The 144,179-nt window shown below is 32.7% G+C and overlaps 4 protein-coding genes and 1 long non-coding RNA gene across 6 annotated transcripts in view; 3 read left to right on the top strand and 2 right to left on the bottom strand.

The window, feature by feature from the left end:
• Positions 1 to 333, top strand: part of LOC127718129 (uncharacterized) — a 1,229-nt gene extending 896 nt beyond the window's left edge. The window contains exon 1 of the mRNA XM_052224086.1: positions 1 to 333. This exon is cut by the window's left edge and continues 896 nt beyond it. Within this exon, the coding sequence (XP_052080046.1) occupies positions 1 to 242 (242 nt within the window). The 3' untranslated portion in view covers positions 243 to 333.
• A 22,348-nt stretch (positions 334 to 22,681) lies between these two features.
• LOC127718126 (uncharacterized) lies at positions 22,682 to 33,403 on the top strand. The gene is made up of 2 exons (XM_052224082.1): positions 22,682 to 22,918; positions 30,347 to 33,403. Exon 2 carries the CDS (start codon positions 31,972 to 31,974, stop codon positions 33,124 to 33,126), a length of 1,155 nt encoding a protein of 384 aa, XP_052080042.1. The 5' UTR covers positions 22,682 to 22,918; positions 30,347 to 31,971; the 3' UTR covers positions 33,127 to 33,403.
• A 29,103-nt stretch (positions 33,404 to 62,506) lies between these two features.
• Positions 62,507 to 95,898, bottom strand: LOC127718135 (CD63 antigen-like). Its single transcript, XM_052224093.1, has 7 exons — positions 95,609 to 95,898; positions 86,716 to 86,904; positions 85,735 to 85,809; positions 84,488 to 84,571; positions 83,298 to 83,417; positions 77,794 to 77,877; positions 62,507 to 65,228 (listed from the first exon to the last, which is right to left on the bottom strand). Exons 1-7 carry the CDS (start codon positions 95,669 to 95,671, stop codon positions 65,163 to 65,165), a joined length of 681 nt encoding a protein of 226 aa, XP_052080053.1. The 5' UTR covers positions 95,672 to 95,898; the 3' UTR covers positions 62,507 to 65,162.
• A 136-nt stretch (positions 95,899 to 96,034) lies between these two features.
• On the top strand, positions 96,035 to 103,593 carry LOC127718144 (uncharacterized). Its single transcript, XR_007989584.1, has 2 exons — positions 96,035 to 96,261; positions 103,274 to 103,593. It is a non-coding gene; the product is annotated as an uncharacterized LOC127718144 (long non-coding RNA).
• A 698-nt stretch (positions 103,594 to 104,291) lies between these two features.
• On the bottom strand, positions 104,292 to 130,036 carry LOC127718119 (outer dynein arm-docking complex subunit 2-like). Of its 2 annotated transcripts, XM_052224066.1 has the most exons (20): positions 129,949 to 130,036; positions 128,737 to 128,990; positions 127,892 to 128,064; positions 127,174 to 127,423; positions 126,598 to 126,704; positions 125,842 to 125,984; positions 123,658 to 123,771; positions 123,077 to 123,360; positions 122,439 to 122,595; positions 121,814 to 121,960; positions 120,873 to 121,082; positions 119,822 to 120,055; positions 119,279 to 119,389; positions 118,301 to 118,516; positions 117,707 to 117,888; positions 116,831 to 116,945; positions 115,780 to 115,968; positions 115,363 to 115,395; positions 106,203 to 106,424; positions 104,292 to 105,570 (listed from the first exon to the last, which is right to left on the bottom strand). In XM_052224066.1, the coding sequence occupies exons 2-20, from the start codon at positions 128,964 to 128,966 to the stop codon at positions 105,457 to 105,459; spliced, it is 3,231 nt and encodes a 1,076-aa protein (XP_052080026.1). In that variant the 5' UTR covers positions 128,967 to 128,990; positions 129,949 to 130,036; the 3' UTR covers positions 104,292 to 105,456. The 2 variants fall into 2 exon arrangements, with proteins under 2 accessions (XP_052080026.1, XP_052080027.1); XM_052224067.1 differs by lacking the exon at positions 115,363 to 115,395.
• Between the last annotated feature and the right edge of the window lie 14,143 nt (positions 130,037 to 144,179).

The raw sequence follows: 144,179 nt of genomic DNA, 5'->3' as shown, positions 1-144,179 counted from the left end.
CCATTACCCCAAGCGATAACATTATACTTACAGACCACTCAAACAACGCATTGTATGTTATGAATACCAGAGGAGAACTTCTTGCACTGCAGTTTGTTGATAATGATCATAACATTGAGCGACCGTGTTCGTTGTGTATAGACAATGAAGGCTATTTGTTAATAGGAAATGCTCCGTTCTTAGACAATAAAGATAGTAATGCAATCATTTATGTGACCAAGATAATTAAGCAACTAGTGTGAAGATGATCAATTAGATAAGACTGATTGTCCCATATGTATCAATTAATTATCAAATCAGAAGACTCGCACTATTAAATGATATATAAATGCATTTGCTTGAACTTGTTTATCAATTATAAAAAAGAAGATGTGGTATGATTGTCAATGAGACAGCTCTTCACAAGAGACCAAATGACACAGAAATTAACAACTTTAGGTCACCGTACGGCCTTCAACAATGAACAAAGCCCATACCTCATAGTAAAGTAACGGCCTAATGAATGTACAAAAAATGAACGAAAAACAAATATGTAACACAGCAACAAACGACAACGACTGAATTACATGCTCCTGACATGGGACAGGCACATACATACAGAATGTGGCGGGGTTAAACATGTAAGCCGGGATCCCACTCCTCCCCTAACCTGGGACAGTGGTGTAACAGTACAACATAAGAACGAACTATAAAAATCAGTTTAAAAAGGCTTAACTCATCAGATGAATACAAATAGAAATACATCTAACAAAAACACACAGTGGACGTGTCCGGGTACTTGTACATCCCAACAACAAAAGACACTAAGTACAGATCTGAGAGTACTCGCAGTTACTGACAGCTAGTTCAAAGCCAGTAACAAGTAATAAAAAAAATCAAAACAAACTTGATGGAAAATATATTGTATTGAAAATAGAATGACAAGACATACTAAGTTTTAAATAAATAAAAAAATTGAATTTCAGTCTATATAGTGCATATTTTTTTCTAACTTCAGAGCGTAGTCACGTGCATCCAGTGGCAACCCGTGGTTTCACTTCTGGTTAATGAATGTTAAAATTAGGGCTTTCCAGTATAATGTAATTATTATTTGGGCGTCAAAGGGGATATGCGCTCATATCATGTCTGTGTAATATTTCTCTGATACGTCAATCCTGAATGACACATTAATATCACTTTTAGATAAAGCATTAATTTGTTGCAACTCAAAAAGAGAATATACTTATTAAAGTCGAACTTATATGGATACATTGGTAAGTCCTTTACTTTGGCGTAGGTAAATATGACATATTATTTTTAATCATTTCATGACACCATTGTCATGATTGTGGTATCATAGTACAATTCATGATTATTCTATTTGATCAATGACTAAATTGGACCAAACCAAGGTTTATAAATTTTATTAAGTTATCTCCTGTTTAAACAATTATAAAAATATTATTTTTAATTTAGAATGCAGATATGAAAATACTTAATTCGAACTTGAACATATATAAATCATTGACAAATTATAAGAGTAACTTCAGTTGTAAGTGTGGTTTTGAAAAGTAAATCAGGTAAAGCGGATTAAAAGTGAAACTGGATTTGGAGTAGGCAGTATTTTGCGAGTATTAATATTAGTTATAAATTCAGATATAAATCCTTTCGACCGTAATACTGGCATAAAAATGATACAAAACTCGTGCGATCATTCCTATGGTTATGAGTTATATACTAATTTTCTAAAAAGAAAGAAATAAACACAACACTTTATAAATGTCATGTGTTCGGAGCTCTGTTGTGGAGTTACCTTAATCAGGAACGCCAAAGCCGGATATTTGAAGGCCAAGGATGTATAAGAACCAAAACAGTTGAAGAGCTATACGACCAAGAAACACCTAAAAATTATGAAAGTATAAAATTGACCCGATTGTCTAACATACAATGTTAAAACGTTTAAACTAGCTGCATTTGTATGCACATGTCCCAAGTCAGGAGCCTGTTGTTTAGTGATTGTCGTTTGTTGGTGTGGTTCATATGTGTTTCTCGTTTCTCAGTTTTTATATTGATTGATATAGCTTGCTGTTCAGTATAATCCAAGGCTCCGTGTTGGCAGCCGTGCTTTGACCTAAAATTGTTAACTTTTTATACATTTTGACTTGGATAGAGAGTTGTCTAATTGACACTCATACCACATTTTCTTATTTATAATGTGATCGCATTGGATTTCTATTTACATAATGTTCTATGAGTTGTATTTAGTCCTAAACGAACAAGATTCCTCCAAAATGTTTGATGTCAATGAATTTTATAACCACTTTTTCATTTATAATTGCAGCTTGATTAAAACCAATACCAGGATTGTCACTCTTGTTTTTGACACTCATCTCATAAATTCTTTAAAGCAAATCTCGCTAGTGTAAACATAATTTGGAATACGACTTGATCATAGATCTATTAGATATTGTATGTTTTAATGTATTAACTAAGTGATTCAAAACAATACTTATCATTAAAAGTCTTATATCATTTTTTTCCTTTCTTGTGCACTGAATTCAATACCTAATCATTGATAAATGAATCAGTTTGGTCAGGTCAATGGCATATTATATGGTTAAAACTATCATGAATATTTGCGGACACATATTTTCAGATAACTTGACAAAAAAGCTTTGTTTTTCAAAAGTGCAATGCATAATATGGTGTCTGAGACTAACGACAGTATCTCTAGCAAAACAAAAAATATGGTTGACGAGTGTTTTTTACATCTTTTTTTAAACAAGATATGGATATCATGTTTTTAAAATTTCGTTTGTTTTCTGAAGTTTGTCAAATCTGAATAATTGCGAAATGGTGCAGAAGCAAAGAGCGTCCATGGTGCAAAATGATGAAAAGTGTTTACTGTCTGGCGAGAAAGTGCATCGCCAATACATTTGTTTGGATTTGGTCTTAAGGTAGCTAGGGTGTCTTCCTCCATCTTGGATTTTGAAATAGCATATAGCAATTGGTCTAGATCTTTAATGAAATGTGCAAATTTCGGGAGTAGTATGTAATTTATGTGTAAGACTTGTCATATTAATATAGAAAATTATGTGTTTTATCATATTTACGGCTGTAGTTTACAAAAAACAGAATATTTTTGTTTGATTCACTTTTTTCCAACTTTGCCACATAAGGGTAGATAACTCAGAAATAAGTGGACATAACTCAGATAAAGTAACTTTTATAATAGAATGTGTTGTGAATTTACCTATTTTATTATGTAGCAAGAAAATGAGTCCGGTGACCCCATTTTTTCTTTTTCTTATCTGAAAGCATATCAATAGAGCTATCTTCTCATATTTTCTATGGTGTAGTTTTCTTTTTATCACACACAATTGGATTTTCCATGCATAATCTATACAAAATCTGACAGTTTTGCACAACCTGTAGCGTAAAAAAAAGCACGGTGACCCATACTTTTTATTATATTTTTGAAAAAAGTATGACATAAACTACATTTTGACAAATTATTAAAAAATTCTATGGATTTTAATTTAGACCCCCCATCTACCTTAAAGTTCACATTGTTTATCAGGTCGTGTAGGACTATAAACCTTATCAAAAACATATTTATTGATGTGTGTTTGTTAATAAGCTTATAAAGCTTTGTTGCCTTGTTGAAAATTTATGCAATGTCTTTGAAATATGTCACTCTATATTTCAACAGTCAACACTAAGGGATAAAACTAAAACTAGTTGCTACTTTTGAATATGTTTTTGTTTTTTTTGGTTTCATTGGCCAAAACACCAATATGCATCTGTGAACAATCGTAACTAGATGTTGACCAACGGTCTGATATAGCAATCCATGACTTTACATTAGATTTACCCAAACAACTACAGCAATGTACAAATTTGCCTTACTGTCTCAATAATTCTGATTTTATGAACGATTTTTTTACCACCCACTATTGTTTATAGATATAGAAAGATGTGGCATGAGTGCCAATGAGACAACTCTCCATCCAAGTAACAATTTATAAAAGTAAACCATTATAGGTCAAGGTACGGCCTTCAACACGGAATCTTGGCTCACACCGAACAGCAAGCTATAAAGGGCCCCCAAAATTACTAGTGTAAAACCATTCAAACGGGAAAACCAACGGTCTAATCTATATAAAAACGAGAAACACTTATGAACCACATAAACAGACGACAACCACTGAACATCAGATTCCTGACTTAGGACAGGTGCAAACTATTGCAGCGGTATTAAACGTTTTAATGATACCAAACCTTCTCCCTTTTCTGAAACTGTAGTATAACATCACAACATAGAAAAAAACACTATAAAATTTCAAATGGAAGGCTTAACTCAATCAAAAAACGTAGTTCTGTAACACAAATTAACACACAATGAACGAATAAATTTGATCTGTGATACAATGCAAATACATAGTAAAAATAAGGGATGAATAATTAAGGTAAAAAGTAAATAAATAGGTTTAAACTATGGTAAAAGTAAAAAACCGCTGTGAAATGTTAAACAATTTTTAGAAAAACATCAACTATGAAAAAAATTACGTCATATTATACACAGGTAAATGATAATCTATTAGTATTCTCAGACATACCCTTCCTGGTTTAGCAACTGCACAAGCAAAGTTGAGAGTACCAATGAAATAGCCAGAAGATCAATCAGTGTAATGTTTTCCTTCTATAATACTACAACTATTAGATTGTGATTTAGCAAGCTTATCAAAGGAAAGTCTTTCGTCGACCTAGTGTTAATTTCATCAAAACGAAACTCATCACCTGTCATGACTGAAATGACTTTTCGTTTTTACATTGATATACTCATATCATTGGAAAACTTACTATTTTTCTTGCAGCCTTTTTATTAAAGATATTGAAGTCGTCCAAAATATACACAATTATTTTTACTTTTTTTTTTAATATTTTTGATATCGTATTAATTATTTCAAATCCGACATGAAAAAGAAATGTCATACTGGAATACTTTCATTTTTATAATTGTACTGGATATGACTGGTTTTAGCAGTAGTTTTGTCTTCCAATAAAGGCAACAGTAGTATACCGCTGTTCAAAATTTATAAATCGATTGAGAAAAAAAAAATCTGGGTTACAAACTAAATCTGAGGGAAACACATTAACTATAAGAGGAAAACAACGAAATAACAGAACACTGAATTGCAACAAAAAAAGCCAATGCAACATACATAGAAACGAACCATTAGATAACAACTGTCATATACCTGATTTGGTACAGGAAATTTTAAGAAAAAATGGTGGGTTGAACCTGGTAACAATTTGTATCTTGTCTATATCATCTTGAATGGATCCAAACTGTACACTGCGGTATCTGTCATTAATTGATGACCCTTACACGCAAATAAATAATAGATTGTTATCTATTGTCCTAGCGGTTTTTTGCTGGACCAAGGGGGAGAATTGCATAACTGTGAAAGGTTTCGAATAAAAAGGAGCTACACATTTCACTTTAATATTTTGGTTAATTATTTATTGTTTAATCTCTGCTTATAACATGTTTATTAACTGAATTTTAATGAACAAACACCTAAGGCATACATGAACCATAAATCCAACTTAATAACTAAGTAGTTTTACTTTTTATCTGGTCCAACCATTTGAAAACAAATTCATTCAGAGGTTTTTCTGTGTAACCTACTCTTTAACCCTTAGTTATTCCATTTACATAATCTAGTGAGAGAGAAACCGATGAAAAACCTAGTGGTGCTGCAAAATTTGGTTTATTTCTAATTTACTGAATTTGGTTGGCACCTACAACTCTTTATAAAACTTATCTTTTAGGACAAATTGTCTGCAATAAATAACGCAAAATTGAGCACCATTCGCGTTTCGTTAATTACAATAGTAAAACGTTAAAATGTTTCTGCATACCATAAAGTTATACTGTTCGTAATTATTATTCATTGTTAACGGTCCGTAGTGTAGGAATATAATTGAAAAACACACAATTAATCAACGGTTGCTTATGTAAGGTTCTGTGATATTCAACCAATCATCAGATCAGTGTTAGGTGCTGTCATAATTCACTTCGATACTAAATCTTCTGTTTTGCCATATAATTGGCTATACATATGAATAAGTGTTAGTTTAATTTTTTGCATCATTACTACTACTTATATTGATAATGAATTTGCATCGAAATATTGATTGTCATCCTCTTGCGATTTTCTACAGGAATTTTTACATTGAATACTAAAACTACGATCAGGTTTTTTGGGGGGTTTTTTTTCTGGGGGGGGGGGTGTCTACATTTAACTGTACTCGTGTCAAACTTTATCATTTTGTGAACACTTCTTCCTCCGATGTCATGCTACCCCATCGTTTAAAATTTTCTGTCAATTTTCTGTTTAATTTGTGCCTTTGGTCATTGCTGTAGATTTTCTATTATTTGTTTACAATTTTGAGTATCTCACAACTTCTGTAGATTCTTCGCTTACCACCTTTTCGAAAAAGATGCTAATTTAAAATAATATAGCATGGTATAGAAGCAGTACCACTAAAACAATTACAAGTATTTCAAAAGTGTACAATAAATGTTAATATCCATCTACAAAACTATTTCCTGCATGTTGCTAAAAATTAGTCAACACTACCATATACAATTTAAAAAAAAATAAACATTAATTATGGTATTGTACCATACAGTCACTTATAGTTCACATAAGTGGATACAAACAATCGTCGCTTAAACGAACAAGGAAATAAAACACGTAGCCATATATCTGACAAAACTTAAATGGCGTTCAACTCCGTCAGTCTGAGAAGAGCTCAGGTCTCACTTTCCTGCCATTTTTGCAATAAACAAGGAGTACACTGGAAATGTGAGGAATGTGATGTATTCTTGTGTACGTCCTGCAAAGGGAATATTCATCAGCGACTAAAATCTGCGCAGGATCATGATGTTGTCTCTATTTCCGATATTTGCAGAGACAATTCTACTCGAAAGGAGGTTTCAACTTTAGTTATTTCTTCAGTTTTCAAATCCTACTTAACCACAGTACCTGCTATTAATTCTTTGTTGTGTTCTGGTAATGATCTTATATATTTCATCGATCAAAATGCTCGATTAGTGAAGGGGCAATTGCTAGAATCATCAATACGAATATTGCAGACCTTGGAAAAAAAATATTTGACATTGCTGTAAATAAAGACGGTGAAATTCTTTTCAAGGAGATGATTGGTAATAAAGATGTTTGTAGTTTAACTCATAAAGGTAAGATGAGGACCGTTGTAGATACCTCTCCAATGCGGCCCCTGTTTCTGCATATTAATAAATATAATGAATTAATAGTTGGATTGAGAGAACATGGACCAGCATTTCCAGTTACCGAGTTTTCTGTCAGACAAGTTATCATTTTTGATAGCGATTATAAACAAAAAGTATTATTAGAAACCGACAAAAAAGGACGAAAACTGTTTTTTTATCCAGCCCGTATCAAAACAGATTAAAAAAATGTATTGTATATAGCTGACTGGATGAATGCAAATCACCGCGGTAGGATAGTGGCAGTAATCGTAAACGGTCGTCTGAAGTTTACATACAACGGTGATATATGTTTAGAAACATTCTTACCACATGGAATTGCCATTACACCGAGCGATAACATTATACTTTCAGACGAAAAGAGCAACGCTTTACATATTTTGAATTCCAGAGGTGAACTTCTTGGACTTCATTTTATTGAGAAGGAATATAATCTGGAAAAGCCGCATTCGCTGTGCATAGACAGTGAAGGGTATTTATTAATTGGACGAGGTTTGTTAAACGGCAGTGACGCAAAAATTTATAGGACCAAAATAGCGGAACATTTTATGTTAGCATGACCAATGTACAAAGAGTACTCGAATGATGTGTAAATAAATCAAATTGTTAAATATATATAAAATATTTCTCTTTAATCTCTATCTTCATACTAGATAGAATCGGAAGCTTATATATTATATATCTTGATTTAGTATCTAAAAAGTAAAATCACAAAAATACTGAACTCCGACGAAAATTCAAAAAGGAAAGTCCCCAATCAAATGGCAAAATAAAAAAAAAACAAAACAAACACATCAAACGAATGGATAACAACTGTTATATTCCTGACTTGGTACAGGCATTTTCTTATGTAGAAAATGGTGGATTAGAAATTAGAACTTTTGTTATTTAGGAATTAATGCAAAAATGTCAGATAAAAAATTAACAGGGTATCGCAGGAGTTTTACAGGCTATCAGGGAAACTTTTTGTATTCTGATAAAAATCTCAGAACAAATTTGAGACAGGAAGGTTAAGAAATGACTTCTGTAAGGAATCTGTTGACATTTTCGACCATGATGACTGATTTGAAGATGTATTGTGCTGAACAAGTTAGCTTTTTTACTATTTCTCACTATCGATTATAATGTGTGCAAAAACAGCACAAATAGAAAATTTCATCTTTTAAGGGCATAAACTCATAAAAGGTTTTAATTGATAATATCAGCCATGTTGACTTATTTGTAGATCTTAATGTGCTTAACAGCTTTGTTTTTTACAAGTTCTCTCCATCTTTAATTTCTTCGAAAAATGAAAAAAAAATGGTAAAACCATCTTTCAAGAGCAATAACTCATGTGAGCGGTCAATTGCATTTTTTTATTGTCGTTATCAATAAGTTGACTTTTTTGTAGATCTTATTTTGCTGAAAACTTTTCCTTTTTTCATAATTTCTCTCTATCTATAGTAGTTTCTAAAAAAACAACCGCAATAATGTACAAAAAATTATCTTCCAAGGGCAATAACTTCATTAAGAGGTCAATTGACAATTTTCTCGTTCATGGATCTTTATGTTCTGGTCATTTTTACTGTTTATAATTTTCTCTATCTGTTATAGTTTTCAAATCCCAGGATACAAATTTTAAACTTGCTACTATAAGAAACATTTAGGACAGTTTGGTAACATTTGGCCCAGTAGTTTCAGTGGAGAAGATTTTATTCTTTTCAAGCTTACGAGACGGACGACATACGCCGGACGAAGACGATGGACGACATACGACAGATGACGACAATGGACGCAAAGTGATGGCAAAAGCTCGCATGTCCTTTTGGGGCAGGTGAGCTAAAAATGGTAAAATCGTCATCTGAGGGCAATTAATCTATTTTAAAGAGTTAACTAACAATTTCAAATTTCAGTCATGTTGACTTATTTGTAGATCTTTTTTTTTTTTTTTTGCTGTTCATATTTCCTGATAAAGAATCTATCTATCTATCATAGTCACGATAATATGCAAAAAACCAAATATTGGCAAAAATAGTCTTTTAAGGGCAGTAAACCCTTTTTTAAGGAGTTTTCTTACAATTTCAGCCATGGTGATTATTTCATCGTTCTTGGAATAAAAGATACAGAAACAGTCAAGTATGCCTCATATGTTGACTTACATCTAGAAATAGACAATGAGGGTATGTTGACAACAAAACTTTACCACAGAAGGAATGAATTGTGAACTTTCTATATTCAATGTAAATCCTTTTTTAAGGAGTTTACTGACAATTTCAGCCATGGTGATTATTGCATCGTACTTGGAATAAAGGATACAGATACAGTCAAGTGTGCCTCATATCTTGACTTACATCTAGAAATAGACAATGAGGGTCTGTTGACAACAAAACTTTACCACAAAAGGAATGGATTGTGAACTTTCTATTTTCAATGTAGCAACATCCCAGCAGCGAATGCATATAGAGTATATATATTCCAGTTGAATAGGTATTCATGAGCTTGTTTTCTGACTTTTGACTTGACTCGGTATCAATGTTTCCCACAATCTGGTTTTTGATTTTGGCCGTTCTTGGTGCAGGTGGGTACTGAGGTGCGATTCGGATTAATATTTTACTTAATGTATACTGTATCGAGAAGTGTATACTATATACTGTATGTACTATCAACTACAAACATTTTGTTTTTATCGGCGTCATGTCAATTTAATATCATCTACAAAAACTCTTTGTTGGCGTGTCTATCAAATTTACTATCAACTTCAACTTTGTTGATGTGTTAGTTAGATTTATTAAAATTGAGAATGGAAATGGGGAATATGTCAAAGAGACAACAACCCGACCAAAGAACAGATAACAGCCTAAGGCCACCAATGGGTCTTCAACGCAGCGAGAAAATCCCGCACCCGGATGTGGTCCTCAGCTGGCCCCTAAATAAAATTGTGTACTGGTTAAGTGAAAATGGATGTCACACTAAACTTAGTATGTTTGTTTGAATTTTTAAGTCAGTTATGTTGTATGTCTGTGATATATGTTTTCACAGTTTTGGCTGGTGGATCCATATTATTGCCACATTAACATGTTATGTCTGTTTGGGTTGTCGCAGTCACCCAATCTTGTCAATATAATGGAACTATACACAACTGTCATACAAATGGGAAATTAAGCTAGCAATAAAACCAGGTTTAAATCCCCCATTTTCTTCGGAAAACGTCTGTACCAAGTCAGGAATATGACAGTTGTTTGCCACTTGTTCTGTTAGTTGATAACGTTTGATTTTGTCAGTTTTTATCAGCTTCTCCTTTTTTAAATTACCTTGGTGTTTGGTATTTTTGTCATACTTTTTTTCATATCATGATTTCCTTAATAGAAGTTTCTGCCTACATAGAAGCAAAGGAATCAAAAGTTCCAAGTGGTTAATTTGAAGACATCTTTCAAATTACGGATGCCATCAAGAGTTGGTTGACCGTTATTTATAATATCTGTGTCACAGATGACCATTGATATGTTCCAATAATATCCATAATCCCATCATCTTTTCCTCGTTCATCACCAAATGAATGTGTACTAACCATCAGCAGAATGACGGATGTCACTAGTGGAGCAGGATCTGTTTACCCGTCGAGAAAGTTTTTGGTTGGGTTCGTGTAGTTCAGTCTTAAGTTTTCTAAGTAATGTTTGGTGAACTTGTTTACCTTTTCGTGGCTTTTCGTTTTTTTGCTGTGGCGTTGTCAGTTTCTCTTCGACTTATGATCTTTGTGTGTTCCTTTAGTTTCTTCTGCCTTCTTTAACTTTTCTTTTATACATGAATAAAACATGTATCGGATCTATCAGTTAAAAAAAGAAGACATACAGACGAGTTCCCTTAATTGGACAGGCGAGATTCCTGACTTAGGACTGACACAGACAATATGTCTGACTTGAAACATACACAGACGAGACATGAGGCAATCGTATCTGCCGCAATCGACGAATTAAACATTAATTACATAATATTTATAACAATAATTACATAATATTTATAACGATTGGGATATTATATCCTTTTTCTGTCCAGTATATGAGTTTATTCAAACTATTACAGCCTTTTGTTACCATAGTTCAAGGCCGAGACGTAAAAAAACTTTCTGAAAAAAAGAACCAAAATAAAAAGCCTGTTAAACATTTGTGGGGTCTCTTAACACTCTTGATCAGTAGAATAATATACATCGTCTAGATATTCTTGTGAAGTGGAGTTTATCAGGTGGGGAGTATCTTAAGCCTGCCTTAATCTTCAAAAATCATGCTCGTATTTTGATTACAAACAAATATGTTAAGTTGGTGTCCTTCTTGTAGTAGAAAGATCCACATTAGTTCAATAACAAATACATCGGAGTACTGATTATCTAAATGAGATTTCTTGATGGACACAATATTCGTACAGTTTTAAAGACTTGTTTTCCAATAGCAAGTCAGAATATATAGTCTTGACTGTGCGTAATAAGCGTTTTGAATGTTCCCTTTTCTAGCTTCACTAGTGAAATATACATGCCTAAGACCTAACTTATGCTTGTCAAATATGACAATTTGACAATAATTTCTGTTTGTGCCTTTAATTTCACGAGGAAAAAAATATTATCCACTAAAAAATTTGGAAAACACAGAAAATTCATTTACCGAAGGGCAAACTATTTTTTTTTTCCTTGCATTATGCTAATTTGTTTTTATGTAACGGCTGGAATATATAGTGACTGTGTGTACAATTCTTCGGCGGGTGAATCCTGTATAGCAGGAGACGCTTAACTTGTCGAAACATCCAGTCTCGCTCAGCTCAATTTGGATTTCATGCGATTCCCTTAAATTGTTTTTGTTATGTTGATTTGTTTCTTCTAATTCGATTTCCGAGATTACAACTTCGGTAAAAACCTGTCGCCTTAATTAGTTTGTTGTCAATATTTGTGTTCTATAATTATATATAAGCAATAATGAAAAAAGGCAACTCGCTGGTGAGTCTATTGAAGATCAAATTTGCGTCTAGCTTACTAAATTATACGCCTGATATTTTTAATGACAGTTACAGAAAAAAAACTATCGCAAAACAACTTTTCTGAATAACAGATATTCCATGGTCATACCTTGACCTGGAAACATTCAAATACAACTTGAAAAAAAGTTTTGCAATCAATCATAGTACTATTGTTTACCGGATAAAACCACTTTTGTTAAATTTCATGTCTATCAATGAAAGAGATATACCCTATTGTTTCTATCGAAATAATTGTGTTGCCAACTTGAAATAAAGGAAATAAAACACATGACAATTATGTGTGATCAAAAAATGCATTTTCTGTATGTTTATTCAAATATATTTGAACGAAATCACGGAGAAGTAACAATGATAGTTAAAAATAGGTTTACGACAATAGAGTTGGCTAAATCTTTCACCTGACCTTTCAAAAAAGCAAACGTATTCGAAAAAAAATGTTTCCATGATTTTATGTATAGCTGATATGTGTTGTAAACAGCAACACATCCTCGTATAAACTGAAAGCACTATTCAAATGTTTCCCGGAAACAACTTTGCAAATTGTCATAGCATGCCTTTATAGTATAATAATTACATTATATGTATGTTTGATAGGAATCCGTTCTTTTTATTGGCTGACAACAATCGAGAGGAATTCCAAAATTTGATTTTATTTCCCAATAAAATGCAACCTTCGTGACAGCACGTGCTTCCCGCGACAACGTCACAACAATGAATAGGAAAACAAACAAAAAACTGAATATAACTCATAATTTTATGGTTGTAGCATATAAATGTAATTATAAGGTTTGATTCTCAAATGATGATAACTATAGTAGTTATATAGTCATTTCATTTTTTAACCGATCTGATAAGACTGAATAACAATTTTTATACAGAGGCATGTGTCTTGCATTCGATTCGTACTAATAAGTACCTAATTTTGCGGTCAATTTAGGGCCGTACAATTTATTTTTTAAATTAAGTAATTGTTGTTTAAAAAGAACTGAACGATATATGATGAATTTAAAAAATGACCAAAATATTGAGGTAGCTGCAACCGAAATTTTGAAAAGTACTAAATTAATGCGCAAGGAAATATAAATATGAAAAAAAACTACTTGAAATTTTAGCAGTACATAGCGTTTCTATGTGATCACGTTACAGATCAGCGTTCAGATCGAATTCAGCATTAAATTCCTGGACAATTAAGTATAATTAATTTTCTCAAATTATTTTGCAATTGGCTAATAGCCCCGTATGACATTGACAGGCGCATAAATTCCATTATATTGACAACAATGTGTGAACAAAACAAACAGAAATAATACGTAAAAATGTCAAAATAGGGGTACAGCAGACAACATTTGTTTTCAATTTATAATATAATAAGTTTTTTTTTTACCTCGTACCGATCGAGGAGTTAAGCCAATTGCTACTGATATTTACAGTTTGATGTGCTGTAACACCACAGTCTCTGGTTAGGGGAGGGTTGAGCGCTCACAAACATGTTTAACCCTGCCACATTCTGTATGTGCCTATTCCAAGTCAGGAGCCTATAGTCCAATGATTGTCGCTGGTTCTTGTCTGTCATATTTGTTTTCCGTAAATTGTTTTGTTATAAATTAGACCTTTGGATTTCTTGTTTGAATGATTATACATTGTTCATATCCTTTTATACCTAACTTTACGGTATTTGTTTTCCGCATTGTTGGATGCCATACGCTTGCCTATAATTGCTAACATCTACTTAATTTGAACTCTGGTGGATAGTTGTCTCATTGGCAATCATACCTCATCTCCTTATTTTTATAATGAAAATTATAAATCGGAGTGAGACAGACATTACCTTTTTCATGTCGAACAAATGGCACCAAAAATATTCTGTGCTAAATGGGTTTTTAATTCATAGCCAGAGTCAATAACTATTGTATGCGTAACAGGGAATTGTATATGGTAGAATCGCTAATTAATTTCATACAGACTCAGATCTAACACTATGTTCTTTTCCAAAATAGCTTCTTTTATGAATTTCATTTCAGTACTCATAAATATCTCATGTATATCATGTGGATTTTTATTTCTTCGTGTAATTAAATTAAACTCTGTTGATTCCTATGCTTGATAGTCAGCAGTACGGGGTAATAAATTTGATATTTGATGTTGTCAAAACACATGTATGTGTATCTCGTTGATTTAAAATTACACCGAGACCTAACAGTCATCGTTGTCGAACGTACTTCAAAATACATTTATAGGTATTAGCAATGATTTTCAACCACCTGAAATATATATAAAGTTTTCATTTTCCCAATCCTGTTTGGAAGAACACAGTGTTCAAAATTTACACCAATGTATTTTTATAGAAATTGATTTGGATTCAATTTTAACTTCTTGTGATTTATTTTGTCACTTTAGAATTTTTCGGAGCACTTACACTTAGGACTTTCTTACCAGGAATATATTACCTTAGCTGTATTTTGGCAAAACATTTCGGAATTTTGGGTCTTCAATGCTATTTGGCCTTTTTAACTTTTTTATTCGAACGTCACTAATGTGTTTTTTGTAGAAGAAACGCCCGTCTAGCGTTCAAAATTTTAAGCCCGGTATCTATTATAAGTTTACATACTGTTAATAAGGATGAAAGGTGAAAGTGGTGTTTTTTTTCCAATTCCTAGGCTTGACCTTTATTTTTGTCAACATATACTATACTATACATATAAAAAAAAGTTCAATTTCTTTCAGATCTTCAAAATTTGAATCCGTTGTTGTTGCCTACATCTGGCTCTAAATGTACAAATTTGACCTTTATTGGTGTTATTACTACGAGGTACAGCATCGGTAAATAGAAACATATAGAACGTGACTTAAATTGTCAATCACTAGATTATTGCCAATAATGTACAGTTAAATTGAGAAACATGACGGGTGCCACTCGATGAGCAGAAACTTCTTATCCTTTCGTAGCACATTGGTTCATCCTGTTTTTGGCAGGAATCGTGTTGCAAAAATCTATGTATAGTTTTTTTATGGACATGTAGTCTGATCATTGTTTTTCTTATGGCCAGATTATTGTTTGTTTTTTTAAAGATTGTTTTTATTTGTACTCTTTGTGCCTTCTTTCTCTTATTTATATAAAAAATAGACTGACGAAAACAAAAGCATGCAGGAAAAAAATACACACAAAACTTGTTTTTAATTGTTAAAAAAATTCAGAATTCACTTTTAATGTGAATAAAACAGTTTTAGTAATATTGTTTACCGGATAAACACACTTTTGATGATTTCCCTCTCTATAGCTTTATCATATTGTTTCGGTCTGACTATTTTTAAGCGTGTATCATCTAATAAATAGGAAATAAAACATATGATCATCCATTTTGATAAATGTCAGATCTAAAATGGTGGCAACTTTTTGTTAACATGGAAAAAGCTCTGAAAATTCAAATTCTTTGTCAATTTTGTGATGGACAAGCAATTCAATGGAAATGTGATGAGTGTGAAAAGTTTATGTGTTTACCTTGTAAAGAAACGGTCCATGAAAAACTGAAAGCTTCACAGCATCATGGAATTGCCAATGGTCTCGTTATTGTGAAAGACAATCCTGATATTGTGAAGGACAATCCTGCCCCAAGCGAGGTTGCATCGGAGGTCATTTCTTCAGTTTTCAATTCATACACAACTACAATACCAGCCATCAATTCCTTAGTTTGCTCTGATGACGGCTGTGTTTACTTCATCCATCAAAAGATAGAGGAGAAAAGCATTCTAGTGAAAGGGGAGCTACAGGAATCGTCCATTAAATTATCACTATCATTAAAGAAACGAATATTCGACATTGCAATCCATAAAGAAGGCCAATTACTGTTTAATGAGATGGTTGACAATAACAATATATGTATGTTGTCTCATACAGGGGAGATAACTACCGTTATCGATACCTCACCAATGAGACCCTTGTCTTTGCACGTTAACAAGGACAATGAATTGATAGTTGGAATAAAAGAACAAGGACCCATCTTTCCAGTTAAAAACGATTCAATCAGACAAGTCATCATTTTCGGTAGAGACAATAAGAAAAAAGTGACATTGGAAACCGACACGAAAGGAAGAAAACTTTTCAGTTATCCTGCTCGTATCGAAACAGATTCTACAAATGTATTGTACGTAGCGGATTGGATGGATACCGATTTAAGCGGGAGAATAGTGGCCGTTGACACGAATGGTAATCTGAAGTTTGCGTACGAAGGTCATCTAGATTTACAACCATTCTTTCCACATGGTATCGCCATTACACCAAGTGATAATATTATACTTTCGGACCAAAGTAACAATGCATTACACGTTTTGAATTCCACAGGAGAACTCATCGGACTACATTTAATAGATAGCATATTACACATTAAAGCACCTTTATCGCTGTGTTTAGACCATGAAGGACATTTGCTAATTGGAAGCGGGAAGTTGGACGACGGTGACGCAAAAATATATGTGACAAAACTGTCAAAAAAATTCATTTAAACTTGACAAGTGTAAATTGAATGGTCGATTTATCGTAATGCGCCTATACTGACATCTCTACAAATGCTATTAATACCAAAGCATTGTAGTTTACAAATATCCCTTAGAAAACAAAGCTTGTGAAAAATATCCACTATATGAAGCGCAATTGATCATCCGTAAAGATTCTTTATATTTTCTTGGATGTCCTTTAATTACAAGTTTGATATAGTTTCTTATTATTTTGATGGACTATTTGTGTTCCCAAAAATTGTATGCTAACAAAATATAATTGTAAAGATAGACAGATAGAACGAATTTACATACAAAATATGGTATGATAAATTCTAACCTTTTTTATTTTTGATAAAAGGATTGTCTGGAATAGTTTTATGTTATTCAATATTCTTTTGATTGTTCCATTCCCTTGATAATCCCAGGTTTTTTTCTGTTCTGGAATATATTTTTCTGCAGCTTTTATAGTTGAATATGCGGTATGGATTTTGCTGATTGTTGAAGACCGTACGGTGACATATCGCTGTTAACTTCCATGCCTCTTGGTCACTGGTGGAGAGTTGTCTCATTGACAATCATATCACATTTTCTAATTTTTACATAGTTTAGAATTCTTAACAAAAAGTTCTTTTTTGTTGATCTTGTATTGCTGATCATTTTTTCTGTTTACAGTTTCTCTCTGCCCAAAACAACAAAAAGGGTAAACAAAATCGACATATAAGGGCAATCACTCTTAAAAACAGTCAACTAATGATTTTGGCAAATTTGAGTTACTTGTAGATCTTATCTTGCTGATCATTTTTGTTATTTAAAGTGTCTATCTATCTTTCGTAGTTTTTAAGATATTTGGCAAAACCTCAGATAAGGAATCGACTGACGATTTCGGCCTTATTTACTTATTTGAAGATCTTATCTTGTTGATCATTTTTGCATTTTAAAGTGTCTATCTATTATAGTTTTAAAGATAGTAGACAAAAACACTAAAAATGGGTAAAAATCGTCATTAAAGAGCAATAATCTAATAAGGAGTCGACTGACGACTTCGACCATTTGACTTGTATATAGATCTTGTCTTGCTGATCAGTTTTGCTTATTTGAGTTTCTATTTATCTATTGATATTTTTAAGATATAAGGCGAAAACGCAAAAAGTTGGTAAAATTCTTCATTAAAGGGCGAACCCTCCAATAAGGAGTCGTAGGATGATTACAGCCATGTACCTCAATTGTAGATCTTGTCTTGCTGATCATCTTAGCTATATGAAGTTACTCTTTATCTATTATAGTTATTTTAAAAGATCTTAGGCAAAAATGCAAAAAAATGGTAAAAATCGTCTGACAGTTTTGATGTTGATAGACAATAGTTAGATCTTAACATTTTGAACATTTCTGCCACTGTCAGATGTTTTCTATCTATAACGGTTTTCAAGATAACATATCTTGCATTTAAACACCTATGTTGTATTTTTAGCCACGGCAGACATGTTGGTTGGCAGGCGGGGTCATCGGACACTGTTTGAACACTAAATATCCCAATGATGATTTTGGCCAAGTTTAGTAAAATTTAGCCCAATAATTTCAGAGAAGATTTTTGTAAACGTCAACTGACAACGAAGACACAGGCACTTGTCTCTGAAATATTTTTTATCTATATAACTTGATATAGCACAAGGTCCCTAACTCACATATTTGAGAAATGTCACCCAGTCGCAACATTTCGTTATATTCCGATTCTGCGGATGTCTATCCTACTGAAACTTGTTATGTCGTAAATCTACATTAAATTATCTACAAAAACACGCTTATTGCTATTGTCGGAATCACTAGTAACGGGTTTCAAATTATGTCAACCGTAATTATTCCGTCATCTCACAGCCAATTGGACATGTTAAATGGCAATTCAACCAATGACGTGATGTTATTTTAATTTTAGGGTACGAACAATGAAATTACAAATAGTCCTATAGATTCTGAAACGACCAATTCTATATTAATACAATTAGTTCTATATATCAGGTTGGTGGGGTTCGTGTTGTTCAGTTTACATTTTTTAAAGTACTGTGGATTAGTTTATTTTCGTGGGTACCAACTTTCGTGGATAGAGGAATATTTGCATTTTCGTGGATATTTAATTTCGTTGTTTTGGCAAAGTCTGCATAAGTTCCTTTAGACAATTTGTAATTCGTTGAACATTTTAATTCGTGGTTCCTCTGTACCCACGTAATCCACGAAAATTAGTATCTAACGAATATTAATGAATCAACAGTAGTGTTTTGTAAATGCTGTTAGTCTTTTAATCGTTTTTTGTTTTTGTCATGATTTTGTCGGCCTCTTTTCGACTTATAAGTTTTTATTTTCCCTTTGGTATCTTCTCCCTGTTTTTCTCCTTAACTTCGCATTTTATAAATTTTGATAGATTGAGGACCTATGGTCACAACTTTCCCAGGCAAAGATGACCTTGGATGGAATGGTTTTTCTTTTTAGATCCCTTTTGGTCATAAGCGACTCTCGAATACAAGTAGTAACACATCCTTGACTTCAAAATTTTGAGTTTGAGCGATATTTCACATGTCTGAATTTTAACTGCTCTGATCATGTAATAGATGTTGACATGGCCTGCCAATAACGTGAGAACGGATGGAAAAAAATAATTCATTGTATTTTCTTCCTTATTTACATTTAATGTAATAAAAACAATAACTATTGAAAAAATCAGATATCATGACATAAAGTGTTGTTCGGTCACTCGTTGAATATTTTCCGCTGCTTGAATTCTTTAATTAGTTGGTCTTTATAAAGCAGACGAAATTTTAAAAAACAGTATAGCAGACGTCAAATGTAGCTCTACATCCGTTATTTACAAATATCTTATTCCTTTTCCATCCATAGTAAACCTTGTGCAATCCGAAAGTAATACCTTTGACTGCGTATTGTCATGGAAACCACTCGACCAGCTCCCAAGTTATCAACCGGACACTCCTGGTACTTCCAACACCAACTTTCACAACTTATTGCGGCACAACCTGTAAAATTGCAAAATTTTTAAATATATAAAAATTAGCCATACGAATTTTGTTGCTACATAATATGTTAAGATATATGAGGGTAAAATCTGACAAATGCCAATGTGTGCTGTCCAGTGAAGGGTTAAGAATGACAAACAATACAGGTCACAGCAGTAGAATACACGCGCATGTATAAATCTGTTGTCAAAACTTGAACTGGCGCCAATATCAATAATTCATTTTCTCAAATGAATAGCCTATAAAAAGACCATATGTAAAACGCTACGTAGGGGCCTATGTATATTTCTAGTTTAATATCGGTTATTAAAATTGAAAAAAAATAGATATATATAGAAATATTTCTTTCCCTCTTGTTTGTTCGTGAAACAAGTTCCTGGTCTCTAACTAAAAAAATGTACTCGTACGCCATTGAATAAATTAAAAACTTAACATTGGGTTTTGAACTGAAATCAAAGGGATCTACAACAAAAAAAGTTCTTATTTTCAGTTACTTATTTCCACCTTAGAAAACGAGACCAATGATCAAAACGAGGCCATAAAGCAATATGATTGAACTAAAGAACCTGTGTGTACACTTAGCTTACACATAGTATCTGTATTTCAACCATGTTAAGTCTTAAAGCCAAATATTTTGTTCTCTTACTGACTTACCCTTTTAATTTCTCAATAAAATTATTATCCAACTTATCGTTTTTATCAAACAAAACTTTTTTTTAAATTGCTTGCTCCAGAAAAGATTCTTATTTCAAATAAAAAGATCAAAAAAAATTTCCTGGGCCTATGATGACGGCTAATCAAGTATTTATGAATATAGAAAAGGAAATGGAAAAAAACACTAGCCTCAATTTGCAACAGAAAAAAAAATTCAAATTCGTTCTGCACTTATAACTAATAAATTACTTCGAAGTATGATCGAAAAATATTAAAAATATGTAAAGCAAGAATAAGAAAGAGAACTTACTAAGGGGACAACAAAACGCATTATTTCGAAGAAGGGCAGAAAAAACATAACCTTTGAGAAATCATTCTTGCTGGTTTTATTTAAGTTTATATCGACACGATATAGCCTTTTGTGCTCAGAAGACGTAAAGCAACCACCAATCAATCATTGTTAAGGGTATAAAACTTTTGTGGATGTGTCATAATCTATACACTTTACATTTGAATACCGCACTGCATATGAACAACTTTTTATCAGTCTCATTAATAAAATCTTAAATTGTCATGCTTATAAATTCTGAATAAACATTATTTTACCTGGTCATCAGCGGTTAACTTATTACAAGTATGACATTAAAGCATAGTAGTTTGTGAAAATGCGAAGCGTTACACCAGACTTAAATCGCTGCGACAGGAATGCTGCTTGGATGTTCACTTATTGATTAAATGTTACCTCCGTGGTAATAGATTTATTTAATGAATATAAGTGGGAGATCACTAGTGTGGACTTAACTGTACATCGAAGCCAATTAGAAAGAGACGACAGATGCTACAGGGAGAATCAAATCTAATAACTCCAAGAACGATCGATAAAATCATGGAGAAAAGCGATAAAAGACAAACAAAAGTCAGCAGAACATTACATTAACAACTTAAGATTGTGCAACACAAACGCCACATAAAACCGGGGGAAATATCAGGTGCTCTGCAGGAGTAAACATATTCTGCTCCACATGTTGAACCCGTCGTGGTGTTCATGGTGTTCACAAATTCGTTATCAAGTCTTATTCGGTAGCTAGAGGACACAAAGACGGGAGAATACTACGATAATTGGAACTTATCCGTGGTCATCTGTGATGCATATATTTCAAAAAGGTCAACCAATTCATGATGGCCCTGTAAACTTCCGAAGAGATAGCTCCAAATTAAAAACTAGGGTTAAGTGCTTGTAAGCATCAACCCTTTATCAAGGAAAACACATGCTCTTACATTTTGTATCAAAAACTCACCAAACAAACCAGGCCTGTTAATTTGAAAGGCTAAATAAAACACGAAGTTGAAGATCATTTAAAACCAAACATTTTGAAAAGTTGTGCAAAACACGTCTAAAGAAATCTATGGTTGGGAGAGACAATATTCTAATAAACAGTAAATTTACAAAAAAGAACATGTTAATGAGAAGTATTAGCAAGTTCGAAGTATCTCTCAATTACAATTTTTTATGCGATATATTATATATTATATTATGTATAACAATAAAAACACCGCCATATAACTCTCAAAAGCATTTGCATATATAAAGCCCTTATTGTCAATTGTCCATTTGAAATTAAAGCCCAATGAATTCTATTCAAAAAATCAACAAAAACATAAATTATCAAAAAATGTACACTAATCTAATCGTCTATGCGCTGATGTGGGTGATTCTCCCTTCTCATCCTGAAATGTCGCTTCAATCTAAAATCTCGTAGAAGAATATTAACATTTGTTTAGCCGTTATACAATATAATATGAAATGAAAAATTAATTTATATAAATTTTTTCAATCAGATCATTTTAATTAGTTTATTATATAAATACTGGAACATATATGTGACCAGCCATGAGATTTTCAGGCTAATGGAGGTACCAGAGTCAAAATGAGTTTTTTGCATTTTTATAAAGTATACATAGATCATTTTTGTAGATTGAAAAACATCTTGACAAGTTATTTGCTAGATTCTTCAAATTGACAGAATTAGAGTTAACTTTGTTTTCTAATGTATCAAAAATTCTTCACGTTTTAATTTAAATAAAGAATCCTCAATGTATTTTCAATGGAATAAAAAGAATGCTTTTAACGTTTAGAATTTCGACCGATTACAGTTCAACTATAAATAATTTTAAATGAACGAGGAAGTAAAACACGTAACCATAAATCTTCTTAAACTTAAAAATGGCGTCGAAGTCTGCCAGTTTGAGAAAATCTCAAGTGCCACTTTCCTGTCATTTTTGTAATGAAGAAACAATCCAATGGAAATGTGAAGAATGTGATGTATTCATGTGTACGTCGTGTAAGGAGAAAATTCATCAGCGACTAAAATCTGCTCAGGATCATGAAATCGTCTCTGTTTCCGATATTTGTAAGGACGCTCCTTTTCGGAGGGAGGTTGCGTCGGAGGTATTTTTTTCAGTTTTAAATACATACACAACCACAGTTCCTGTAATTAATTCTTTATTGTGCTCTGATGATGACTTTATATACTTTACCTGTAATAGCGAAAAGGAAAAAGCTCGATTGGTGAAGGGCAAGATGCTAAAATCATCAATCAGAGTAATACAAATCTTAGAAACACGAATATTTGACATTGCGGTAAATAAAGAAGGTGAATTCTTTTCAATGAGTTTGTTAATAACGATATTTGCATGTTAACTCACTCAGGTGACATAAAGACCGTTTTAGATACGTCTCCAATGATGCCCCTGTCAATGCACGTTAATAAAGACAACGAATTAGTTGTTGGATTTAGGGAACAAGGACCACCTTTTCCAGTTAAAGATTTTTCCGTCAGACAAGTCATAATTTTTTACACTGACTATAAAAGAAAAAAAAGTATTAGAAACCGACACAAAAGGAAGAAAACTGTTTAACTATCCCACTCGTATCAAAACAGACTCTAAAAATGTATTGTACGTAGCCGACAGGATGGCGGAAAATAGTATCGGCGGAATAGTCGCAGTAGACACACACGGCCGTCTGAAGTTTACATACATCGGTAATCCAGATTTAAAAGCATTCACTCCGCACGAAATCGCCATTACACCAAGTGATAACATCATACTTTCAGACAGAAAAAACAACACATTACATGTTTTGAATACAATAGGAGAAATTCTAGGTCTGCAATTTGTGGATAAAGAATATAACATTGAACAACCGAATTCGTTGTGTATAGACAGTGAAGGGTATTTATTAATTGGAAGTGGCTTTTTAAAAGACAGTGACGCAAAAATGTATAAGGCCAAAATAGTAGATCATTTCATGTAAACATGAGCCATATACCAATAGCACTCGCATACATGTAATAAATCAAATTATTAAATACAAAAAAAAAATTCCATTTAATTTGTATCTTCATACTAACTCCGATCGAAAGTATGAAAACATGTGTATGTGTTTTGGTTTATACGTTTGGTAGGTATGTGGGATCTTTTTTTTAACCCTAATTCAGCATATCAGAGAACTATTTGAGAGTTTAAAACAGAAATGTGCGGTAAGGCATATGGAAGGTACTGTTATAAAGGCTGTTAGGGAAACCCTTTACTTTGGTAAAACACCAGAACAAGTTTAAAAACAGAAAGCTTTAAAATTTCAAAAAGTTAATTAACAGTTGTTCAATAGTATTATACTTCATTGAATGACATTGCACGTGGCTTTCGGGGTTCAAACACAAATTTATAAAGTAATAGACATTTTTAAATAGCATTCAACTGCGGATCTATATGACTGCCATAGTTTTCATAAAGATTATTTATTAGACTGTATCGTATGCTATAAAACTATGCAAACTTAAAAAAGAATAAACAGCTGCTCCAAGAGCGCATGATACGCCCTCATTGTGGATTTTGAAATTGTTGCAAGAATAAAATGGGATATTTAGAAGGCATTTAATCAGAAGCATAAATGGCTCGGTGGAAAAACATGCATGAGGATACCCTTAGGCGTCTATATTTTTGGTCAAATACGACTTTTGAAAGTCCTATAACTCTGGAATAACAAACCAGAAAATTTCCGAAATCAAATGAGAGTCTTCATTCACCAATCCTAACAACAGTGTATAGTTTGTAGTAGATTGATTCAAGCATACTAGAGCTGGTGCATGGCTTTTTTTTCTGACGGTCAAAGTAAAGTCCCATAACTGTGAAATGACTTATCAGATAGTGTTTTTTTTTAAATCAAACGGTGTTATGATCGCCACAAATTATGTTAGGTTTATAGTAAATCCATTCAAGCAAACTCAAATTATGGCACAACATATGAATTTTTTCTTAAATCTGACAATTACAGTCCCGAAACTCTGGAATGACAAGCTAGAAATTCCAAAAATTAAAAGGGAGCTTGATTTTTTCAATCCCAACAATTACGTAAATTTTTAAGGAAATCAATTTAGGCATACTGAAGTTAATGTGCCTTCAATCTATCGGTTAAAGTCCATAAACTTTGGAACGACAAAGTCAAAAAATTTCACACTGCAAAGGGAGCTCTCTTTCGTGAATCCTAATGTTATTTTGAAATTGAATGAGAATTGATTAAGCAAATGTCAGTAATCGTACAAAGTGTTGACGGACAGACGGACGGACGGACATTGTTTTATGATGATGAAGAACCTGATCTCCTGTGTTTTGAAACACTTAGGTATATGCGTTAATGAAAAAGCAAAAACCCGATGATACAGATGATATGTCTTATTTGCGAATGTTTTTCTTTATTATTTCGTAAATTTGCATGCTCTATATTGGTATAGCTCGCCAAAGAAAGTAGAGGGCATTATGTTTTCCAGTCTGTACACCTGTCCGTTCCGATGTCAGGTGAAAGTTTGGTTTAAGGTAGATTGTGGTCACATCAACTTGAAACTTGTTACATATGTTCATTTTGAAGTGAACGCATTTTTATGCCAAATTACGGGTTTTACCCAGATTTCACGGTTCACTGAATATGGAAATGGTATAGTATAAAGTTTTGATTTAAAGTAGGTTAAAGTATTGGTTTGAGGTTATTTTGGGTCACATCACCATGAACATGAAATTTTGTAGACGTGTTCATTATGATGTAAATTGTCTAATATATATATATAATTATTATCTTTGATAGTGTGTTTTGAGGGATTAGAAGGTCTTTCAAAAAAAGGTGAGGTAATTTGCCACCCCTCGGATACACCAATGAACAAACTATCAGGCAATATTCAGAACAAAATGCCGATCTACAGGTCATCAAAGTCTCAATCGTGTCAACGGTGGACTATTGTCTGTGAAATATTTGAAGCAGTAAATAGGCTCCAGCAAAACAAGTTATAAAATTCTGAACAAAAACTATCAAAGATTTGTTAGCAATACCAAAAACCAAATAAATAAATTCCGTAAAGACCTAACTAGAGACAGACACAAACGATGTGTTTTACTTGGGACAGACACAGACGATATACTTGACTTTGAACAGACACTCTTTTGGATCCTGACTTTGAACATCCACGTGTCGGTGTTAAACAGTTTTGTGGTCATTCGACCATTCCCATGCTATCTTGATCAGTGGAATAACGAAAATTATACAATTACATAGCGGGATCTTCTATATGCTCTTCTGAACACAGGGACTCGGTTGGCAGATTGAAAATTGGCTAATCAATGTTTTTAATTTTTTTGTTTTCGTATTTCCTGTCTATTTGTATTACATTATTTACTTATTTAACGTTGGCATCAATATTTCTTTGTTTTCTAGTAATGTGCAATTTACTATCTATATCCGTATACTGAAAAATCCTAAAGAAGGGATCTATGTCGCCATTTTGAATAGCCTACCATTCTTTAAATAAAAAATAATAACAAATATTTCCATGTGACTATATATATTTCAAAGGCACTCTTCCTAAATGATTATTCTATCAGAAGCATGTATTGAATTTCCGATCAACGACACCCTTACTCGGCTATCGTTTCATTCAGGTAAACAAATTCAAATTTCCCGGCACATTGCTAGAAAACAAAGAAATATTTATGCTAACGTTAAATAGATCAATAATGTAATACAAATAGACAAAAAATACGGGGAAAACAAGAAAAACATTGATTAACAAAATTTCATTCTGCTAACCGAGTGCTACTGAACTCCAAGGCGAAGAGATGTACTCATCCAGGGGACTTTATCAGAAGTGGATTCTTCAAAATTAAACACAATTACCAAAGGACGATGATGTAAGCAAATGCATGTCACTATGAGGCCTTAGTATTGAGCCAAACCCATACACATAAATCGAAAACCCCTCTAGTTAAGTTTGCAGGTTTGACCTTTATTACTGTGAGGTTTATCATCACTTAACATATAGAACGTAACCTTACTGAACACCGCTAGATCAATAGATTAATTAATGTTAAGACTGTACAGCTAAAATGAGGAACTCCTTATCCTTTCGTAGCATCCTAAAAAATCATTTTATTTGGGGGCTTAAGGTGGTACCAAGCACCTTGACTAAAATTAATTTGGCTCGTTTAATTTTCATAAAATTTTGACAAAATATTTACTTTGACCGTTTGACAAAAATATAAAAATTTCAAAAAACTTGAACCAAACACTTTATCGGAAAAATGTCATTGGTTATATTATAGCAGTTTGACAATCACTAATTTTGATCATTAAGAAGCTTTATATTTCCTTAACAATAGAACTTGATTAAAACGTTCAGCTGATTTTTACAGAGTTATCACCCTGTAGTGTTATGTACCACCTTAAAATTCGATATACACTCACTTACTTGTGTAACTTTGATGAACGCATGAAATTAAGATAAAATAAACAGGACCTGACACTTCTGTGAGTAGACATTAAAAAATCAACTACCGCATTTATGTGTGTCGAAAATTATTTCAGAATTAATTTATATTTAGTTATTTTTGGTAAAGAAATAGATTTTGCTACAAACTAAAGAAGACTCATCGAAACATGTTATTTGGTACTTATTTTATAAATGAAATGTAAAATGATAATTAAAAAAGTCTTTCGCACGCCGTAAATTTATACAGTGATATCTTAATTTTATACTGAAGCCAATAAGTATGAACGAATGTATCTTAGGTAAAGACCTTATCATCAATGGTAGGTAACATGGATTGGACTTGAACACAGAGAACGTAGATATTGACCTTATTGTTAAACTTAAGCCCGTGTCAAAACAGACTCTAAAAATATATTGTACGTAGCGTACTGGATGGAAAACAATAATAGCGGCAGAATAGTGGCAGTAGACACAAACGGCCGTATGAAGTTTACATACAGCAGTAATACAGATTTACTAACATTCTATCTGGGTGGAATCGCTATTACACCGAGTGATAACATTATACTTTCCGACGAAAAAAATAAAACTTTACATGTTTCGAATACCAGAGGAGACCTTCTGGGTCTGCATTTTCTGGATAAATAATATAACATTGAACGACCGGTTTCGTTGTGTGTAGACAGTGAAGGGTACTTGTTATTTGGAAGTGGGTTTTTAAAAAGCAGTCACGCAAAAATGTATATTGCCAACATAGTATAACATTTGATGAAAACATGACTAAGATATCAATTGCACTCGCATAAATGTAATTAAAAAAATATTAAATACAAACAATATTTCCCTATAATTTGTATCTTCATACTAACCCCGATCAAAAGTATGAGAATATGTTCATGCTTTTTACGTTTAAATTTTCTTTTTTCGCGATGTTTTTTTAACCTTAATTCATCTAATAACAGAGCTGTTAGTATTTGGGAATTTAATGCAAAAATAACCAATAAAACATATGAAAAAAGTAAATTTTACAAAAATACCTAACGACAATGAAAATTCAAAAGGGAAAGTTCCTTAACAAATGGCAAAATCAGAAGCTCAAACACATGAAACAAATGGAAAACAACTGTCATATTCCTGACTTGGTACAGGCATTTCCTTATGTAGAAAATGGTGGATTAAACCTTGTTTAATAGCTAGTTAAACCTCTCACTTGTGTGACATTCGCATAAAATTCCATTATAAAAACTATACAAACATTAAGTAAAAAATGAAGAATCAAAATATTAATTTCCTTCTATTCATGAAACTAATAGAAAACCAGACGGAATATTATTGCAAAGCAGGCAAACGATCGATAGTAGCAATAGTGTAATTAACTTGATGATGATGATGATGAAAAAGAGTCGAATATAGAGGAGTAAATAGAGATACGGGGTATACGTTAATAAAAAAGCAATTAACCCAATGATAAAGATAATATTAATTTGTTGCGAAAGATTTATTTCCCATAGCATAGTCATGAAATTTTGACATGTTTATTCTTTTTTGCCCCGGTAAAACATTCGGTCTTCCCGTCTATGCGTCCATCCGTCCCGTATCGGATTAAGGTTTTAGTTTAAGGTAGTTTGTGGTCACATCAAATTGAAACGTCGTACAGATGTTCATTTTGAAGTGAACAATTGTGTACCGCAAATAAGAATTTTCACGGTTCACTGAACAAGGAAATGGGATAGGTTAAAGTTTGGAACAAAGGTGGTTTGGGGTACTTTATGTACACATTCATTATTAAGTGTTTAATGTATTTGCCAAGCTAGTGTTTGACCCAGATTTCAAGGTTTACTGAACATGAAAATATGAAAGGCTAACGTTTTGGTTTAACGTAGATTAAAGCTATGGTTTTGTGTAGTTTGTGGTCACTTAAACTTGAAATTTGGAACACATATTCATTATGAAGTAAACTGTTTAATGTATATATCAAAAGGGTTATGATCCGGATTTCACGGTTCACTTAACAAGGAAACTTGAATGTGTGAGCGAAGAAATGTGTCCTTTTTATTTTTTGCCTTGATTTTTTATGCCCCGTCTATGATAGAAAAGGGGCATCATGTTTTTCCAGTCTTTGGGTCCTTCCATCGATCCGTTCATCCACTTTCGGTTAAAATGTTGTATTAGAGGGTTTAGAGAATCCAAAAAAGCGAATAATCTGCAACCCCAAAACACACAGCTATCTTTTTAGAAAATATCTATATTGGGACGAGTGCTGGGACCAAATTATTGAAACTAAGATTTTGATAAATTCTCCTGAAGACTGTCAAATCGGTACATATTACAGAAACAATGTCAACATCAGGAATTCTATCTTATGACAATATTGGCATTGTCGGAACACGTCTTATTTGGCGAAATGCCATAAATTGCATTTTAACTGTTTCCATGGACATGTTGGATATTTTTTTGTTATAAAATTGTTATAAATTGACTAATGATTTAACCCTTCTTATCGGGAAACATTGTAATATAAATTGTCGAAAATGTATATTGTTAGTATTATAATTATTATAAACTCGAATCTATTGTTCCTTGAACGGTTGAGGCGAATTACTCGGTTATTTATCATGCATTTGCTGTTTCAAGTGGTGTTACCCTAGGTGGGTCGATCGAAATGTATATTATAAGAACCGTAACCAAAACGGTTTTCTGATAAGTGAGAGCCACAACACGCAAGATCTATAACAAACCACAATGAAGCTACATTAACTCATGAAAATAGTCATAAAAATATTAATTGTAGATATTATAAGTATATTCCCAGCGTTGTTACTTTGGTGCCGATCAGACAATAGTAAAGGAGCAGAGACTTAGATAATACATTCAATGAAAGAATATGTTAAATCCATATGTGAAATGATATAAAGAGAGGTGTAATCAGTGATATATAATTCTGTCGTAGGTTCTTACCGATTTCATATTTTGATTCTGACTAATAAGGTGACTAGAGTATTTGAATTATATTTGTATAAAAACATATAACATACAAATTTATACATCATATATACTTACAGGTATCGGATACACCAATGAACAGCAATCGAGCAACAAACGAATCTACTGGTCATCCTAGTCTTGAACCGTTGACAATTGTCTCTGCAATATTTGTAGCTGTGAAATCATCTGAACAAGTTCTATCAATGATTTGCTAGCAATAACAAAATTCACTAAGGACAAAAACCTAATAACGATAGACATAGACAAGATTTCGTAATTTGGACAGAAATAGAAGAGATACCTGACTTTGGACATTCACCTGGACAGGTGGCAGTGTTAAACAGTTTCAGTGGGGTCATTCAACTATTCCCATTCTATCTTGATTAGCGGAATAAAGAAAAATACATAACTACATACCGAAATCCTATATATGTTCTACTAAATTCCTTTGTAAAGAGATTTACACACCCAGGGGAGTTTATCAGTAGTGGATTCTTCAAAATTTAAAAAAAAATACGAAAAGACGATGACGTAAACAAATTCAGGTTACCATGAGGCCTTAGTATTGAGATAAACCCATACCGCATAGGAAGATATTGAAGGCGAATGGATAGCAAAAATTGAAACAGTTCAACAGAAAAACTAACTGCCTGATATGAGTTGATATCTAAAGAAAAACACTTAAAGCAGACATCAACTAACGACTTCTAGTAGACAAAAGCCAGACTTGAGACAAATGCGTGTTTTCTGTATTAACTACATTTGTATTTGTTTTGAAGTCAATAACAAAAACAAATGGACCACAACAAAAAATGAGAATGGAAATGGGGAATATGTCAAAGAGACAACAACCCGACCAAAGAGCAGATAACACAACTGTTCACATATAACTGATGAAGCTTCAAACACCTCAACTGATTTATCGAAAAAAAAACTTTTTTTAATACATTAAACACAAATATCAGTTTTATTTCAGTTTCCTAAATGCATTTTACCAGGGCTTTTTCCCTGAAATTTATTGTGAACAACAGCTTGTTTACTATATGATGGTATACCCGTTTGTTGCAAGGGGAAATCGAAAACCATCCTAGATAAATCTGCAGATTTGACCTTTATTACTATGAGGTACATCATCAGTAAACATATAGAACGTGACTTAACTGAACAACACTAGTTTCTGGTCAATAAGTGACAGTAAAAATGAGTCACTGGTGGAACAGGAACTCCTTACCCTTTCGTAACACCTGAATTCATCCTCGTTTTAGAGGGATCGTGTTATCCAATCTTTAGGTTTCTGTGTAGTGTTTTGTGGACCTATTAATCTGTTTATCGTTGTTCTTGTGGCCAGGATATCGTCTTTGGTGTCGGCTTATGGTTTTGAATTGCCCTCTTAGTGTCCTTTATTTATAAAATAGACTGACGAAAACAAATGGATGCAGGAAAATAATACAATAACTTTTCTGCTGTCACACAAAACTTTTTTTTAATTGTTAAACATTCAACATTCACTTTGAATGTGACTAAAACAATTTTAGTAATATTGTTTACCGGATAAACACACTTTTGACGATTTTCCTCTCTACAGCTTTATCATATTGTTTCGGTCTGACTAATTTTAAAGCGTGAATCATCTAAACAAATAGGAAATAAAAGATATGATCATCCATTTTGATAAATCTCAAATATAAAACTTTTTGTTAACATGGAAAAAGCTCTGAAAATTCAAATTCTTTGTCAATTTTGTGATGGACAAGCAATTCAATGGAAATGTGATGTGTGTGAAAAGTTTATGTGTTTACCTTGTAAAGAAACGGTCCATGAAAAACTGAAAGCTTCACAGCATCATGGAATTGCCACTGTTGTCGATATTGTGAAAGACAATCTTGATATTGTGAAGGACAATCCAAGCGAGGTTGCATCGGAGGTCATTTCTTCAGTTTTCAATTCATACACAACTGCAATACCGGTCATCAATTCCTTAGTTTGTTCTGATGACGGCTGTGTTTATTTTATCCATCAAAAGATAGAGGAGAAAAGCATTCTAGTGAAGGGGGAGCTAAAGGAATCATCCATTAAAATATTACTGTCATTAAAGAAACGAATATTCGACACTACAATAAATAAAGAAGGCGAAATACTGTTCAATGAGATGGTTGACAATAACAGTATATGTATGTTGTCTCATACAGGGGAGATACCTACCGTAATCGATACCTCACCAATGAGACCCTTGTCTTTGCACGTTAACAAGGACAATGAATTGATAGTTGGAATAAAAGAACAAGGACCAATCTTTCCAGTACAAAACGATTCAGTCAGACAAGTCGTCATTTTCAGTAGAGACAATAAGAAAAAAGTGACATTGGAAACCGACACAAAAGGAAAAAAACTGTTCAGTTATCCTGCTCGTATCGAAACAGATTCTAAAAATGTATTGTACGTAGCGGATTGGATGGACACCGATTTAAGTGGAAGAATAGTGGCCGTTGACACGAATGGTTGTATGAAGTTTGCGTACGAAGGTAATCCAGATTTACAACCATTCTTTCCACATGGTATGGCCATTACACCAAGTGATAATATTATACTTTCGGACCAAAGTAACAATGCATTACACGTTTTGAATCCCACAGGAGAACTCCTCGGACTACATTTTATAGATAGCATAATAAACATTAAAGCACCTTTATCGCTGTGTATAGACCATGAAGGACATTTGCTAATTGGAAGCGGTAAGTTGGACGACAGTGTCGAAAAAATTCATTTAAACCGGACAAGTGTAAATTCAGTGGTCGATTTATCGCAATCCGCCTATACTGACATCTCTACAAATGATATTAATGCCAATGCATTGTAGTTTACAGATATCCCTTACAAAAACAAAGCTTGTAAAAAATATCCACTATATGAAGCGCAATTGATCATGCGTCAAGATCCTTTTCATCTTGGATGTCCTTTAAATACAAATTCGATATAGGTTCTTATTATTTTGATGGACTATTTGTGTTCCCGAAAATTGTATAATAACAAACTATAATTATAAAGATAGACAGACAGAATGAATTTGTATACAAAATATGGTATGATAAATTCTAACCTTTTTTTTATTTTTGATAAAAGGATTATCTGGAATAGTTTTGTGTTATTCAATATTCTTATGATCGTTCCATTCCCTTGGCAATCCAACGTTCTTTTTTTCAATTTTAGTATAATTATACTGCTGAGGATCCAGTATTTACCTTTAAGTTATTTCTTATCAAACGCACGTTCAATGAGGTATAAATCTTATATGATTTGCATATCTACAAATACTTGAATGTGATTGGTTCTTTCTAAATTTTCTCCTTGGTTTTTCACTCCGTTAGACCATGTTGCCGATTCTTCTTTCTTTACCTAAGTAATATTGGAGGGTCTGGATGGGGTTTACAGAAAAGAGAATGAAAGGAAAAGTGTGCAGAATAAAGGGTAAATAAATTAAAAAATAGAAAAAAAATATGCCAAAAAAATAAAGAAAAGTGAATAATGGGGTGCTAAAATATAAAGAATAGAGAATAATTCAAGTGGAGGCTAAACTAGGTCAATGTGCAATAGTGACAATGGACACTCTTCAACATAAGTTTTGGACTAGAATAGAATTCTTGACAAAAATCTCTTTTTTTGTTGATCTTGTATTGCTGACCATTTTTTCTGTTTACAGTTTCTCTCTGTCCAAAACACAAAAAGGTAAAAAAAATCGTCATTTAAGGGCAATCACTATTAAAAAGTGTCTACTAATTATTTCGGCAAATTTGAGTTACTTGTAGATCTTATCTTGCTGATCATTTTTGTGATTTAGTTTTCAAGATAATTGGCAAAAATTCCAATAAGGAGTCAACTGACGATTTCGGCCTTGTTGAATTATTTGAAGATCTTGTCGTGTTGATTACTTTTGCTTTTTAAAGTGTCTATATATTATAGTTTTTATGATAATAAACAAAAACAATAAACATGTGTAAAAATCGTCATTAAAGAACAATAACTCCAATAAGGAGTCGACTGACGATTTTGACTATTTGACTTGTATGTAGATCTTGTCTTGCTGATTATTTTTGCTTACTATCCATCTATTAATATTAAAGGATATAAGGTGAAAATGCAAAAAGTTGGTTATAAGACAAAATTCAAAAAACGGTAAAAATCGTCTGACAGTTTTGATGTTGATAGACAATATGTAGACCTAATAATTTTGAACATTTCTGCCACTATCAGATTTTTTTCGAACTATAGCGGTTTTCAAGATAACATGTCTTGCATTTTAACCCCTATGTTTTGTTTTTAGCCATGGCAGCCATGTTAGTTGGCAGGCGGAGTCGGCGGACACTTTTTTTAAACTAGATACCTCAATGATGATTGTGGCCAAGTTTGGTTAAATTTAGCCCAGTAGTTTCAAATGAGAAGATTTTTGTTTGTAAAAGTTAACGGACGGCGATGACGGACGCCAAGTGATGAGAAAAGCTCACTTGGTGCTTAAGGTCAGGTGAGCTAAAAAATAGTAAAATTGTCATTTAAGAACAATTACTCCTATAAGGAGTCGAATGATGATTAATGCCAAGTTGACCTACTTGTGGATATTGTCTTGCTGATCATTTTTGCCATTCAAACTTCGTTGTATCTATCATAGTTTTCAAGATAATAGGCAAAAATACAAAAAAATGGTAAAAATTATCATAAAGGGCAATAACTCCAATAAGGAGTCAACTGGATATTTCAACCATTTTACTCTGGTAGATCTTGTCTCGATGATCATTTGTGTTTTTACCGTTTTTATCTATCTATTATAGTTTTCAATATAATAGGTATAACGTAAAAATTGGTAAAAATTGTAATTAAAGGGGAATTTCTGAAATAAGGAATCGACTGACGATTTCGGTCATGTTGGCCTACTTGTAGATATTGTCTTTTTGATAATTTTTGTTTTTTAAAGTTTTAATCTATCTAAGATCTTCATGGGTCGATACAACAGGTGAACTGCTAGTCCCCAAGGGTATCACCAGCTCAGTAGTAAGTGATTTTGTACTTACATGATATACAACATACCTCTGCTTACCCTTCCGGGGCATCCGGATCATCTCTAGTTTTGTTTAAAAGGGTTTCGTATTGCTCTTCCTTAAGTTTCCAGTGTTGTAATTTGTGATTTTTAATTTTGCAATGTCAGTGTTGCTTTTACCGTTAACAGTCTTGTATATCCTTTATCTTGCAAAAAGAGTTCAATTTCAAAGATATTCAGTCGGTCAAGTTTTAAGGTTAGTGAATGTACATGACCGATGGTTAACAAATTTGGTGATGTGATATGAGACAATTATCAATCTGTTATTACGTGATGCTTAATGACTTTATATAACTTATCAACATATTATATAGGATTAACACGATGGGTGTCACATATGGAGCAGGATGTGCTAACCCTTTGGAAGCTATTGAGATCATCCCCTTTTTTTTGGGTGTGTCCGTGTTGCTGAGTTTATAGTTTTGTAATAAGTGTTTCGTAGACGGTTGTTTGTCTTTTCTTAGTTTTTCTTTTTTTTTTTGTCAAAATTTTGTCAATCTATTAACGACCTGTGAGTTTTTATTCTGCCTTTGGGGTCTTTCGCCTCTTTTTTCTCCCTTAAATTCGCATCTTATAAATTTTGATATTATTGAAGACCTATGGTACCGTAATTTTCCAAGGAAATGATGACCTTGGATGAAATGGTTATTCTTTTTAGATCCTTTTTGGTTATAAGCGAGGATCTAGATTGGGGGTGGAAAGGGGGGGGGGGTTCATTTCTGTATTCTTTATTTTTTTAGGCCATTATTTCTCTATTCTTCATATATTTTGTCCATTATTCTCTATTCTTTATTTTTTGGGGTCTATTTTTCTTTACTCTTTATTTTTTTTCGCCCATTCTGTAAACCCCCAATCCAGCCCCTCATAAGCTACTCTCGTATTCAAGAAGTAACACATCCTTGGCTTTCAAAATTTTTGAGTTTGAGCAACATTTCACATGTGAAATAAAGCCTAAATCTGAATTTTTACTCCTCTGATGATGTAATATATGTTGACATGGCGTTGCCAATAAAATGAGAACGGATGGAAAAAAATAATTCATTGCATTTTCTTCCTTATTTACATTTATTGTAATAAAAACAATAATTGTTGAAAAAATCAAATATCATGACATGAAGTGTTGTTCGGTCACTCGTTGAATATTTTACGCTGCTCCGATTCTTTAATTAGTTACTCATTATAAGGCAGACGACATTTTAAAAAACAGTGTAGCAGACGTCAAATGTAGCTCTACATCCGTTATTTACAAATATCTTATTCCTTTTCCATCCATAGTAAACCTTGTCCAATCCGAAGTTGCAATAATACCTTTGACTGCGTATTGTCATGGAAACCACACGACCAGCTCCCAAGTTATCAACCGGACACTCCTGGTACTTCCAACCCCAACTTTCACAACTTATTGCTGTACAATCTGTAAAATTGAAAAATTCATTAAAGTAGAAAGGTCCGAAAAAACTGGGTCACCTCTTTATAAGAAAATTGAAATTATTCATAACAAATTTGTTTTTATTGAACGCACTTTTGCAAAAATTTGAGAAACCCATAAATATCTACTTCAAACTAGAAGTATATCATTTCCATCTTGTAGCACGTTACAACAGGAAAAAATTTACACCGTTTATAATTTTCTTGTATTTTTTTCACACCCCTTTGTTTGCGAAGATGGTTGATTGCAATACTTCTAGGTCTGTGACTTCTGTCTCACAAGACTAGTTGCTACTGATGCTGATCAGCACAACAAAAAAGGTCACAGCAATAGAAAACACGTGAATGTAGATATATTTTGTCAAAATTAGAATTACTGGCGCCAATATTAATAATTCATTTTATCAATTGAAAGGCCGATAAAATTACGAGATGTAAAACGGTACATAGGGAGGGCCTGGATCGGGGGCCATTCATATCTTTATTCTTTATTTTTTATTCTATTTTTTCTCTCATCTTTATCTATTATGCTCATGTTCTATATTTTTAAAAAAAATTAGCACCCCATTATTCTCTTCTCTTTTTTTCTTCCATTTTTCTCTATTCTTTTTTTTTGCAGGCTCTTATTCTGCACTTTTTGCCCATTCGTCACTATTCTGTAAACCCCATCCAGACCCTCATTGGGGGCTAGGTATATTTTTTAAATTTTACATAGGGTAAAAAAGATGAAAAATATAGATATTGCGATACTAGTAACTACTTTCTCTCTTTTTTGCTTGTGTAAAAAATTCCTGACCTCGAACTTAAAAGTATTCTCCATCGCCGTTGAATACTAGAATATTCAATACTTACCATTGGGTTTTGAACTGAAACCAAAGGGATCTGAAATTAAAAAAAAACGATCTCATTTTCAATAACTTATTTCCACAGAGGTAAAGCAATGCAGAATCCGGGTGTACACTTAGGCTGGTTCCCTCCCTTGCAACATACGGGTATCTGAGACACCCTTGTTATATCTGTCAGAGCCAAACAGATAAAGGACGGGGAACCAGTCTAAGTGAACACGTCATCTGTATTTCAATCAGATTTAGTCATAAAGCCAAATCTTATTTATTTAATGTTTTTCGCTTACTATATAGAGCTATCAAGTTATAATCCAATGAATCGTTTTGTTAGACTTTTTTTTTTAAATTGCTCTCTCCAAAAAATATTCTTATTCAAATAAAAAGATCAAACATTTTTCCTTGGCCTATATAAGACGGCTGATCAAGTATTCATGAATATATTCGTTCCGGACATATAAATAATAAATTACTTCCAAGTATGATCGAAAATGATAAAAAATATGTAAAGCAAGAATAAGAAAGAGAATTTACTAGGGGGACAACAAAGCGCATTACTTCGAAGAAGAGCAGAAAAACCATGGCATTCGTCGTCGTATATACAAACGCAAACATCAGGTTGGGGCAATCCATCGCTGATTAGGGTTGTAAATATTTCGACGAAAAAGTAATATCTTATTTATACTCATGACTTAATAAAGAAAACAATACAAACATAATTCAAATTGTTTGGATGATGCGTTAATCAACACTTTGATCAAATACAGCAATGACATGCAACGCGTTTGAAAATACCATTGAATATTTATAATCTGATTACAAAACAGCAGTTGCGGCTGTATTGCATTTTCGTAACTTATTTTTAAGTAAGCTTAAATGTGTTTCCATTGTCTTAAATTCTTTGACTAATATTCTGCTTAGTTCAAATTTCACTTGGAACATCTGTATACAACTTACGAACAATTAAAATCGTTCAATTCTAATACTCACAGAGACTCAAACTCGTGCAAACTTAGTACTAAGAGACAATCAACGTCGTGCAATTTTAGTACTCACAGACAATCAAGCTCGTGCAATCTTAGTACTCACAGACAATCAAACTCGTGAAATGAAACTTGTTCAATCTTCGAACTTAAAGAAAATATAACAAAGACTATTATAGAATATAATGAAGGAGAAAGAAAAGGTTTTCAATTCATGAAAACAATCACTACATGCACATGAAAAAAGAGGAAAAACAAAGCAAAGGAAAAGCGTTTTTATTGCTGTTCTTCATTTCAAAGTCACAGTGGTGCCTTCAACATGAAGCAACACACTTTCTCGTCTCACTTTATGTTTATTTTTACAGCTTCCACACAGCACCAGAGACAAACCCTGTTAATATTATAGGGGATGAACAACGTGCACATTGGAATAAACCCATCAATAAACGACGCTTTATTGCTGATCTTCGTCCTAAAGTCTACATGAAATATATTTCATTTCGATTTTCAGTCATGCTATGAAATTTCATAATAATGTATTTAAACTATCTATCGAGAGTGTGATATAAGTGCTAATATCCAAAAGGGAAGTTGGGAATTCCGTACAATATAAGGAAGTAATGACGCGTTTATCAAAATCTATAAAGTGCAATTTTTTATTTATTTATTCTTAACCTTTCTTATATATATGTGTGCTACTTTATTTTCTCACTTTCAGTTTGTTCATTGAAATTGTTGTGTAGTTAACCCAAATTATTTGCCCTAATCATATATTATTTCCTGCCAAGTTCAAATGGAGTTATCGAACATGCTGATGTGCCCCCTGGTTGTATAAATGTTGTTGTTTTTTTCCTGTATATACAGTGCGATTGTTGGGGAACATGTGACAGATTTTTTTTTTAGGTTTCTTTGCCAGATATCAATTGTTGATATTATACTTCACGTAAAAATGCAATATTTTGATTGGCTTATACGAGGGTGTTAGTTTACTCTATTCTATGGCAAATACTCTATTACCCTTCACGGAGACGCTTGATCAAGTGTGCGCTTTATTAAATACGGATGGTTGTTATGTACAAGACGTCATAGTTTATTACTTTGAATTTGAAATTTAATCGACAGTAAAAACAGAACATTCAGTATAATAAATTAAATAACACATATCTGAGAGGGTGATAGAGCAGATTGTTACCCCTCGAAAAGACATTGTCAACCTTGGCTTCGCCTCAGTTGACAATGTTTTCTCGGGGTAACAATCTGCTCTATCACCCTCTTAGCTATGTGTTATTTATATAATATTACCCCCACAGCTATGTTCCTGAATGCACATATTTAGCGTGGTCGACATCTTTCAAAGAACTTCGTTCAAAATTGCACTTGAACTAGCTGTCAGTAACTGCGAGTACTCTCAGATCTGTACTTAGTGTCTTTTTGTTGTGGAGATAAATAAGTACCTTGCCACGTCCACTCTGTGATTTTGTTAGATGTTTTTTTTGCTTTGTATCAATCTGATGAGTTAAGCCCTTTTCAACTGATTTTTATAGTTTGTTCTTATGTTGTACTGCTACACCACTGCTTAGGGGAGGGTAGGCGCGCCTTCAAACTAGTTTAACCCCGCCACATTCTGTATGTGCCTGTCCCAAGTCAGGAGCCTGTAATTCAGTGGTTGTCGTTTGTTGCTGTATATCATATTTGTTTTTCGTTCATTATTTTGTACATAAATTAGGCCGTTGGTTTTCTCGTTTGAATTGTTTTACATTTGTCATCTCGGGGCCTTTTATAGCTGACTATGCGGTATGGGTTTTACTCATTGTTGAAGGCCGTACGGTGACCTATAGTTGTTAATTACTGTGTCATTTGGTCTCTTGGGGATAGTTGTTTCATTGGCAATCATACCACATCTTCTTATTTTTATACTTGAGATCGTTTAGAACTTGCAGTAAGGTGAGAGTTTTTGTTCTTTGTTGAAGGTTTCATTATAATTTTAAAATAAAAAAACAGCAATGAAATCAATGTGTCATAAATTGATTCACCATATTTTTTCCTCGTGCACGTTTTTTTGGTATTTTTCCAAAGTATAAGGCAAAAAAATTCAAAGAGTAAAAAGAACATTATAAGTTAATTGTGTTTTGTTAGTTAGTATAGAAGCATTTTTTTTAATTTCAGTTAGTTACCTAGAGGATAGCAGGTATAACTAGCATTTTGCCTGACAATGCAAAGCTCATTGCTATGGCAACTGTAATTTTGACAACCACCTCCATATTCCTGTAACAAAAAGAAATTGAATTTCATTTTCATCTTGATTAGTAGTACAAACTGAACTGTGAAGCATTTATGAAAATAAAAGAAAAATCAGCTTTATTCTTGCAGACAATAAAGTAAAAATATGACCAGGTGAGTTCACGGAAGCTACTTGGATGATTATTCATTTTTTTTTTCATAAATCAACTATATATAGGTATCAACTGAGTATACCGTATAAATAAATTCATTTCTACTTTCACAACACAGGACAAAAGTAAAAATTTCAAGATCTCAAATCTTTTAAGTTCGAATTTCGAGCAAAAGTTGAAATCTTCAGATTTAAAATGTCGAAATATCAACTTTGATCAAACGTTCCATGCTAATTTCATTTTCACGCATAAACACGACTAGACTGATTCATTTGTTTTCTTTTTATGTATGGGAATAATCAGTGGTACAAAGCTTTTTACCTTAAGCAAAGTTTTTTTTTTGGTATTATTCATGCACATTTTTTGGCTGTATGAAATCTACTTGGATGTACAACAACCGATATAAGAGATTTATATATCAGCAGATCAAGTACATTGGGGTCAGTCAGGAGGTGCATGCATTTTGGTACTTTATTCAAGATATTTTCAATACTTTTCTTACTTTTCTGTATGAAATTTTCGTGTACATTATGGTATTTCAATCGATTTTTAACGGTCAGTGGCAAATATTTCATGAACTTCGGGTTGATTGATTGCTGATTGTTAACGTCCAGTTGCAAATATATCAAGCATTTCAGCTAGATGGAGAATAACTTATCAATAATACAAATAGGTTTGTTTTGCAAAGTGGGTCGACCGGGGTGAAGGGTCAGAAATATGCCATGATTGGAAAGAGTGTATGTTGGAGTGGGGCAGAAATTTTGTCTTACAAAAGGACATCTATATGCCTCTCAATGAGTTACTATAAGGGATCTCAAATGTGCAGAGTGTGGCATTCTCCCTTCTTGAAGATTTAACTTTCCCATCCCGAGTGGACGTGGCTACAAATGTACTAAACAGCGTGTACAGTCAAACGGACGCTCTCATAGCACGGGTTTTGCTGTCGGACGGGAGAAGTCAAGTTCAAGTGACACAATTTTTATAACCAAGTAAACCCTTGGGCTTTCCAATGTTTCAGAGAAAAGAGGATGGTTTTAGTACACACCAAACTGGTTTAAGAATAGCTCTCTGTTAATCGACAGCTCTCTGTTTATAAATGTTAAAGTAGTATATCGTTGTCACGTGATCGATGTCCAGTACAAGTCTTATAAAAGTCCAGGTTCTAATAATATAAAGTTGGAAATGAAAATAAACAGAATCGCATAAACTTTAATTGGCGGGAAAAGATGTGCGTCGACAGGGTCAGAATCTCCTAATATGCATGAATCAACTTTTGCACATTTCAAAAGTTACATCCAGCCGAGAATGCAACGTGTGGTATATAAGAGACTCTGGATGGGGGTTACAGAAAAGTGAATAATGGTCAAACGTGCAGAAAAAAGGACAAAAAAATATAAAGATCAGAGAAAAAATAGGCAAAATTAGTTAAAAATAGAGAGTTCTTGGGTGCTAAAATATAAAGAACGGAAAATAATGGGCAAAATATGTAAAGAACAGGAAAAAAGGGAATAAAAAATTTAAAAAATAAAGAAATAAAGGACCCCCATCCCGACCCTCGTATAACCCTTTATTTTACACCGATATTGTTATAATATCTTATTACCTTTAAACTTAAACTTATTAACTCCGTAGCTGGCTTGTTCGATGCTAAATTTCTGCTCCTTTCTAACATATCATTGTTTTCTAGTGGCATTCCAAACCCCTCCCCCTTTTGTATCCTTGTCGTCCCACCTTGTATAACCTTCCTATTGTATTAGCTGTTAATAGTTTCTCGTCCTGAATATGTACGAAATAATTGCCACTGGACGAAAAGCAAGTAATAGTCAATATGTTTTTCTTCGAAAATTGTGATAAGAATGTTACTTTAAAATTTAAGGTGAATTTCTCCTTTTAATTTGATGTCACAAAAAAAAACTGAAATTCATGCGTCACCTAATTCTAAATAGTTAGAATAAAATATTTCAATTTCTAAGATCTTGAGAGATTCAACTTAAATATCGTCTGATTTATTCAATAATTTCAATGAAACAATGCAATTACATTGGTTTTGAAATGAATACTCCGTCGTTTCCCTTTTAATCCTCACAGACTTCTAAATTCCGCGTGGATTACTTTTTCCCTACGTAAAAATTCAAAATAAATCTCACCATTGAAAACCATGCAATTGATTAATGATACTAGACATATAATTGAAAGAACTAATTACATAATTTACTTAGACATTGACTCAGCATTTATCATTTCCTATTTCCGTACGCGTGTTATAGAAATAGTTTGAAAAGTTAACTTCTTAATGTCCATGCTATAAACAGTATACAAATGAAATTTCAACACCATGATTTATCATGCAAATAAATGGTCACAATTCACAGACTGCAGTTTTCGAATCTTGTTTCCATCACAGAAAAGAACGAAATAATTATACTGCTTCTTAATGGCTGAAGGCGCTGTAAAACAGACGGGAGAAAAGTGCAACAAGTTTTTTTTTCAAATTGATACAGCCCGTATAAGAACAAATACTATCATGACTAACGCACGGAAAAGTCAATCTCAATTCGAGACTATATAACAGGGGCGGATCCAGGATTTTGAAAAGAGGGGGGGGGGGGGCGTAGTATTAAAATTGGCCGAGCTGAGCGAGACGAAAATTTTTTTTGACCTTATTTTGGCTAAAAAACATAAAATAAGTGTAAAATGCATTTCATAGTTTAAGTGTAGGGGTTGGACATTTTTGGTGCCGTATTCTCTCCATCAATTGTCTATTATGAAATGATTGGATGGATCCAAAGCTATGTACTAATTAATATATTTGATGTGGGATTTGTCAGTAAAAAATTGACATGGAAAATTCTCGTTTGTTGTATGGTTAGTTAGCATAACCTCACAGATTTCTTGTTGTAAACAAGATATACGGCTATTCAATGAAATTTATAATACGACTGACACGAAGAAAGACAAACAAGCAATTTTCATCCAAATGTTTGGTTGAAATGTTTCACCCAACAAGGGAAGTGAGGGGTTCCAAATCAATCAAAGGCTACGAATGAGTCGGAAATGACAATGAAGTTGTGAATGACCGTCGACACATGGAGACATGTAGGCCACACCCAGCAGGCAGGTTGCAGTCGGGCCTTGAAAAAAGTATTCAGTATATCAGTTCGGCAAGCAAAGGGGGGGGGGGGGCGTACGCCCTCTACGCCCCCCTCTGGATCCGCCACTGTAAATATATGCATGATTCTAATGTCCGTAATTATTTAAAAGAGTTTCCACGTGAAAAGGAGTAAGGAATAACATTGGGAGAAAAAATACAAACAACCATTAAAAACCAATTGTTCAGAGAACAATTGAAAGTCTTTCCAACCAAAATGATATATTTTCATATTAAAATCCGGTTTAAAATGTCATGTCCAGTGTCATATGATAACTTTGTGTACGCTGATTCCAAAAATATATAGTGTCTATACACTTTTGTTTGAAATGAGTGAGATAATTTTTTACTTCCGGTTTGAAAAATGTCACTTCCGGTATAATATGATATTTACTTGACACTGATTCCAAAAATATATGGTTCTATATACTTTTACATTAAATAAGTACAAACTATAACTACTTCCGGTTTACACAAGTTCACTTCCGGTTAGCTTGTCCAAGGTCATATGACTTGCAACCTATAAATGCAAAACGTCCCATGTCTTTATTATGTATAAACATGAATTCAGAGCAAAGGTCAAAATCTAGAACATCAAATTTTCCTATGACCTCAATTTCAAGGTCATCAAGTAAGGACCAATATCAAAAGACCTTAGGTCTCTACTATGTATTGTTAATAAGTTATATTACCATACATCTTATTTTTAACATTCAAGGGGAGAAAACTCCAAGTAAATGTTAATGCACCGCTTCAAAGAAAAATTTCCTATAACGACAGATCTAACAACTAAGTGAAAATCTTTTGTCGATATATATAACAGCTTATAGGAGTAGCATGCACAAGCAAAAGCAAAAAGTTAAAAATGACCTTGACCTTTAACCATGAACTCATTTTCATTTTGGTGGACCAAGGACCTCAAATCAAAAGATCCTAGGTCTCTATGACTTATGGTTTAGGAGTTACTATGACAATGCACTTATGTTAAATAAAGAAGGTGAAATAACTCTCATATGGAGTCCCCAGAACTTGTACGTAACATTCTGAGGATATAACAAGCAATTTGGAAAAAATTAATTTGTCGCTTTCTTTTACGGTTGCGAAGGAGAAGTCATAACAAGAAAAACAGTGTTGGGGAGATAACTCTTACAAAGAAAAGTGTTCGGTTAAACAGGGTCAGTTTCAAAAGCGTATAAACCATACAATATCATATACAAAATATTTAAGCGACATCTTTTGAAACATCAATACAGCGCAAGAAAAAAAATTAGGCGGAAGAAAAAAAAAAATAATCAGAACAAAAGCAAAAGTTCTTTCCACGAAAAGTGGAAAGCCCTAATTAGTTAACTAAATTTAATCTTGTGTGAGAACAAGTGCTGATATTTGCACTCATGTATCGAATGTTCAATTTTATTTTCAAATGCGATAAACAATAAGTTGTATTCCATAGTAGATCTTTCATCATATGAGAAGATCGGTGGTGCATCTAGCCTTTTATTGGTCCAGAAATCTTTTCCTGTACACAAATTCGGAATTTACTGCAAAAATCATCCAACATCGTCAAATTCACTCTTGCGATTTTCGGTTGTTTCTCCGAATGAAAAGAACAGAAGAGAGACCGCATATAAAAAGAACGATTTGAAGGCGATATATGCGTAATTCAATTTGAACATTTCTTTCTTTTCAGTTCTACTGATTTACGAAGTACTTTTTTAGATAATAATTGCAATAACGGAACATTGTATTTACTACTCAGAGCTGTATTCTTCTTTACCCCCCCCCCCCCCTTTCCCCCCACTTTTCTCTTCCTTTTTCACTAAAAAGGCTCCAACCATGTATCATAATAGCAATCAATATATAGTTGAAGATTTGATAACTGATTGCCATCGAAAATAGAAAACAAAATGGATTAATAACTGATTACACAAAATATAAAGAAGACAAATAATGTTAAAAGTCTGGATACTAATTCTAATCTCCAACATTCTCTTGAATGTTTGACGGTTTAAAACAAACTAGGGTCTTTATTTTCATTATCATATCAAAAGTAAATGTGGGCGGGGATATCGGCAATGAGACAACAACTCAAACGACTCAAAAATAACCACCAGACATCTATCTAAAAGAGGGCCTGGATGGTGGTTCTTCATTTCTGTATTCTTTAATTTTTTAGACCATTTTTCTCTATGCTTTTAAATTTTGCCTGTTATTCTTCTCTATTCTTCATTTTTTTTTACCTATTTTCCTCTTTTCTTTATTTTTTTGCCCTTTATTCTGCACATTTTGCTCATTGTTCAACTTCTCTATTCTGTAAACCCCATCTACATCCTCATATATATATAAAAGGCAAGAACAACATGTGTACCATTTCAAGCTCTAAATCTTCCATCGTCTAAAAGTGGTGAAAAAAATTCAACAGACAATTCCAAAGTCCTAACATTAATAACACATTCTCCAAATAACAAAAAATGGAGGCTCTCAACAGCCTGTGTCACTCACCTGTATCTACTGTGGTTTTGGAAATCATGTAAAGGTTAAAATCATATAGATACCCTAATAATGATTGAGGCCTAGTTTGGTTTAATTTGGCCTAGTAGTAAAATTAAAAGCAGAAGAAATTTGAAAAAACTTCCAAAAATTACCAATAAATTGCAGAAAATAACTTTAAAGGACAATAACTCCGATAAGATGTCAATTGCCAATTTTGGTCATGTTTGACTTATTTGTAGATCTTTCTTTGCTTGATATTTTTGCTGTTCACAGTTTATCCCAATCTATAATGATATTCAAGATACTTAACAAAAAATAACAAATTTCCTTTCCTCCGCTTCAAAATTTATTTCACCCAGGGCCTGTATAATACTGAAAATGCCTTTAAATGTTTTTATGGAACACCCTTCAAAAAAAAATTGTGCAAGGGTTCCCCGCCGGGTCTGAGGGGCATTCACCTAATATAAGTATGCTGAAAGAAAAGATATAATAATGGTTTATAGAAAAAGTAACACAGAATAATTCTGAAAATGGAACATATCAAGGGGAAATTATTAGCATCCTCCCCCCTGAAAAAATTGCACCCCCTGGAAAAAAATCAAGTCATCCCATTGTAGTCTTACAATAGTTACTGGAGACCCCTTATCATTATTTAAATAAGTTTTCATGTTGTGACCATTTGAAATTTTTTTTTTTTTTTTACATTTTTCCCATAGACTTCTATAGTATTATAAAAACCCTATGTTCTATGTTTATCCATGGGACCATGTTGGTTATAGAGCAGGGTCATCGGATACATTTTTCAATCAAAATACTCTAATAATAATAATTGTGGCTAAGCTTAATTCCATTTGGTCAAGTTGATTAAGAGGAGAAGATGTATGTAAAAGATTAAAAAAAAATTACGAAAAATAGTGAAAAATTGATTTTAAAGGCCAATAACTCCTTAAGGGGTCAATTGACAATTTTGGTCATATTGACTTATTTGTAGATCTTACTTTGCTGAACATTATTGCTGTTTACAGTTTATCTATATCTATTATAATATTCAAGATAAGAACCAAAACCTGCAAAATTTCCTTAAAATTACGAATTCAGGGCCAGCATCCCAACAACGGGTAGTCTGATTCGTCTGAGAATTTCAGGGCAGATAGATCTTGCCCTGTTGAACATTTTTACCACATGTCAGATTGCTCTAAATGCTTCAGTTTCAGAGATATAAGCCAAAAACTGCATTTTACCTCTATGTTCAATTTTTAGTCATGGTGGCCATCTTGGTAAGTGGGCGCGGTCTTCGGATACATTTTTAAAACTAAATACCATAAGGATGTTTTAGGCCAAGTTTGGTTTAACTTGGCCCAGTCATTTCAGGAGAAGATTTTTGTAAAAGATTACAAAAATTTACAAAAAATTGTGAAAAATTGACTTTAAAGGGCAATAACTACTTTTAAAGGGGTCATTTGACAATTTTGGTCATTTGACTTATTTGTAGATCTTACTTTGCTGAACATTTTTGCAGTGTACAGTTTATCTCTATCTATTATTATATTCAAGATAATAACCAAAACTGCAAAATTTCCTTAAAAATACCAATTCAGGGGCAGCAACCCAACAACGGGTTGTCGGATTCGTCTGAAAATTTCAGGGCAGATAAATCTTGACCTGATGAACATTTTTATCCCGTGTCAGAATTGCTCTAAATGCTTTAGTTTCAGAGATATAAGCCAAAAACTGCATTTTACCCTTATGTTCTATTTTTAGCCATAGCGGCCATCTTGATTGGTGGGCGGGGGTCATCGAATATATTTATAGATTAAATACCCTGAGGATGATTTAGGCCAAGTTTGGTTTAATTTGGCCTAGCGGTTTCAGAGGAGACGAATTTTGTTAAAGCTAACGGACGACGACGGATGGCGACGGACGACGGACGCCAAGTGATGGGAAAAGCTCACATGACCCTTTGGGTCAGGTGAGCTAATAAAAACCAATGACGAGGTTCCTGCCTTGGGATTAGCACCGGCATGTGTGTATTTCTCAGATGTATTTGTGGCGCGGGTAATTTGGTTAAAATAGCAATCTGCAGAGTCACAAGGGCACCTCTTGTATTCCATTAATATTAAATCATGAAATGAAGGGATATTGTGTCTAAATTCGTGACACAAAATCACAACACGCACAATAAAAATAACCCAAAGCGCTTCTATTGCTGTCCGTCATAATCAGATGACGAACCTCCGATGGTGTTTAATACTTGCGTGATTCCTGATATTACATACCTTGTGTATGTTTCCTGCGTCGATGTAAATAAATCCATTCAAAGGAGTCAAAATTGTTTGAATCCCGTCTGCCATTTTATTATTTATATGACAAATTTTCTCATTGGGAAAATAATTTATTGATTTGCATGCCACCATTTGCTTACAAAATTGTAGACACTGCGTTTTGTCAAGCTTCTGCTGGAAGACCACGTGACCAGTCAGAGCGTAATTGTTCGTCTGCTTGACAGGTGTATTCATCGAAAATACGTCAATCGCCAATGCAAAGAACACAGCAAAATGTTTCATTCTGAAAAAAAAGATATATCAATAATCACTACCATGCAAGTAAATCAACCCACGGTGACCTATATATAGTTGCTTATAGCATGCATGTCAGTTTGGACTCTTGTTGGCAGCTGTCTCATTGGCAATCATACCACATCTCTTTTTTATACTAGTGGCATTGCCTTTTTTTGCATGGTACTTTATAATTTTCATTATTCGTGCTTTTCACCTATTTTCAATAAACTAACTGTTATATACTAGTAAAACAAACTAGCTTTTTTACCAAAAATAAATACTGTTTTTCATCAATTTATATCAAAAACTCACTTTTTTATTCGTTTAAGCCAACTCCTGACAGAACTATGAAAACACAGCACCACTCATAATCAGTGCCTAATGAGAAAGTCCAAAGACTTAATTCAGGTCGTCATTATAAACATTTTACAAGTGTAATTGCTCCTTTGGAAATAATTGTTCATTGAATAATTATAACATATAAAAGCTACGTTTGAAATACATTACTGGACAAATAAAAATCATTCTTGTTCAAACTTTTAAGCTTTTTTTTGTTTGGTTTACTTGATCGATTATGACAAATTATCGTTTTCTTAGTTGTATCAAGGATTTGTATAGTACTATACAAATCCTTGGTTGTATGTAAATAAATGTTAAGCGTGCTGTTTTCCCACAATACGACTATTCTTTTATTGCACATCCTATAATGTTTTGTCTCTTCAGCATTGCAATAACAAAAATTTACAATTTCTACTCTATGACGCATGTTTTTTTTCTATTCTTATTTCCAGTGAAGTATGTTGAGCCACTCGTTAACGTCTTTTTTCGGAAGTAAAAGCAATGCTATGTAAACGTATTGGTCTTTCGAATAAACTCACTCTTAAAAGGTTTCAATTTAACCAAGGATGTGTATAGTAAGACTATACAAATTCTTGATTTAACGTTGTATGAAGCTCTTTGCATATTGTCTATATCGGTACTAACATTGAATTTTTTTTCAATAATTTAATATCTAAGTAAGCATGTAATCGCTATCTAGTTATTTACAATCAAGGATTTGTACTATACTATACAAATCCTTGTTACAATCATGGTCTTACATCCTGTCGAGACTCATATTTTTTTGGAATTAAACAAGGTCATGCTTTTCCCACACTGTTATGACGTCGTTCTGATTGATAATTAAAATACTGGGAAAATGTGGGTTACTTATAGTTGGAATTAGTCTTTAAACTAGCTTCACTGGGTAATTACGAGTTCACCTACATCAGCATATCGGTTATTTTGTTGGGGGAGGGGGTAATCTTTACTGTTAGTATTGATGCTGTAGGTATATAATTACGATTCCCAGATAAGCTGTGAATTTCTTGTTCTTTTGTCCACGTGACAGTTGTGTTTGACTCCAATCTAGATTGACTATGATTGCTAGTTTTCCTACCGAAGGTCTGCGATTTTATACAGGCGCTGCGGCTTCCTCCACAATTACAAACTGTCCGTCAGTAAATAGCCAATAGTGATGATAGTGGCTTATACCAAAAACATTAATCAATCAACTAATATTTTGTTATGCAAATAAAATTATGATTTTTTTAATATATATGTAAATAATATTGTTTGATGCTTTGTCTACTGGATTAACAACATATTATTGTAAAGAGAGGATAAAGAATTAACAACTTAATATATACCTTCTTTCTTTCAGGGCGCAGCTTGATACGACCGCAGAGGTCGAACCCTGAACAGTTTCGGCAAGAATTGACACAACATTCAAGCTTGATACAGCTCTGAATTTGGATTGTGATTAAATTTTTGACACAACATAGGTTTCTGACATAGAATGAATGTGGTCTAAGAACTTAAAAATTTGAAAATGGACATTTACCTATTATGATCCAATATCAAAAATCTAAATACATGGTTAGATTCAGCTTATCAAAGAACCCCAAGAATTCATTTTTGATGAAATCAAACAAAGTCTAATTTTGGACACTATGAACGTCAATGTGGACCAATTTGATATGGGGGCCCAAAATTCAAAATCTAAAAACACGGTTTGATTTGGCATATCAAAGAACCCCATATATTCAATTTTTGTTGAAATTAAACAAGTTTTATTGTGGACCCCGATTTGTACTAACTTCAAAACTGGGCCCAAAATCATAAATTAAAATTCATGTTTAGATTCAGCATATCGAAGAACCCCAAGAATTAAGTTATTGTTAAAATCAAACAAAGTTTAATTTTGGACCCTTTGGACCTTAATGTGGACCATTTGAAAACCATGCCCAGAAATCAAAAACCTAAATACACAGTTAGATTCGGCACATCAACGAACCCCATATATTCAATTTTTATTGAATTTAAACAAAGTTTAATTTTGGACCCCGATTTGTACCAACTTGAAAACTGGGCCCAAAATCAAAAATCTAAATACATGTTTAGATTTGGCATATCAAAGATCCCTAATAATTTTTTTGTGAAATCAAACAAAACAAAAAGTTTAATTTTGGACCCTTTGGACCCAAATGTGGACCAATTTAAAAACGGGGCCCAAAATCCAAAATTTAAATGCACAGTTAGATTCAGCATGTTAAAGAACCCAAAGAATTCAAGACTTTGACATAAACCCCATTGAAATTGGTCAATAAATAAGCAATTTATACAAAGTATTAGAACAGTATTTTTTGTTGGCCCCTTTTCCTAAACGGTTAGGGCCATAACCCCCAAAATCAATCACAAGCTTCCTTTTTTTTTTTTGGTATGTACCTTGTGGTACAATTTCTTAGAGATCTATAGACTTATACACAAGTTATTATCCAGAAACCAGTAAATCATTGTATTTAGGCCCCTAATTCCTAAAAGGTTTGGGCCTTACCCCCTAAATCAATCCCAACCTTCCTTTTGAGGTATATAACCTTGTGGTACGATTTAATAGAGATCCATACACTCATACCCAAGTCATTGTCTGGAAACCAAATGTCTTTGGATGATGATGACGTTGAGGTCATACCGTTATACGACCGCAAAATTTTTTACGGTTGTATAAAAAGTGTGCATGTTTTGGTTCATTTAATTTGCTGGCGCCTAACTTGTTTTGCATAGTCTGCAATCGCATCAATAAGGAACCCAACATTCCTTTTCCAGTTGATATGATTGGGAATTCTATATTTCGGGACTTTAGATAACAATCAAGTATTCATTGTTTATGCAACCAAGGTCCCGTAAAAACGAAGGATTAAAATGAAGACTACACTCTACCTCTTTCAACCACAAACATTAAAGAAACCCAGAATTAATATACAAAGGATGACTGGTGCAACTTAATGACCATTTATTTCCTTAAGAAACAGCTACACTTGTTTTCTTTTTCTGAATACTTACTTGAAAAAAAGACCCTTTAAAACATATAGTTCATGATTGTTTTTACAAGCTTAAATGAAATTCAAGAATTCTACATCCATCTTAGGTTCCTTCCAGTGGTTATCTGATATTATTAGTACAATATATTGACCATATTGTAGTATTAACACCAAAATTGACACAATGTGTTAAGGTCAATTTCCCCATAAACTTGACTCATCGGGACCATTTACAAAAGATCATTTAATTATAATTCATATTATGCAGATTTTTGTGTACTTTCAGGTTCTAACAATTTTTTGTTTATCTAAACAAACCAAACCACAAAGAGCTTAAGATAGCCTGAAACTGCAACTTCATAGATTTTTGCATCTTCTGTGGTTTATTAGAAAATGAACAAATATATTATGTATGTGCCTGTCCCAAGTCAGGAGCCTGTAATTCAGTGGTTGTCGTTTGTTACTGTTTATCATTTTTGTTTTTCGTTCATTATTTTTTTAAGTTTTCTCGTTTGAATTGTTAATTTTACATTTGTCATTTCGGGCTGTTTATAGCCGACTATCCGGTATGGGTTTTGCTCATTGTTGAAAGCCGTACGGTGACCTATAGTTGTTAATTTCTATGTCATTTGGTCTCTTGTGGAGAGTTGTCTCATTAGCAGTCATACCACATCTTCTTATTTTTGTATAAACCTATCCAAATTTTTGTTGGAAATAATGCAATATATTGTTCTACAGGTACATTATGATTTTAAATTTTAGATAAAAAAAAGTCCTGAAATGCAAATCTAAAAACATGTAAAACATGCAAAAATGCATCAAAATTGTCTCAAACAGCAATATGTATCACTGAATAGAATTATGATTTACTAGACATAATTAATTGTTGAAAAGTTTCAAGTTTATTATAAAACTCTTTCGATATTCAAGTTTTTATCATCTTTCTGATTTTGACGGGATCAGTTAATTAGACCTCATCCCTTCTCTTTCATTATATAAGACCAAATATCTCGTTGGTTTCAATCCCACAAAAAGTTCTTAAATAATCAATTTTTTTCTGCACAATTTCAGTCTATCTCAGTATCATTATCCTGTACCTTTATTTGATTTACTGTTGATTATTGGTGTTTAGTGCCACTTTCAACACACTTGAATATATCATGTTGGCCAGTTTTTAAAGGTGGAGGAAGTCTAAGTACTAGGAGAGAACCATCTACCTTCAGCAATCCTAATTCAACTAAATTTGGAATCGACAACACCTGCAACAAGTGCGGTTTGAACTGACAACCCAAGTGTCGACAGGCTAGTGATCACTATATATGAGCTAATTGGACCATTTGGCCACCAGTCTTAATTCAATATGGATATTGCTCTCATAACATATGACCATACATTTATTGTTGTAATTCCAATATTGGTGCTTGAGTTATGAGGCAATATCATTTCTACAGAAATTTGGTCTTTTTAAGTATCTATAAACTTGACCTTTAACCGGTTGACCTTAAGATTGATTTGCATCTGCCTTCATCTTAATTTGATCATATCTCAAAGTGTGATTCCAATCTGGAGCCGTTGTCCAGTTTTAATTAACACACTACTGTATTTACTGTGATCGATCACAAATAGTTTTAATCAACAAACTATTTTACTATGATCGATCACAAATAGTTCTTTCTAATCAACAACTATTTTAATATGATCGATCACAAATAGTTTTTTCTAATCAACAAACTATTTTACTATGATTCATCACAAAAGTATTCTCATTACTGTAAATTTAGATTTTTTTAGCATTTATGGGTGCACATTTTCCTAGATATTGGATTTCATGGTTTTGCATGTCTGCATACAAGCCTTTCGAAATTCATACTTCTTTGAACATATAGATTTGAGGTATATCTATACCTACAAATATTTAAGGATGTACTTAGGTGAAATTAAAAAAATCTAGAATTTAAAATTTATACTACAAGTCAGAAGAGCATAAGTAAAGGAACAAAATAAGCTAACAAAATAAGCTAAAAATATTGATAGTTTATGGAACTCCTTTTTGCGATATTTGATGTTTAAATAAATTGCGAGCTCAGCTGGATACGACCGCAGAGGTCCTACCCTGAACAGTTGGGGCAAAAAATGGACACAATATTCGTGCTTGATACAGGTCTGAATTTGGATTGTAATTAAATATTTGACACATAATAGGTTTCAGACACAGAATAACTGTAGTCAAGGAACTTAGAATTGGTTATATGATTTGAATTTATATTCATTTTTTTGCTTTTGTGCAATACACTATGCTGTTGCGAATTGACCCCCCCCCCCCCCCTCCAAAAAAAAAATAAAAATTACCCACCCCTTTTTGCTTTTGTGCAATACACTGTGCTGTTATGAATTGACCTCCCCCCCCCAAAAAAAAATAATCACCCCCCCTTTTTTTGGCCAAAAAAAAATATTTGAAGAAATTTTCTTATTGATTTCTGAAATCTGAAACGAGAAAAAATTGTTCCCCCCCTCACAATTTTTTTTTACCCCCCCCCCCCCCAATTTTTGGTCACTCCCCCCTTTTTCCATTAACAAATTCTTTCCCTCAAGATATGGTTATGATCTCAATTCAAATTTCCAATGGAGTTTGCAACCATAATTACCCATTTAAATGCATCATAAAAGTCTTAAAATAGAAAATGACATACATAATCATGGATAAAATTAATATTCCTTAATCAGCATTTTTAAATAGTAACTTCTAAAAATAGATTGACAGCTAATCACCTCAAGACAATACAACATTTCTTTATACATAATTTAAAAGCAGTGTAAGGAAGGTAATCCAAACATTTTTGCCCCTAATTCCTAAACGGTTTGTGCATAAACCCCCAAAGCCAATCCTGACCATCCCTTTGTGGTATGGAAACTTGTGGTATAATTTCAGAGGGATCCATACACCGTTCTACAAGTTATTGTCTGGAAACTAGAAAAATGCTTATTTGGGCCCCTTTTTGGCCATTAACTCCTAAACTGTTAGGACTATAACCCCCAAAATCAATCCCAACCTTCCTTTTGTGGTTATAAACCTTGTGTTTAAATTTCATAGATTTCTATTTACATTTACTAAAGTTATTGTCCGGAAACCAAATGTCTTTGGATGACGCTGACGACGACGACGTGATACCAATATACGACCGAAAATTTTTTGCGGTCGTATAAAAATGATAGGAAAAGACTGACTCGGACTTTTTCCTTATGTTTAGCATTGGCATTATTTGGGTCTCAAATCGTAAGAAAAAAATCTAGAATCTGCTTAAATTCTGGTAAATGATCTTTTATGAGCTATTGAAGTCTTATATGAAAAGAAAAATGGGTGTTATGGGGCAAAATATTTTATCCTGTATCGTATGAAAAATAAAATGCTCCACTGGGCACAGCTTGATACGACCGCAGAGGTCGAACCCTGAACAGTTGGGGCGAGTATGGACACAACATTCAAGCTTGATACAGCACTGAATTTGGATTGTGATTAAATATTTGACACAGCATAGGTTTCTGACACAGAATGAATGTGGTCTAAGAACTTAAAAAATTTTAATTTACCTATTCAAACCATTTCATTATTATTTGCTTTTATATATAAATCAGAAATAACCAATTTAAAACGGAAAATTTGCTCTAAATGCTTTGGTTTCAGAGATATGAGCCAAAAACTGCATTTTACCCTATGTACTATTTCTTAGCCATGTCGGCCATCTTGGTTCGCGGGCGGGTCATCGGACACATTTTTTAAACTTGATACCCTGATAATGATTGTGGACAAGTTTGGTTAAATTTGTCTTAGTAGTTTCAGAGGAGATTTTTGTAAAAGATTACAACAATTTAAGAAAATGGTTAAAAATTGACTATCAAGGACAATAACTCCTTAAGGGGTCAACTGACTATTTTGGTGAAGTTGACTTATTTGTAGATCTTACCTTACTGAACATTATTGCTGTTTACAGTTTATCTTTATCTATATAATATTCAAGATAATAACCAATAAAATGCTCCGCAGGGCACAGCTTGATACGACCGCAGAGGTCGAACCCTGAACAGTTGGGGCAAGTATGGACACAACATTCAAGCTTGATACAGCTCTGAATTTGGATTGTGATTAAATATTTGACACAGCATAGGTTTCTGAAACAGAATGAATGTGGTCTAAGAACTTAAAAATTTTAAATTGGACATTCACCTATTATGGTCCAATATCCAAAATCTAAATACATGGTTAGATTCAGCATATCAAAGAACCATAAGAATTACATTTTTTATGAAATCAAACAAAGTTTAATTTTGGACCCTTTTGACCTCAATGTGGACAAAGTTGATAACAAGGCCCAAAAATCAAAAATCTAAATACATGGTTAGATTCAGCATATCAAAGAACCCCATATATTCAATTTTTGTTGAAATCAAACAAAGTTTAATTTTGGACCCGATTTGGACCAACTTGAAAACTGGGCCCATAATCAAAAATCTAAATACATGTTTAGATTCAGAATATCAAAGAACCCTAAAAATTCAATTTTTGTTAAAATCAAACTAAGTTTAATTTTGGACCCTTTGGACCTTAATGTAGACCAATTTGAAAACGGAACCAAAAATTAAGAATCTAAATACACGGTTAGATTCGGCATATCAAAGAACCCCAATAATTCAATTTTTGACGAAATCAAACAAAGTTAAATTTTGGACCCTTTGGACCTCAATGTGGACCAATTTAAAAACGGGGCCCAAAATCCAAAAACTTAATACACGGTTCGATTCAGCATATTAAAGAACCCCAAGAATTCAAGAATAAAACCCCATTGAAATTGATCAAGTTATAAGCAATTTATACGAAGTATCTTCTTTTGCACAATACTGTGCAATTGAATATTTCTTGCTATTGCCCAATACTGTACAATTGACAATTTCTTGCTATTGTGCAATATTGTGCTATTGGATATTTCTTGCTATTGCGCAATACTGTGCAATTGAAGATTTCTTGCTATTGCGCAATACTGTGCAATTGAAGATTTCTTGCTATTGTGCAATACTGTGCAATTGAAAATTTCTTGCTATTGCACAATACTTATTATATAATAACTTACACATCCTGTTTGGTGTGTATCTCCTTCCATATCATTATTATTTGCTTTTAAATATAAATCAGTAATAACCAACTTAAAATGGAAAATTTTAAAAGAAAATAAAAGGAATAAAATGCTTCGCTGGGGTGCAGCTTGATACGACCGCAGAGGTCGAACCCTGAACAGTTGGGGCAAGTATGCACACAACATTCAAGCTTGATACAGCTCTGAATTTGGATTGTTATTAAATATTTGACACAGCATAGGTTTCTGACACAGAAAGAATGTGGTCTAAGAACTTGAATTTTTTTAATTTAACTATTATGGTCCAATGTCCAAAATCAAAATACATGGTTAGATTCAGCATATCAAAGAACCCCATATATTCAATTTTTGTTAAAATCAAACAAAGTTTAATTTTGGACCCCAACTTGGACAAACTTGAAAACTGGGCCCATAATCAAAAATCTAAACACATGTTTAGATTCAGCATATCAAAGAACCCCAAGAATTCAATTTTTGCTAAAATCAAACTAAGTTTAATTTTTGACCCTTTGGACCTTAATGTAGACCAATTTAAAAAACGGGACTTAAAATTAAAAATCTAAATACACGGTTAGATTTGGAATATCAAAGAACCCCAATAATTCAATTTTTGATGAAATCAAACAAAGTTTAATTTTGGACCCTTTTGACCTTCAATATGAACCAATTTGATAGCGGGGCCCACAAATAAAAATTCTAAATTCATGGTTAGATTCAGCATATCAAAGAACCTCATATATTCAATTTTTGTTGAAATCAAAAAAAGTTTAATTTTGGACCCCAACTTGGACCAACTTGAAAACTGGGCCCATAATCAAAAATCTAAACACATGTTTAGATTCAGCATATCAAAGAACCCCAAGAATTCAATTTTTGTTAAAATCAAACTAAGTTTAATTTTGGACCCTTTGGACCTCAATGAAGACCAATTTAAAAAACGGGACCCAAATTAAAAATCTAAAAACACGTTTAGATTTGGCATATCAAAGAACCCCAATATTCAATTTTCGATGAAATCAAACAAAGTTTAATTTTGGACCCTTTTGACCTCAATATGAACCAATTTGATAGCAGGGCCCACAAATAAAAAATCTAAATACATGGTTAGATTCAGCATATCAAAGAACCTCATATATTCAATTTTTGTTGAAATCAAACAAAATTTAATTTTGGACCCCAATTTGGACCAACTTGAAAACTGGGCCCATAATCAAAAATCTAAATACATGTTTAGATTCAGCATATCAAAGAACCCCATTTATTCAATTTTTGTTGAAATCAAACAAAGTTTAAATACTGGACCTTATCTTGGACCAACTTGAAAACTGGGCCCATAATCAAAAATCTAAACACATGTTTAGATTCAGCAAATCAAAGAACCCCAAGAATTCAATTTTTGTTAAAATCAAACTAAGTTTAATTTTGGACCCTTTGGACCTCAATGTAGACCAATTTAAAAAACAGGACCCAAAATTAAAAACCTAAATACACGGTTAGATTTGGAATATCAAAGAACCCCAATAATTCAATTTTAGATGAAATCAAACAAAAGTTTAATTTTGGACCCTTTTGACCTCAATATGAACCAATTAGATAACGGGGTCCACAAATAAAAAATCTAAATACATGGTTAGATTCAGCATATCAAAGAACCCCATATATTCAATTTTTGTTGAAATCAAACAAAGTTTAATTTTGGACCCCAATTTGGACCAACTTGAAAACTTGGCCAAAAATCAAAAATCTAAATACATGTTTAGATTCAGCATATCAAAGAACCTCATATATTCAATTTTTGCTAAAATCAAACAAAGTTTAATTTTGGACCCTTTGGACATTAATGTAGACCAATTTGAAAACTGGACCCAAAATTAAAAATCTAAATACACTGTTAGATTGGGCATAACAAATAAATAAATGTGATCAAAGATTTTACAAATCTAATGCGCCATACTGTGCAATTAAAGATTACTTCTTGAAATTTTTCAATATTTGAAATTTGAAAAAAAAATAATATTTGAAGAATAATTCTTTTTAATTTCTGAAATCTGAAATGAGAAAAAATTGGCCCCCCACAATTTCTTTTTATCCCCCCCCCCCTCTTTTTCCCCCAAAAAAATTCTTTCCCTCAAGATATGGTCATAATCTCAATTCAAATTTCCAATGGAGTTGGCAACCATAATTACCCATTTAAATTTACCATAGTGCTAACTTAATCTAATTTATAATAGAATTAATAAAAATATAGTGTCAAATCTTTCATATGGATTTTTTTGTAAAAAAAAAAGATGAAAACATTTGCAGATATTTTTACTGGTCTTCCTTTATAAATATGCATTTCTTTAAACATAATTTAAAAGCAGTGTAAGGGAAGTAACCAAAACGTTGTATTTGGATTACCTCCCTTACACTGTTTTAGATTATCTTTATTGTTCATTAACCATTACTTTATACATAATTTAAAAGCAGTGTAAGGGAGATAATTTCAATGATGTATTTGATTTATCTCCCTTACACTGCTTTAAATTATGTTTTGTACTAAAGTATTTGTCCATTAACCAGGACAACCTTGTTTTTCCCCCTTTTTTGCCCCTAATTCCTAAACGGTTTGAGCCATAACCCCCCAAAGCAAATCCTAACCATCCCTTTGTGGTATGGAAACTTGTAGTATAATTTCAGAGAGATCCATACACCGTTCCACAGTTATTGTCTGGAAACTAGAAAATGCTCATTTTTGGCCCCTTTTTGGCCCCTAATTCCTTAACTGTTGGTACCATAACCCCCAAAATCAATCCCAACCTTCCTTTTGTGGTATTTAACCTTATGGTCAAATTTCAAAAAGATCCATTCACTTAAACTAAAGTTAGAGTGCGAAAACCAATATGTATTCGGACGACGACGCCGGACGACGAAGACGACGACGCCAACGTCATACCAATATACGACCACAAAATTTGTTTGCGGTCGTATAAAAACAGAAAAAAAAAGAAAAAAAAAAAAATCCCCCCCCAAATTTTTTGAACCCCCTTATGATTCATCACCCCCAAACTCAATCCCAGCCTTCCCTTTGTGGTATGGTACCTTGCAGTACAATTTCAGAGAGATCCATACACTTGAACACAAGTTATTGTCTGGAAACTAGAAAAATGTGTTTTTTGGCCCCCAATTCCTAAACGTTTCGGGCAATTACCCCCAAACTCAATTCCAGCTTTCCCTTTGTGATATGGAACCTTGTAGTACAATTTCAGAAATATCCAAACACTTACACACAAGTTATTGTCATGAAACTAGGAAAATGCTTGTTTTTTGCCCCTTTTTTGGCCCCTAATTCCTAAAATTTTGAGACAATTACCCCAAAAATCAATCCCAGCATTCCTTTTGTGATATGGAACCTTGTGGTACAATGTCAGAGATATCCATACACTAACACACAAGTTATGTCTGGAAGTTACAAAAATGCTTATTTTTGGCCCCTTTTTGGCCCCTAATTCCTTTAATGTTGGTACCATAACCCCCAAAATCAATCCCAACCTTCCTTTTGTGGTATTGAACCTTGTGGTAAAATTTCATAGAGATCCATTCACTTAAACTAAAGTTAGAGTGTGAAAACCAATGTGTCTTCGGATGACGCCAGACAACAACGACGACGACAACGTCGCCATACCAATATACGACCAAAAATTTTTAATTTTTGCGGTCGTATAAAAACGGCAAAATTTCCTTAAAATTACCAATTCAAGGGCAGCAACCCAACAATGGGTTGTCTGATTCATCTGAAAATTTCAGCGCAGATAGATTCTGACCTGATAAACAATTTTACCCAAGTCAGATTTGCTCTAAATGCTTTGGTTTCAGAGATATAAGCCAAAATCTACATTTTAACCCTATGTTCTATTTTTAGCCATGGCGGCCATCTTGGTTGGTTGGCCAGGTCATCGGACACATTTTTTAAACAAGATACCCCAATGATGATTGTGGCCAAGTTTGGTTAAATTTGGCCAAGTAGTTTCAGAGGAGAAGATTTTTGTAAAAGTTAACGGACGACGAACGACGGACGCCAAGTGATGAGAAAAGCTCACTTGGCCATTTGGGCCAGGCGAGCTAAAAATGCTTATTTTTGGCCCCTTATTCCTAAACGTTTGGACAATTACCCCCAAACTCAATTCCAGCTTTCCTTTGTGATATGGAACCTTGTAGTACAATTTTAGAAAGATCCATACACTAACACACAAGTTATTGTCATGAAACTAGAAAAATGCTTGTTTTTTGCCCTTTTTTTGCCCCTAATTTCTAAAATTTTGAGGCAATTACCCCCAAAATCAATCCCAGCATTCCCTTTTTGATATGGAACCTTGTGGTACAATGTCAGAGAGATCCATACACTAACATACAAGTTATGTCTGGAAGTTACAAAAATGCTTATTTTTTACCCCTTTTTGGCCTCTTAATTCCTTAACTGTTAGTACCATAACCCCCAAAATCAATCCCAACCTTCCTTTTGTAGTATTGAACCTTATGGTAAAATTTCATAGAGATCCATTCACTTAAACTAAAGTTAAGAGTGTGAAAACCAATGTGTCTTTGGACGACGACACCAACGTCATACCAATATACGACCGCAAAATTTGTTTGCGGTCGTATAAAAACAAGGAGTCTGAACATCTGACCAAAATTCCTAAACCTCACCTAAGTACACCCTTAAATCAGAAGGTGTGGCACAAAATCTGCCAAAATTGGCAATCCATGAATAATAATAAATTTGCAGAATTTTTTTAGAATTGGCACAAACATAAATACGAATAATTTAAGGATATTTTTTTTTATTCTACAGAAGATTAACAGTATTAAGATGATAAACAACTTGCACCATAATAGCAGTTTCTAATATTTTTTTTGCTACCAACAATAATTGAGCCAAGCAAATACAAATGTTATCCAGTAAATGAAAAATTCCCCACTTTTTCATTTTATAACTATATAGATAAAAATACCTGAAGCAGTCAAATTTGAGAAATAATGAGAAAATATTTAAAATGAATTACAAAAAATGGTGTTTCTGGTTTATGAACCCTGAAATGGATAGGGTCAGTTGGGTGCAGTTTGTGCAAGTTTTTTTTGGGTTTAGATTGAAGCAGTATTCTTGTATAAATATAGAATTTCATTAAAAGTTGATTTTCTGAAAATATTTCTATTGTGTCGGATTCTGTTAAAGACATAATAGAAATTTCCATTCTTAAAATAAGAAATAAAAAAGGTTGTCGCTGATTTCTAATAAGTTTCCAGTTGGGTGAGGAGAGATTTTTTACCTATGGAATAAATGTTGACTTTAAAAATCAATTGTAATTATCTTTTTTAATCAATTAATTGCAGTTGTCAATAAAAATAAGCACTGCAACCAATGTTTGGCGAAGTGATTTACTGGAAACAAGTCCTACCTGGCCATTTATATATGTATCTAACATACTTGTACTTTGGACATAATTTATTACCGTGTAATTGTGGAAGAAACACACCTGCATGCAAATGTAAATATCTAAACAACTTAATGAGGTCATGACCTTTTCAGAATTTTGACAAAATGCGATCCTTCACCTGTGGTTGATTTCAATCTTCCAATACAGAAATGATAGCTGATTCATGAGTGATAAAAATAATAAACAAACAAAAATATTTCCATGACAACAGACAACATGTCAATAATATTGGATAGCAAAGTTAGAATTAATGAGATGTACCTGCATAACAGTGAGCAGCAACCAGGCACTGCCTTGTCTAGTTATGTCAAAGATTGAGTAATTTTTTACTTTATTATACTGATATATGCTCATTGATAAATCAGTTTTCTTATAATATCTGTCAAGAAATTACTTGTTTACCCTTTCTTAGAAAACGAAAGGCATAAAATGCAGCTGCATATGTTGGTTTCATCAAAAAATGAATTTTCAATTGTATTTTTTAACACTTAATTAGACTGTACATCTCAATATTCTAACACTTTTTATCAAGGCAAATTATTCAAAATTTACACATTCAACAATTACACAAAAATACTTAAGAAAATAAAATTGACAGAGCTGCATTCAAAAAGCAGCTTACTAAGAAATACACAATATAGATTTGGTCCTGCAAGTACAAAAATATTTATATATCTAAAAAAAATTCTTGAACTTTCAAAAGCTTTTCCTTTTTGCATCCAGCGACAGCTAAGAAAGAGATAAATAACAATACACTTGTTGAAAAAATATTTATTGGCGATGTACATGTTGTTTCAAATAAGTAATGTTTTCATATACTCAGAGTCCACATACTTTAAAACCGGACAAGTTTTTTATTACGATTCGCAAGGCCAGATTTAAAGTCTATGGACATGAGGTACAATTTTAATATTGCCCTTAGAACTTATAAAAAATTAAGTAATCGTCTAGATCATGCCATTTTCCCTCACATTTTATTAAGCAGAAAAGGCTTCTTACAACATCATCACTGAGGACTCAGTTTCTTTGATTGAGAAAGTTCAAGATTTTGATTAATAGAAAAATACTGAACAACATGCAACAATATTAATATTTTACAGGTTATTTTGTATACAGTAAAAAACAAATATTTCCATTTTTCTTTTTAGAAATAACAAATATTGTTTACAAATATAATTGATCAGAAAAAAAAATATAAAAGATTTCCCTATCTTGAAAAAATCAAGAAAAATAAAATTATCATAAACTTGACCCTGTCCTCGGTTCAAATAAATATTAGTTGGTGCAAGATCTACATCGAAATTGTTTCACCAGGATTTTGAAAATAAATAACTACCGGTATTTTCTACAATACTTTCTTAATTAACCAAAATAACGATTAAGAATTTCCCTATAAATTTTACATTTTTGTTATTGTCTCATGCGCTCAGCTAGTACGCTCACCGTATATTAACAGGTAAATGGAAAAACTAACGGTATTAATATAAAATTGGCCATTTCAGAACCTAAAGGACTATGGGTAATTTTATTTTTCTTAACCCAAAATGAATGTAACGCCATGTCATTGGTTGAATTTCCATTGTTTAGGACAATTCTAACCAATCACAATGTTTTGGTGTATGCTTTTGAAAAAAATTACCCAGAATGCATTAGAATCTTAAACGGCAAATTGATCAAACCGTCAGATTGCAGAATTAACTTTTTTCAATATTTCAATTTACAGGAGTCCTTTTTATCAAAAACTTAATATTAGTCCCAAATTTGAATCTACTTTTTTTGTAAATATTTCAATTTACAGAAATCCAGAAGATGAACTTACTGGTAAAGCTACCATCATACCAAAAAAATATAATATTTTCTTTTCTATTTTTATTAATAAAACAAAAGTTCTGACTTCACACTCAGAAAACAATCGTCCCTCCCCCTTTTTTCCATGTTCTCTGTCTATCAAACACATAAGGGAAAATTCTTCCTTTGCAATCAATTTACACCACTTCATATTCTTTCTTTACTGCACGTCCAAGACAGCAGGCAAACAGGATTCCAATGATCTGGAAAAAACAAAATAATTTGGATTATCTCCCTTTGTCCATGTTAATTCAGATAAATTCAGATGACAGATAATCTTTAATGATCACATAAGGGCTATTCCAGAAAAAAATGTATAGGGGGGTTGGTTGGTTGTAAGGCATTTTGTTTCAGCACCCGCAACCCAGACAATTGTAATTGAGAATCATAGTGCATTATCACTGGGAAAGCCATTTGGTTAATGCGCCTGCTTATTATCTAGAAGCCTGGAATACATCTAAAAATATGGACTATGGTTAAAAGATAACCAGTAATCTCTAAATATAGATGTTTGACAAAGAATTAGATGTTTGACAGGGAATTAGATGTCCGTCTTTAACTTTAGCTGTTTGCTTTATTTTTAGACGTTTACCGTAATCCCTCTCATACTCTTAGATAATGATGTCCCTTTAAACTCGCGTGAACGATAACGTGTGTATTATTAACGTTAGCTATATATAGTATTGAAATGTTCCAGTTAAATTAATTTACATGATGTATCTAGTTTGACGGGAATTACCTGTTCGTCCGACAAAACTGATGTGAATTGAGTTGTCAATAATAGAACCAGTGATGCGTGATCGACGGTTATAAAAACATTGTTGTAAGGAGATGAAAACATAAACAATGTTTACAGAATCTGTTAAAACTAACCATCTTATTTCCCTTCGTTTAAACGATGTTTTTGAAAATATTGTTACCTGTAAATTAAGACAGAAACAGATAATATGGATCTATGAGTTAGATGGTTATAAATATTTTTTCATGGAAGCTTTTATCAGTGTTGCAGGTTTTTTATTTTTGGCCATGGCGTTGTCAGTTTGTTTTCGATCTATGAGTTTGACTGTCCCTCTGGTATCTATCGTCCCTCTTTCGAACTAAGGGGAAAGATCGACTTACAAATACGAAACGCTTTTAAGCATGGCTTTCCTGATGAATTAAATATCGTATTTTTTCATTGGTCAATAATAAAAATCTATTTAAATACAACCAATGGACAAGATGAATACACGTGGTAACTTTGTAATACACAACTACAAATTTATGAATGGAAGTGGTTTAATCAAACTAAAGGTTCAAATTGACAAATGTGTTTAACTGAGTTTTATTTCTATTTTTTTGTCAATTGTCAATAGCCTGTAGTATATTCATTCTACAACAAAGGATGCCGTTATAATCGATAAGTATGTTTCAGCTGGGAACAGTATCATGAATATTTATTGACAAATCTTGTGTATTGGAGGTAAGGGGTACCCTAAGGGTAAATACAATCCATACCATCTGAAAGAAAAACTTTTCACGAATCGAATGGTGTATGGAACAATAAATTTGAGAATGAATTGACAGCAAAATAAGGGTTTGAAGCGGAGAGGTGAAAAAAGTAGTTGGGTACCTTCTCGTAAATATACGTTGATAGTGGGGCTTCCCATGGATAGAAACAAGTGCCTGTGACCTTGTCATATATCAATAAACAAAAACAGACCATGAAACCAAAATTAAAGATTTGTTTAGATATGTATATATGCGAGTGTGGGTGGTGGTGGTGTCATGTATTGGGGATGATGGTGGTCGTGGAGGGGGGGTCAGGTCTTCATTTCTATATCTTTTCATTATTTTTGAATCCATTTCTTTCTACTCTTTTATTTGCTGCCAATTGTCCTCTATTCTTTATAGTTCATCACACCTTTAATCTGTTTTCTATATTTTTTGGGCACATTTTTTTCTAGTCTTTACTTTTTGACCATTATTCTCTAATCTGTAAACCCCATGCATACCCTCATTCACGGTAAACCATTCATACCCTCATTCATGGTAACCTATTCATACCCTCATACATGGTAATTAAAACAAGAAAAAAATGTGTATACACATATTACTGTACTATAATAGAAAAAGAATGGATATTGGGTATCCATCCACGACACAAAATCAGTACATGCACAGCCAAAAAAAAACACACAACAAGCAAAGGAACAGCGCTTTTATTGCTGTTCTTTATCTCAAATGTGAGTATAGGTTTTCTAAAAGTACAATATCATTTTATTAATGATATATATATAAGGCACAGACCATTCATGTTTTGTGGAGGGGGACTTAAGGTTTTTTTTTAAAGACAAATCATTGGTTTCCATAAAAAAAATAAAGGGAAAAAACACGACATTCAGTTTAAAAAAATGCTGTATGCATTGAAAAAAAAACGTTTGTTGTTTAATAAAGTCCGAAAAAGACTGTTCTGGGAAAGACACATTCCCCAGAAATCGTATACAATGTGAATGTTTGGAAATAAAGACGTATCTCATATCGATACTAACATTCCTGACACTAAACATCTATTTTTACATATTCTTTTCAGAACTATTTTAGTTGGTAATTTCTTTCCTGATCAGAAGATTTCTCTTGTTAATCGATCTTGATCCTGTTATATTGTATTAGAAATCAATAAATATATTCGTATTAATTCCAATAAGCATGTAGTTTACATAAATGCTTTTGGATATAGACATTACACAAAGGTGTCAATATTTACACACCCATCGATAAGTTGTCATAAATCACGCATGTTGAAGCTGGGGTTAATTAACGACCAGTTTAGGAAGTCAGATCAAGCTGTGTGTGATTTTAGATCTAGATGAGCAGATACAGTAGCAATAAAACTATGTTAGAAAATTTTTTGGTGACCCCGACTGGGGGAGGGGGCACGTGCCCCCTAAGCCCCCCGGTAAATCCGCCACTGCAATGAGACAACTCTCTATCCAAGTAACAATTTATAAAAGTAAACCATTATAGGTCAAGGTAAGGCCTTCAACACGGAGCCTTGGCTCACACCGAACAGCATGCTATAAAGGCCCCCAAAAATTACTAGTGTAAAACCATTCAAACGGGAAAACCAACGGTCTATAAATCTATATAAAAATACTATGTTCCAGAGTCAGCTCAGTAATGTGTACGTTGACCAATACTCGGCCCCGTCCCCATCAGAGTCTGTAGCCCCATATTTCTTAGTAACTTAAGATAATCTTTTTTATGAAATGGTGTGTTTAACATAGGCGGGTCCAGGAGGCCCCCCCCCCCTCATTTGTGGGGAAAATTTATTACATAGGGAATCACTGAGACACGACTGGAGTCCCCTTTTAGGACAGTCCATGTCCCCCCTTAATGAGCATTTCTGGATCTGCCACTGTATAATTACATAATTCGTTCTTGTTATTACGTCCAATTAATATTCTCTTTATAAATGTCATGTGACCGAAACACAAAATGGACAAAGTTGTATACAGACAAACTTGGGTAAACCGGACCCTGAAAACACCGGATTCCTGTCTATTCCGGTCCCAATATTTTCCTTTCATAACCTTTGCAAAAATACCCTCTATAAACCGGACCCTGTGTATTCCGAATTCCGATCTCATTAGGAAGTCCCATTACACATAATTGCATTATTAAATGCCTGTCAAAATCGGTTAAATTTATTTAACTGTACATCATGATCGAGTATTGATCGCCGTCAATCAACACACATTTGTTTACACAAGAGGGTCCTTACGAGTATTAAACCGTGACCTTATTGTAGTGAACTGTTTTTATAAACAATATTAAGTGGTCATTAAAATAAGTTAGTTCAAACAAGAATGCAGAAACTTTATGTACGCCTAAAAGAGAAAATAAGATTTTGATAACATTCTTAATAGCCTTCGCCGAAAAGGTCTCGCAAAGAACTTACATTAAAACAAAAGTACAATCTTATTACGGAATATGATAAAAAAAACCTAAGCCAACGCAAAAAGATCTGCATTACAGTTTGGGATTGGCAAAACAATTGTTTCATACATTTAAAAGAGAAGTGGTGAATATAAAACAATTTACGAGGACAACACAACATCTGCAAGAGAACTGTACAGTGCATGATAACCTATAAAATGAACTAACAATGGCCATGGTTTATATATTTAATAAATTTTACCGGCATATAGCATTATTCCAATGAAAAAAATAATTATCTATTTTTTTTTAATCTTATATATCAAACTATTATATTCTTTTAAACTTTAATGTCGAAACACTATTCCACCATTTATTATATTGCACTTTCATATATAATAGCTTAATGTCTTAAATGTTAACATTCCTGGTTGAGAATAGACCAGTATTCGCCAAAAAAAAAATATGTTACTTATCTTCAATAACGAATTCTAAAATGTATTAAATAATTCTTTTATAGTAGATTTGACTTTTAAAGTAAATTTTAATAGCGAAATTATGCACGTAATTTAAATATTTGCATGCCAGTAATCAATTTGATCTTGAACTTGACTTAGCTCACAATAGAGAGCTGAAATCAATTTTGTCAACTGCACGAGATTTTCATACGGCGGCAAATAGCATGTAACTAACACAAGTGATAAAACTGACCGACTGTGGAAAGTCAATTCAGGGTTAAATTTGATGTGTAATGATTGACATTGTTGTGCGTTAGCGTTGAGGCTCTTAAGGAAAGTTCATTACGATTGATTAACGAGAATCTAAATTAGTGCTGTATTTTTTAAATCGCATTTAAGTTTGGGTGGGAACGGGTTTTTTTTTTTCTTTTAGTTGTTTTTTTTTATGGAGAGGATCAAAGGGGTTGGTGTTAACTATTTAAAGTGTATAGGACATTTGGATAAAAAATTTCAAATGGTCACAAATTGTTTTTAAAACAATTAAAAGCGTCATCAGTTACTATTTTTAGACTACAATGGGATGAGATGGGTTTTTTTTCGGGAAGGGACGTTAGATTACTTTCTGCTTGATATGTTCCATTTTCAGTTTGATGTTCTTTGTTCTTTCCAGCATATATACTAGTACTTATAACGGGCACATCCGGGTAAGCCGGGACCGGAGGAACTCCTGTGGACATATTTTTTGAAGGGTGTTTTAAGAGCACATTATAAGACATTTCAAGCATTATACAGGTTCTTAGGGTACACTTTTTAAAGGAAGGGAATTCAATTGCTGTTCGTTTGGCTAAAATTTATTTCAAACATTTGTTTTTTTGTTTGTTTTATTTAATTCTGTTTCGCCCAGTAGTCTATTCTATAAAATAAACAAAATCCAGACCCTCACACTTGCATTGTTTGTCTTTTTTTTATAATTGTTGGAATAAAACAACACATATTGATAGTTGTCAACAACAATTAAACAACTTATTTAGTTGTATACCGATGGTATTTGATTTCTGAATGATTAAAGGGTCTTACCGTTTTTATTTGTTTTGTTAAGTGGCAAATATTTCATGCATATTTATGGCGATAATGATATCAGGAGAAACACTTAGGTTAAAACAGTTTAATTGCTGAAAACTGGAAAAGACCATGCATTGAAGTTAAGTATACATTTTGTTTCTATATTTCCTATAGACCATGCATTGAAGTTAAGTATACATTTTGTTTCTATATTTCCTATAGACCATGCATTGAAGTTAAGTGTACATATGTTTATTGCCTACTATAGCTAGGATATTATTCTTTCATTGAAACGAGCATGACCTGTATGTACATCACCATTAGCTATCAATCTGTTGGCAGATTAGTTAGAATAGACCTTTGTCAAGGTATCTTATAATTGTGTTTGTTTGGTAAATACAAAATGCATGCGCCTAGAGGATAGTTTTTAAAGATAATTTTAAAACTTTAGCATTACATCCACCAAAAACGTGTCTTAACACTGGTAAAGGCTATTTAACTAAAGAATAAAAATCAATAAATGACCAGCTTAATCTATTAACATGATTCAATCTATGTTCTTTACATGGACTTTTTATGTCTTAAGCTGAAGTTCATGCAGTGGCATTCCATGCATATTCGATTAATCTGTCAATTTTTGGACTTTAACTGCTTAGGGCATGTTGCTGATATACCTGCATACATGTAGCTTAGGTATTAATATAATTTACAAGAGTAAACGTCGGTATACTATCTTCATCAAGCTATGTGTACTTGAAGGCTTACGATCACTCCCTTCCAAAAATGAAAAATAAACAAATGTGTATTATCAAAAGACAATGCTATGGCATTTCTTTACCAAATATCTTCAAAATCAGGTGAAAATAGGCCACTGTCTGGTTTACATTGTACAATCTTTCTGATCGAATATTTTTTAGGTTGAAAAAAAGTTTAAAATTTAGAAGAAAAGGCCGTTTCTCACCAGTTACCGGTAACATTTTCTTCTGGTTTTGTTGACATCTGTTGTTTCTCAATAATTTCACGGTAGAGATAATAATTTTGCTTGGTAGAATTGCTTGAAATACGCATTGATAGTTTTGTTTATTATCGTTACAGGAGAATAATTCACTTTAAGTGAGTAAACTCGCATTTTCGAGTATCGACATTACGTTGCACACTCGCTTTTGCGAGTGCGACACGATAAATATCGGAAACTTGCGTAACTCTTGTAGACCTGCTAAAAAAGCAGTTTCAGTGTCAATACAATTATGTTAGAAACATTTTTGGTGATCCCGACTGGGGTCACGTTGCTCCCAGTAAATCCGCTACTTTGTTTTCCCAGCTGTTTTCGTTATATAACAGTATGCTCTCTCGTTATATGTAGACTAGCCTCAGGGACATTATATGTGAACCTTTCTAGAAAAAAGCCTGCACAGGTAATACCTCGGATGTACTCTAATAAACATGTCATCGCTGTCCCACAGGTGTCCTTGTGTAAAGAAATTTCAAGGTATTGGTGTATGCTCAAATGGTTAACTTAGATAATCAGTGAGAGATAATTAAAGATCCGATTATTTTCAACCACCTTCTTATTGAGCGTTTTTAAAATAATTTAATACTGAATTCAAACAAATAAAAAATGTAACCTTTCTATATTTTCTATAATTTAAAAAAATGAAGTTGTGAACGTAACGTAATTGCAATGAATTATTCGTTTATGCAAATTTTCTTTGACCATTATACGAGTTTATACGTTTATGTAGTTTATTGAATATCGACTCTGAATAAAACTTTGAATCTTTGAATCTTGAAACGAGGGTCTGGATTGGAAAAGGGGGGGGGGGGGGGGGGGGGGGGGGACGATCTTAATCCGGTATATTTAGGTTTTGTTTTAAAGTCATTCATCTCTATTCTAATAAATTTTGCCCATTATTCTCTATTCTTTGTGGTCTATTTTTGTAAAGTCTACTTTTTTTCGCCCTTCTATTCTGCCCTTTTTCCATTCTTTATTCTGTAAACCCCATTCAGACCCTCATACACGTAGTGAAAAATCTAGTACGTAAGTTCTGTTACTAACACTAGTTGACTTGGGTAAAGAAAATTTCCATCCGTTGTCCATCCTTTATTTTGTTATAGCAGAGACATATTATATGTGTCTGGTTAAGTGGTGTATTATTCAACCAGGTATATCGAAAATGCAGGTGAACGGACTAATCCTGCGCTAAAATGGGCTCTAATGTATGCGCTCAAATGTCCCAATGTATTTTAAAAAATTTCACTAAAATGTCCTCCGCCCGTGTTTTCCCCGTCCGTAATATCTTTAACCCTTCCTTGCTGTGTTAGGCAGTTCGGCATCTAGGATTTTTACAAAATTCTAGATTTCCATTACCTTTGGATGATATTACATGTAGATATTAGTATTTACAGAAAAGGAAACTAGCCAAACTTAATAAATGCTGAATAGCAAGATGTCAAAATCCAGTAAAACGCATTTAAGTAAAAGTGATAAATATATAAATTGCAAATGTTAGTAATTATTAATTGATGTAATTCGTGAAAATAATTCTAAACAGTGTCACAAATGTGAAGGCATTAATACTACTACAAAGACGATGTCATTTTATTGCTTCAACAAACCACCGATAAAAAAAAATATACGAAAGAAATAAAGATTAACTTGAAACAAAATATCAGACATTAATGTATACCTTTATTTTTGTTTTCTGTTAACGGTTCTCGTACCAATTCACGTTGAATTTTAAAATAATTAAGTTGAAAACATTATATGTATTTACAAATAAAAAAAAAGATGGAATACTCTCCTGTTCTTTTGGGCCTTCTGAATAGCATAAGTTATTTCCACGTCTGGAACATCTGCTCCTTCTAAAGTCAAATACATTCTTATTTCAAGAATGAAAAAAAAAATCAAAAATGAATCGCTGACTCATTTCCACATTTTGACATTTCGGGAGAGTTTTCGTAAGTATTTTTATTTTTTTCTTTGTTCCCCAACAGTCCCAGGACTTTGAAGGCGGAAAATTAACCCTTTGCAATAAATAAATAAAAACCTTTAACCTACAACATTAGTTATAAGAAAGAAATATATATACAAAGTATTTGCCACTGGACTTGTAACACCAAACTTCCAATCAGTCCAAAATGAGTAGAAATGTCAGTTAGTAAAATTGAGAATGGAAATGGGAAATGTGTCAAAGAGACATCAACCCGACCAAAGAGCAGACAACAGCCGAAGTCCACCAATGGGTCTTCGATGCAGCGAGAAACTCCCGCACCTGGCGGCGTGCTTCAGCTGGCCCCTTTCACAAAAATGTATACTAGTGTATTGATAGTGGACGTCATTCTTAACTCCGAAATATACACAAGAAATTGAAATTAAAAATCATACAACAGAGGCTCCTGAATTGGGAAAGGCGGAAAAATGCAGCGGGGTTAAACATGTTTTTTGAGATCTCAACCCTCCCCCTATACCTCTAGCCAACGAAATTTGCTTCAGAACGAAATCCTACTTTTTAATTTTAACTTTTAATAAAATCGCACGAAGACAATAATCAGACAGTCCTATCTGAAATTAATGCATTAAAGCTCATTTTTAAAAATGCTTGCAATTTGAATTGCTTGGTCTTTCTTCTTCTTCTGTTAGTATTATCCTTCCATTTAGGAACACCAAGAATTTCTTGTATCAATAAACGTTTATACACTATTTACAGGTTCTCCATATGTCCTCTCAGGGAAATATGTACATGTATACACGACCCAAGAATCACACATACATTTCCAAATTTGCTCAATAATATTCTTTTAAAATCTAAAACCTTTTTGCAACAATCAATGAAATAATAATAATTAAAGATTTAACCGCCGAAACTTTGAAAGTGTACAACTTACAAACACACACTTCTGTTAACCCTGTTTACCTGTCGACTTTTGTTTAGAATAGCAGGTGTGTGTTGATCGATATTTACGACATGCAGTCATTCGTTTATAACCCTTTTATCTCCAACTTCTCCGGGTAATGATTGACAGGTATTGTAATCTATGTAACACATAAATCGGGGTACAATAAAGGTATCATGTTTTAAGTAATTAAAAACAATTCACTCTTTATTAGAAGACAAAATTAAAATTAAAACATGTTGAAACTACACAAGTAATTTAATTGACACAATATAAATTTGGTATAAATAAAGACGTGTTTATTTTTTTTTTTTGTATAATTATCTTATTTGCACTCACAAACAGATAGCAAACTTCAGTATCGTAATTGATTTTTAAATCGTAATTTACAAATATAAGATTGTCAGCGCGGACTTCGCGGATCAATAGGGACATAATGTAAGTGACAAGTTGTGATCATTTCATTTTTTCCATCAAGGATTTCCCTGAATTTTAATGAATGTCCATCACGGAATCGAGGAATACACGTTTTTTGCAGTATTGCAGTGTAGAAACCTGCCAAATTCTTTAAGTCAAGCCCTTCAAAATTATTCAATAGTGATATTATCCATATGCTTCTTTGTTTCCGTGACCAATTATTGGCATCGATATGTAATCACTTCCATTCATAAATATTTGTAGTTGTGTATTACAATGTTACCACGTGTATTTATCTTATCCATTGGTCGTATTTAAATAGATTTTTGTCGAGCCTTCGACTTAAGTCGAAAAAGCGAGACATAGCGATATTACATTCCGTCGGCGTCGTCGTCGTCTTCGTCGTCGGCGGCGGCGTCCACAAATATTCACTCTGTGGTTCAAGTTATTGAAATTTTAATAACTTTCTTAAACTATCCTGGATTTCTACCAAACTTGGACAGAAGCTTGTTTATGATCATAAGATAGTATCCAGAAGTAAATTTTTTAAAAATAAAATTCCATTTTTTCTGTATTTTACTTATAAATGGACTTAGTTTTTCTGCCGGGAAATATTACATTCACTCTGTGGTTAAAGTTTTTAAAATTTTAATAACTTTCTTAAACTATCCTGGGTTTGTATTAAACTTGGACAGAAGCTTGTTTATGATCATAAGATAGTATCCAGAAGTTAATTTTGTAAAAAAATAAATTCTATTTTTTCCTTATTTTACTTTTAAATGGACTTAGATTTTCTGCCAGGAAACAACACATTCACTCTGTGGTTAAAGTTTTTAAAATTTTAATAACTTTCTTATACTATTTTGATTTGTACCAAACTTGGACAGAAGTTTGTTTATGATCAAATGCTAGTATCTAGAAGGAATTTTTGTTTTCTTCCAGTTAACATTACATTCAGTCTTCAGTTAAAGTTTTTAAACATTTATTAGATTCATAAACTATCCTGGATTTTTACAAAACTTGGACAGAAGCTTCTTACAATCAAAAGATAGTATCAAGAGGAATGTTTTATTGATTTACTTCCTCATTTTTGTTGAGCCTGCGATTAACAGAAAAAGTAGTCGAGACACTGGGTTCCGCGGAACCCTTACGAATTTTTATAATTGACCAATGAAATTCAATATTTAATTCATCAGGAAAGCCATGCTCAAAAACGTTTCGTATATGAATGTCGATCTTTCTTTCCCCTTATATACTTAGTTTGAAACCTGCAACACTGATAAAAGCTTCCATGAAAAAATATTTATAACCATCTAACTCATAGATCTATATTATCTGTTTCTGTCTTAATTTACAGGTAACTATATTTTCAAAAAACATCGTTTAAACGAAGGGAAATAAGATGGTTAGTTTTAACAGATTCTGTAAACATTGTTTATGTATTCATCTCCTTACAACAATGTTTTTATAACCGTCGCTCACGCATCACTGGTTCTATTATTGACAACTCAATACACATCAGTTTTGTCGGACGAACAGGTAATTCCCGTCAAACTAGATAAATCATGTGCATTAATTTAACTGGAACATTTCAATACTATATATAGCTAACGTTAATAATACACACGTTATCGTTCACGCGAGTTTAAAGGGACATCATTATCTAAGAGTATGAGAGGGATTACGGTAAACGTCTAAAAATACAGCAAACAGCTAAAGTTAAAGACGGACATCTAATTCCCTGTCAAACATCTAATTCTTTGTCAAACATCTATATTTAGAGATTACTGGTTATCTTTTAACCATAGTCCATATTTTTAGATGTATTCCAGGCTTCTAGATAATAAGCAGGCGCATTAACCAAATGGCTTTCCCAGTGTATACATGTGAAAAGTTGCTCTGATACCCATCACCCACGTATAAATAATGTAAAGTGCCTTCCAACCCCCCCCCCCCCCCCCTACATTTTTTTCTGGAATAGCCCTAAGAATATATTAATTTTTTTAATATTTTTTTGAAAAAGTTTCTGTGGTCTTGAGGAAGTTTGCTAGGCCTAAATCTTATGATTGGAGGCTCAATCCCATGCTTGGCCCATGGTTCCTTTTAAAAATTCCTCTCTCTTAATAATGCAGCAGTTACGAGTCAGAGAATGATCAACTAGAGAGTCAAATTAATGTGTCCAAGTAGGGGGAAATAACTGTTAAATTACATATCCCTATGATCAAATTTTGACTCAAGCTGTCTACTTTTGTATAAAAGAAATGAAAATTCATCTGAAAGTAACATGTTATCACACCTACCGCATGCTACACAAGCCTGTAATTTAGTGGTTGTTGTTTTATCATACATCACACTAATGGTATTTTCTTTTGAATTGTTTCACATTTTGTCATGTTGGGGCCCTTTTGTATGGTATTTATTTCTCTCATTGTTGAAAGCCTATAGTTATTAAAATCCATGTCATTTGGACTATGGTTGATAGATTATTAAACATGTAAAATGAACTGCTGAGTTTTTTCTTGTCCTGATCCTGATCTCCTTTTACACATTTTAAGATCTTATTTATGCGAGATGATAATTTCATTATTTTCTCTTAATAGCAAAATTGATTAAAAAATGAATCTTTAATGGACATTTTCCATTTTCAGCACAAATGAATTATTTCAAATAAGATTTTTCAAAGGTTGACTTGTTCTACTATCATCGCAAGTCTTTCAAAGTAATGTAGTGGATGTACGAGTCCCCCCCCCCCCTCCCCATGTATTTAATTTCAAATGAACTCATGAGCATCAAGCCATGTTCTGTTGATCTCCCCACAAATTTCATATAGCATCCTGGTATACAGGGAATTTTAAAATACCATCTTATTTCTAGAAATTATAGCATCACATCCATAACACAACCTATAAGATAATAATCTCAGATAACATCACATTACCATGATGGTAAAAGGCCCTGGGGGAGAACACTGGATCATCTTATAAATAACTGCATTTAATTGGTTTGTAGTGATATTTACCTGGATGACAGCAAATCCAATACCAATACCTCCAATAACAACGATCTTGTCTTTAACAAATTCCTTCAACTCCGTGTAACATCCCTAGAAAAGATAATTTGACTTAAACATAGGTGAATATTCTCTCAATTGATTGGTGTTTGCTTAAAGTCCTGTGGCAAATGTTTCATGCATGTTTAGGACAAGAACAAATTAACAATAAATACAATTGGTAAGGTAATGTAATAGGGGGTCGACAGGGGCTTACTTACAAGTGGCAAATGTTTCATGCGCGTTTAGGACAAGAAGGAATTAACAATAAATACAATTGGTAAGGTCATGCAGGGGTGTGGAAATATTTGTTGTGACCACTTGTCCCCGGGCAAGTGAAATTGTAGATTTTTCTAGTCAAGAAGAAAAGTTACTTGTCCTGGATTTCTTAATGAATTTTGCATTAAAGAATGCATTGTATTTTACTGTAGACGTGTATGTTTCTAAAACAGTTTTTAAACACAATGAAAATGGTATTCATGGTCTTTGTTTCACCCGCAAATTTTTTGTTGTTGTGTGATAATCGATCTATTTCTTGATCATTGATCATGTTGATATTGTTTTACTTAAACTTAAAACATGTTGCTTCGTCTTGTTTTTTTGGTATTTTTCTACTTTGATGGACTTTTCTATATGATTATGAAAATTATCATTGTCAAGCAACATTTTTTTTTTAATTTGTCCACGGGCAACTAAGGCACGAAAAATTGCTTGTCCAGTCTTCAAATGTACGAGTCAGTCGAGTCAGGCATAGCATTTGGGTACCCCTGTCATGTAATAGAGGGTCAATGGGAACCAAGGGATGACCATATTTCTATACCCCAGTCAACCCTTACATGACAAGAACTTGCATACAAAAAATTAAAACAAAAGCAGATTTTCACACTTTTCATGTTCGGGACTTTTATAGCCGACTTTACAATATGGGTTTTTCTCATTCTTGACGGCCGTACAGTGGCCTATAATTGCTTACATCCACTTCATTTGAACTCAGGTGGATAGCTGTCTCATTGGAAATCATACAACATCTTCTTATTTTAATACTGTAAACCAACTTATTTTCGCAAATACTTTATTTCAGGTTTAGCCCTTCCCAGCCGACTTAGCAGCAATTTATTATCGGAGATTTTCTTATTTTCTTTATGTATCCTTATATAGGTAGACCAAAATTTTACATTTGCGACGATTAAAATTCACGCTATTTTACTACTCCGGAAATTCACTTAGTTCACAGTATTGATTTGTACAACAATGTCTTTTCATGGTTTGATTGATTGATTGTTGCTTGCCTAATGCCCTTTTCATGGTTTGATTGATGTTTGCCCAATGCCCCTTTTCATGGTTTGATTGATTGATTGATGTTTGCCTAACACCCCTTTTTATGGTTTGATTGAATGATTGTTGCTTGCCTAACGCCCCTTTTCATGGTTTGATTGATTGATTGATTTTTGCTCAACACCCCTTTTCATTGTTTAATACTGAAAAGAATCAATTATTTCAAACATTAAATCACATTTCAGAAAATGTTTCAGTTTTTCTATGAATCATCATGCATAATATGCATAAAACAGACTAAAAAACAAAACTTCCTTTCTGATCAAAGTTGCAATTTCTCCGTCCTAAACACTTTAAGACTTATACCTGCCTAATTATTCTATTTACTGATAAATGTTATAGTTATTAATAAATTAAAAAATAAATGGGGAATGTGTCCATGGGGACACAGATGATGCCCCCGCTTGCATGTAACGTTATAAAGAGATATAACTCAAGAACTGTAAAAGTGACGCTACCCAAATTTGTACTTGATCTGAGTTTTGTGGTAATAAGCATTGGACATAAGTTTCATAACATTTGGTTGAGGCAAATTAAAGTCAGAGAACGGAAACAAAAAATTCAGCAATTTTTCCATTTGTAAAGGGGCATAACTCTATAACAGTAAAAGGGACGCCACCAACATTCAAACTTGATCTGTGTTTTATAGTCATAAGCATTGTGTATATGTTTCATAACATTTGGTTGAGGCAAACTAAAGTGAAAGAACAGAAACAAAAATTTCAGCAATTTTTCCATTTGTAAAGGGGCATAACTCTAGAACGGTAAAGGTGACGCCACCAAAAGATTCAAACTTGATCTGTGTTTTGTGGTAATAAGCATTGTGTATAAGTTTCATAACATTTGGTTGAGGCAAACTAAAGTTAGAGAATGGAATACCAAATTTTGGGACGTACGTACGTACAGACGGACAAGGGTAAAACTTAATGCCCCCTCCGCTACGGCGGGGGCATAAAAAGTAGGTACGGCAAGAGTGAAAATATTTTAATGGTGTTGAGATGTGGGCGACACCCTTAATTTGCTAGAATATCATATATAGATATTTCAGATAAAATGCTTCGCTGGGGCGCAGCTTGATACGACCGCAGAGGTCGAATCCTGAACAGTTGGGGCAAATATGGACACAACATTCAAGCTTGATACAGCTCTGAATTTGGATTGTTATTAAATATTTGACACAGCATAGGTTTCTGACACAGAAAGAATGTGGTCTAAGAACTTGAATTTTTTTAATTTACCTATTATGGTCCAATGTCCCAAATCAAAATACATGGTTAGATTCAGCATATCAAAGAACCCCATATATTCATTTTTGTTAAAATCAAACAAAGTTTAATTTTGGACCCCAACTTGGACAAACTTGAAAACTGGGCCCATAATCAAAAATCTAAACACATGTTTAGATTCAGCATATCAAAGAACCCCAAGAATTCAATTTTTGCTAAAATCAAACTAAGTTTAATTTTGGACCCTTTGGACCTTAATGTAGACCAATTTAAAAAACGGGACTTAAAATTAAAAATCTAAATACACGGTTAGATTTGGAATATCAAAGAACCCCAATAATTCAATTTTTGATGAAATCAAACAAAGTTTAATTTTGGACCCTTTTGACCTCAATATGAACCAATTTGATAGCGGGGCCCACAAATAAAAAATCTAAATTCATGGTTAGATTCAGCATATCAAAGAACCCCATATATTCAATTTTTGTTGAAATCAAAAAAAGTTTAATTTTGGACCCCAACTTGGACCAACTTGAAAACTGGGCCCATAATCAAAAATCTAAACACATGTTTAGATTCAGCATATCAAAGAACCTCAAGAATTCAATTTTTGTTAAAATCAAACAAAGTTTAATTTTGGACCCTTTGGACCTCAATGAAGACCAATTTAAAAAACGGGACCCAAATTAAAAATCTAAAGAAACGGTTAGATTTGGCATATCAAAGAACCCCAATAATTCAATTTTTGATGAAATCAAACAAAGTTTAATTTTGGACCCTTTTGACCTCAATATGAACCAATTTGAAAGCAGGGCCTACAAATAGAAAATCTAAATACATGGTTAGATTCAGCATATCAAAGAACCTCCTTTATTCATTTTTTGTTGAAATCAAACAAAGTTTAATTTTGGACCCCAATTTGGACCAACTTGAAAACTGGGCCCATAATCAAAAATCTAAATACATGTTTAGATTCAGCATATCAAAGAACCCCATATATTCAATTTTTGTTGAAATCAAACAAAGTTTAAATACTGGACCCTATCTTGGACCAACTTGAAAACTGGGCCCATAATCAAAAATCTAAACACATGTTTAGATTCAGCATATCAAAGAACCCCAAGAATTCAATTTTTGTTAAAATCAAACTAAGTTTCATTTTGGACCCTTTGGACCTTAATGTAGACCAATTTAAAAAACAGGACCCAAAATTAAAAATCTAAATACACGGTTAGATTTGGAATATCAAAGAACCCCAATAATTCAATTTTTGATGAAATCAAACAAAGTTTAATTTTGGACTCTTTTGACCTCAATATGAACCAATTTGATAACGGGGTCCACAAATAAAAAATCTAAATACATGGTTGGATTCAGCATATCAAAGAACCCCATATATTCAATTTTTGTTGAAATCAAACAAAGTTTAATTTTGGACCCCAATTTGGACCAACTTGAAAACTGGGCCAAAAATCAAAAATCTAAATACATGTTTAGATTCAGCATATCAAAGAACCTCATATATTCAATTTTTGCTAAAATCAAACAAAGTTTAATTTTGGACCCTTTGGACCTTAATGTAGACCAATTTGAAAACTGGACACAAAATTAAAAATCTAAATACACTGTTAGATTTGGCATAACAAATAAATAAATGTGATCAAAGATTTTACAAATCTAATGCGCCATACTGTGCAATTAAAGACTTCTTGATATTTTTCAATATTTGAAATTTGAAAAAAAAAAAATTTTTGAAGAATAATTCTTTTTAATTTCTGAAATCTGAAATGAGAAAAAATTGACCCCCCACAATTTCTTTTTACCCCCCCCCCCCCCCCTTTTTTCCCCAAAAAAATTCTTTCCCTCAAGATATGGTCATAATCTCAATTAAAATTTCCAATGGAGTTGGCAACCATAATTACCCATTTAAACTTACCATAGTGCTAACTTATTCTATTTTATAATAGAATTAAAAATATAGTGTCAAATCTTTCATATGGATTTTTTTGTAAAAAAAAAAGATGCAACATTTGCAGATATTTTTAAAATATGCATTTCTTTAAACATAATTTAAATGCAGTGTAAGGGAAGTAACCAAAACGTTGTATTTGGATTACCTCCCTTACACTGTTTTAAATTATCTTTATTGTTCATTAACCATTACTTTATACATAATTTAAAAGCAGTGTAAGGGAGATAATTTCAATGATGTATTTGATTTATCTCCCTTACACTGCTTTAAAGTATGTTTTGTACTATAGTATTTGTCCATCAACCAGGACAACCCTGTTTTTCCTCCTTTTTTGCCCCTAATTCCTAAACGATTTGAGCCATAACCCCCCATAGCAAATCCTAACCATCCCTTTGTGGTATGGAAACTTGTAGTATAATTTCAGAGAGATCCATACACCGTTCCACAGTTATTGTCTGGAAACTAGAAAATGCTTATTTTTGGCCCCTTTTTGGCCCCTAATTCCTTAACTATTGGTACCATAACCCCCAAAATCAATCCCAACCTTCCTTTTGTGGTATTTAACCTTATGGTCAAATTTCAAAAAGATCCATTCACTTAAACTAAAGTTAGAGTGCGAAAACCAATGTGTCTTCGGAGGACGACGCCGGACGACGACGCCAACGTCATACCAATATACGACCACAAAATTTTTTTGCGGTCGTATAAAAAACACATAGTCAACAGATTCAGAGGTAGCTGACTTATACATTTTATAGTATACAAAAGTCATTCAGCTAATAGTGGCAGATGGAGTTGAGTGGTTACTAGACCTGCTTTCCCCGTTGGTGACACAGGTAAAAATAATAGTGTAAAGAGAGAAACCTTGAACAACAAGTATTTGAGTCATTATGGTTTAATCTTTGTACTATACTAATTGGCCTAAAGTGGACCTTACTTACCACAGCATAAGGGTTGCAGGCAGGAGCTGTTTTACTACTATCAATACAACATGACTGTGGCCATGCCGGTGTAGTTCCATTATTCCAGTCACTGGAACCGTTCACTCCACAACATTTAAACTGAAAACATTAAGTGAAAAGTTACACATTATAATGAGACATGTGAAGAAACTATCTTAAATTTAATGTTGATGCATAATGTATCTTAAATTCAATGTAGATAATAGTGCATCTTAAATTTAATGTAGATGCATACTGTATCTTAAATTTAATGTTGATGCATAATGTACAGATGTATCTGAAATTTAATGTTGATGCATATTGTATTTTAAATGTAGATGCAAATTAGATGATTTGAAACAGTCTCATTCATAGAAAACCTATTTTAAACATGGTGGTGTATTATTTTGGCAGAGTTCCAATTTTGTGATATCTAGGGCTAATAAATTTAAGCAAAATAATTGACCAATGTTCAAATCTCATTCATCTATTAAGATGGTACAAATCACGGTAAAAAACAAGAGACCGTTCACACAGAGAGATGTCTCGCTTTTTATAATTTCGATATTAAAATGAAAATGTTGAAATTGAAATAACAAATATTTAAACATATAAATATGCAAAACATTCAAAGTCAAACAATCCTGACTGAAGGTGCAGGGTCAAATAATCTCCATGGAAATGAGAAATGCCTATGCTTATAAAAAACTGCATAACAAATACCATCGACTTATTATAAGTCGTTCTCTTTGAACTAGCCTTAAGACAAACTTTTTACTTGTAAACTATGCAAAAGTTTTAAAGTCAATGAACCATAATGGTAATGAAAGCTATATCCTGTTGCATGTTTTGCAAAAATATTTTGAATTTACAGTAAGTGCCATTTAGTGAAGACAAGGCCAAAAATAAAATTCAAATTTGTTTGATGTTGCCTACCGTCCCACCTAAAAAAAATTATGACACAAATCATTTCAATTTTTTTTATTTAGATTTTTTCCTGCTTTAACATTTTTTTCTTGTCTAAAACATGTAACTAATGTTGTTGGCCAACAAAAAATAAAATCCCTACCTACCTACCTAACCCTACAAGGCATGGGTAGGCAACATCAAACAAAGATTTTTTTAAGGGTGGCCCAATACACACTGCTGTGTAATTATGGATGGTAAATTCAAACTAAATGTAGTTATACCTCTTTTTGAACTTTGTCCCAATCTTCTAATGCTTTACCGTCTTTGATTGTCTCTTTCATCAATTTGGAAATCTCTCCGTCAACCTGGAAATATAATAAGATAATTTTTATTATGTACATGTTCATTTGTATATACTTGATCAATTGATTATTTTGGGTGTTTAAAGCCACTTTCAGCAATAATGGCTATTTCGTGGAAACTGGAGTGCCCCCAGAAAGAACCAGGACACTTGGCAGGAAAACTGACAATCCTAATCATACGGGATTGGAGTCAAACACATCTGCCGTGTGAAGGATTCGAAAAAACAAAACCTCAGTGTTGAAGGGCTAGTGAAACAGTAGATGAATTCCTTAGACCACTTGGCCACCAAGGACTTATTAGTACGTGTACATGTAAATATACAACTATTAGGCAGTTTAAAAATAATTTTCAAAAGTATTATCATCTAATTAGTTGATATACAATGTACTCTTGTTTCTGATATTCATATACAACAATGATAAATGGTTGTGGATTCATTTGTTTTTTTTTGTGGATACCAATTTTCCTGGACTGATGAAAACTTGTATTTTGTAGATATTTGATGTCTTGGTGTCTGCATACATGTACCTCTTAAAAATTTTGTACTTCTTAGAACATTTAATTCATGGTTATGCTTATACCAACGAAATCCTTGAAATTGGTTTCCCACCATTAATAATGGATCCACATTAAACACACATGGAAAAGGTTTGGTGTTGTAAAATAATGTTCCTCAAGCTGATAAATTTATTTTCATTTCTTTTGGTCCATTATTTTCTATTCTTTATATTTTAGCACCCCATTATTCTCTATTTTTTATTTTTTGTGTCTATTTTTTCTCCATTCTTTATTACTTTAGTTTTTTATTTTCTACTGTTTGTCCATTATTCTCTATTCTTTATTTTTTGGGTCTTTTTTTTCCTCCATTCTTTATTACTTTTTTGCCTTTTATTATCTAGTTTGCTCATTATTTCCTATTCTGTAAACCCCATTTACACTCTCATACACGTACATGAACATTCTGAAACCCCTCTGCCTTATATCTGTAGAGAGCAAACAGATAAAGGAAATGGAAACCAGTTTACAGTTTTTTTTTGTGCCATTATGATCAAGTAACATTCTCTAACCCCTCTGCCTTATATCTGTAGAGAGCAAACAGATAAAGGAAAGGGAAACCAGTTTACAGTTTTTTTCATTATTTTCATATTATTTATCTTGTACTTACTTTGTCTTTATAAATGAATCCAGCAATACCAGCAGCCATTTCACAGATAAAGATGATAATGAGAATGCCAGCAAACTGTAATAGAAAGTGAAATTCATCTTCCACATCAAAATTGAATTTAAATTCAATTAATTTATCCAGTATATAATATGTGATAAAAGAACATGTACAGGTAATAACCATTAAGAATTAACTAGAAAAACAACAGAGTTCTCTAATTCCCACCCAGATTCCCTTCTCCTATTTGTATAAGTATGGCATGTCCATATTTGGCTAAGGTTAACCTCAAAATAATTTGCATAAAAGAATAAGATACATGTAGAATGTGTACAATGGCATTATTTATGAAAGATCCTCTAATCTTAGTCATTTATTTAGGAGGAGTTACATATAAACAAGTGTGGCAGGACAGATGAATAAAAGATCATAATACCCACTCTATGTACCTCAGCTATTTAGCAGGGGTATAACATGTATAACAATAAGATTATCATCTCTCTCTTCTTTAAATATAATTTACTTTTAACACATACATTAAGACTTCCTACAGAAAGATTTAAGATGGATGCATTACCATTTTATAAGTCTGATTGATTGTTGATATTTACATGATTTAATGCCACTTTCAGCACTATAGGATTTATCGAGATGGTCAGTTTTTATTTGTGGAGGAAGCCAGAGTGCCCGGAGAGAACCTAACCTTCAGCAGAATACTGACAATACTAGTCAATAAAGATTGGAGTCCAAAGCACCTGCAACTGACAATACTAGTCAATTAAGATTGGAGTCTTAACGCACCTGCTATGTGCAGAATTCCAACTCCCAACCTGTGTGTTGACAGGCTAGTGATCCAGTAGATGAACATATTTTCACAAAGAATACCTTGTCTATAATTTTGTTGTACATGTAAGAATTACATAGATTTTGTTAACAAGGATGTAATCGATGGTTATCAATGTGGTGCAAATTTTTTTCACTTACTGTCATAATACAACAATAGTTCTCTTTGTATGCTCCACAGCATCCGAAAGCTGCAATCATAAATATAAATACTCCAAGTACTATTAAAAACACCGCTGCCGCACTAAATTGGCCGCCTATTATTTCCGAATATCCTTTTAGGTTGATCTGTACATATGCTCCACCTGCTATCAAACCAATACCAATTAACTGAAAAAGAAATAAGGATAAAACTGTATTACATTGATGATGATGATGGATGGCTGTTTAACGACGTCCAGTGGCCAATTAAATGCATATTCAGGACGAGAACATGTTAATGTAATATGAATATTAACTTTGTTTTGTACTAGACCGACACGCTGAGCTGGATTTCAAACGGACTAGTTCATAAGGTAACAGTCCACAGGAAGACATGTCACCCTATCCAGATACATTCTGATTCTGAGCCGACTAGTCTTTGCTCTGACTCCAATATGCCGCATGCTTAGTGGAGAAGCAGCAAATACTAATTTTAAAGTCTATGGCTTGAACTGGTCAGTGTTTGAACCCACTATTCCCCCGAACTTAAGGGGAACATGCTATCACGAGACCACTGAGTCAGTTTATTACATTGAAGCTTTTAACAATTACTCAACAGGAAAATGAAACCCGAATATTTTGCAGACTTACAAGTTTTGTTTTTATTTCAAATTCAAATGTGTCTTCTTTCTTGTTTATTAGAAAAGATTTTACCATTTACAAGACTTAACCAGAATTCATTTTCTTTGATGCAGAAAATCTACCTACAGTCACGAGTCCAAATATTTGATGGAAATTTTTTTAGAAAATCATTTAGATGGCATAAAACATGAAAAAAACATACAGGTATTACATTTATATGCATCATGAATATTCAAAAAAAAAAGGAATATGCAGATTAAAAAGGAAGATCAACAAAAATGGGAGACAACTCTTCTGACATAGAAAGACCCAATCAAATTCATGCCAGTAACTGAAAGCAAGTAAAGCCTTCTTCGTCCCCTCCTATATATATCATAGCTTTTCATGTTATACATGTACAGGTACCATGTCAAGACCCTGGTTCCGCAACAGTTCACATTAATAAATTTATGGTCAGAAATACCATGTACCTAGCTGTTCATATTAATAACCTTGGGTTACATGTTATGATGTACCAATACAAACAAATCTGTCAATAATTATGTGATAAAACAGATTGAGATAATTGTAACATGTTTATATATACTCCCACAGTTTCAAATCATAGTTGTTTTTAAGGATCTTTAAGCCCTTTAAATATATTTTGAATTACATGTTTGCCTGCAAGCAGCATTATACATGCATGTGTTTGTGTAATGGGGCCTACATGTGTATACAATATATGATTATTATTAAGAATTGAATGCTCCTTGTGTAGTTTTATTGGACATTCTGATGGTCAATGTTTTTACAACCATATAAAACTAGAAAGAGATCCATTCATATTCGAATATGATGAAATGCCAGTGGAAATTCATGAATTTATGAACCATCATGAACTGTTCATGAATGTTCATAAGAAGTTCATTAAGTTAGTTCATGAATTAAGTTCATGAACAGTTCATAACATTCATGAACATTTTATGAACTTTTATGAATCGCAGGTTTTTTTTTAATCAATCCTACACAATGTTGTACTACATGTACTATGGTCATGCAAAGAGAGCAGGTTGTGAGGTTTTATTGGGAAATAAAACACTCCTTTAAAACACACTGTGGTTTATGGCTGCCAATCCAATGATGAATCTTTATAAAACATCTGTCATCAGTATAATATATTATGCAACAATAAGTAATATAGATCTTGAAGCACAGGTTTTCATGGATTGAGGTAAAAATTGTATTTTCATGGACATTTGATTTCATGATTTTGCCTGTCTGCATACAAGCCAATTAAAAATTTGTATTTCGTTGAACATTTAAATTTGAAGTTTAACGAAATCCACAAAAATTGGTATCCAATAATAATAATAAATCCTCAGTAATAAAATGTACTTTATTTGATATTTAATAAATGTTTATGATTCTATAAATTCATTGTGTCAGACTGATATTGGAAGAGTCTACAATTTTAACAATCTTCGAGTGTCAATGAGTGTGTTATTCCTTTAGTTATTAATGTATTTTCAATAAACCATAATAAATTTAAAGATATTCTTGTCTTAATATTGATTTTCAATAGAGCTCTATTTAGAATGAATGGATGACTTCCAGTTGCATAATATTTTCAAAGTGGGCCATTTGGGACAGTTAATATTGCTTAGCAGGGAAATAGCCCTCTGATTATTCATGAAAATCTAATTACCATAGGTACTAATTAATATATACTCCCAAATGTTTTTTTCTTGCATATGCATATACAAAAGTTACAATGAAAGAAATATTTAACTATCTTAAACAATGTTCTGACTTAAACAAGTCAGAAAATTAGTTACTTCCTTTAAATATATCAGTTTTATATATAAATTAAATTCAGAAATTTTTGGGCCATTTTTATCATTGCAAGAAATGCACAGCAAGATTGGTGTCGTAAAAATAAAAAGTTCCTTTTTAAATTTTATAACACTATTTGCATTTCCTCAATTTGCAATAATTAAACTCGCCTTTGTGACAATTGTCCAACAATTACAATAATTTCAGAACTTATAAAGTAACTGTAAAATGAAGAAGCAGTCTATATATAAACTAGAGGCTCTCAAGAGCCTGTGTCGCTCACCTGACTCTACTTTGGTTTTAGAAATCATGTAAAGATAGATAAAAATCATAACAGTTACCCAAATAATAATGATTGAGGCCAAATTTGGATTAATATTGGTCCCGTTATTTAATAAAATATCCTGGTGGCCATCTTGAACAGTAAATCAGCAACAAAGTAGCAACACATGGTCAGCACCTCATAAGAAACATTCATGCCATGTTTGGTTTCATTCCATTCAGTGGTACTCTAAAAGAAGACATTTGTATGTATTTCCCATAGGGTCCTATGTTCAACTAAGCCCCCCCCCCCTAGTGGCCATCTTGGATGATGGATCAGCTGCAAAGTAACAACACTTGGTCAGAACCTCATAAGGAACATTCATGCCATGTTTGGTTCCATTCCATTCAGTGGTTTTCTAAAAGAAGACATTTTTATGTATTTCCCATAGGGTCCTATGTTAAACTAAGTCCCCTGCTGTCAGCCATCTTGGATGATGGATCGGCTGCAAAGAAACAACACTTGATCAACACCTCATAAGGAACATTCATGCCATGTTTGGTTCCATTCCATTCAGTGGTTCTCTAAAAGAAGACATTTTGTATGTATTTCCCATAGGGTCCTATGTTAAACTAAGTCCCCCGCTGGTGGCCATCTTGGATGATGGATCGGGTGCGAAGAAACAACACTTGATCAACACCTCATAAGGAACATTCATGCCATGTTTGGTTCCATTCCATTCAGTGGTTCTCTAAAAGAAGACATTTTGTATGTATTTCCCGTAGGGTCCTATGTTAAACTAAGTCACCCACTGGCAGCCATCTTGGATGATGGATCGGCTGCAAAGTAACAACACTTGGTCAGCACCTTATAAGGAACATTCATGCCATGTTTGGTTTCATTCCATTTACTGGTTCTCTAAGAGAAGACATTTGTATGTATTTCCAATAGGGTCCTATGTTAAACTAAGTCCCCCGCTGGCGGCCATCTTGGATGATGGACCGACTGCAAAGTTACTACACTTGGTCAGCACCTTATAAGGAACATTCATGCCATGTTTTGTTTCATTCCATTCAGTGGTTCTCTAAAAGAAGACATTTGTATGTATTTCCCATAGGGTCCTATGTTAAACTAAGTTCCCCGCTGGCGGCCATCTTGGATGATGGATCGGCTACAAAGTTACAACACTTGGTCAGCATCTCATAAGGAACATTCATGCCATGTTTGGTTTCATTCCATTCAGTGGTTCTCTAAAAGAAGACATTTGTATGTATTTCCCATAGGGCCCTATGTTAAACTAAGTCCCCCGCTGGCAGCCATCTTGGATGATGGATCGGCTACAAAGTAACAACACTTGGTCAGCATCTCATAAGGAACATTCATGCCATGTTTGGTTCCATTCCATTTATTGGTTCTCTAAAAGAAGACATTTGTATGTATTTCCCATAGGGTCCTATGTTAAACTAAGTCCCCCGCTAGCGGCCATCTTGGATGATGGATCAGCTACAAAGTAACACCATTTGGTCAGCACCTCATAAGGAACATTCATGCCATGTTTGGTTTCAATCCATTCAGTGGTTCTCTAAGAGAAGACATTTGTATGTATTTCCCATAGGGTCCTATGTTAAACTAAGTTCCCCGCTGGCGGCCATCTTGGATGATGGATCGGCTACAAAGTAACAACACTTGGTCAGCACCTCATAAGTAACATTCATGCCATGTTTGGTTTCATTCCATTCAGTGGTTCTCTAAAAGAAGTCATTTGTATGCATTTCCCATAGGGTCCTATGTTAAACTAAGTGCCCCGCTGGCGGCCATCTTGGATGATGGATCGGCTACAAAGTAACAACACTTGGTCAGCACCTCATAAGAAACATTCATGCCATGTTTGGTTTCATTCCATTTAGTGGTTCTCTAGAAGAAGTTCAAAATGTAAAAAGTTTACGCCGACGACGGACACCGACGCCGGACGACGGACACCAAGTGATGAGAAAAGCTCACTTGGCCCTTTGGGCCAGGTGAGCTAATAAGATGTGGTATACATGTACATGTATACGATTGCCAACATGACAACTATCCTCAAGAGTCCTATTGATGTGAATGTAATCAACTAGTGGTCGCAATACACCTTTTGGAGTTTTGTGTTGCCCAGTCCTTGGTTTTCTATGTTGTGTTTTGTATACTGTTGTTTGTCTTTTGGTCTTTATCGTTTTTTTGCCATGGCATTGTCAGTTTGCTTCCGACTTATGAGTTTGAATATATATCCCTTTCAAGTTTGGCATCTTTCAACAAATCAATGAGCATAACTTTTGTATAATTAAACATCGAGATTGTTCTTTACAGATAAAAACAGCAGAAATATGACCGATAATGAAAAATATTGTTCAAATAACATGAATAACTTAAATCTGACTGGAAGCACAGATATTTGATTACCTTATCGATTATTGCCATCATCAAGCATTTGCACTGAACGTTAAACAAATATGTACAACCAATCAATCAAGCATTCAAAACATATAATCTATGAGGGTAGGAATGCCTTTATCGTCAAACCTCTGTTTTTCGCTACCTTTAGTGTCAAATGAGCCTTAATTTTTTATCATCATTCGTCAAATCTCATTTTATAGCTACTGTTAGCGTCAAATGGAGTAAAATGTTTATCGTTAACGTTATTTTAACAAATATTTCTCCGTCAATCCTCATGTGGGGTACCCCATTACTACCCTCATCTATCAGCTCTTCTCATTGGAATCAAATGTAGTACACAAATATTAAGCATTAATACATCAATCAATCAGTTTATCTTTATTAACATACATCATGTAATAGAAAAACAAAGAATATGGAGTATCAATCAATGACATGAAATCAGTGCATGCACATTGAAAAACACACAAAAAGTACAGGAACAGCGCTTTTATTGCTGTTCTTCATCTCAAAGTCACAGTGACATGTGTACATGTATCTAATCTTATATATTCAAGATTAGATTTAGTTGTTCTAGTCAACAAAAAATATTCCAAGTGTCAATAACTTAGGACAATATTACGCCGTGCTATATTTTCACGTTTCAAAATTCTAAAAATTCACATGATCTAAATTGTCAGTTGACAAAAGGTATTATAATAATATTTAAAATAAATAATAACTTGACAAGGTATTTTATTTGCTAAACAACAAAATAGATTTAAATCTAGACAACTTTTACTGGCACCCTTAATGCACCCCTTTCTACAGGTTGGCAAATATATTTTTAAGTGCAGTAAAAAGAATTTTGTTGATTTCTTAGAAAAACGTGCTTAGTAAATCAAGCAACAGGTACATATCATGCTATTGCATATAGTCATGATAGTTGACAGTTTCTATTTTTGTTGTTGTGGCATATTGTATTAGTTTAAGACTTGTTAGAATTTTATCACCTTTCAAAAGTTTTATTTATATATTGTTTATAAACTGGAAACAATAAAAGTTCTTGTCTGTTAAATATTTTTAACTTTGTATCCTGAACATAATTTATCCCCAATATTATTGACCTTATATTAACTTAATCAGACATTTCCCTGTATACCAAAAAAAATTTTAGATCAGAAAAAACTTAGTCTTGCACGACATGTTTTTAATGGAAAAAAAAATATTTATATATATTCATGTTTCCAAGAAGATTTCTGTTTTATTTTCCATCAGAAACAAGGACGCCTCCGGGTGCGGGAGTTTCTCGCTGCATTGAAGACCCATTGGTGGCATTCGGCTGTTGTCTGCTCTATGGTCGGGTTGTTGTCTCTTTGACACATTCCCCATTTCCATTCTCAATTTTATTTGCACATTAATCTCAAAATATTTTGTGGCCAAACATAATTTCAATTTGTTACCAATTCTACTTATGCATGCTATTGTTTATGTGGTAAACGTGATCTAATTGCTTGGATTATTACAAAATTTACATTTCAAGCTATGTTTAAACAACCATGAATCATAAACATTCTAAACACAAAACCACTTTATCTCAGGGTTCACCCCACAAACTTCATTTAACATCCTGGTAAACTGGGAATTTTAAAATGGCATCTTTTTTTAAGGAAGTGTAAACGTAGCATCACATTTATAACATAACAGAATTTTTAAGAAAATAATTTCAAATACCAATTTGTAAAGAAATGTAATCATGATGCTAAAAGGCCCTGGTCTGGCATCACAAGAAAGAAGATTTATAAATATGTGAAGATCAAAGAACAGGATCTTTTAATGTTCTCACTGAATGAATGAAGACTGTTTAACATTAGGCTGCAAAATATTAATTGCTCTTTCAGAACAATAACCTGTTAATATCATAAGGCCATGCAAAATTATTGTTGGTTTCCTCCAACCCTACCGAATCTGTTTTACCCTTCTCAGGCCATTTTTTTATTTAAATTCAAACAGATAGAAAAAGTGAGATGCCTTGTTTCTATTTAAAGGCAATTATCAATGATGCTAGAAATTATCTGATTATCTCTTTAATTCTAAAACTGTTTCAACATTGCTCTTTTATCATTCTGAAGTTTCAAATTGCTTGTTATCTTTTTAAGTTTCAAATTGCCTGTTATCTTTCTGAAGTTTCAAATTGCTTGTTATCTTTCTCAAGTTTCAAATTGCTTATTATCTTTCTTGAGTTTCAAATTGCTTGTTATCTTTCTTAAGCTTTGAATTGCTAGTTATCATTCTTAAGTTTCAAGTTGCTTGGTATCATTCTTTAGTTTTAAATTGCTTGCAGCAGTCATGTCAGTGACAGAATCACAACATTGAATGTCAAACAAGTTTTTTTTGTCTAAAGGTTGGCGACTATATATAGTTCAAAATTCTGTGTAGCAAAACAGAATGTGCCTCGTGATTTAATTTTCTGCTGGACTTTAACCTTGCTTATCCAAAAATGAAAAATATTGAAAGCTTCCTTTTTTTTAGTAATCACATTATATTATCCAGCAAAAAGCATTAACTATACATTTTTAGGGAGGGTTTTCCTGTCTACCCTTATTCACATACATGAGGCCCCTCATGGGGGTGTCCAAGTAATCACATAATCACAATTTTTTTGCCAATATAATCACATAAAACCATTAATTATTTTTTTTAAATTTACAGATAATCAAATAATCAAAAATAGTCCTAAATTATCAAATAATCGAATAATCATGAAATATTTGGTCTGGTAATCAAATAATCACTATAAAAATGGCCAAGTAATCAAATAATCAAGAACCCCATGAGGAGGCTCATACATGTACATCACATATTTTTCCCTGTCAGACCAAGGACAGAAAGCAAACTTTTGCTGATTCATACAAAAATTTGGTGGTCCTTCATTTTTTGGAAATTGTTACCTAATTCGTAATATAAGATATTATGGTGGAAAACATGATAAAACTAAATTGCAAAAAGAATCATTTTTGAGACTTACAAATATGTAACTCAAGGGTTACTGGATTTTGATGGGAATTTTTACCCGTTCCTAGAGATGTGAAAATAACCTAAGTTGTGTTAAATCTTTGAGATGTCCACTCTCAGGTAACACCTGTTTTGTATTGATTGACATATAATGACATGGACAATAGATATCTACATGTACACAACAATAGGCGAGTTAAAGGGTGTTACTGAGTTGACAGCATCAAATGAAATTCAGGTGTTTTATTTTTACACCCACAGCAGGAATGAAACAAAATACCCACCAAAATCCAAAACAGATAATTATCCTTCTCAGTTCCAAAATCCACTGCAATTTTACATTATCTAATGGATGCTAGGCCTTAAACTTTTTAAACTGCATGTTAGTATGTACTAAGAGAAGTTTTTGAGGTGTAAGCACAGCCATTTTTGTCCATTTAATATGATGAACCTATTAAACTAGTGCATTTATAGTGTGATTTAAGTAAAAATCAAGACAAAGTTATTTTGTATCAAGTACACCTTTTTGAGTTATCTCCCTTCAATACGTGGGGAAATAATTAAATGTTAAAAACGAACTGCAGACGTATCAGTTTTCTCACTTCTCAGTTTAAACATTTATTTGAATAAAAGCGTATCAAATAGCTCTAATTTCGTTCTCTCAAATGTGTAACTGTACCACAATATAAATTATCATGAGAACTACTTTCGTTTTAAAATATGTGTTTCAAGTCCATTAATTTTTATACTTACTGTAAATAAAACATTAAATGCAAACAACAATACACGAATACATTTCATTCCACCTTCAACCATCTTGACGAATTTTGTCTTTCCTTCTCAAAATATGAGTTTATTCACCACACCCGAACGATTACAGATTTCTCCGGGAACCTGTTAACGTAGGAATTCCAATTAAAATACTTCCGTTTGAATAAATCGCCCGAAAAAGTGTCACCAAGCTTCTAATTGTTATTCAATATGCAAATGACAAAATGAATGAGATTCTATATGGTTTGTCTTGTTCACAAATGCGATCTACTGGTTCTTGTGAAATGAAACGAACTATTTTATTTATGTGTAATCACATTTGGATATTGTTCAACGTCATGTGATTGTTTTCGATGTCACGTCATCAAATATAGGTGAGGGTCACCAAAGGCAAAAGCCAAGGCTATTGCGCTTTGTTTTCGAGAAATGCATTTCATTGGTATGCTTTGTTTTGTTTTATTCTTATTTGACAGTGTTTGTAATTTTGCGCAAATTTGTGGATCATGCTTAACTACTGATTTTAAAAGGCAAAAATACTGAAAATTAAAAGTATTTAAAGGAGTAATTTTTTGGCACTATAATCTACACATGTGATTTGATCGGTCATTCATTCAGATCGCGAGGTGTGACGTCAGGTATTTATTTTAAGGAAGAAAACTAAAGTTTATCAATCACATTCGGGTGACTAATTGACTTATGTTTGCCTTTCGATACGATCATAACAATGTGTATTTCACAATAATAGAAGCAAAATTAAAACGCATAAATAATAAAATCAAATCATTTATTGGTGTAAAATCCAAATATTGGATTGTTACCAATATTTACAAACATTCAAAATTCGAAGTTGATAAACTTTATTTAATAAGTATATCATATATATAGATATTTTGGAGAAGGTGATACTTTTGCAATTTTGAGAATAAAAGTGCAATATTCTCAATGAGTAATTGTTATACTACAAATTTTAAGATTTGAAAATACTGTACCGACTACGAATCATTATAAAATTTTGTTGAAAGATGGGACAATACTTTCGACTTCCTAAAAAAGTTGTTGCCTACGTTTTTCTAGAATTTGACGTTTAAAAGCAAAATGAAATTCATCTTCAATACCCCTTTTACCGGCAGAGGTCACATAATCTTTTCTGAAGAGGTTATTTACGGTGTCTATCCTATTAAGAATTTAAGATCGACTACTTCTTAATCTTATTTAGAAAAAAATAGATATATCATGTATCAGTCTACATCTATCAATAGAAAAATTCTCATGAATTTCTAATCATTTTCAAATTTTCTGTAACGGTTCTTAGTTTGTTTCCATTTTGGTCATTATAAAGACTATTTCCAGAAATCTATATATCTTTCAGCTAATTTATTCCCTACAGCCCATGATTTATCAGGGTTTTTTTTTAAAGGGTTTTGATGTTCACATACATGATTGAGCCCTATTTTTAAAAGAGCATCATTCTTTCAAATTTGCAGCAAACCATTTTGTAAATTTATAAGCAATTGCAGCATAACTTTCTTCTTTTTGCATTAATTTATCAGATGGCACCAACACCTATAGTAACATTTGAAGCATCAATAGCAACAGGAAACATGTCTATTTCTGCTAAGAAATGAAAACAACACGTTATTAATTTCGTGCGTCCGAAGAGCTTCTCTGGATTTACCACCATCAAGAACGCTCAAAGCCGAATTTGAAAGCCGAGGATGTATAAAAACCGAAACAGTTGAAGGGCTATATAAACAAAAAGTACTTAAAAAAAACCCAGCAAAATCCATCCAAGGCCAACTTTGCCTGAAGGAGTTAACACCTTAGTTTCTTTATAATTTTAAAATTTATAAACGGCCGGACAATTTTAGAAAGGTTTGTTATTAATCATGTCAGTACCGAAGTACCGACAACTGAGCTGGTGATAACCTCGCTAACACTGCTGTGTTAACTGCAGCTTTATTTGCACCAACAAGATATTTAGCAAATTTTATTTGGAATTTTGATAGCAAATTAAAAAAGAAAAATATCTACATTCAATTAAGACTTGCTTTTAACATCCACTTCATTTGAACTTCGGTAGATAGTTGTCTCATATATAGGCAATTTCATACCATATCTCCTTATTTTTAGATTGAATTGTTTACAACTTTCATATCACGTGCACATATTTCACTGCAATAAAGGAGGGTCTGAATTGGGTTTACAGAATAGAGAATAATAGGGGTGGGGGGAGTGCAGAATAAAGGCCAAAAAATATCATAAAGAATAGAGAAAAATAGACATCCCCATTCAGACACTCATAAAGTAGTATCGGTTACAACCTCTTTCCAACAAATTGTGGGTAAATATATAAGCGCAGAGAATAAAAGCTTTCCAAAATATGCTTTCATGATTTGTCATGATATTGCCTGAATTGACGCGGGCATATGCTTTACTTAGTATATTGTTACACATGTTAACTGATTATTATAGGGTTTTTAATGTTTGTGTTTGTGTTATCTTTTTGGGATAGGGGTGCAAAATCCACAGCTAGGATATCGCTGAAGCCCCTATTGACAATCAACTTCATAGCACATACTTAAGAGTCTTTTTCATCTATTCTAAATTAAAAAGTTTTAATAAAACACTGCCCAATACGACTTTCTATGATTTCAACTCTCCGTAACTTGAAGTAAATTTGCAACATCAAAATTCAAAACTTATATGCAAATCCTCATGTGTACTCCAATACAATACCATTTTGATTTTGATTTTCCACATTCAATTGATTTAGCTCTGAGATGTCATCAATCTTTGAAACTTTTGTGGACTGTGTTAACCATGCTCAAGACTTCTAAAAAGAGACGAGCAAGTCCTTAAATTTTACATGCGATGTACTGTATAACTTCTTTCTTCTACAAGACTATCTCAGTACAGGTACGGCAAAATAGATTAATTTATATTTAGCTACAAGCTGGTCACAAATGCACTTGTTCATCGAAATATTAATATCATAGTAGAGAATCTTGGTGGGGTTTAAACAATCATAGGATAATTGGGGAGGGGCAAAACATGAAGAATAGAACAAAATGGCTTTAACATTAAGAAGACACCCATGAAGATACTCTTGGACCACTTCGTCAGTTTCAGAATTATGAGATATATCAATTTCATAGCCGAATATATATGTCAACGTTTATGAAGAAAATATATGTTTCGATCGTGCTTTTTTGACTCTGTGGTACATCTGTCGATAATAGTGATCATAATACAACTATTCACCGAAGACGAAAAATGATAACTATAAAATTAAGGATATGACAAAACTTTAACAAATGACCTAATTCAGCTGAGACATATCTCACGTGAAATTAACATCACGATGACAGTTCAATAAACAAGACCGTGCATGCGTACTGAAACTACTATGTGTGCTATATTATAGTATCAGATGAGAATATAACAAATATATATGGCATATATCCGGATATATTATCAATCTTGTTTTTCTTATACACTGTAATATCGGCCACTGTATACATTTAAGTAGATTTCAAATGCAGAGAAACATATATGACCTTGTTCAATGGCTATATACATATATGGTAAATAAGAATGTGTTGGTCACTACTATAATATATACACAGTATGAATTTTATCAAAGTTCATTGAACCATTTGGCCGTTCGAAATTTGACCTCTTCTAATGTACTTCACATAATTATCTTTACTCATGGGCTTGACGACATACTCAATCATAATTAATTATATATAAACGAATAAAAAAGGTTAAGTTATAAGATAAAAGGCAGCAGTGTATTGTATTCTCAAATTTTTTAAGAACTTATAAGGCTTATTTTTAAGGGAAAGTGGAAAAGGGGCGGGATGGGGGTACAGTTTTGCTCTAGGGCTATTATCCCTTAATTGTGCTGTTCCTTTGGTAACATCAACCGTGAGATACAGAGCTGGTTTTCCTTACTGCGTATTCGTAAGACTTTTTTGTTTGGGGTGGTGGGGGGATTGTGTTGATTTTTGGATGATGGAATTATAATACTTCAACAAATCCAACTGCATAGTAACAAATTCAACTATATACATAGTAACAAATTCAACTACATAGTAACAAATGCAAATACATAATAACAAATTCAACTACATAGTAACAAATTCAACTACATAGTAACAAATTCAACTACATAGAAACAAATTCAACTACATAGTAACAAATCCAACTACATGTATTAACAAATCTTACAAAGAGATATTTAATCCTTATAATTTTACGTTGAAAATGGGCAGCCAACAAAGTTGATTTCATTTACCTCTCCAGTGCAAAGATATTTTTTTACACATATAAATTCATCAACAGGTATATCATGTACAGATTTAATTTTTTTTTTAAATATATACTCTTTCTTTTTTCATCTATATCGTTTGATTGGAATAGGGCCGTTGTAGCGTAAAACCTGGTGCTTTCTTCAAGCTTAAATCTTTTTCGATAACCATTCAAGGAGTTCGTACAGGTCGCCGGTATATAATTTCTGTCCAGTACCCAGAACCCTATTTTCCTATTGAATATGAATGAAATACTTGCCACTGAACGTTTAGCTAACACCAATTAAACAATCTATCACTTGCAAAGAATCGTTAACGATCGATATATCTGGATGACACAAAGAAAATGTGTACCTCATGAAATATTCATTCAGTCAGTCATTTCGTTTTTTTTTTAGATATATTCAAATATACTAAAGTCTAGAATTTATCGCTTACAATTGTTGCAATATGATCAATATTGCCAACAGAAATATATTTCACGTTTTTAACAACTCACACTATTGATTAAAATTACATTTATACGGAAAATTGAAAGTTTGATTGTCTCTTATTACAATTGTGCATATACACTTTTACAATGTCTCATTTTTATGGAGATGCAAATACGTGGTTTATAACAATAGACAATGGTTTCTGACTAGATAGTTAACCAAATTGATGAAATGATAATGAGATTTTTAAAAAGCTCTATGACAATATGTTAATATATTTTTTCTCATAAAAAAGACTGTAACTTTCATCCAACTATCTATTGGAATGTCGTAAATAGACCTAAAACTGTAAAATTATATATATATATATATATATATATATATGAACTCGGGGTAGTTCGCACATCCTTCGACCAACAACAAAGACTATCGGCATGATATGCTATTTCAAGTGGTCCTTTCTGTCGATGGTTTAACGATGTTATGAATTCTGTAATACTTCCGATTTAAATTAAATTAAACAACTTTAATTCATAAAACCGTGAGCTAGGAGATTTTTTTAGCGGCAGTATTCAACCATCAGCTCTTGCTTCCTGCATGTAACAACCATCAGCTCTTGCTTCCTGCATGTAACAACCATCAGCTGTTGCTTCCTGCATGTAACAACGAACACATTTTTGTGTCGGCTGTTTTTTGTGCGGTAAGCGCAACCATTTTGCGTGTACCAAGTCAGACTATCTGGAACATGTGTCATGTAATTTATTGGTAGCTTGAAACACCCCCCCCCCCCAAAAAAAAAAAAAAAAACAAAGACTGAACAGTCAAAAACTCTGTTTCTAACTGTGACTTCGGTAAAATTAATTATCTTATTTCTTTCAAAATATATGTTAAATGTGCGGTGGGTCTTAGAGGTTATACTACACCAGAGCCCTCAATTACCCAATTGATTCATAACTATGATTACTTCGAACTCCCAGTGGCAACTATTACAAGTATATTTTGACCGATATATATTATCAGTGACACACGAAAGTTATCAACCTCAATTTATACTAAATCAAACATTAATTCATCGTGAGCAATGCCCCTTTACAGACTTTGATAATTTGATATTTCTCATGGCAGTCTTCCTACAGAGATTTCTGTTAAATGAGAAAACAAACTTTCCTTTTGTTGCTTTTCCTTTCCTTGGTGTTGTTTTGTTTGCTACTTCACATGGAGTGTACATGGTCAATTTTAAGACATATTTGAAAGCTGAACAAACAGAATATAGGATATTTATATAAGGTCTGTTTCAAACTGACGATTGGTGATTTAGAGTTTGAAAAATAAGGTTGCAACTCCCTCATGCAAAGTTGTCCATTGAAGGTTTAGGACGTTCTGTTAAGATCAACCCTTATGGTTGAATGCTATCAAGTGAATTATATTTTGTGATTTCCAAACTATATGTCTGGTGATTACCTGATGAAGATTTTTTGTCTCGCCAGCGACAAAAGTCGCAGAATGCGAGACTTAGGGATTTAAATCTAGTGGTGGCGTAAAATATTCGTACAAAGCTTTATATTTCAGAGGGTAGAAGACCTGGACGCTTCATTCCTTGTTTACCGATGCTTTCCTTATGTTACGAGGTTTCCGTCTGTCATATGTTCTTTGTACGTTACATTCCTTACTTTGTTCATCGATTGCTTAAAAAATGTATAGTTTATTGTCATGTTAATTTCTCACTAATTGATGAGAAAAAGAAGAGATATTTTTGGTATATAGGTTCCTTGCAAGGTCAACATGTCAGTCAGATGATAGTTCACCTGACCTTGACCTTATTTCATGGGACAGTTATCAAGGTTCGGTCAATAACTTTGATAATTTAAAAGTCAACCACATTATGTGTATGGAATGATTGTAAGGTGTGCATGTAAGTCTGGAAGATTTCATCTGACCTTGACCTCATTTTCGTGGTTCATTGGTTAATGTTAAGATTTTGTGTTTAAGACTGTAAGAAATAGGTCATGTATATGGCATTTTTTATCTGACCTTTTCCTCATTTTCATGGTTCAGAGGTCAATGTAAAGTTTTCACGGTAAGATCTGTTTCTTAGGTATTTCAAGTAAAGAACAATTATATTTGGTGTATGGAATGAATGGTGTACATGTCTGTTTGTCAAGTATATCTGACCTTGACCTCATTTTCATGGTTCAAAGGTCAGCCTTACAAAGACAAAAGTTCAAGTGTATTTTCAATCCTTTTGTTTATTTTTGTTAGACCATTACATTATTGTCTTCTGTGAGTTTAGTCTTCGCTCATCTGTATCAAACTTTGCAGGTATAATATCTAAATGTTCCTTTACACAAAATTCCCATTTTCTTATTATCAAAAGAGGGAGAAGACATCAAGTGGCAATAAAAAAAACAAGTCGAACAGAAATGAGCAACATCATGGGAAAAAAAACGAGAGAAAGGCAATATTTGTTCACAAAACACAAGAGTGCACACACTGAAATGTCTCACCTGCTTTACTGATCATGATCGAATTTACGTTGAAAGTCTTAAAAAAAAAGTTAATACTACAAACATTACATAAAACTACCAGCCATAGTTTACCTTTTGCTTATAGATTCTGAGAAACATACCCAATCTAGAAAACTTAGCTTCAACCAATAAACCATGAAAATGAGGTCAAGGTCATATGAACTCTGCCAGAAAGATATGTACAACATTCAATCAGAAAAGCTAACAGAATATTTTATGGACAATAGTTAAAAACAACAGTAAAATCAATCTGGAGAAGATTTTCTTTCAATTGCACCCTGCCTCATGCAGAAAAAAAATTAACCAAAGGATGACATGCATAAAAAGATGAACTGATAGGGTATCTTGATGCAAATCATTTCAATTCTATTTTAGTCATACATCATACACCAAGGGCGTTCCAAAATGACATCTCTAAGAATTCCTGATGGAAATTTACCTGTACTGATTGAATGTTTTTTGTTTAACATCCAGTGGCAAAAATTTCCTGCATATACAGACAAGCAGTTTATGAAGGAAGGCATAACCATTCAGCAGCGAAAATAAAGTCAGTGCTGCATTTAAAACATTTTAGGTTTGTTTAAGGATAAATGATATAAGTGATTTAATTGTTACTCATATGATACTGTGGATTTATTTAATTTTTGTGGTCTAAAATTTTTCATGAATTGATGAAAAATAGAATTTATTATGAATACTTGATTTGTGTTTTTACTAATTCTGCATACAAGCTTTTTGGAAATTTGAATTTTGTTGAACATTTATATTCCTGGATCACTGAATCCACAAAAGTTAGTATCCCATGAATAATACTTGATTGATTGATTGTTTATTGGTGTTTAATGCTTCTTTCAGCACTATTGTGTTTTGTATTGGAGTAGGAAGCAGGAGTGCCAAAAGATAAACACAATCTTCAGGAGGAAAATTGACAATCCTTGTAGATTAAGATTGGGCCGGGTCGAACACATCTGCAGGATTCTATCTCCCATCCTCAGTGTTGACAAGTTAGTTGGTTCATGTCGGTCATATTTGTTTTTCGTAAATTGTTTTGTTATAAATTAGGCTGTTAGTTTTCTCAATTGAATTTTTTCATATCTTTCATGTCGGGGCATTTTATAGCTGACCATACGGTATGGGTTTTTCTCTTTTTTGAAGGTTGTACAGTTGCCTATAATTGCTTACAACCACTTCATTTGAACTTTGGTGGATAGTTGTCTCATTGGCAATCATACCACATCTCCTTATTTTTATATAGTGTTACAGGAGAGGAAAAATTAAACCACTCAACCACTGAGGCCTCCGAATAATAATGAATCCTCAGTATCACATCATGGAGAATATCCACAGTATTCCTGGCACAATTATTTTCGACACCAAAACATTTCTAAAAACATAATTTATATCTTTCTTTTATTGGCTAACAGATGTAAATAGTCCAAATTGTAATATTTTTCTTACAGTCAAAACAAAAATGGAATATAAATTATAATTAAAAAACATTAATAAAAAGTTATTTTCTCAAGCTGCATCATTAGAAAGGGATTCTTGGACGGAATGTAAAAGTACACTCAGTTTAAATTTAGAACGCATTCAAATAAAAATTTCAACTAAATGAAATTTAAATAATTATATAGACCATTACAGAAAAAAATCAAATATAATAAAAAAAAAAAACATTTCTATTTGTTCTACTTTAAAAATACTGAAAAAAAATCATTAAATGCATTTCTTTTAATTATTGTTGCCATTTTTTCTCACTGTTGTCTTCAATGCTATACATTTCAATGAAGAAAAGGTTTTAAAAAAATTGTACTGTTCTTCTAATACCTGTAACTGAACTTCAGAAAATTAATTTTTGTTCTTTGGATATCTGAATTTTCATATCATTATCTGATGTTTATAGATGCTTTAATTTTAATTTTAGTAATTTATGTTCTATTGATAACTGAATTTTAACTTAATCAACTGTTATACTATTATTAGCCAAAGTTTTATGTAATCAATTAATGTTCAACTGATAACTGAATTCTATTGTTATTGATTGTTGTTCAACTAATAACTTAAGTTTAAGGTAATAAATTGTTGTTTAAATGGTAACTGAATTTTATTATAACCATCTGTTGTACAACTAACCAAATTCTAATACAAATAATTGTTGTTGTTTTATTTACTTAATTAATATTATTAAATTGTTGTTTCTTAATTAACTAAATTTAAATAATTTTGGTTGTTATACAAACATTTGTTTATGTTTATGTTCAAGTAATAACAAGACAAAAGTAACAATACTAGACAAATATTGCAAAATGCAAATACACGTACACTGATGTAACCCCTCCCCCTTTTTCACCCCTTCCCCTGTTACAAATTATCACCAACATCAGCACTTCTTTAAAATTTACATATTAGTTTGTCTGATAATAACATGAAATTAAACTATTGCCAAAAACATATCAAAATATATCTTTATAATTTTAGGCAGTACAATATTCTTTTTTCCCCCAAATATCACAGATTTGTCATGTAAAATTGTTGTCCATTGGTTAAACAGTCCTGCACTATGAGTATCGAGCTTTTTCATTGGCCAAAGCAAGTCTTCTGATGTTTCCTATACAACCAGCTGAGGCTTCCTGTAATTCTTCATCCTGTGCTCCGACCATTTTTATTAAAGGCTGAAAGAAAAGAAAGGCAATATTTATTAAAAACTCATAAAAAACACATGTCATTTAACATTTAATGACATTTTCTTCATGAAAGTTTACATAAGTTTTTATTGGCATAGAAAAATTTTAGGATTTGACTGGCCTGCCTTTCCTTTATTTGTATTGCTTTATAGACAAAAGAACTTGGTAAATATCAGGGCTTACACTACTTCAGAATCATATGGAAAAGTGACTTTTCTTTTTTAAACTGATAGGAAGAAGACTTGAAAGAGAAGTGCATGCAACGCTGTTGTTTACAGCCCACTATGTTTAGTAACTTGACAATGATATCTTTCCGTTTGTATCCTACTTCTTTCTTTTTTTTTGTGTAATGTATAAATCCTATAATGTATCATTCTAAGCCTGAGATGACTACTATTACAGAAAAGCGTGAAATTTTTCAAGGGGATTATTTTGGCTTAAATTCACAATTAAGATTAAAATCACCATAATGTCTATGGGCATAAACTCATCTTTTAAAAAAAAGATCAGAATCTAGGACTTAGAAAAACACCAAAATTAAACATTACAAATATATAGAAACCATGACATTTAAACTCCGCTTAAAACACTTTACACAGAAAAAACATAAAATATATTACCTTAACGACGCCAGCTTCATGCATTGTTATACAATTTTCAGGATTTTTCGATAACTGGAACAAAGCTTTGGCTGTTGATCGGTGAACATCTTCATCTGTAGATTTCAAATATTTAACAAGAGGGGCTACAGCACCTTCTCGTCCGAAAGCTGTTCTGTTGTTGCCCCAGTTACAGCACCGAGCTATGGCTTCTGCTAAATGCCTCCTCAATCTGTCATCAGTCTGTGAAAAAGATACAGATTAAATGTTTAAGCATCAATATGCAAGCAGAAAATTACAAGATGGACAGAACATCCCCCCCCCCCCCCACCCTTTTTTTAAAGAAGAATTCAGAATCTGTATTGGACTTCTTTTTTGATAAAAAGTTTGAGAAAACATTCGTTATCAACAACAATACTTTAATCTACTTAAAAGATTTAACTGAGCTTATTAATAAATAAATTAATTAAATTAAATCGTCTGAAATTAGATGCGAGATAATTTATATTGTAAACCAAGTAAAATTTAACCATTGAAAGACAATAGTGTTGCAGAAAAACGTTTTCTATTTTCACATGTCACTTGGGTCCAAAGTAAAAACTTTAATTCATTAGTTGTTTGTGATATGGATGTTTATACTCAAGCATTCTAAAGAAGTAAAAAGATCACTCAAATATAGGTCAGAAATTTTCTTAAGAGAAAAAAAGGTTAACTATAAAACTTCATAAATGTAAGTCATAAAAATATTTTTTAATATTGATAATATTTTACAAATTTTTGTTCATTATCACAATTAATAAAACAATAAAATAGAACATTTCATGATCCAATTTGATATGCCAGTATAAGGGATGACAAATATATATACAATATAAATAAAACATTCATAGCGATCCATTTTATGGAAAAGATAGACTTAAATGATGCACAATCTCGGTTGTTTTAATCAGAGATCACAATTTAAAGTATTTGGACATTTATACTCTCATAACTTTACTTCTTTATGCATAATCCAATGCAAGCATTAAATTACAAGATGGACAGAACGACTCCCCGCCCCCCCCTTTTTAAGAAGAATTCAAAATCTGTATCGGACTTCTTTTTTAATAAATGTTTGAGGAAACATTTGTTATCAACAACAATACTTTAATATACTTAAAAGATTTAACTGTCAGTGTAATACATTGGTACATCCTGAATTAAGAAAAATACGATTCTATAATCTGTTTTTATCAAATCTATTTCAATGTTTACAAATAATTATTAAGACCATTTAGATGAGTATCCTCCTTAGAGACAGGATTAAATGCCTGTCATCCAATATTGCTACAGTAAATATCTGTCCTGGAGACAAATTACATAACAAAAATCTATTTTTTTAATGGAAATTTAACCTGGAAAATGTACATTATTGATAAGGTATAAAAAATACAGTTGTTGCAATTATGTGAGGTTCTGTTCTGGGAAATTATTTTCTAGTGATGGAATTGGCTGGAAAATTATTATGTGTGAGGGTCTGGATGGGGTTTACAGAATAGAGAATGATGGACAAAAAGTGCATAATAAGGGGCCAAAAAATTAAGATTAGAGAAAAATAGGCAAAAAAATTAAAGAATAGAGAATATTGGGCTAAATTATAAAGAAAAGAGAAAAACGGGTGAAATATATTCAGAATAGAGAAAAATTGTATACAAAATTGAAAAATAAAGAAATGAAGGACCCCCATCCAGACCCTCATGTATTAAATGAAATAATCAGACAACATGCTTACCGATTCCACTTTTCAATTATAATCAGTTTTTTATTTATATGCAAATAATGTAACAAATTTGGTTTTCCTTAACTGAGATATATTTGTGCTCAGTCAAATAAAGTATTGTTTACAGTAGTAGAATTATCAAACATAGAGATCCATGGATACAGAGTAATATACACCAGAAAAGTGTGTATATTTACAAAATGGATATTTTAGGAATTTTTTACCATGTTTTCAAAGAGATGTAAAAAAAAAAAAAAAAAAAACTTAAATAATTTTGTGCGTCATAAGCACTTTTCTGGATTGACCTTCATCAGGAATGAATCAAACCCTAACATTTTAAATCAAGGATGTTACGTATAAGAAATCATGTATAAGAAAAGTTTATGTTAGAAAATACTACAATTTTTCATAACTTTTATCAATTATTGAAAAATTATTATCAATCAATCAAATTTTCAATATATATATCAAAAGATTTTTTTATTATGATCAATGACCGATTTCTATCTAATTCAGGATATACTTAAGGTTGTTAAAACAAGTTCAACAACAGGAAATCTAAAAACTCATGTCAAATATACAAAATCTTCATACTTGTTTTTAACAACTCACTTCCTTACTTTTATATGACACAGTTAATATCATATGATGCAATGTCCCATATTCATGGTTTGGTCTTTTTTCTTCAAATAAATTGTTTTGTTTCTAATTTTCTTGGAAAAAAGATTGATTTTCAGAAGGGAAGTAAAAAAATTGTAAAGGATTCTATTGAAAATTAGTGATAAAAAAATCTAAATATATAAACAGGAAAAAATAGTCAATTTATCTCATTGATTTTTTTGTTTAAAGTTGAATACATTGTTTCCTATAAAGGATGAATGGGTAATCTAATCTGACAATAAATGTAATTTTTTTTCTTTAATTGTTTTGAATATTCACTGTTCAGTTCTATTACTTAAAGGAATACAGATCTACAAATTGAAGCAAAAGCAACAGAATTTGTAACAATCAATTCTATATAATAACATATTTCTTGTTTTGTAAATTCACTCAGTCCCCCTTTTTTTTAAAAAGGAAGCTAGGAAAACTAAATATGTCTTTCATGGGAACATATTCCTTTAATTTACAACATCAAACGAAAAATGATTTAAGATATGGTGGACAGAAAACACTATGTGGTCCTTCCTGGCTTTTGACAATCACAGTATCTGATAAATTTGTGAGAACTCAACCCTCCCTATTAACTTGGATAGTGATGTAACTACACAACAATAAAAAAATGTGTTAAGGGTTCCCCGGAAGCCTGTGTCTCGCCTGCTATTGTTGTTATCATTGTGTAAAATTGACTGTTAATTGAGACCATTTATCAGTAAAATACAGGACAAAAAATAATAACTTCCTCAACATAAATGTCGCAGACTCAACAAAAATTAGTTGTAAAGCGATTGACTTATCAGACTGAGTTAATTCACACATTAATCTTCTATATCCTCTACACTAAATACCTCGACATGGTATTGCTCACCTAAGAGATTAAACAATGTTAGCACTTAAAAATGTCAATAAAAATCTAAATAATATTGATAATCATTTAAATACGGACTCAAATATTTCAATCCACCAATTAGTTTATGTTATATTGGAAATACTAAAAATGGCAACATAATAATCACAAAGCTTGGGGTTTACATGTGCGGGGGAAGTATTAAATTCTTGAATTGAATTGAACTCTTTAACCTTTTGTTTCTCCCTTTCGCATTCTCCCATTTCAAATTTTCTAACTATCCCATCACATATATGCTTTGTCTAATTAAATATCTCTAAACCTCTGTTGGCTTATTTAAAACTACATTATCTCTATATATGGACATTAAACAATGGCCTTAAAAGAAACATCTTATCAATGGACTTTAGTGTCTTCTAGCATAGAAAACCTTTGTCCTTTGGTATCCTGTTCATTATTTCAAAGTCCACTAATTTTTTCTCTCTTTTGTCCTTCCTCATATTCAGCATTTCCCCCCCCCCCCCCCCCCCACCTGATTCTCATTTTTTTCAAATCTCAAACCTTCACAGTAATCTTAATCCTCCCAATGCTTATTAAATGAGGGTCTGGCTGGGGTTTACAGAGTAGAGAATAATGGATAAAAAAAAAAAAGAATTTAGAAAAATTTGCCAAAAAAATAGAGAACAATGGGGTGCAACAATAAAAAGAATAGAGAATAATGGGCCAATAGAAAAAAAGATTAGAGAAACATAGCCTAAAATTTTTAAGGATACAGAATTGAGAACCCCCCCCCCCCCTCCTTTTTCTCCTTTCCAATCCAGACACTCTTAAATCAACCCACTAAAAGAAGATAATATAAGTTATTGTAAGACAATTGTAAATCAATGCAAATTTATATTAAGTCTACTATATATAATGTCAAAATCAATTGACGGAATGCAGAACCAGAATAATAAATCTTGATACTTAAAAGACTGGCGATGCTTGGATATTTTGACAATGTGCCATATTCAGTTAGATATAATTAAACCAGATATTTACGATAAATCAAGGTCGCCACATATGTTACCAATATAATGAATATTTGTCAATGAAATAGATATTTATGAACAGATAAAAGAATATCTATTAGGATTGGAGGAACATTCATAGTTATCATATGACTAATCACGATAACTTATTTTATACAGTAAATATGTGATCTGTATAGATATGAATAGCATTCTATTGGATTTTTTTATTATATAAAAATGAAGGCAAAGCATTTTTAAGATGAGTTTTTCAACAAGTCCACACACCAAAAAACTTTCTTGAGGAAATAAATATCATCTCCGTTCTATTTCTCAAAACAAAAATAATTGTAGAATTTGCTTTTTAAATTTTTTTATAGTGATTAGACTCTTCAATAGTTTGTTTTTATGTATGACCCCTTTTTTACCAAATTAGAACGGTTTGCAGCAGTCAGATTCAGGGGGAAAAAGGGGTGTTTACAGGGAGTGCCTGATCGAGTTAAATATGACCAGATTAGAGTAAGTTGCAGCCCATTCAGATTCAGGGGGAAGGGGATGGGTAGTCCCATGGAGGGCTTTAGACTAATTTTTCCTATGCATTTTTTTTCTAAATCACTTAAAAATCTGCAAAATTTAAAATTGAACACATTTTCTCCAAGGTATTAACCCTCACACCCCTTCTTTTTCCAGAGGTTGCTAGATAAACTCCTGCACTAAATGGAAGCTATTTGGTAATTGATTGCTTAACATCATGTCAGTGCAAAGGTGCTATATTACAGACGAGAGCCCTTACTAACAGATAATCAAAATAGATTTGGCCTGCAAGCATCAAACCAATGCTTGTTTTATTCTACGGATAAGTATTTTGGTATTGCATGCCATGTATTATCCTTATAACAATAAACTTGTATAAATAATTAAAGGACAGGCAATGATTCAGACGGAGTCGCACACTGAACCCCCCCCCCCCCATAAAATTTAAAAAAAATGTAATTTATAGGTAAAATTACAAAAAAAATTGTCAAAATATGGTTCTCTAACTCATATTTTTAGGAGCTCCTCCCCCTTTCTCCTTTCCACATCAAATCCTGAATTTGCGCCTGAAAAAAATATATGGTTTATGATCATATGAACTGTAGATTAAGGAATTAATGTCCCAATTTTTCACATTTAATTGATTTCTTAAGGGAGAAATTCTATCCATAGACACGTCAGGATAATAACTACCTGGGTCAAAAGATGTTTCAAAAGGTACTATTATTTAAATGTTAATCAAACAAATAATGGTGGTTATTAAAAAAGATTTAATCATATGATATAGGTACAGAGTGAAATTTAATAAGCTGTCTATAAAGATTTAAAAAAGTCTATTATAACTGTTTTTCAAAATAGAACCAAATAATTTTAATGAAGAAAAAAAAAGATACAATCAAGTCACAAAAAAAAACCTTCTCCACACATAAATTTCCACCTTTTACTCTCTTTATTTGATATTGCAGAAACAACTTCACACATAAGTCCATTAAGCATTGTCTTTATTATTCTTTAATGTTATATCTTAATGTTTTTGACCTTTAATTTGGTGTTGGTGGCAGAAAGTCTCTGTTCGCTTCATGCACAACTTTTCTAGACACTGTGCAATGTATTGGATTTGTTTAAGGATGTTCGCTTCTCTTGTTTTTGACTAATTTTGTCAGATATTGGGAATCCTCTGGTTTTATTCATGTAGTGCCAAATTTTGTCAGATATTGGGAATCCTCTAGTTTTATTCATGCAGTGCCAAATTTTGTCAGATATTGGGAATCCTCTAGTTTTATTCATGTAGTGCCATTCAAAATTTGCCTGCTAATCCCTACTTTTCTTTTCATAATTTTATTACAAATAGTTTAAAAAGACATTTTTGAAAATCTTATAAAACACTTGGTATTTTTTCATAGTGTTTGAAAGAAAATAGGTACCAATGTTAAATGAATAAAAAATCTAGAGAGAATCATTCCCGCCAAATTTTCAATTGCTTATATCTCAAAAACAAGATCATTTTTTTTCTGCTTTTTAAGTTCCATTATTTATATCCTACCAATTTATAAGTCTTTTAAAAAGCTTGTTATTTTGAAACAGAGGAGCAAACATCCTTAATTATATAGATACTTGTCTATTGTTGAAGCAGTCTGCACCATTTAAGCCAGTAGTCCAATGCCCCAGACTAGTTAAAATTTATTCAGACTAGTAAGTATTTGCAAAACTTTGTTTAGATACATAAGAAATCTGAATATTAGTCTTCACACTAGTAGTTGGAAAAGATTTTGGTGCAGACTGTTGAAGACCTTTCATATTGAGCTCAAGATGTTGTGCCCTTGAGTTCTTGTCTCAATGACCTATAATACCTCCCTTCTCCATTTAATCAATGTTATTTACCCATCATGCATTTCAAAAAAGTACCTATTACTATGGTTACATAACTTCTCAGTTCTTTTCAACATTAAAAAAACAGTAAGTTTAATGACAATTTATTAAATTCTATATTAGGAAAAACTAAAAAATATCGTCTTTTAAAAAAAGACCTAATTATTCTGAGGTCAACATTGCACATATCATAATTGTGTTGAATTACCAATTGGGTCTCAATTCCTTTACCATAATAATAATTAAAAAAATTGTGTTTTTAGGTACAGCTAACTCTAATATGATTTTATCATGATAAAGGTACAAATGAATAAACAAATGCCTAATTCAAATCACCAGATATAGATAGTATTTCCTATATTAGTCATTTTGGTTATGATTTTTAATCTTAAATGTGAACTCTGCCCACTTAATACTTCCTGTTCACACCTAAAACATCACTAAAAAGCTATTTTTACGAATTTTTTTTTTAGTAAAGATGATACATTTTGTGTATCAATTAAACAGAGGCTCCATTAAGGAATTGAGGACAAATAAATAACTACATGAACTATCCATTTAAGGATTGATAGCTGTTCTACGTATATAACCAACATCACCGATAAATTTTTATATGTCTCCTGAACCTCTTTAATCTATATCCTTTTGTTCTTTTATAATTAAAGTATAAAAGCTGAAATAAAACCATTGACCAATAAAAAATGTACATCTATTTGTCTTACTCTAGCTTTTTTCCAATGTTTTGGCTGATAGACCACAAATTCTTCAACCTGGAACAATTATCCAAATTGATATATGTACAAGGGGAGATAACTCATAGCAAATCAATATTGATGTATTTCCATAATAAATAATAATATGATTTTAGGATAAGAATGAATTTTGAATGATAAACAAACAACTATAAAAAATTGTAAATTTTCAAATCAGTCAAAATAATTTTGCAGGTATAGCCAATTATGGACCAATTAGTTAGCAGTGATCACATGAATTCACATGAATATTCATGATAGAATGCTTTGATCAGCCAATCTTATGCTTAATCATTGAAATTATTACATGTTGACGTTAACTCAAAAAGGACTGCAGCTAAACTCTGATTAATGAAGTGCAGCATTCCAACACTGTGGAAAGATTACCACTCATTGGTGACATTTTGTGAAATTAAGTTTCACGGTCAAAGAAGAAAGAATACTTAATGATATTTTTATCTTCACAGTCAAAGAAGATTCAAGACTTAATAATTTTTATCTTCTCATTATAAATTTTCCAATCACTAGGACAGTCTGCTCTTAAAAACAAGGGCTCAAAAAGTGAAAGTCTAAGTCTCTAACCATTTATTTAGAAACAGCATTCAGTTTCTTTGAATAAAAATTACTGAAATTGTCCTTGAAATTCTTTAAAAGAGGAACAGAATCTGTTAAAATTTGAATTGAAACATTAAAAACTTGAGACCATAATTAAAACAGACTTCAGTTCTTATGTAATTTTCATGAGTAAAAAAGTACTTTAAAAAATTTGTATACACTATACTGAAATTTATTTGGTACCGAAAATATTTCACTGTTTTCCCTATTTGCACCAAACAAATACTTTACGGTCCATAGATACATAATACATGTACATGAATGAAGTCAAAACATGAATTAAGAACATAAAATGAACATGAATCAAAAAATATATGCCACTATGTCCAAAACATTTCCATAATGAAACTTAATTATTCAAAAAGTTTATTTTTAAAGTAGCCTTGAAAATGTAATGCAGTATTCATCATAAACAGTAAGGCAGACAGCCTTTTCTTATAAATTCTTTATGGGTCGTTCTATTCATTAAATTAAATGTGTAATTGCCTCCCATTTGAGTAAGTTTTGTTCTTGCCTTGGTATAAACAAATGACGAATTTGTCTCAGAGGGAATCATGTAGTTTCCTAATTTTTGTGAAAAAAATTTCTCAGACAATTGAAAAATAATGTTTCAAAAGGTAATTGTAAAATCTACTAAAAATGAGGGGGATGGGGTCACAAACTGTTAGGGAGCTCCCTTTTTGTAAGTCAACAAAAAGTTTGATTAGTAATGGGAAATTAAAGCATTTCAATTACACAGACTAAAAGTTTCAAAGCAGACCATATCTCCTGTTCTGACCATTGGATATTTTTCAGCGGAATGTAGTTGCTTAATCAAATTATAATTTGAAATTTGTTCAGCTGAATATATATTATAGTGTATTTCAAATGCAAATCAGGAGAAAAATTAGCAATAAAGGTAATACTGGACCCAATCTTTTGGCACCCCTTTAGTCCGAATATGTAAAGAATTTAAAACATTAGCTATTTAAAACTCAACTCAAATGGGAGACAACTCATTTAAAAATCATTGAATAATATATAAACATAATATTTCAGAGATGATGGATATGTGGACATAATAGATATATTTTAAAAGATAATAGTTTTACAAGAATTGCAACTCTCAAGTTTCAAACTTTTTGAACAAACCGTTTACCTCAGAATTAGTTCTAACACCTCTCCATGCAAACTGTAATGGGCCATATAATAATAACATCAATTGATAATTTAAAAAAAAAAATAAGAGAAAGATCAAATTAGGACAAATATAAGATAAAGTATTACTCTGGATTGCCATTGTCTCTCTCCATATTAGTTTTTGCCTAAGTTTGAATTTAACTTTATATTTTCAAATATTTATATAAAAAAAACACAAACAAATAGTTTTAATCAAATAAAACAATTTTCATGAAAAAATTCCAACTTCACACCTATACACATTTAACAAGATCTAAAAAGCAAAAAAAAATCACTGTGGCCTAAAATAGCAAAACTTATTTGTCAAATCTAACTCTATATTTGATAAAGGGACATAACCCTCAATTACTCTATTCCCCCTTCAAACAAAACTTACAGTATTTGTTAATCTTGCTAACATCGGTACCACACCATGATCTGTTATAACTGCTAAATTCTCCTCATCTTTGGCAATATTTGCTATAGCTGCACAAACACTTGCTAATACTTCTTTATGTTCTGATTTTAATAAACTAACTATTAGTTCTAAACCACCCACAAATGATCGAACCATTTCACCTGCATCCTACAAAATAGTTATAAAAAATATCTAACATGTAAGTTAAAAAGTTTTCATATTATAGGTATTATTTATTGAATAACTAATCAACGAATTCAAATATAGAAAAATATAATCGAGTGACCTACAATACAGTAATTCATGAATGTGCGTAGTGCACGAGTTAATTATCAGTGTTGTTCCATCACAATTTCGGATAGTTATTCTTGAGGGCTTTTTCTTATAGAAATAGAGTAGAAAATACAAGGACCTATATCTTTTTCTACACATACACAATTTCGTTTTGATGCAACATCTTCGACAATGTCTTGACAACACCCATTGTCTATTGTATATTACATAAAATGTATGAAAAAACTTTCATACGGATTGAGTTTGAATAAAAGCCGATATGGGGGTGTACGTTAATGAGACAAATTTGTCTTTTCAAACAGCACAAATAACAGTCTTCAACGATAGACAGATTAAATATACGATCCCTACATGAAAAATTGGGAGATAAATAGTATAAGTAATATAAAAACATTCTCTTTCATGTGTTTATGACACAGACCTATCTTCGCAAAAGCTATCTCGAAACAGCTATTTACATAAAACTTGACTGTTTTGAAATATAATTTTAGCACTCCAATATTCTCTATTCTATATTTGTCTGGTCCAATTTTTCTTTTCTGTATTTTTTTGGCCCATTAAAAATTCTGAATTATGTAAACCCCATTCACATTCTCATATAATGAAGCTTGGAAATTCGCTTTTTTTATAAGAACATCTTTAATCAGGAAATACACATTTAAAGGGAGATAAATCAGGTAAAACACACCGATATCTGCTGGCATACATTTGGAATATATCACTTCCTGCAACTTACCTTAGCATTTTCTATACAAGGACAGATTGCCCATGCAGCACTGGCTTGTACTTCTGGATTCTGATTTTTTAGTAAGGACCATAGTAATCGCACACCATCTAATTTATCTATAATACTGAAATATAGTACATTTTATCAGTAAATTTATCAACAAAATTAAAATCACTTTTTATTATTATGGTGTGCCAAAGTGCGTCTCTTGATTTACATTTACCAAAAATGCTCATACCCAAATATTAAAAAAGTCACCTATGTATAGAAACTCGAATATTTTGATGAGCTAATATCTGATAAAAAAGGACCTCGAAAGAATGACCGAATCCATCTGAGGTCAAATTTGCCTGAGGAAGTTGAACCTTAGTTTCTAAATAATTTCTTTATTTATCTAAGAAAGGTATGTTACAAATTATATCAGTATGGAAGCACTAAATACTGAGCTGATAATACCCCCTGGGACTAGCAGTCCACCAGCAGATCAACTCACTGTTAAAAAATTGTATTTCCATTGATATTTGATTTCAGGGTTTTGCCAAATTTCTTCATGCAAGCCTATAGAAAATGTGTATTACATTGAACTTTAAAATTCATAGTTAATCTTTACCCACAAAATTCACAAAAATTGGTATTCCACAAAGAGGGGCGTAAAGGGGGGTATCTGCACGGAAGAACGTGAAATAAAATTGCCATTTCACGATGCTCGAACAATTAAAAATTTCTTGCACGTTGATCTTTTAACTGATTTTTTAACGAAACACGGTGAATAACGAACCTTTTTCACGGCTGCATGTGAAATAAAAATGGCAAAACACGTTGCACGAAAATAACCCTTTACCACCTCCACGAATATCAATGAATCCACAGAAAATAAAAACTTACGCCATATTATCTTGTTCTTCTGCACACTGCCCTACTGCTGTTGTTACGTTGACTAACAATGATTGGTTTGTTCCTGTTAATAAATTAACTAATGGAGATATTCCTCCAGCTTTTCTTATCTGTGCTCTGTTTGGAGGATCTTTGGCCAGTTCACCTAATGCTCCTACAACATTTACTAATACCTGAAACAAAAATAGCAATATTAAAGGTTATAGTTGATCATTCAAAAGATCCAAAAAAGGACATTAGAAAGATAAAGAAAAAACATATTAGTTCATGTAATTTCCTGTTGCCAAACTACCCCTTAGCTTTGTAGTTGACCCTTAAACATTATGCCAGTAAAATTTCAACGCTGCCATTATGTAATTGACAAGATTACTGCCTAAATATATTTATATAATAAATAAATATTCTGAACAAATTTTATGAACTGCTGACTTTATTTTCCCATATTCTCAGATCTGAACACGATAATAATAAAGAAAATTTGAATTTAATATAGTCAGATTTTTTTCAACTGATTCCTTCAAATTCAATTCTGTAATACTTTGATTCTATAATCTACATTAAGTATTTAAAAATAAGTAAAATTACCTCCTCTGGTTGATTATTTAATAATGCTACAAGTCTGTCAACTGCTTTTAACTCCTGAAATCTCTGAACATTTTCTGGACTAATAGCACATTTCCAGATAGCTCCTGTAGCTGCAGCTAATAGTTCTTTATTTTCAGTTTTTTCTAATAATTTCACTAAAGGATCTAATCCACCATACAGCCTAACTAAATCTCTTGTTTCTTTTTCTTCTGCACACTGGTAAAAGGAAGAAATAAATTAAAATTAAATAAAATAAGAAAATCTTTTTGTTTGTCCTGTCTCACTCTCTAAAATATTAGCTATGACAGTATTCTTGAGTTTTGTTGATATCAAAACTGTGTATTGAAAGTATTTTGACAAAAAATTTCATTCAACTGTTTTAACTTCTATTACTATGAATGTATCTTGGTTAAGATTAAATTTGCATTTCCATTTAGAAAATTAACAAGATAAAAAGACGGAACAAAAAGAAAATCATCAAAAGATTTTGATTTTTGGTGTTTTAACGCCACTTTTAAGCACGGCTTTTGGGCTATTTCGTGGCGGCCAGTTTTTATTGGTGGAGGAGGCCGGAGTGCCCGGAGAAAACCACTGACCTTCGATAGGAAAACTGACAATCCTAGTCAATTAAGAATGCAGTCGAGTGCACCCGCACGAGTGGGGTTAGAACTCACAACCTCAGTGTTGACTGGCTAGTGATTACAGTAGTAACTACTTAGACCACTCGGCCACCGAGGCCCCATCATCAAAAGAAGGATTCAAAGAAAAAATAAAGCTGTCTTTAGTCAGCATGCTGCACCGACAGCTTAAATACTTTAATCGTCTAGAACATGCATGAAATATTTGTTATATTGATTCTTAAAAGGTCATAGTTAAGAGTTAAACATGAATATTAAGCATTTTACTTTTGATTCATAATACTTTGATAATTCTGAAATATTTGCTACTGGACATAAACAATTCAATTAACCATCTTACCTTAAAGATAGCTGCGGCACAATGCATCTGTAATTCATCTGTGCTACTGTTTAAATTTTTAACGAGGTCCTGTACCATTCCTTCTGTTCGAATGGCTAGTCTGTAATTTTGCTGAAAAGAGAAATTAAATATTAAGCAAGGTTAATAAAACTTGAATAAGAGAGACACAAATTCTCCCTGTAATAGCATTCAAGAAAAAGTTAAGTCTTCTTGACTATTAAGGAATTTCTTTTTAAAATCTCTTTATCTCTCATTTAAACTCTGATGGATAGCTGTCAGATTGGCAATCATACCACATCTCCTTTCTTTTATATGGTGCACTTCATTCTTCCAATTAAAAAAATGATACACCAGTATTAAATATCAATAATACTAGTTCCATTAGGACCCTCCCCCCCAAAAAAAACCAAAAAAAACACCACTCTAATTATACATTAAAATAAAATAAAATTGAGAATGGATATGGGGAATGTGTCAAAGAGACAACAACCCGACCAAAGAGCAGAAAATACCCCAAGGCCACTTATGAATCCAAGCATGTACCTCAGAAGAACATTCTTGTAATGTTCCGACTACCGGAATCAACATTTCTTCGTGTGTAGATTTGAGTAGTTTAGCTAGCAGTGGGATAGCTCCAGCTTTTCTCATGGCTTCTTTGTTCTTCCTACTCTTACTACAGCTCCAAAGAGCTAAAGCACCACAGCGGGCTACTTCTACATCTCGTTCAATTTCTGCATTCATTGGTCCGTTGACACTGCCACAGTCTAATAGTCCAACCTGAAATTAAATATGAAATTTCATTTTTCCGTTTATTTGCTTGAAATATTCTATTTAATTTTCTGCCAATGAAATGTTTATGCTTGTTAAACCTTACAGATGTCTATAAAAAAATCATTTTTAAATGTTTTTTATCAGATAATAAAAATGCAAAATTGACCTCTAGCCAGTGGTTCTGAAGTTCCATAGCATACTGGCAAAAGTCTTAGACATGGTTTGTCTTTTTAATAATGAAGGCCTCGGTAGCAAAGTGAACTAAGTAGTTCATCTATTCAAGGAATGACTGTTATATTTTTTCTGTCTATGAAGAAATAACATCAAAAATGTCGTGCACACTGAATAACCACAGGTTATTTAAAAGTGTGCACCACATTTTTTAGGTTATTTCGAATAGACAGAAAAAATATTACAGTCATTCCTTATAATTTAATTCTAAATTCCATTTTAAAGGAGTAAATCATGAAAAAAAGCGTTGATGACGTCACTGTCACATGACAAAATTATGTCTATGAGCTGATAGACAAAAAAAGACATGTTACATCCAAAATTAAATTATACAAAGATAACTAGTCTGTCAGCTCTAAGGTTGTAAGTTCTAACCCCGCTCATGGCAAAATGTTTTCAACCAGGATCTTAATTGACAAGGATCATGCTAGTTTTCTGCCAAAGAAAATATTCTTTTATTGCAAAAAAACTCTTATTGATATCTGTATAGTAAAAATTTTCATGCTGAATCTTCAGAAAATTTCAAAAATTGACTAGTTTTTCTGGTACATAAAATTGTTCATCCCAAAGAAAATTTCCTATTGCCACTTACCAATTTTTTAATTCCACCATGCTGTCTAACTGTACGTCTAGCTCTCCTGAATTTAGCAACATTAGCGATTGTCTCTGCAGCTAAACATTTAAGTTCCTTGTCATGCTCTCTTAATATTTTCACCATTGTCTGTAAACCTCCCAAGTCAGCAATAGCTCTTCTGATTTGGGTATTGCGTGAAATTTCCTTCAAGATTTTCAAAGCTCCAATCTGTAACATAGTCAAAAAAATATTTAAAATGCAGGTTCTTTCCTTTGCTGTCCAGGTCACTTTGCTACCAAAGGTAATATGAGGCAACAATAAAAAAAATATATGTGTTAAGTGTTTCCTCATGGAGAAAAAAAAGGTAGGATCTCTACTTTGCATATTTTTTTACCTTGAGTATACGGTGAGACCTGTTATGATTAATTACAAAATGTACAATTAAAAATTGAAGGGTTAATCAGCATTTTGAGGATAAAAAATACACAAAGTAATTTTTTATTTGGCCTTAATCATTTGATGACTAGTAATAATCACATCTTTTTGTGTAACATTTTCATGAAATTAAATAAATTGTCCGTGGTGTTTGAAAGTAAAGGAGAAGGAAAATGGTTGGTGAATACTTGATCATTGTATCTGTGTCAAACAAATAAAAGCTAGGGAGATGAGTGACATCCAAGTTTTTAATGACTCAAGCTGCCATTGGGCTTGAAATTTGGAGTTTAGTATGCCATTGGCTTAAGGGGATAAACCTGGTTTTGTTTAAATCAATAATGTGCTTGTAATTGTCCATGAAATAAAGCATCAGCAAAAGATAGAAATAAAATACTCTGTGTTACTTATCAGCTAATAGAATATATATTAATGAATATGATTTGCAGTGATTTTTCAAGAGTTGTGTCCCTTGACTCAAGGAGTTACTTACTTATAATGGACATCTATCTGTCAGAGTTACCTACCTTGCATTTGATTTCCTCTGTATCCAACAGGTTAATAAGAACCTCCAGACCACCAACATCTCTGATAGCCAGCTGACATGTCTCCTGAGCCAAGTTAAAATCTCTCATTGAACACAGGGCAATAATGGTAGCTGTTTGATTTCCTCCCTAAATAGAACAATAATTTTCTGCATTAAAATTGAATTATGTGTTAAGACTAAAACATTTGTTTTTTTATGCAAATGATATCAAATCCCTACTGTGGTGATTGTACTGATAGGCCGCTGTCATCTGTACAAACAGATGTCGACTTACCTGTAACTGAGACCACTAAGCCAATGTGTCCTATAGGATCCATTTGAATATTTATCTTATTTTTAAAAACCATGATCATAAGCATACCGGTATATGCATATTTGAAACCATGGTTGGGCAGTTTTTACCAGTGGTATTCAAATCCTTGACATGTCTAAGACACCAATCTTAATTGATCAGGAGTGCCAGTTTTTTCTGCAATAGTTGGTGCTTCTCTCAGGGTACTCCAGCTTCTGCACCAGTAAAATCTAGCCCAATGACTTTTTGGATTAAGTGTCAGGAGATTTCTAGAAGATTTCAAAAAAAAATGAAATTACATTAACTCACGTACCTTGAGATATTTAACAAGTTTCTGTATTTGCCAATATTCTGATGGTAGATCAGCATTTGTTTCACTTCTACGTTCAACAGCCTCTTCCTCCTCTTCACTCTCTGTAGAACTTTCACTGAATGAGTCCTCTGCATCAACTGGAGTTTTGGATTTCAATCTGGAATAAAACCAAGATTATGAAAAACAAAAAAGTAAAAAAAAATGTTTACGCTACTAATTTTTTAAAAGAATTTGAGTCATACATGGAATTTCTAATTCTAAAACACATTTGACAGATGTGTTGCCATATATGTATTGTGATACAACATATCATCAATTTTTTTTCGTCAACATGGACCAGTTTCATTTCAATTGACACAATTCATTGTAAAGAAAGATAAAGACTCAGTATCTTTAATATGATTAAACGACTGATTGATTGTTGGTGTTAACCCCACTTTCAGAACTTTAGGTATATCATTTTTGGAGGACACTTTCCTGGAGTACCTAGAGAAAACCACCAACCGTCTGCTTTAAACCTAAAAATCCTGGTCAAATAAGATAAAGAGTCTGACTCTTGTGACTAAAAATTTTAAGACTAATTCTAATTTGTGTTTTGAAATCTATTTTTCGTTTATATGATGATTTTTGTTGGCTACCTTTGTGTTGTTTTCTTTTTCTTTAATACTCTTTTCTCTCTATCCATTTTCTCTGCACTATATTCCTCCATTCCAAGAGCTCTCCATTTCAATGATGGTTCTAACCTCTTCTTTTTTTGTGATTTTGACTTTTGTTTGTCTTTATCCTGGTCATCCATTGTTTTCTGTCGACCTCCTCTTGGTGCCTCAGAACGGTATGTTTCTCCAGTATCATCATCATCCTGCTGTTCAACTCTAACATCCATGTATTTGTCATGTTTATCGTGGTGTTTTAATGCAAAATCCTGCAGTGAAAAATAAATGATGAAATTTATCAAATATATATATATATATACTAAACTTGTAAAGAGCTTTGTTGGTGTATATGTATAGATGGTGAAACAGTGTTGAGTTTTTTAAATAATTCAGGGTCCTCGGTCACAAAACTATATAGGCTATCATTGTGTATGTTAAAATTTCAAAGATAAGTTTTAAATTTCAATATAGATTCAACCAAACATTGGATGGCATGTCTGTACTGTGTTACAATACATAATAAAAATTAAAGGGAGATAAATATAAATCCATGGGAGACAACTCACTTGTTTATCAATCATTTCAGCAAACTTGGGACTTTTATCTTTTAGCAAGGTAACAAGTTCTCTGTATGAATCACCTTCTTTTTCATAATCCATGTCTCCTTGGTTATCTGGACCCTATAAAGGAAACAAAATGCATGTTAACAAAAGCTTATAGAATGATAAGTTGTGCTGGAATTATCAAGGAAGATGCCATACATTATCTTGTTCAGTGTTCATTTTGGTAATGTTAAGAGGTTAATTTTGACAGATTTCAAAAGCCACATCTGTTTGCAAGGTTTAACTTTCATTTGTTTCTTGTCTTTAACAGGAGAAACTACTTGATTTGGCAATGACATAGGAAAGTGAAACTTGTCCTTCAAATGATAAGATATTTAAACAATAAGCATATAAGCAAATAGTTGCAGGTGTTGTCTTATTAAGCATACCCAAACTCGTAATTCAAAGTATCGAAAAACAGGAGTATGCATGCCTGTTTTTGATTGAATCACAGTGTACTCAAGTATATATAAAAATTAAAGAACCTTAGTGAGTGCGCTCACATACCCCACGTCCCCACATTGTCACTGGAGAAATAAAATAACTGTAAGAAAAAATAATTGTATAAGAAAAAAAAATTGAATCATAATTTCCTGTCGATATGCACATCTACATAGTATGTCCTTATTATCTACAAAGTTTCATGAAATTCTATTGTATGGATTCAGAGGAGTTGTGATGACAAACTGTTGCAGAGGTATATTGAAGCAAATAAGTTCAAAGGGGCGTAACTCCTAGAAAAAATATTGAATCGTAATTTCCTGTCGATATGCACATCTACGTAGTATGTCCTTATTATCTAAAAAGGTATCATGAAATTCTGTTGTGTGGGTTCAGAGGAGTTGCGATGACAAACTGTTGCAGAGGTATATTGAAGCAAATAAGTTCAAAGAGGCGTAACTCCTGGAAAAAAAATTGAATCGTAATTTCCTGTCGATATGCACATCTACGTAGTATGGCCTTATTATCTACAAAGTTTCATGAAATTTTGTTGTGTGGTTTTAGAGAAGTTGAGATGACAAACTGTTGCAGTAGTACATTAAAGTAAATAATTTCAAAGGGGCGTAACTCATAGAAAAAAATTGAATCATAATTTCCTGTCGATATGCACATCTACCTAGTATGTCCTTATTATCTACAAAGTTTCATGAAATTCTGTTGTGTGGTTTCAGAGGAGTTGCGATGACAAACTGTTGCAGAGGTATATTGAAGCAAATAAGTTCAAAGGGGCGTAACTCCTAGAAAAAAAATTGAATCGTAATTTCCTGTCGATATGCACATTTTACGTAGTATGTCCTTATTATCTGAAAAGGTTTCATGAAATTCTATTGTGTGGTTTGAGAGGAGTTGCGATGACAAAAGGTTGCAGTAGTATATTGGGCAAATAAGTTCAAAGGGGCGTAACTCCTGGAAAAAAAATTGAATCGTAATTTCCTGTCGATTTGCACATCTATGTAGTATGTCCTTATTATCTACAAAGTTTCATGAAATTTTGTTGTGTGGTTTCAGAGGAGTTGAGATGACAAACTGTTGCAGTAGAACATTAAAGTAAATAAGTTCAAAGGGGCGTAACTCCTAGAAAAAAAATTGAATCATAATTTCCTGTCGATATGCACAACTACATAGTATGTCCTTATTATCTAAAAAGGTTTCGTTAAATTCTGTTGTGTGGTTTGAGAGGAGTTGCGATGACAAGAAACAGGACTGACGGACAGACGGATGGACGGGTCAAAACCATTATACCCTCCGCAACTCGTTGCGTGGGGTATAATAAGAAGATGTGGAATGAATGCCAATGAGACAACTCTCCCCGAGAGACCAAATGATACAGAAATAAACAACTATAGGTCACTGTTCAGCCTTCAACAATGAGTTAAACCCATACCGCATAGCTTTAAAAGGCCCCGAAATGACAAATGTAAAACAATTCAAACAAGAAAACTAATGGCCTGATTTATATACAAAATAATGAACAAAAAACAAATATTATATACAGCAACAAACTTATCAGATCTATACAAAGCAGAAATATTTCTAACAAAAACACAGAGTGGACGTGGCAGGGTACTTATACATCCCAACAACAAACAGACACTAAGTATAGATATGAGAGTACTCGCAGTTACTGACAGCTAGTTATTATGTTACCTTATTACAGTAGTAACCACTTGTGTTGGCAGTGACATAGAAATTTTGTCCATCATGTGGTTTGACTTCTAAGTAACAAATATCTCCATGGAGTTGTCTCTTTGGTTGAGCTCTACAGCCGTTCTTGAAAACATAGTTGTCACCTGTGAATGAAAAATTTTGAGCATGCAAAATTTGTCAAGTAAAGATAAATAAAATGCAGTTTGCTATAAAAAAAAAGGTCATACATGAAATACCATTTATCTGGAAATTTTCCAGTCTATCTAATTTTCACAGTTGACATTTTACGGTGAAATTTAACCTACACAAACATTGAAATGCATTGTACACGGCCATTTAAGAGAATAATGAACACAGCAAGGATCTTATTGCACAATCTTAGACCCAAACTGCAAACAAAAGCCAACACAAAAATAACCTGACATATGGTAGTATATCTGTTAATTTTTGCAAAAGGTTAACAGATTATTTGATAATGTCCATTTGCTTTGCTTATGGTTTACTAAAGTTGTGTTATACTGATGATAAAACTGAATGACAAAAATTAACACACAAGTTTTATAAGGAATCAATCATACACCAGATATAAAATAAGCTATTGACTATTGTCTAAGTTCAGAAATGTGTATCTATATAGACTTTTCCTTCAGTCCATACAAGATTAAAACTAAGGATTGAAATGAGGATTTGAATATAATAGAAAACTGATATTTGTGTCAGATCATGCTTTTTCCAATATTTATCTTATATAATTACCCCAGTAATCTAGTTTTTCCAAAACTGTGTTGTCATCCTCGTGTCCACAAAGTTCTTTCAGGATGCTGACTTCTCCATCAACAGTTACTGGTGTAAGTCTTACTTCTCTGAAAACATAAACAAAGTGATACAGTTAATACTTGTCTCCATCAACAGTAACTGGTGTAAGTCTTACTTCTCTGAAAACATAAACAGAGAGATCTATACATTTTATGCTTGTGATCATGGTTCGGAGTGGATCAGAGTCCTAACAAGGATACTTGAAGAAGTGATCTGAAGTGGTGAGTCCAAAGAACATTAAGGATGTACCTGTAGTCAGGTGAATCAAGGTATTATAACCCTATTTCCTTGTGATTCACTACACACCAGCATGAGTGATTTTTAGTTGTGTGCACTGTAAAGTATGAAAAGCTGTCTGAATAACTAACCAACAAAGGCTTACATTTTAAAAATAATCAGTAGAATGACCGTTTGAAAATGCAGTCAATATTTATGAAGAACAACTTTTTGTTTAATACGGCACTGTTATATGCAGCAGAATAATGAACTAATTTAATGTTTTTATTTCAGTCTTACTTTGAAATAATTGTGATGCTTTGGTCCATGAGTTGTTGATCTAGTCGCTGAAGACAAAGTCTCAATTTCAATACGCTTTTCATTTCTTCAATTTCAGCCTGTCTATCTTCATTTCTTTCTTCAGCACTTTGTTTAGCTAACATTTCCTGCTCTTTGGCAATTTCTTCCATGTAACGGAAAATAGAGTTGTCATCACCTTCAACTGTGGCAAATCTGTCTCCAAGCATGTTGGCAACTGGATCTCTGTTGGCTGAAAAGAAATAATACAATGTTTCGAAAAAATAAATCATAAACCAGATACAATGTATATACATCACTATTTTCTTAACAAAATTTAATGAGGAATTACAAAAAATGTATATGTAAACTGAAAATTCAATGCTTTTATTCTAATCTTCCCATATAAATGAAGAAAACAAGGAATAAGCACAGTGAATAGTTGCATCATTGGCAATCATACCACATTGTCTTATTTTTATCAGGAATGAATTATGTAAGGGGTTCGTTCTTCTTGACAATCTTAAATTACTATACGGTACGTATTTCAACCATTGTTGAAGGTCATAATGGGACCTGTAGTTGTGTAAAATCTTACCCTTTGGTTGATAATCCTCTTATTGGCAAGCATACCACATCTAATTTTATGTTTAATCATATTAATTATGAACATTTTAAGGTAAAATGTACTTTAAAACTTGGTGTAATAAGATTACTATACCTTCTAAACAAGCTCTAACTTCATGCATTTTCTTATCTCCGGCAGCGCGCATTACTTCTTCTGCATGATGCATTGTCATAACACTAACATTGTATGTCATTTGATCGTGTTTCTGTAGGACAAATAAAGGCTGGTCTTTCCCTGCTGTTTCTTCTGATACAAGATCTTCCCCTCTGAAATTGGAGAGTAAACTGCTATAATTTTGGAAGCAATTAATTAAGTAACAGAAAAAGAAAAAAAAATCATGAAAACTGAAAAAATATTATATTAACAAAAAGCTGAATATGTCATGTACATTGTATGTATGTGTAGATTACAATTTGTCTAGGTTGCCAAGCAATTTCTTGAATCCGTTGGGCAAACATAAACTACTCATAATTCTTAATTGTAAATATTGGAAACTATTTTAACAAATTCTATAATATTGTCCAAATAACTTTTGGCTGCTGGTGAAACCAAAGAATATGGGATTACCAACAAATCTGTAGCTTTTTCAAAGATCTGAGGGTCTAAAATCTAAAAGTAAGAAATAGCTCTGTTGACTATGTATTTCTAGGTTGCAAAAACTAATTTACTCTAAAATGTATTTATTTTGTGAAATTGTCTACAGTTGAAGCCCTAGTACATAGGGTGTCCCCCGTATTCATGAGTGTGGTTCATTTCTATCCTTAAACTAAATATAAAAAAAATTACTTGTGGTATCAATAAAACTGCAAAATGTCTTATTCAGTGTACATGTAAATTCCTGTTTATTTTTAATTTCTTTTTTCATCCAACTTTTGTTTTACTTTTAATTAATACTAATAGGGTTTTTTTCATCATGCCATCACACTTTCTTATTTTACCTGTCTGTCATTCCTGGGCCTTTTATCTGATTTGGTTTTAAAGATGACTGCCATGTTAGTGGTTTTTTAAAAACGAGCTTGGATTCTTCTGGATACTTAGCGCTGAATCCATCTACGAAAGATATGATACTGTTTAAAAGTTCCTCATTTATTTTTGTGTATTCTAATTTCCCACCAGATCCTCCTTTGGCAGATGTCCACTGTGCTGCTCTGGTCAGAGCCTGTCCCATTGTGATGTTTTACGATTACTTTTCCTAAAAATAGATATAACACAACATTTTATTTTAAATTCACCATAAACCATTCATTTGTTGAACTTATTATTTACAACATGTAACAACTAACATACTAACATTCAATTTAATACTGAGGATTCAAATTTAATAAATAATGAACACTACCAGCCAGACCATTTGAATTTTCAGGTGAAATGTCCAGCTTACTTTAACCCTCTTGCTGCCGCTTACTTATTATGGTTGCGTTTCGTGTGCCAGAAAATCCGACAGCTGGATGTCTGTCACGTTGTCTGTGACGTCACATGTGCAATAATGAAGTAATTCGATATATGACGTCACATTGGGGACCCATTGAAGAAAAATATTACACAGTTTAATCTTCAATATTTAATTTGAAAGAGATACAGCTATGATTAGAAGCTGAGACTACTATAACACAGTGTTATAGTAGTCTCAGTTAGAAGCTTGCATAATTAAACATATATGCATACCTCCTGCACAGTCCGTGTGGACACATGTGGCCTTCTGGCAGCAAATACTCGTAGCATTTAAAACAGAGATCACTTACAGTGCAATGCTGTCAGTTTAAATATGACATACCTAACCTTTACATTAGCACCAACTCTAAACCTAACACTGACAGTGACACAGAACAAAAAATAAATATATATATATAAATTCAAATTGTTTAGGACCTTCAATTATTTTTCAGACTTTATGCCCAAATGAATCTTTGAATGTGAGTTGCACATTATTTATGAGTTTCCTCGATGGTTGTATCACAGTCTGAGTTCCAAGACATTGATGCATTTTTTTTTTAACTTTAATGCAATCTAGCAAAATTCCCCGACAGATAAAATCACGATATAAGACGGATTTTCAATATAAAATATAAAATTTCTAACTTAATGATCTTTTCTGCGAAATAAGCATATTGATGCATCAATCTTAAATCAATTATTAATCGTTAACTTACCAAGAATTTGATGTTTATGAAATTTAAATGTATGTAAAGCAGGCAAAATAAGTTGTTATAGTTGCTAAGGTCTTTGCGCAGGTGTATAGGAAGTTGTTAAGGGACATAACTTCGATAAAAAAAAACGGCGCGAACTTAAAACTGTTTTTAAAATCACAATATCAATATACCAAAATTGAAATAACAATAATCAATGCGAAGCATGTGTTATTTCAATGGAAAATAACTGTTATATTTTGAATTATACCTATGTGATCATCTACGGAAAACAATACACGAGGTTTCAATCTTCTGCAAATTATAATCACATATAATTATAGACATATAATTTATATGTCTATAATTATATGTGATTATAATTTGCAGAAGAATTATCTGGGCCTAATATATAATAGTCCCGTATATAATACAATAATCTGGGACTATTGTACTAGTATAATTGTCTCAGACAATATGTATAAATGTCTCTGTTATAATTTTGTCACTGGTAAAAGTAAAGCCTTGTTACTTACTTTAATACTGTTTTATACCAAACATTTCCATATGAATTAACTACAATAATCAAAATTTTGATGTATGCATCAGATTCAGATAACCCTATCCGAAGGTCTGGATTTTTTATTTTGTGTAGTTTTGTTGTTTTAGTTTTTGTTTTTAGGGGATGGAGTTGCGACGTCAATGAAATACTGTATTAGTTTTTTGCATATTCCGAATGAATTTTTGATCCAATCTTCTCTTTGCATCCCATGATAACCTTTAAATTTGCTTAATTTGCTTAATTTTTCATCCCATTTTTCGCTGTTCTTTATTTTTTTTGTCCAATAAGCCTCTATTCTGGAGACGCATTGTGATTCAGACTGTCATTGCAAAATCGTTTCAAGCAAAGTGTTCAAAGTTTAAAGAAAATGTTTAATGATTATCTTTAATTATTGAATTAAAATAATATAAATTAAGCATTATCTTAATTGCCGGAATATAAGATTAAATGTTGTGAGAAAACATGTAATTACTATATACTAGTTCTATATCAACATGAGCAATGCAACACAGAACATACCCGAATCATATTTTAAATGCAAGAAATATAGAAAATAAAACATGAAAAATTAAGCTACTTCTTCGTTCTCGGGTCTTATAACGAAAGTTGTAATGATTGCATGAAAAAGGAGCCGATTTGTTCCACATAACCTATTGATACAGACAGAGACATACAAGGTCTAATAACTTAATAATTTGTTGGTCTTTTTTTGGGAAGCGTGATCTTCCCCGTTTAACTAATTATTAACTGGATCTTCTTTTATATCATATTTATATTATACAGTCTTATAGTCTAAAAGGAAATGTTCCTCGTTTTCAAGAAGACGAATAAAGCAAAAATGGGGCCTGAATAAAGAAGACAATACTAATTCACATCAGAATTTTATAGTTCGAAAATTAATTTTTCGTCCCTTTTTTGCTTTGAGACTAGTATAAAAACAAAAGTTGCCTTCTTTAAAAAAAGAAAAGCAATCCGTGAACCCAAGACCTAGCCACCAAAAAAATTGTTGCTGAATTTTTGTTTGCTTTTGATTTGAAATAATTGACTGTGATTAGAATAAAATATTGATGATGTTAAAACACCTTTATTGAAAATATGTAATTGTGTGTAGATTCTTGCACACAAATCAATAGAAAGCAATGCTGGATATTGTGAATAGAAAAGTGTATATGTACAGCTTCTATTTGAATTTACATTTTAAGGCTTGACTATTTTATTTATTACTTGGGAGTGCACATAATTTTTTCACAATCCTATTGCAAATCCCAGTTTCTGTAAACCGGATGTCTAATGCAAATTGCACAAACCAATCGCAATATAAATTTAAGCACTCAGTTTGATTTATGATCTGGATGCATTTATTTTATCTATCATATCTTCGTATTTTGTTTCCTGGATGCCTTCAAATATTCTTATATTCGTTTAATATTGAAACTGTCTGTACTCATGGTAGATGTTGTATAGATAAATTTAAAGTCCAATTTCAATGTGAAGTGAAACCCTGTGGCATGCAACTTATAAGAAGGTTTCGTATATTTTTCTTGAGAGTAACACACCAGCTTCATTGGGACCTCTTATATACTGACAATTATTTTGGTCTCATAAAACATCTCAAATTTCAAAGATTTCCTGAAGTTGCTTAAATCAATCCAAGTATTCTACAGGAAAACAGGTTTTGAAGAATATCTTATTTTCAGAAGTTTTATGAATACCTGAACATACTCTCAAAAGAATCAATTTATATAAAGATATGTAGATATAAAAAGATACAAGGAATAACATGTTGTACGCAAGACGCGAGTTCAGTTTACAAAAGACTCATCAGTGACGCTCGAATAAAAAAAGTTAAAAAGGCAAAATAAAAGTACGAAGTTGACAGGAATTGAGGACCCAAAATTTCGAAACAAAGGTTTTGCCGCATACATCTAAGGTAATCTATTCCTGGGGTAGAAAATCCTCATAGCATTTCGAAAATGCAAAGTTTATGATAGAAATCGTTGAGAGAAATAGCTAGAGGTCAGAATACTGTGACCTTAAGTAATGATGACCATGCTTGAAAGTCACATGTCAAGCTCTTCTTATTGCCGTGTCCTGAATTTAGATAAGAAAATCTGAAATTCACATTCGCAAGTGAAATTAATATTTATGCATGCACGTTTTTTTTTTTTTTTTTGCGCAAGAAATAGTAAATAGAAAGCATTATACGCACTGATACTCTGGATAAGAATACGCATTTGCGCCACCACATATATTAATCTAGGCTCAAATCTAATTTTTAATAGTTGAATTTTCGGATGTCAAACCACCTACCTCAAGTGTTTTGAGTACAGATTCATTGCCATTTAGTCCGGAATTAGTGTGAACGCAAACCGATAGTGTGTCGTATGAACAGGGTGATATATTATGTAAATGAACCAAGACGTGTAGAACAGCTGGTCAACACTCAAAATCGTACCATATTGCAAAGATTTAGATGATATAAGGCTGAACTATTAAAAGAAAAAAAGAATTGAAATTTAATAATTAATATTAATTCCTGTTAATGAATCTTTTCCGAAAACTTAGAATATAATATCAATAAACACAGAAATCTGTATCAGACCATTAGAGAGGGTCTTGATGGGGTTTGCAGAATAGAGAATAATGGACAAAAAGTGCAGAATAAAGGGAAAAACGTGTTGTTGTTGCCAGAAAATTTCATATGATACATTCAACTTTCAGTGCTGACAACAACGGTACAAGTAAACAAGATTTTTAAGTGACCACCAATGACCAGGTCAACAGTCATGTAGTTACAACGGCACGCCAATAAAATTTCATGAGGCAACGTCGTTGCGAGACAGATTTACGTCTGTAACGTCAGCTGCTGACCAAGTCGGCGGATGTCACGGAAAACAGATTCACGAAATTAACTGAAATGCGAGAGAAACCTCTGTAGAAAATCATTTTAAGGTTCACAGTGTATACCACATACTTGCCAAAAACAGACTCAATGGGTAAGAGGACTAATCAACCGGAACAAAACATACGATCTTGTCTATGATTTTATTCGAAAATAATTATTGCATGCTTAATTGCTTATCAATACAGACTGTCCTAAGTCAGGAGCCTGTTGTTCAGTGGTTGTCGTTTGTTGATGTGGTTCATAAGTGTTTCTCGTTTCTCGTTTTTTTTATATAGATGAGACCGTTGGTTTTCCTGTTTGAATTGTTTTACAATAGTCATTTTGGGGCCCTTTATATCTTATTGTTCGGTGTGAGCCAAGGCTCCGTGTTGAAGGCCGTACTTTGACCTATAATTATTAACTTTTATACATTGTGACTTGGATGGAGAGTTGTCTCATTGGCACTCAAACCACATCTTCTTATTTATATATATTATCTGACATAACATGTTTTCATATTAATTCCTACTCTTCCGGAGCATCGGATATCATTCCCGGTTTTTGTATGACAGTTCATATGAGAGGACATATTTATATACTAGTATACAATTAAGTCAATAATATATATAATGTACCATTAAAGCAGAGCAAACGTGTACACAATGTTCTTCACTGGTGATTCTGTTCATTTTTACTGTTGATCGTAGTGTAATAAATGAGGATCTAGATGAGGTTTACAGAATAGAGAATAACGGACAAAAAAAGAAAATAAAGGGAAACTTAAGGAATATTGAGAAAAGTTCGCCTATCGTTAGACGAGACTTATTTTGGTGTACCGTTGTCCGTCACAAGTCATACAAAAGCAATACAAAAACAAAACAAGACAATTCTCTGATCAAATTTAATTAAACTTACATAGAATAATTGATTTGGTGGAAGACAGTTCCAATTTGATCTTGAACATTTTTCTGATTGTCGTTTCCGAGTTACGGGACTTTTACCGTAAGATTTAAGACAATTTTTCATACATATGAGGGTGTAGATGGTGGTTAACAGAATAGAGAAAAATTGACCAAAACATAACGAATAGAAAATAATGAGGTGCTAAGATATAAAGAATAGAGAATAATGGGAAAACATTATAAGAATAGAGAAAAATGCCTTAAAAAATTAAAGAATACAGAAATGAAGGACACCCCCATCCAGACCCTCATATATTGAGCACCAACGAACTCGAGTATGAAATCAAATCAAAATTTAAATCAGAATAAAAATTCTGTATTTCTAATTAAAGAACCCTTTTACAATATATGTATCAATACAAATCACAAAGTTCATACACATTACATGCATACTAACAAACACACTGATAGATGAGAACTAGTACAAAGAGGACAACTTTATTGATTAAATCTGACTTACATCTTTTCCCCTGTCGCATCTGGAATATTTTAATTACATGCAGACAGACTGAATAATGTATAAAAATACAAATATTTCTTAGTTAGATAGAAAGACCCCTAAATCAAAGTTTCTCAGGTTTGGAATTTTTGAAATAATTGGCAATGTTTTAAGAATTCTAATCTTTGTGAATTATTAAGAGGACATTCTATTATAGAACAAAATGAAGTTGATTTTCTATTAAGTTTTCAACGTGAACAGTGTTGACAGAGTCTTTTACATGTTTTACATCTATAAATAAGAAAGATGATGTGGTATCATGATTGCCAATGAGACAACTCTCCATCCAAGTCACAATGTGTAAAAAGTAAACAATTATAGGTCAAAGTACGGCCTTCAACACGCAGCCTTGGCTCACACCGAACAGCAAGCTATAAAGGGGCCCAAAATGACTAGCATAAAACAATTCAAACAGGAAAACCAACGGTCTAATCTATTTAAAAAACGAGAAACGAGAAACACGTAAGAACCACATCAACAAACGACAATCACTGAAACAGGTCCCTTACTTAGGACAGGTGCAAACAAATGCAGCGGGTTTAATCGTTTTAACAGGTGCCAACCTTCACCCTAACATGAAATAGTAGTGTAGCATTACAACATAGAAAGACACACTATAGGCATGCATCAGCTCAAGTTTTCCTGTGTCTGACATCTTGTTTCTTTTCTGAAATGAAACTGTGGTTACTCAGCCTAAATTAAGTTAAAAATCTTCGGTGTTTATTTGACCTTTGTAATTGAAAGTAAATTTGAAATTGAAATATGTGTTGAGTTTCCCAGTATCTTGTGAATAACTGTTTCTTATATCTAGCCATGTATTTAAGAAAGTTATTAAGGAGACATTTGTTTCCTATATAATTAAAATTTATTTTCACTAAGTTATTTGCAAACAGACAAGTTGTTCACTATAACAAATATTAGAGTACTATGAATTAATAGACTGGTCAATTCTATTTTTTTTATTCATTTATTATCTCAGTCGAGTAAGATTGTTCAATGAATGAATTAATGTATTAGAGACAGGGACCTTGGTGGCCGAGTGGTCTTAGTAGTAGAGCTACTGTAGCACTAGCCTATCAACACTGAGGTTGTGAGTTCAAATCCCACACGTGCTAAGTACGCTCAACTCCAATCTTGAAAGTGGCATTAAACACAAATCAATCAATCAATCTATATATAATGGTTATCTCCCAAGTTTTAAAATTACTGCTATGTTTGTACAGAGTTAAGTAACACCTAAAATGTGTTTCAGAATTGATTGTTAAGCTTTTCCATTTCCCATTCTTCGAAAATATCAAATAGAGGAACTCCCTATATAGTTCTCAGTATGCTTGCATTGATTTACCCGAAACTTTTTGATTTTGAGAATTTTTCAATTTGTCATTCCAGAGTTCGAGGGTTTTAATAATTAGAATTAAGACAATTTTCACATGTCGCGCACTAGCTGTGCTCTCTCTTGTACATCTCAAGAATATCCTGGTGAAGCGTAAAAAAATGAATCTGTCGCTCTTCTGGAAATATCCCGAAGAAGAAGCTACAAAACACAAATTCAATTTGCCGTCGAATATAGCAGAATTTTTATGTTGGAGTTAACGATGATTTATTATTCGTCAGCTCATTGGAAAGACACGACTGTAGTAGTGTGTTCTGTTTTTGGCATTGATTTAAGTGTAAAAAACAAACTCGGAAAATTGGTTGCAAGAAATTGCTGTGTTCATGACATTTTTTTGTGTGTATGATTTCCTAACTTAATCTAGCTAAACAAATTGGGCTCAAAGCTCCACCCATTTGATTTTTTAGGAATAATCTTAAACTGTACAAAAATGTGTCAATGTTTGTCTGGTGTATGATTGAAGACATCTTGCTTGTCTATCAAATATGTTTATAGTAGCCAATCCCGATTTTTTGTATATCTAAGATATACCAGACTTTTAAACTCGTGTCGTCCTGAAAATGCATGAAATATTTGCCACTGGACATTAAAATAAGCAACCAACAATCAATCAATTTTCACTCGTGTAAAATAAGGGGACGGCCATTTGATATTTATTTTTTATTGGGGAAAGGGGGAGGGTACCAGAGGATTTTTAATATGAATATCCTGACCTGGTAGGAGCTGAAAAAAATAAGCATGCATAGCGACAGGTTTAACTAAATGGTCAATCTTCAAAAAATCCCTGCTACCCTTTCCCTCTTCCCAGAATATCAAATAGGCATCCCCTTACTGTTACGCTCCGGCTAGTTCTATAATATACAATCATCCATTCTCTTTGTTTTTGCCATTTTTCATCGGATATTTTCATTTTTTGTTTCAGATGAAATATCCCATGGAAAATGTAAAAAAAATAGACAAGAAATTCGGGATCATATTTTATAGAACTCGTGTCTCAGAAATATAATAGTATTGCAAGCTAATGTTCATATTCATCCAGCTTTATCATCTCAACAGGGATGTCCTACAAGGCTGTCATATCACAAAACATTTATCACAAAGCGCACATTCTATTATATATGGATTCATAATGTCATTTAGGCTAAACGATGCCATGTTTGTTATGTGCATGCCTCTGTCGTCTAATTTATATATTTTAAAGGAAGAGGTAGAAGAGAGACAGAAGACCTTCCAAATGCAACAAAAAAAAACCAACAGAAATGGACCTCTTCTGACTCACTACCGACGAACAAAAAAAAACTATGTCGCGCTAACTTTCAATCTCCCTTCCCCCTTTTCGTCTATCCCTATCCGTCCTTTTAACAGTTTGATATATTCCCTTTTTTAGCATTTTGATTGCATACATACAATTGCATCGTTGCGTCAATAGCAGCTATGCCTATGTAAATCGAAGAAATATAGACACCACGGCAAAATAAAATGACCAACAGACAAAAACGGTCCATAAAACACTACACATAAAACTAAGGATTGAACAACTCGACCCCCCCCCCCCCCCTAAAAAACCCACTACACATAAAACTAAGGAATGAGCAACTCGAACTCCCCAAAAAAACTAGAGTGAACTCAGGTTCTCCAGGATAACAAGTAGTTCCAGCTCTGTTAAAAGCTCCCGTCGTGTTTCTCATGGAAAGTAAATCAACACGACCAATAAGTCGCATTTTGGTGCTGGAATGTTAGTATGAGGCGCCAAAGGACGTTTGATATCATTTGTGATGTTGAATTTGTGTCTAATTATGCATATCCCGTATGAACTTTTATGTATGATTCTGTTAATTGTAGTTGCATATTTTTGAAGATATTGATAAAGAAAAAGATTGGATGAAAAAACTAGAGGCTCTAAAGAGCCTGTGTCGCTCAACTTGGTCTATGTGCATATCAAACAAAGGACACTCTCCAACATTGTAGACAATAGACTTCATGACAAAAATCTTTATTTTGTTGATCTTGTATTACTGATCTTTTAGTCTTTTTGGTTTCTCTCTATCTTCTTTAGTTTTTGCTCAAAACACAAAAGAGGGTAAAAAAATCCTCATTTAAGGGCAATATATTATTATCACTCCGATGAAGAGTGACAGTCTACTAATATAATTAGCACAATTTGACTTTTTAATAGATCTTGCCTTGCTTATCATTTTTGTGATTTAAAGTGTTTATTTATCTATTATAATTTAGATCATATAAGGCATAGTCTTCATGATAATAGACAAAAACGAAAAAAAATGGTAAAATTTGTCATTTATGGACAATAACTCCTATAAGAATTTGTCTATAACAGTTTTGACGTATATGGACAATTGGTAGAGCTCATTATTCTGAATATTTTTGTTTATTTCAGATTTTCTCTATTTATAACGGTTCAAAAATTAATAGACAAAACTTGCATTTCACCCCTATGTTCTATTTTTAGCCATGTTGGCCATGTTGGTTGGTAGGCGGGGTCATCGGACACATTTTCTAAACTAGATACCCTAATGATGATTGTGGCCAAGTTTGGTTAAATTTGTCTCAGTAGTTTCAGAGGTGAAGATTTTTGTATAGATAACAAAAATTTACAAAAAAATTGACTATAAAGGGCAATAACTCATAAAGGGGTCAATTGACCATTTTGGTAATTTGGCTTATTTGTAGATCTTACTTTGTTGAACATTATTGCTGTTTACAGTTTATCTCTATCTATAAAAATATTCAAGATAATAACTAAAAACTGCTAAATTTCCTTAAAATAACCAATTCAGGGGCAGCAACCCAACTACGGGTTGTCTGATTTGTCTAAAAATTTCAGGGCAGATAGATCTTAACCTGGTGAACATTTTTATCCGCATTTTACCACTATGTTCTATTTTTAGCCATGTCGGCCATGTTGGTTGGTAGGCGGGGTCATCGGACACATTTTTTAAACTAGATACCCTAATGAAGATTGTGGCCAAATTTGGTTAAATTTGTCTCAGTAGTTTTAGAGGTGAAGATTTTTGTAAAAGATTACACAAATTTACAAAAAATTGTTAAAATTGACTATAAAGGGCAACAACTCCTTAAGGGGTGATTTGACCATTTTGGTCATGTTGACTTATTTGTAGATCTTACTTTGCTGTACATTATTGCTGCTTACACTTTATCTCTATCTATAATAATATTGAAAATAATAACCAAAAACTGCAAAATTTCCTTAAAATTACCAATTTAGTGGCAGCAACCCAACAATGGGTTGTTAGATTCATCTGAAAATTTCAGGGCTGATAGAACTTGACCTAATGAACATTTTTACCCATGTAAGATTTGCTTTAAATGCTTTGGTTTCAGAGATGAGCCAAAATCTACATTTAACCCATATGTTCTATTTTTAGCCATGGCGGCCATCTTGGTTGGCTGGCCGGGTCATCGGACATATTTTTTAAACTAGATACCCCAATGATGATTGTGGCTAGGTTTGGTTAAATTTGGTCCATTTGTTTCAGAGGAGAAGATTTTTGTAAAAGTTAACGACGACAACGGACGACGACGACGACAGACGACAGACGCCAAGTGGTGAGAAAAATTCACTTGGCCTGTTAGGCCAGTGAGCTAAAAAGTGATTGAAGTAAGAACCTTTGCTTTGGTAAGCAGTTTCAAAATCTGCTCTATAAACAGAAATGAAAACAAAGTCACCAAAGATACCAAGCTCATAATTTGAAAATGCATTCACAATTAACTAAACATGCGTACAGTTTGACGAATAGTTAAACATCAAATTATACTGCTGCTAGTAAAAATGTTAAACAACATGTAAGTAAGTCATGTTCTTATCTTAAGCCTAAATAAGGATATATGACATTTGTATTAATAAGATTCAAATGTTTTCCTAAAATTATTATTTTTCTATTTTTCAAAAGTTTTTCTATATTATTTGCTTTTGTATTTGACCAGCTAGACGACGTAAAACAAAGAAAAGGTAAACTTTGGCCTTACTTTAATTGAATATCTTTATTAAAAATAATCAGACACCTTAATTTTCTGTCGTTATGTGTGTTTTGATTTAGATTTTCTGTTTGATGGCATACACACTGGAGTCCATAAGGTATCAATCGCATAGGTGGTCTCGTGGTAGCGTGTTCGCCTCGAGTGCGGGAGGTCGTGGGTTCGAACCCTGGCCGGGTCAAACAAAAGACTTTAAAAATTGGTATTTGATGCTTCTCCAATAAGCACGCGGCATTAATGAGTAAGAGCAAAGACTGGTTGGTCGGCTCAGAGTCAGGATAATGTGTCCTGGTATGTTGACATGTCTTCCTGCGGACTGTTATTTTATTAATTCACTAGCAGTGCACGTTAAAAATCTTACTCAGCGTGTCGGTCTAGTACAAAGCAAGGTTAATATTCATATTACATTAACAAGTTCTCGTCCTGAATCTGCATACTAATTTGCCGCTGGACGTTAATCAGCCATCCATCATCATTATCATCCATAATGTATCTTTTAGTTAGCAAACCCGTGACAACTTTGTGATCGAACAATTTTCTAATTACCTCTTTAGATTTGTCTAGTCGTTAATCATTTAAAGGGGCATTAGCTACGAGATATAGAAAAAAAAATAATATTTTTAAAAATATTATATTTTTTTGTTCAATCATTAATGAAAGTGAAATAGTGAAATAATAATTAGCTTTTAGCAGCAAGTTTGGTTCAATTTTGTCAAAATAAGCCAAGAAACATCGCTGATATTGAATACGTATTCATGTGACCTTCCATTTAACCCCTTAGCTAGAGATGGGTTACGCATGAATAACGAGACGTGTTCAATTATTAAAAGGAAAAGAATGTCAACATTGAAAGTGAAACAAGGTTAACCATTTGATTGACTGATTCGATCCACAAAAACTCATTCTTATACAGGTAAAAACGATGATTAACATACATTTTTAACCTATAATATGAAATCAAACAGACCTAGAAAAATCCAATTGCACGAGTTCGCTACCTATTTATATCTATATTTATGTTTATATCGGGTTATATGACCGTCGGCAGTCTTCGGAGGTCACCTCGATGGTTAATTAGATGGCGTCTAGACTATAATACACACGAAATGCTGATACTATTATCGAACCCATGCATTGTAAATTGTTTATTTTAGACTTTTTATAATTTAGATATACGTTTTAGTATGTTATAAATCAAATATGAGAATTTGAATCAAATCGGTGAACATGAATTTGACAGCTAATGTCCCTTTAAAATAATCACTTTTATACAAATACGAGGGTCTGGATTGGGTTTACAGAATAGAGAATAATGAACATGAAGTGCAAAATAAATTGCAAAAAATTAAAAAATAGAGACAAATTGTATACAAGTTAAAGAATAAAGAAATGAAGGACCCCATCCAGACCCTCATATACATGTATTGAAACAGGTGACAAAATAGAAACATATTAGCGATCATACGATGCACTCTGACTGAAAACTATATATATATATATATCACTATTCTTACAACTATCTTAAGTAAATGTACTAGTACGATTAAATCGAGCAAAGGGGAAAACTAGTTGCATTGAAAAACTCTTCTAACTAAGCCACATATTCATGAGCATGTCCCACGACAGAAAAATGTTTTTTTGTCTTTCGGGGTTTTTTATTTGTCCTTTAAAATGTCGGAACTTTTAGCCATTCTCGATTAGTATTTAAATCCAATCTAGTGGTTGTTTTGCAGGAACCGAGTGTGAAACCGTATTTTTTTTTCTTTACTTGTTTCAATTTCTAAAAGAACTAGCTAGCTAGACGAGCAAATAACCCATACAGACAATGAAAACACATTCAGTGTAGCGAGGGAAAAATACGATTTTATGTAAACAAATAATATTCTTTCGACCGAAAGGGGAGGGTATGCCCTCTTCACCTCATATAAACCCGCCACTGTCAATCGAACAATTTCCACAACACCTGTTTAGATTATTTAGATTTTTTTTTCAAATGCACTTTTATTCATACATATAACTTACAGGTGATAAACTAGACACATTTTAGTGATCATACGATGCACTTTTGTATGTTAATTTCCCTTTTTTTACCGATAGCTAAGTAAACAATTCGTCGTGTGAATATTATAATGATACATTTCCCATTTGGTAATAGTGGTTAAAATTTATATTAAACTTTAAAATCACAATATCTTAAATATTTGACTGAGACATAAAAACTATATAGGAATCGAATTTACGTACGTTAAGAGTGACTCTTTGTTTGATTATTTTTTCTCTTAGACAAGCAACTTACCCATGGGTTTTCTGGAGATAAAACACTTCACTACAAACAACATTGGCTGGGAAATTTAATATCCCTATATTTCTATTGGAGATATACCATGGATTTGTTTATTACTGTATAATATCGTGTAATATCCCATGCAATTCTGGACTGCTGGATTTGTTAAGAATTGCTCATAGATTGAGTACAAACAATTAAAGCATAGTACTTCTAAGATAATTTTGATAATTATTTTACAGCAAAAACATATGAAAAACAGTGGAATTACAACACTATAAAATTTTTTTCTCTGAACTAAGTAGATGAATAAGCTATTATAATCCAATTGGAGTATGGAAACAGAACAGTGTAGTTCTGACAAAAACTCATAGGGTGTAGAAATCTCGTATTACAGTTATATTGGAAGATAGACCATTGCACTTGGATATCAAATATAGCTATCTCCATTTTTGTCAAGAGTGGACATATAACACTATAAGATTCACACATCGAATTATTTATATACACCAATATAAATTTATAAGATCATTAATACACTATTCTCTGCATTATACTTAACAAGTGTATGCAAGCTGAAACCCCGCCTATTTATTGATTGAAGATGTCAATCTTAATTACAATGCATGAGCAAACATTTATGCAAACAAAGCAAGCAAGCCAACCAAACCTTTAAACTACAAGCATTAGGAAAATAACTCTAAACGTTTTAAAATTTTTCTACGATCAACATGCTTAATTGTCAATCGGGATCATCGTGTCTGATCGTACTGCATCGTAACAAAGCGCAGCAGATCACATCTAATCGTGCTTCCATATCGTGGTGATCGGGGTCGATCTCAAACAAGACAAACACCACATTGTGTTGAGATGTGTTACGATCTCCCACAATCACTCTGTAAAATTCAAGAAACAATGAAGTCCATGGTCATATGCTTTACATATACCCGTCGGGGTCTTGTCGTAGATCAAATTGTAATCACCCTCGATCATGCTCGTAAAAGATTTCGCGACCACAAGCGTATCCTATTGTAACTGAGCGCATTGGTTCTTGATGAACTTACCGAAACCCATAGTATGGAATACAAACGTATCGAAACGTACCAGATCGTCCCAATTCGGGAATCCGATCGTAATGATTGTGTCAGATCAATATCCAATCGTGGACTCAATCGAAACAATCCTATCGGAGCGTATGTAATCGTATCTGAACGGAAGATCAGAACGAGACAAATCCCGACACCTGAAATTGACAAATCGTGAACAGATCGCATCCGAGCGCAACAAATCGTATAAGAACGTATTGACTTGCATTAACTTTTATCCAAACCTAAAATTTCAGAGAAATTCCAGGATCAGCTACGAATGGCTTATCGTGGCGTTCGTAACGGATCGCACGACAGTGGAAAACAAAGTATTAAGCAATCGTCACGTAACTACTGTGCCATTGTCACTACTGGTCCATTTTCACTGAATAGTTACGATTGGCGCATTAGGGACTCACGTATGTGTTATTGTATCTATAACTACGTCGAACGTTTTTTCAATACTAAACCCACCGGAGGTGTACTGGTTGACATAAACATCTTTGAAAACATGGTATATTCATTAATTGAAATTGAGTTTTGATTGATTGTTGGTGATGTTTTCGCCA

This window comes from Mytilus californianus, unplaced genomic scaffold, assembly GCF_021869535.1.
Source record: "Mytilus californianus isolate M0D057914Y unplaced genomic scaffold, xbMytCali1.0.p SCAF_10, whole genome shotgun sequence".
NCBI classification, from domain to species: domain Eukaryota; kingdom Metazoa; phylum Mollusca; class Bivalvia; order Mytilida; family Mytilidae; genus Mytilus; species Mytilus californianus.
This window is presented reverse-complemented; position numbering and strand designations above follow the sequence as displayed.

What these genes read in the sequence shown, in the direction of transcription:
- LOC127718119 (XM_052224066.1), bottom strand. Translation starts at nt 128,966, where the DNA reads ATGGGACAGGCTCTGACCAGAGCAGCACAGTGGACATCTGCCAAAGGA. An exon ending in CTTGTATAGAAAATGCTAAG is followed by an intron (nt 115,969 to 116,830) that starts GTAAGTTGCAGG and finishes ACTATTTTGTAG; the next exon opens with GATGCAGGTGAAATGGTTCG. An exon ending in ATGAAGCTGGCGTCGTTAAG is followed by an intron (nt 105,571 to 106,202) that starts GTAATATATTTT and finishes CTTTTCTTTCAG; the next exon opens with CCTTTAATAAAAATGGTCGG.
- LOC127718126 (XM_052224082.1), top strand. Translation starts at nt 31,972, where the DNA reads ATGGAAAAAGCTCTGAAAATTCAAATTCTTTGTCAATTTTGTGATGGA.
- LOC127718135 (XM_052224093.1), bottom strand. Translation starts at nt 95,671, where the DNA reads ATGGTTGAAGGTGGAATGAAATGTATTCGTGTATTGTTGTTTGCATTT. An exon ending in ACTATTGTTGTATTATGACA is followed by an intron (nt 85,810 to 86,715) that starts GTAAGTGAAAAA and finishes TTTCTATTACAG; the next exon opens with TTTGCTGGCATTCTCATTAT. An exon ending in GATTCATTTATAAAGACAAA is followed by an intron (nt 84,572 to 85,734) that starts GTAAGTACAAGA and finishes TTATATTTCCAG; the next exon opens with GTTGACGGAGAGATTTCCAA.